This window comes from Barbus barbus, assembly GCF_936440315.1.
Source record: "Barbus barbus genome assembly, chromosome: 1".
NCBI lineage: Eukaryota > Metazoa > Chordata > Actinopteri > Cypriniformes > Cyprinidae > Barbus > Barbus barbus.
The window spans coordinates 26,998,397-27,142,575 of NC_136729.1; positions in this window are offsets into that span (position 1 = coordinate 26,998,397).

The following is a 144,179-nucleotide window of genomic DNA, read 5'->3' on the forward strand; positions in this document are numbered from 1 at the left end:
TATTTCTTAAATGCCAGTGCCAGTCACGAATAGGTCAGAACAGACTATTGAAAGTGAAAAGTGAAAGTGACGTGACATACTGCCAAGTATGGTGACCCATACTCGGAATTCGTGCTCTGCATTTATCCCATCCAATGTGCATACAAACACACAGCAGTGAACACACACACACCATGAACACACACCCGGAGCAGTGGGAGCCATTTATGCTGCGGATCCTGGGGAGCAGTTGGGGGTTCGGTGCCTTGCTCAAGGGCACCTCAGTCATGGTATTGAGGGTGGAGAGAGCACTGGACATTCACTCCCCCCACCTACAATCCCTGCCAGCCTGAGACTCGAACCCGCAACCTTTGGATTAAGAGTCCGAATCTCTAACAATTAGGCCACGACTTCCCCTTAAAGGGAAAGGGAAAGGGAAGTGGTGTGTGGCCAAGTATGGTGACCCATACTCGGAATTTGTGCTCTGCATTTAACCCATCCAAGTGTACACGCAGTAGTGAACATACACCCAGAGTAGTGGGACTGGGCAGCCAATGCTGCGGTGCCCGGGGAGCAGTTGGGGGTTCAGTGCCTTGCTCAAGGGTCTCACCTCAGTCTTTGTCACTAATAAATGGGAGGTTGGTGGTAAAGTAGGAAATATTGCCCCACAAACAGCTACGGACAACATAAGGTCCCACATGGCAAAGCATTGCGTCGAGAAAGTGACAGCTCCTCCTGGGAATGAAGAAACACGTGTTGCCTCATAGTAGCAAGGTACAACCTAATTTCATACCGTAGGGATAGGCTTCCCCTCACTGGCAATCTGAAAGCTTTTAGATGTACTTCTTAATGGGGTTTGGATTTGGGAGCTCAGCCAAAAGCTGAAAGACATGCCTTTTAGTAGTTACATCAAACATGTGACAAAGAACGTAACCTCCTCACAATTAAAATAATGCTTGAAAATCCACCACACTTTCGCTCTGCCATGAGATGAGGCAGAGCATATTTACAGTCTCTTAAGACAGGAAAAAATCTTACATAACCTATTAAATGCACAAGAAAGTGCCTGTTTGTAAACTGAAAATGGAGGGGGTAAAGCCAATAACAAATAATATGAAAGGCAAATATGAAATCAATCAAACGCGGTCTGAAATGTAAAAGTGGCTGGTTCCTTTTTATGCTTTTGTTTCAGTCTGGCTGCTGACAATGTCAAAGCTGAGTCTCCAAAACAGCAAAGCGGCATGAATAAAGTAATTGACTCTGGCGCAGACGCAACTTCCACGCCGTGGCTAATGGATTCGCGAAAAGCCACACGCTCAGGATTAAAAGAGGCGAGGTGTGAGCAGACTGCGCTCTCTAATGCTAATTAATAGCCATTTAAGGAAGACACTCACACAGACACACAGCTGCCCCAGCCAAGTCAATTACAGCGTGGGAGGAGTACAGAAAGGCAAGTGCTGTCAATCACCATGACGCTCACATGCTGGAACTGAGTTTGAGTTCTTATTTTCTGTACTGTGCTATTTAGAATTTAGAAATTAAAATTAAAATGAATAGTACTCAGCCTTGATAATGCTATAGCACTAAACAGCACTTTACTTAGCATGATAGCCCAGCTGAAAAGACCAGAATATGCTGTATTTTGGCTGTAGATCCCCTAACCAGGATTCTTAACTAGACTAACCAGCTATATTTCTTTGGTAAACAAGCTTCATCAAAAAAAGCAATTTATGTTGGCTAGTCAGCATAAAATTTAAATTCTTAAATTCCAATCAACAATGGATGGATAGATGGATAGAACCAAGTCCCTGATCCAAACTTTTTTTTCTTTTTCGATTATATGTACTCAGTTGTAGCTATTTCCATTTCATTTTGATTTTAACACCACCAAACTCTCCATGGTCTTTGCCCACTGAGTCCCGCCAATATAAAAAATGAAAAATGAGGATTTTTTGTCAATTTGTACTCCGGTGTATGTCAAAAATATAGACAACAATTTCTGTTGCTATTTCCATTTCATCCGACTTTAAAAACAGCAAATTAGTATAAACCAGCCTGGTCTTTAATAATGTCTAAGCTGGTATGTTCAGCAGTTCAGAGTTCAGTAATAACTATTTCTGGCACTTAATGTTTTAAATGCGAAATGCAAATGTGTTATGTGTTAAGTACCACTAAAACACATTCCCACACTCAAGTCTCAAACACAGAAATCACTTATTTTTATTAAAGTGTACATCTGCGCACAAGACCTGCTTTTAAAGTGCTCTTTTTGAACATGACGGTATATGTTTGATGCAGATGTGAAGAGTTTTGCTTGCGTGTGAGCATGTATACAGCTGCACTAATGCCTGTGGGGCGTGAGTACTCTTCACGGAGATATATAGTGCAGCTTTAAGGCATTAAGATGATACTTCCTGCCCTCTCGCTGCATTCCCGGCATCCTCCCAAGGACGAGTGTCAGAAAGCAATCGCTATTAGTCTGAGTACGCTCTGCTAGTGGATAAATTTAGGTAGCTTTTAGCAGATGAGTAACGGTGTCATCGATTAAGATTTGCGCCAGTTCTAGCATTGTGTCATAAAAAACACAAAGATAGTACTCCTTCAATGTCGAACGTAAGAGGAACTGTAAGAATGTTAAAAAAGCTAAAAAGGAAAAGAGAATGAGAGTGTGAAAGATAGAGGGAGAAAGAGAAGCAAACATCTCATATACATAATGTGGTGTATTAATAAACTACTCAAGCCTCCACCGCTTGATGGATGTGAGTGACACAGCTCGCTTGGCAGTGAGAGGATTCAGCAATTGATGTTCTCTTTACAAGATGAAACCTCATCTAAAACCCCTGAGAAAAATTAGGCAGTTAGCTTTCTCCCAAGGCAAGCTGAACTCTGTCAGATTAAAACAAACTGTTTTGCTAAAATATATAAAAATAATTACGAGGTTCGCATTTTGCTTAATAATGTTTACATGGTAAGAAAGCCACACTGGAATGCCTTAAAATGACTCCTGAAAGTGATTGAGAACCAGAAAGCAACACAGAGATTAGACATATGGAGGATTATGGTAAAAAATAGATTATTTAAGAGTAAAATGTATTTATAATGGATAAAGACATTAAGTGATTAGTCAGAATGAAAAAGAGAAGCACCTTCTATACTCTGCCAATGAAACACAGACAAGAAATGCCGGCCCTCACAGACTCATGGCTAAGAATCATAAGAGTAGGGATCCTTAAAAAGTACTTAATAACAGTCCAAGCTTAATTATCTTCTTCTAATGTGCACATAAAGAGTGTTTTAACGGATCCAGGAGCTGTTGAAATCACTGTGTGAAAAACATTATTTGAAAACCAGTTAACCTTGCCCTGTCATTCTCTGTGTTTATTCATGTTGTAAACTGTGGGATGAAACTGATCAGTCAGCATCAATGACACCCTAATATCCTTAAGAATTTCTGACAGCCGAATCTTTCTTTCTTTCATAGCAAATGGAAGTTGATAATGATTATGAATTTGTCATGCTAGGTCAGAGAGGGAGAGCTGTATTGTTTTATTGGTGTCACTATTTAAATATTTCCCCAAGTGCTATGAGGGTGATTTATTGCTATGGGGCTAACATCTCAAATCCTCTCTCATTCTTTTCAGTAGATGATTAATCACTTTTATGGCCCGTTATTTGGATGTGTGGCCCTTCAAAACTGATTAATGGCAAATTCTAAAAACAGGGTACAGTAGCAGAAGCAATTCATAAGGTCTCACTTAAAGTGGGATTTTAATAGTTTCTGATTGTCTAAATCATTGTTTGAGCATATGAAAAATGCAAATAAAATGCCCTTTATTATTATTATAATATCTAATTACTATTATTAAACACTGGCTCAATGTACATTTTTGTTTTTTTTACTCGCACTCCGTCTCGTACGGTCTGCAGTCTACCGTACATTCTGAACACTTCACACCAGAACCACCTTAAACTTTGCTGTTGTCATGACAATCAATGTGCATTTTGTTTTCTTAATTGCGCTCAAGAATAACCAGTCAATTTTCAAGGAGTAGCAGTCCAACTATTTCCTTCCAATTAAGACATAAAACTAGTTTAAACTCTAAGTAATTTTTCTTGAGAAAATAATAATAATAATAATAATAATAATACAAAGGATTGAGCTCGCCAAACTTGTTGTTTCCTTTTCCTGGAATTCTCCATTTTGTTTCCTCCTACCACATGATTTATCCAAAAAAATGATTGTAAATACAATGTTATGTGAAATTCTAATACTATTTTCTCCAATTTGTTGGAAAAGGTAAACATTCAACATAGGCATGCCCACATCCATGCAATATATATATATATATACACACACACACATATACACACACATACACACACACACTCCCGGGCCACTTTATTAGGTACCCATTTTGACTTCAGAACTGCCTTAATTCTTCATGGCATAGATTCAACAAGGTGTTGGAAACATTCCTCAGATGTTTTGGTCCATATTGACATGATAGCATCACGCAGTTGTTGCAGATTTGTCGGCTGCACATCCATGATGTGAATCCCCCGTTCCATCACATCCTAAAGGTGCTCTATTGGATTGAGATCTGGTGACTGTGGAGGCCATTTGAGTAAAGTGAACTCATTGTCATGTTCAAGAAACCAGTCTGAGATGATTTGAGCCTTGTGACATGGTGCTACTGGAAGAAGCCATCAGAAGATGGGTACACTGTAGTCATAAAGGGATGGACATGGTCAGCAACAATACTCAGGTAGGCTGTGGCATTTAAACGATGCTCAATTGGTTCTAAGGAGCCCAAAGTGTGCCAAGAAAATATCCCCCAAACATTACCCCACCACCACCAGCCTGAACCGTTGAGACAAGGCAGGATGGATCCATGCTTTCATGTTCTATACGCCACATTCTGACCCTACCATCTGAATAACTCACTCCCGGTTACCAGGGGTGTCGCCCAAGGTTCCATCCTTGGCCCTACACTTTTCTCAATTTATATTAATAACATTCCCCAGGGAGTTGGTAATTCCCTCATTCACGTATATGCTGATGATACAATCCTTTATGCAACAGGTTCCTCCTCAGATGTTGTTCAAGCTACCTTGCAAGATAGCTTTTTCCAACTACAGCAGTCGTTTAAACAACTCAAACTCACTCTCAATACCTCCAAAACAAAAGTCATGGGGTTTTACCGTAACGGTACTACGCCACCTCCTGCCCTTAACATCACCACCTGCAATGGGACTATTCTAGAACAAGTCACTGCATATAAGTACTTGGGCATCTGGTTGGAAACTTCACTTTCTTTCTCCATCCACATATTAAAGCTGCAATCTAAGGTCAAGGCCAAGCTTGGTTTCCTTTACAGAAACCGCTCTTCTTTCACTACTTCTGCCAAACTTACTCTTATTCAAATGACCATTCTACCCATGTTAGACTATGGAGACACTATATATAGGGTTGCTTGCAAGTCCACTTTATTCTGTTAACTGGCCCTCCCTTCACAATCGTCGAAAAATTCATTGGTTCACCTTCATTTACAAGATTCTTCTCGGCCGTTCACCTCCTTACTTAGGTCACCTGCTGCAGCCAAAGCATGTTACATATATATAATACTCGGTCCTCACTTCATCTTCAATTAAGCGTTCCCAAAACCAACTCTGCCTTTGGTCTTGCATCTTTTCAATCTGCCGCCGCTCGCGATTGGAACGCTTTGCAAAATATTCTCAAACTCGAGACATTTATTTCAATTGCATCCTTCAAAACTATTATATCATCCTTGTTCACGGATATATGCAGTTGCTTCTCTACATAGTTATTATTTTTTATCACCCACTATCACTTCTATGTACCTGTACACTTAGCTGGTTATAAGTGTCTGTTGTCTACCGTGTTGTGTTTTAAACTGTATCTTGTATGTATTTAATGTATTTATTTTAGCCCTCTTTCCCTTTCCCTAAGTGGTTATTCCACTTGTCAGGCCGCCATTGTAAATAAGAACTTGTTCTTAATGACTTGCCTGTAAAAATAAAGGTTTAAAAAAAAAAAAATAATAAAATAAAATAAATGTTGCAGCAGAAATTGAGACTCATCAAACCAGGCAACATTTTTCCAATCTTCTATTGTCCAATTTTGGTGAGCCTGTGCGATTTGTAGCCTCCGTTTCCTGTTCTTAGCTGACAGGAGCAGCACCCGGTGTGGTCTTCTGCTGCTGATGCCCATCTGCTTCAGGGTTCGACGTGTTGTGCGTTCAGAGATGGTATTCTGCATACCTTGGTTGTAATGAGTGGTTATGTGAGTTACTGTTGCCTTTCTATAATCTCTAACCAGTCGGCCAGTCGGACATCAACAAGACATTTTCGTCCGCACAACTGCCGCTCACTGGATATTTTATCTTTTTCGGACCATTCTCTGTAAACCCTAGAGATGGTTGTGCGTGAAAATCCCAGTATATCAGTAGTTTTTTATATATAATACTCAGACCAGCTCGTCTGGCACCAACAACCAATCCACGTTCAAAGTCACTTAAATCCCCTTTCTTCCCCATTCTGATGCTCGGTTTGAACTTCAAGTCGTCTTCACCACATCTAGATGCCTAAATGCATTGAGTTGCTGCCATGTGATTGGCTGATTAGCAATTTGTGTTACCAAACAATTGAATAGGTGTAGCTAATAAAGTGGGCGATGAGTGTGTGTATATATATATATATATATATATATATATATATATATATATATATATATATATATATAGGATGTATAGATACGTTTTATATATATACATACATACATACATGCATACATATATACATACATAATTATTATTATTATTATTAAAAGTCTCCTGCACTTCCTGCCGTTTCCCTGAAAAGAAAGGTTGTGATCTGAAGGAAGTGGATGTTCACTTTGGCTTAAGAAATTTTCCATTTTCATTTCCTGTATTTGGCCCAAGTTTTCAAGTGGCAGTGAAGATCACCATTTACTGTACAATAAATGCAATATTTTACAGGGAATTACACATATACACATTTTAATTATCAATACTTTGCACTTATACTTTGTGAGAACTTTAGAGATAGTGCCACCTTGTGCTATATAATATAAAATATATTATATAAATATAAAAAATATTAAACATGTCAATACTTTTTAAAATAAATTTTGTTTGACCATGCTGGACAAACATTTTTAAAAGCTTTTTGATACCTTTTCTTCCACTGCTTAAACAAACTTGAGGATGAGAAGATGGACTTGGCTTTGTCTTTGCTGCACTTTGGCTTATTAGAAACAAAAGGCGATAAGGCTTATAACCTTTAAATAATTTGGCCTGCTCATGAGCTTGCTTGAGTCATGAAGAGTACAACACAATCAAAATGGCCAAATTTGGCCACATTGTAATTAGCTGCTTGCTATTCAAGCCTGCATATTAGAACCTGTTTACAGCAGTATCTTACTTTTGTGTGCTTTCATCTTTGGAAACAACCCAATGTCATGTCCAGTGGGGCTCAGTTTTGTTTTTCTTGACTTTGCCTCATACGGAGTACAATGAACGCTGAGCTTATGAGCTGAAAGTTTTATTGTGCATGGCCTCATAATTGCAATTTGCAGCTGTATTTATTATCATAACAATCATCATAATTATTCTAATTGTTTTGTATTACTTTTTTTTTTTCCTAACTGGACCTTATTTATTAAATGTCCTGCCAGATTTGATACAGACAGTGGTTAATCAAAGTGATCTGCTGTGGGGACAATCACAAACTGCTCGACACATCTCAAGCGGCTTCTAAGTAAAGGCCATCAGTCTCCTTAATTAGGTCTTCTCATTTGAGCTGAGTCTAAAATCACCTCAGTGCAACTGCTTTTCTCAAGCTCTCACCAATTTTAATTAAGCCCACTGGAATATTAGCCCTGTTTTTCCTGTGTTACTGCTCATTATGAAATTAGACAAATTAATATTTGACTTTCATATGTGTCCTCTCCACCCAGACATACAATGCTCATCTCCTTGAACCCTCTTGCTGAAAGGGGTAAAGAAAAATGAATTCCCTAATGTGGGATAGTAAATGGAGCTGTGAATAAGAGTGTGATATATGATCAACCTGACTTCCCTCTAACCTGGGCTAATTAACCATGTCATCAAAGGAGATTATACCCACCTGTACTGTTCTTGAACACTGTCCAAACCTCCAGTCCTTCTGCCATCCTCTATTTCAACATCCTTTAATTAAGGTCCACTACATGCTCTCAACTACTGAGGACACACATTATAAAAATAATCAATACTTATTGTGAAAATAAATGGCACTTTCCATGAACAGAGTACAAAATAGGGCCTGCGATCTGAAGCTCTTAATTCTTGGGAAAGCCCCCCCCCTCTTTTTTTAACAAATCGTGGAATGAGATGTTTAACTCTGTAAACTATGTGAAATATTTCCAGTCATTTGCCATCAACAGTGCAATTCTGAGCATTCTTGACATCACTCACCTGAATTTGGTTTATGGCAGTGATTCAATACAGGCCTTAAATTGGATGTGTTTGTGTGGAGTATAGACAAGAAAAACAACTGTGGAGGATGGTTCAAACTAGATAATATCTCCGGTTGCTTGATAAGGGTGTTCAACTGGCCAACATGGGGCCACTTCTATCATCATCCTCATCATCATCATCATAAATCATATTAAAGTTCTTAATGAGCTGAATCACAGGTGGCATAAAAGTAGGATGTTGCTAAATTAGCTTAAACACAAATCCAATTTCTTTGCATTTGACAAAGCAAAATGTGTAAAATGAACGGTTTAGAAGACCCAGTTCACGGAAATTAATTAGATGTATGAATGGTGGTCTGTTATCTATATCTTCCTAAATTAAATAGTTGAATGTCAGTGTTTAATATGCAGCTATACACAGTTTCTCAATTTCCGCACCTGCTAAAGCCAGTTGAATTGATTGATGGCAGCAGCCTCCAGCTCTCCACTTAATACGGGATGCCCCACTTTAATAGCTTCAAGCCCCCCCCCCCCGTTTTTAATGTTGTGTCTCAAAACATCACATATTCCTTTGTGTTCTTATTTAGTTTGATCATTTGGATTATATGCTGCAAGCTAGACTGCTTTTAAGCAGCACATTCGGTTCATGTCCTCAATCTCCTGTGTTGTGCTACAGAAGAGAGATGACAGTTTGTTTTTTCAATACGATACCTCTCTATGATCTGTTATGAGTATGTATGAATTCAATTTTATGATTGATTGATTAAATTTTATTAAGTCAAACAATAATCATAATCCATTTTCTTTTAGCTCTGACCCTAATAAAATATACCTGAACAGACTAATCAAGGTTTTCAGGACTACTAGAAATCTACAGACAGGCGAGTTTGATCAATGTTGGAACTAAAGTCTGCAGGAAAGTGGCTGGATCTTGAGGGCTAGTGTTGCCCATGATTATTCTATGACTATGTTGCACCAGGGAGTCTTCAAACTCTGTCCTGTAGCCAGTGTCCTGCAGAGTTTAGCTCCAACATGCCCTAACGCACCTGTCTGGAAGTCACAATAAGACCTTGATTAGCTGGTTCAGGTGTGTTTAATTAGTGTTGGAGCTAAATTCTGCAGGACACTGGCCCTCCAAGACTGAATTTGGCGAACCCTGTCCTGAGCACACACCTTATCTGAGATCAGGAGTGCTGGAGGGTCAGTGTCTTGCGGAGTTTAGCGCCAACCAACTTCAACAGACTTGCCCGAAAGTATCAGAAAAGCTTGATTAGCTTGTTTAGGTGCCTTTCATTGTGGCTGGATCTTAACTCTGCAGGACAGTGGACCTCCAGGAACAGGTTTGGACATCACTAGTGGTCACAAGATATGAATTGTTTATTTTGTGCGGTTGTTGTGTGCTCTTATTTTGTATAATGTATTTTTGTGTACCCTTTTGCACAATTGAAACTCTTGTCCTGATTATACAAGTCTGTCCCTGCCTTTTCTTATTTGTAGTGTGTGTTTTTTTTGTTTTTGTTTTTTTCCTATTTTCTCCCTACATTTTGCTATGTGGATATTGATTGATCTCTTGAATATTTAAATGCAGATTTCAGTTTAAAAAAAAAAAAAAATTAATACTGTTCTTAGTTCTTCGCATTCTTGTAATCATTAATGTTGCACATGGTCTCTTGAGCTTCCAGTTGACCGCACATTACTGATTCTTTAGTGATTTGTTGTTGTGGTAGTTATTTTGTTTTATCTGTTTTGGACCCAAGGTGTTGATGGTGCTATTGTGCAGTGTTTCCCAAATCCCCCCCACAACCATAAGGCTCAATTACCAAATTTAGAAAAAGAAAAATGTTCCTTTGAACTCACGTTACTGGACTTTTAGTATTTAACAGTGGTGGCCCTAAGAGTAGGAAAAAAAAAATATTACTCAATACTTCTGTTCTGGTGCCAGACAGGGTTAAAAACCTGTCAATTAAATAAAATCCAGATAACTCATTAAAACCACCAAAAGTCTAAAAGGGGAAATTAATCAAATTACACGTACAATACACTGCATATGCAAATTTATTACACCGAAGAACCACGTGTCAAATACAACACAATGGTCTAATACAATCAAGACGCGTTGAGTCAGTTTTACATTTCGGTTAACCACACCATATAAACCAGGGAAGGGGAAAAATAAATAAAAAGAAACAACCTCTCTGGTTTTCATGTTGGTTACACGTCTAACTAACTATAAATGCAGTCTGCACGGATCTGAAACTGAGCGCAGACAGTCAGTGCTATTTATTGTTTGAATAATCAATTAATAGGACACACCAGGACAACAAAACACACCTGTCAGTCACATGTTCCAATATTTTTGGTAATATGAAAAATGGGTGGGTTCAAACAAAAGGTGCTATCTTCCAAGTTGTTTATCAGATCCAGACGAAAATACCTGTAAATAAAAGCTGAAATGTTAATCTCTCATATTCATATTTTGATGTCAAACCCAAATGTTTACAGTCTACAGAAAAAATAAAGGAATTGGCCTTACTGTTCCAATACTTTTGGAGGGCACTATATATATATACAGTGGTGGAAATGGCCGATATTTACTGGGGGGACTCTAACTTGGGGGGGGGGGGGTTAACAATGGTAATTTTAGATGACCTTTCGGATGTATTTTATCATAAAAACATTTATAATCTATGAAAAAATTTATTAAGAACTTATGTCATATTTTCTCTAAACCTTCTTGTACATTAAGACAGGCACCTGCAATTCTGCCCAAATTAAAGATGCGTTGTTTGAATTCGTGCATCTTATAATATAATTATTATTAATGACCTCTTGTGTTTAATAAAAAACAAACAAAAAAAACATTGATTAGTGAAATGAACTAATGATTTCATAAAATATTAGAATGATTGTCTTTCATTGGTCAGATTAGCTAAGCCCTCAAAACACGTCTTATTTAGCATACAGTATTGCATGATTTGTAGATTATATTTAATAGTTTACACTTTGCAAAAACCTTTTCAATTAGTTTTAAAAGGTAACATTACATTCTTAAGGACTCTACACTTACGTTTCTTTTCAGGAGCACTAGTGCTTCTACTTAAAATAAGTAAATAAATAAATAAAGAAATTAGGAACACCTTCTGATCAATGACAGAAATTAAACTTACTATTATAAGATAATGTTTGACTCCTTAAAGTATTTTTTTAACCTTTGTAATGCCATTTTTATCTTTATCAAATGTATGTCATATGTTGTGCCAAAATTAGATTTATTAACTTTTTGTAAAAAATAAATAAATTAAACAATAAATTCATTTAAAATAATAAGATACAATCAGGAAGACCTGAAATCAGCAACAATTAATCTTTGCACGGAACAGAAGAGCACAAATGTGGAATATTTACAGACTTTTTAACAAGACTCAGAGGTGGCATTAATACATTTAATAAAAACAATGTTATGAGATTGAATACAGAAACATTAAACAATTAAAATGTATACTTTAAAAATAAAACTCCCAGTAGGTGGCAGCAAGTCACTGTCTGTCACTGAATCATTCATCTAATCGATTCGTTCAAACTGCTGATTCATTAAGGACTGAAGCAAGTGACTCTCTTTATGAATGGATCATAGAATCATCGACTCACTAGATTTGTTCAAAAACAAAGATTCATTCATAATTGAAACAGCGCTGTTTGCTTGGAGATGCGCAGTGGCTCAGCTGTGACTTTATTTCATCAACAAAATAGTTCTCAACAGATCAGACAAGTGTTCCTAAAATGTAAGTCGCTTTATATTAACTTTTGAATAAAATAAATAATGTATAAATCTGTTGTATTCATTAAATTTCACATTTGCAAACTCTTTAATCAAGTTCATCGCGATCTCACAAACTTCTATTTTAGTGAATGAAGCTCTCTACACTGCAAACTGAATCTATTATTTCTACACGTTGTTTGTTACAATGAATGACAAACTGCAGTCTGCTTTCACATCTGTGCTGTGAGGAGCAGCATGCGCAGCAATAGAGAAGCATTTCCATTGGCTGCAGTCTGCTCTCGATGGCCAATCAAAGACGGCATTGCCCAGCAAACAATAGACACATATCCCGCTACATTTTGTTTAGTCTGCACTGCACTACGGTTTATGTAGACCTGGGATCGCTTTTGTAGTCTTTTGAATGGATATAATATAGAAATCATTTTAATTTTCAAATAAATCTAACCAGTTGGAAATGAAACGCCGTCCCCCCTCGAAATTCACTCCCCGGACTCCGTCCCCCCGCGTCCCCCCCCCCCCCCCCCCCCCATTTCCAGCCATATATATATATATATATATATATATATATATATATATATATATATATACACACACATCACGCATCCATGGGAAGGGTAAGTGAGACTGGATGAATGAAACCGGATAGAAACAGGGGAAATGAGGCTGAGTTGACCATCTGAAAGAACCAGAAGTCTTTAATTCAAAGCACAGTATATGATAGCTTACAACAAACCTCTGTGTGGTGCAAGGAACGATACTTGCATTTGGATACTTGCAACGAGAAAGAGAGTCCCATGAAGCTTCTGAAGAAGGTCTGGATGGTTCCATTCGATGGCCGAAGTTGCAATCTCTTGAAACTCTGAGGTTGTTCTTGACTCTGTTGGGGTTGAGAGAGTCCTCTCCAGGCCGCAATCCATAGCTGAAGATTCAGAGACTGCCGTGAGCGGGGAGAGAGAAATGTCTGAGCGAGGGCCTTTCCATGATGGCGAATTCCAGGGTTGAGTGAAGATGAACTCCAGTGGTATTAAAACGCCAGTGGTCAGGAGCCATCCCCCCATGCTGGGGAGACCGCACATGGCTCTATGTTGGGAAATGCTAGGCGCGCCCGCACCAGCTCAGGTGCTCCGTGAGTCCAACCACACAGGCAGCAATCGGAAGATTTAGCAGAAGAAAAAAGGCGGACCTGTGCATGAGCCCTTTAAAATCAGGGAAGAGTCACACCTTTCAGGATGGGCTTGACCATTGAGAAAGGCTGAATTTCCAAGCGGGAGGCTGGAAATATTGGGGGCTTTTATGACCCTTTGTCTGAGAGTATGGTTCGAAAAGGATCTGGCAGTCTATACTTTGATTAAATTACACAGACACCTGGCATTCTATGAGAAGGTCGTGTACACCAAAGTGTGCATCATCAAATGAGCATTAAAATGACTCTGCCGAATGCAATATTAATAAACCTTGCTGTATGATAACAAATCATCAGAGTGGCTAGCTATCTCACGGGTGGTTTTGATAAGCATTTATTTATATTTATTATCACAGCTATTTGGTTTTATTAGCAAGTATTATTGGTTTTCATCCTTCAGATCTTTAAGGATACCTTTTGATTAATTCAATTATAAACTGTCCCTATGATTTCAACAACATCAGTGGATGAGCTGCTATTGTTAGGTATTCAAAATTGTTAATGTAATTTCATAATTAATCCCAAATTTGACATTTTAATTTAAATTCAGTTCCTGTTTCCACATAGACTGATACATGTAATTATAAGTGCTCTTAAAATTTAATGAATTATAAATAGCTCTTATGAATTTGAATGACATCAGTAGAGGTTAAGAACCTGCTATCCTTGGGGAACCAAAGTTTGGAATTTAATTTCAGAACTAATTACCAATTTTGAAAATTCTGATGTCATGTTATAATTAATTACAGTTCCTGCTTCCATACTGCAACAATATTTGCTGATCAATGAAATGTTAATTGCTCTTATAATTTGAATGACAAACATCATTGGGTTTTGATAACTAACTAGCATTATTGCCTTGAAATATATATTTTTTTAATTTCAGCATTGGCTAAGTAGGGTTTGGTTTTCTCAACACTTAGGCTAGTGTGTTTTATCCTACGAAAACAGCAAAACCAAACCCCTAAGAGTATTGACTCAACAGCGCCACCACGCTGCCCCCCTGGGTACTAGTCCTAACATTGGGAGCACACCCTTACTCTTCTTCTTCTCTTTTCTCCCCGCTACTATCTTCTAACTTGATTACTGCAACTGTTTGCTGGGATTTTGCCTGTAGGACGATCATAAGCAGAAATTTGTGAAACTTGAGAACGACATTTCAAAACTGTTTTCCATTTGCCTTCATCTCTTGTGAAATCTTACCCCGCCAGGCTAAAGCAGATCAATGAGAAGGTAGGCGTCGGCAAAATTAAGCACGCACGAGGGACACTCTAACTAGCGTTGGGGTGTCAATCTTGCTATTAAGTGACCAGCACTGTCATTGCTATTGTCTTCCTTCACCCCGGAGAATTTACATTCCTCTGACTAGAAGCATCATTCTATATCAGACTTTCAACAAAAGGGAAAAGAGGAAAATCTGGTACCAGAAAGAGATATTTTGTTCTTGTCCCTCTCCCTCACTTTAGCATTAGCCTAACCTTCTTCTTTGGAAAAAAAAAAAAAAAACACAAGGGAAAACACAAGGACACCGAATGAGGTGAGGCAGCAACCGAGTGTCCCATGTGTGAAGTAACTCCTCTCTACTAGAGGTCGGTCCTAGCAGTGCGGCGGAGGAGAGCGTGTAAGTGTTGTGTTTAAGCAAGATAGCTATATGTTTTCCTAAATATCAGAAATTATGTTAGTGTGGTGTAGAGCGTATGATTTTCGGTCTGTGTTAGTGGGTTTGATCTTCCCCCTTTTCCTGTCGGCTGGAGCCCTGGTGCCTCTTTATCTGGTTTCGATGGACCCATCGAAGGACTGGCTCACTGCGCCCTTGTCTGATTTTGATTCGGTAGGCGACAGGTGAGAGCTTGTCTGTAATCTCATGGGGTCCGGTCCAGTGAGGTAGGAATTTCTTTGACAGGCGATGGGGTGCGTTCTACCTTGGTTGGGCGAAGCGGGAATACCACACTTTGTCTCCGACATTAAGCTCATGGTGAGAGGCCTTTCGGTCATAGTAGGCTTTACGACCTTCCACGCTTCTTTGGAGTTGCTGTTGCGCGAAGGCGAAAGTCATTCTCAGGTGCTGATGCAACTCTTCTAGGTACTGATGAGTGGTATAGGTGGTGACGAGGTTCAGGTCACCAGGTTGCAGGTGTAGCGCTAGCGTCATACTTCTGCCTGTCATCAATGTGAACGGGGGGTACTCCGGCAGACCGGTGAGGGGTGGCTTGAGCGGTCATCAGTACCAGAGGAAGTTTAATATCCCAATCCTTTTGATTGGCGGACACGTACTTCTTCAACATGCTGAGCACTGTCCTATTGGCCCGTTCCACTTGACCCGAGAAAATTGGGTGATGGCTTATATGGAGCTTGGCCTGTATACCCAGGAGTTTCCACACTTCCTGCATGACCTCAGCGGTGAAGTGGGTTCCACGGTCAGAGCTGACCCTTAAAGGCAGTCCAAATCTTGAAAAGATGTGGTTCATTAACAGGCAGGCTGTCATTTCTGCTGTTACATTGGGAGCTGGGGGGCACTCTATCCACTTTGTGAATTCGCAAACCACGTTGAGGAAGCATTTGTTACCTCGTGTTGACCGTGGCAGGGGTCCTACCTAGTCTATTTGGAGGTCCGACCATGGGAAGGTCAGTAGTGATACCCGGCAGCAAATGACAAAATGATTAATGGCTTTGACCTTTGTGACCTCATAATAATATTAATAATATGCATATGTGCCCTTTGATCTCATAACGAGTTTCAGATGTGGAAATCGGGCAAGCGTGAAACTCCGACGTCATCTGGGATGAGATATGTTGTCCGTCCGGTGTTAAAGCCATAAATGATCTGTTGAGTAATGTTTTTGAAGATTTTATGGAGCGTTTTGAATCTTCCTCATAGGAACATCTGTGGGGACGCGCCCTCCCATCTCCAGCGCGCGTGTCCGGTTGCAATCCAAGGCGCGGTCTCTCTCTCTTTCCCTCTCTGTCTCTATGGGATCCGTGAGAAAAAACAATAATGAACAAGCAATATTTAAAAAGTCACGAGAACATATCACAATATGCGTACCCACAATACACTCTGTTGGTTGTATAAAAATATTTTAAATAAAATAGGCTATCAATGAGAAGGTATGAAAAACGTTTAGCTCAACGAATAAAATGGTTAAAAAATATCAATCGTCTTGCATTCTTCAGGGAAACAGAGAATACACAACTTCACGGTATTCCAGTGGGTCTCAAATGAAATGATTACAAAAAATAGTCGTGTTTAAACTTTAATTCTGTATCTCTCTCTCTCTCTCTCTCTCTCTCTCACACACACACACACACACACACACACACATATACGTTTGCGTAGCCATCTAAAATGGTGATATTACACAGAATCCTGATGTTTTCATCTACAGATAATTATACATGTTACAACCCATCACAGAAAACTTTACATCTTAGAAAATAAGTAAATAATTAACGTGCTTTGTAAGTAATTTACTCACGGGCTCAGTAAATGTCCTCTCTCTGAGAGGACGCTTGCCCCCACACCATAGGTTAAACAAGTACACGGACACACATTAAATTGTCAGAGTCTTACTCTCGTCTTTTAAATTAATTGAATATAAATAAATTATGCGATCACACACGATATACAAAGCAAAACATTGACATTTTGTAATGAGGGTCAAGATAAGTAAAGGGGAATTTTTTTTATATTTAACAGGCAAATGGTAAGGGATATAGTGGACTCAATATGTCCGGGCATGCCATTGTCATGTTTGAAGGCAATAAACATTTTTATTTTTTATTTCCATGGACATATTTAAATTCAATTCACATTTTTTGTATAACTTTTTCACAAAACAAATTGATGCAAAGCAGTTTCACAGAAAAGTAAAGTTTCTACATCATATTTACAAACTTTTATATTCATATTTACATTATATTAATGAATTTTATACTGTACCATCCCCCTAAACCTACCCATCGCAGTAAATTTTCTGTATTGTATATTTACATAGACATCATTTAATATATTGTAAAAAGCTGTTATGATCGTGGGGACAATTATTTGGAGTATTACTACACATCGGGTTTCTGTCCCCTTTTTGCTTTTTTGCTATTTTGTACATTGTCTATTTTGTATATTTTTATATTATTCTTTTTATTCTCTTTATTATCTGTGTTCTGTCTTGTCGCTGTCATTCTGTTGCACTGTGGAGCTACTGTCACTAAAACAAATTCCTTGTATGTGTAAACATACCTGGCAATAAAGCTAATTCTGATTCTGATTCTAAACCTGCCCATCACAGTAAACTTTCTACAATTTATATACAGTGCCCTCCAAAAGTATTGGAACAGTAAAGACAAAATTGCTGTGTTGGCTGTGGAGTCAAGACATTTACAAATATGATTAAAACTACAAGACAAAACTACAGAATGTCACATTTTATTATTGGGTGATTCAACACATAGATGTTTTACCAGCTAAGAAGTTCAACACGAGTTTCATCCCTCTATCTGATGTGAGCATAATAATTGGAACAGTTCATTCACAGATCTTTCTAAGTGATCAGCTGTGTCCTGTTGCATTAATTCTTCCGATATTAAAAGCAGGGAATGTGTCGTATCAGTTATATCCATTACTTCTGTATTCTGAATCTTGCATTCAATGATGACACACACAAACCAGGATGAAGACGAGGGAGCTGACTTTGAGAGAAAAGCAAGCAAATTTGGATGCTAAAAGAAAAGAGAAAGTCAGTTAGATCTCTAGCAAAAACAAAGGGCATGGAGAAATCAAGAGTTTGGAAACCACCAGCGACACTAGCAACCAACAACTACCTGATCGGCTGAGAAAACAACAGTAGTTGATGACAGACAAATCATAAAATCTGTGAAAATGAATCCTAAAATATGTGTCTGTAAAATCACCAACAACTTCCAGAAAGCTGAGGTGATGCTCTGACAATCTACTGTCCTCAGGAGACTTTGACAAAGAATTACAGATGCTACACAGCAAGATGCAAACCTCTGACCAGCACCAAAAATAGAAAGGCAAGTTTAGAGTTTGCAAAAAAGTACAAAGGTGAGCCAGAAGAGTTTTAGAACTGTGCTCATGGACCGATGAGACAAAGATGAACCTTTATTTAAGTGATGGGAAAGCAAAAATGTGGAGAAAAAAGGGAACTGCAATGATCCCAAGCACATAGCCTCATCTGTAAAGCATGGTGGAGGTGTTGTCATGGCATGGGCATGCATGGCTGCCTCTGGAACAGGCCCTCTCAACTTTACTGATGACTTAATGTATGATGACAGTAGAATGAATTTGGAAGGGTACAAAACCATCTTGCCTACCAATATTCAAGAAAATGCCACCAGATTCATTGGGAAGTGATTCATATTGCATCAGGACAATGACCCAAAACACCCTGCCAGTTCAGTCAAGGAATTTATAAAGGCAAAGAAATGGAAAGTCTTAGATTGCCCAAGTCAGTCTCCAGATTTAAATCCGATTGAACATGAATTTCACCAGCTGAAGAGGAGCGTAAAGGCAGAAACTCCCCAAAACAAGCAACAGTTGAAATTAGCTGCATTAAAGGCTGGGAAAAGCATTTCAAAGGATGAGGCCAAGAGTCTGGTGATGTCTATGGGTCACAGACTCACTGCTGTGATTGTGCGCAAGGGATCTGCTACTAAATAATAGCTTTTAATCTTTTATAACTTTTATATCTTATGCTCAACTGTCCCAATACTTATGCTCACATCAATGAGTGGGATGAACTCTAAAAGTGCTGTTCTTTTTATTTGTTAAAACATATGTGTTGAAACGGCTAATAATAAAATGTGACATTCTGTAGTTTTGTCTCATATTCATCTTTTAATCATATTTTCAAATGTCTTGACTCCACAGCCAACAGAGCAATTTTGTCTTTTGTCATGTGCACAAATATGCTGCTGGCATATTATGGTAGCCCTGTTTGTGCTGAATACAGTATTATAGGACTTTAGCCATTAACACACTTTTAAGATTCTGAAAAAACACAAATGTCAGGGACATGACAACATTTCTACAGCGGCCCCCCAAAACCCCTCAGACCCATAGAGGGTTAAAGAAGGTGGTGATAAATATATAATTAAATATGACAGCGTGTTATAAAAGCAAATCATTCATTGTACATTTTAAACGTATTCAGCATTTATTTTATATATTTATTAAGCTTATTAACATTACATCATACTAAAGCAAATCATTTATCATACGTTTTAAACTCATATACAACATGTATTGAAGTTTATTGAACTTATAAAACAAATCATTTTCTTCTTTTACAGATGCTAATAAATACAATGTGATTATATGTAACATACTATATAAAAATATACATTTACAATAGTTTTAGGTGACAATAAAACTCAGCGATTTCTCCCAGGGTTAAGCACCATTGTGAAATGAACGCTTCAGACCACTCAGAGACGGGGCGGAGTTACAGTGCATGTGTCAAGTTAGTCTGCTACACCTTTTCAGAGTGAACGTCTTGATTGTATGGGATTTTATTATTAAAGCATAATCTTAAGAGTTTAAATAAGTCAAATGAAAAGATTGATTAGACGAAATCTTGAATTAAATATTTTAATTATTTGATTGCAAATTTAACTAAATTATGATTTTTATTCAATGGTACCTGTTCAAAAGAAAATTTTATATTTATTTTATTTCAAAACATATGTCTTAAAAGGCTAAATAAAAAGTTTCCATATCTTAGATACTAGGGTGAGCCTGTGATCTAGTTCTGTGCTTGTATATCAGACTTTTGATAAATATCATATACTATCAATATACTATTATAGTTATCTACTCAGAAATCTATGTAGAAAGTTATCATATGTCGATGTATCCGCTTGGATGCTGGTCTTTGAAGTGAGATTTTATGACTTCACTAGGAATCTACCCCATAACGTTACATTTCATTTAACATGTTTAAGTCAACTACAGACATGTTGATAAGTCTTTACAAAATAGTCCGTGTCACCATGACACACATTCCTCAGAGTTATAAACTACACACATGTGAGGAGCATCTTCTGCGGATCAATGGATCTCTTGAGAATATTTAATTGCGCTTAAAAAGCACAGATCGTGCTAAATGAAAAAGATGTCCGACGGTAGAAAATACCTACACCATTAAAACCTATATACAATATGTATTAAACATATGCTTTTGATGTTAAGACTGTTTATTAATAGTGGTAATAGTTTTGTTCAATTTTAAGGGTTCATAAGTCTCATAGATCTATATCATTTTAATTAATTTATTTATTTACTTATTTATTACTTTTCTTATTTTATAACGATTTCAATTCAGTTCCTAGTAAATATGAGGCCAACATGATATTAAAAAATAAATAATGTTGAAACATCCCTGCATTCACTTGGAGGAGAGCATGACGTCTATGTGTACTTAAGATAGATTGACTTTCACCTGCAATCTTGGACCAGTGTGAACCATCAAGATAGACACTATCTGCTCTGGATCACCTCTAGGCCGGACTTGCAATGCTTCCTGGCTCGACAGCCAGGACACATCCAATCGGACTCCCAGCAGCTTAAACAAACCATCATAAAGGAATTCTCAGACCCAGTCTGAGCATGGACTGATCACTGCCCTAGCCATCGAAAAGGGCCGTCATGAAACACCCCATGCTTACTACCACAGACTTCGACGAGCTTACTTCAGAGTATATGTATATATATGTATGTATATATATATATATGTATATGTGTGTATATATATATATATATATATATATATTATGAGGTGCCAAACAGGAAATAATTATATAAGAATCTGAATATATAGATATACGTTAGAATATATAAATGTAAATTGTGAATATATAGAAGTAAACCTGAATATATAGTTATAAGTCTGTATATATAGAAGTAAACCTGAATATATAGTTATAAGTCTGAATATATGGAAGTAAATCTGAATATATAGAAGTAAACCTGAATATATAGTTATAACTCTGAATATATAAATGTAAATTGCGAATATATAGAAGTAAATCTGAATATATAGTTATAAATCTGAATATATAAATGCAAATTGCGAATATATAGAAGTAAACCTGAATATATAGAGATAAATCTGAATATATAGTTATAAGTCTGAATATATAGAAGTCTGAATATATAGAAGTAAATCTGAATATATAAATGTAAATTGTGAATATATATTTATAAGTCTGAATATATAGAAGTAAATCTGAATATATAGCAGTAAATCTGAATTTATAGCAGTAAATTGCGAATATATAGAAGTAAATCTGAATTTATAGAAGTAAATTGCGAATATATAGAAGTAAATCTGAATATATAAATGTAAATTGTGAATATAAAGTTATAGTTATGGATATATATAAGTGTAAATTGTGTGTATATATTAGTAAATCAGAATATATAAATGTAAATCTGAATATATGTTTATTGTCTACATCTAAATAAATATATCTTTATTATCAGGCATGTCAAAAGACAGATGTTCTTATTAATTATTTTTATTAATTGAATGCATCAATGTGAATTTTGTACTATATTAATTACTGTAAGTGTATCACTTATCCAAACCAAATGGAGTTTTTTTTTTTTTTTTTCTGTATTTTACAAAAGGCTGGCCGTAGCGCCAAAAGGTCCTCACAAATCAACATGGCTGAGAGGGCTAGGGAAATCGTTCACAATTTGCTGACAAATAGTGATTTTATTGAGACAATTGCAGCAGCATGTGATAGAAAAGACACACCGGGACCATCCAACAGCGCGTCCTTCTCTACAAGCACGACTGTCCACCAAACTACTGAGGCGGAGGTGCAGTTGCTGTTCAATCGTGGTGCGTCAGCGCGCCCTCCTGCTACTGCATATAATCTCCGCCATTTTTCAAGACCACGCAGAGACTTCAGGTAAGAACAACAAAGATAACAACTAAAAGTTGGAGACGTAAGTTCTCTATTAACTACCAAAAGCCTGATGAACATCCATAGCATGTGGGAGTTTTATTAATCTTTCATAATTGTTATGACTTAAATTACGGACGCGAGCGGACGTGGCCCAAATAGTTGATGTTGCCTAACGTTACTGGATGCGCTGTAAAGATGCACTGGGACAGTAAACAGATGGTATTTCTCCCTTCTTTCAGTTGTGGTAGCTCCAAGACTAATATTGTAAAGTTAGACGAATCCAGAATAAACAGGCACAAGCCGTTGGTCCTGATGTTGCCGTCATCGTTTAGTTTGTTTGGGTTAGGCAAATGTTTAAATGTACAGTAGCACTTACATAATGTATTTACCAAAATACATGTTGCTGCATAGAAAATGTATTAGCCTATTACTATTACTATTATTATTCTATTATCTACTATTAATAGTAAACCACAGAGGAAAACTTCAAAGGAAACCGGCATCTTTGCAAAGGAGGTAATACTTCTTACAGACCCCACAACAGATGTGGTACCAAGGAGAGCCAAAAGGGCCTGGCTGTTTGAAAATGGACATGTGAAGTCAGCTGTGGAATTTAACACAGGGTGGAATGAAGCAAGAGTATTGCAAGCAATCAAAGAATCATTTGGACCAATTTTAGACAATTGCTGGTTGAGTATGTTTATGGTAATTGTGTTATACTGGTTAGTGTTAAATATCCATAGTTCTGCCATGACAACTCTCTGTGCGTTTAGCATGGTAATGTACATGACAATGTTAATGTGCTTGGTGCAATAGATCTGCTACGCTGCTGCAGCAGAGCAAGTACCGAGACTTACTACTGACAATAAATCCACAGACATGCTGCTGTGAGCATGTAAGAAATACTGCTGCTGCACATATAACATATGAAATAACATATACAACATACATGATATCACCCCAATCTATACCGGTGGAGCTGGAGGGAAGGTGGAGAGTTTCTTAAGCACACTGCAACTGCTAGCCAAATATTTGAATGTTAAGCAGGAAGCTCATTGGCTGCTGATATGAAAAGTAACAATCAGCTGTGTCATGTGAATAATGATGTCATTATATCTTCTCTCTCTCACTCTCTCAAGCGACTTCACATCAGCGCATCTCGTCTGCAACGAGCTGCTGCATACCTATCCAAGACTTTCGCTCGCATTTCAGGAGAGTTGACAAAATTGTCACTTGCTTAATCGGGCCATTGTTGCATCGTCACAAAAATGTATATTTTGCACGTCTTTTTAAGCACTCGTGCGCTCCAGAGGCTGTTTCAAGGCTGAGCGCTCACAGTCACATCCAAAGCCGCCTAGTGAGTATCATATGGAGTTATTTTTCGTAGTTTGTTGTTGAGCTTAAGTGGCCAAATACACACAAAATTACGCAAAAATGGCCGTCCTGGTGTCACACTCTACCAGGAAGCAAGGAAACATGGAACGAGAAGACGAGGAATTCACAAACAGGAGTCTTTAATAATCCAGTGGGTAGCACAGCAGACACAGGAACACATGGGATGACGTTCAAGGACCGACAAACACTAACTGAAAGGACTGGGACTTTTAAAGACAGGACAATCAGGGGAAAACGAGACACACCTGGGATCAACTAAGGCAATCAAGGGGAGACAGAAACTGGGTCATGGAGCACATGGGGAGCAAAACACAACACAGACAGGTCCATAATCCTGACACCTGGCGCGTATCCAGGTTGTTTCTTAACCCTTTAGGCGCCAGGGTTTTTTGGAAAAAATGCTGGATTTTGACATCAAGATTTCAAAAGCTTGTGGCTTGAAATGGCTTAAAGATAGAGATCTACTGTAAATTAGAAAAATGTTGGGCATGACTGTAAGTTTATGTGGGGTGTAAATATACTCATCTAATTTGCATATTATGACGTCATCAGGGGCGGCCCTCTTGAATTTCATAATATTTAGGAAATAGTAGATATTGAATTGATGTTTGATTTTTTTGTTTGTTTTTTTGTCTTTTTCTCCTCATTCAAAATGATCAGAAAAGAGGAAACCAACAATAAAACAGGAGAAAGTACTAAATTATTACTATATTACTATACTATATAGTAGTAAAACGCATGTGAACAGTAGCCTACTTTTTGATCAATTCATCAGTAATATTCAGGAAATAATAGATATTGAATGGATGTTTGAACTTATTTGCATGTTGTTGTTTTTTTGTCTTTTTATCCTCATTCCAAATGATCAGGAAAAGAGGAAATCAACAGTAAAACAGGAGAAAGTAGTAAATTATTACTATATTACTGTGCCATAGTAAAATACATGTGCCTATTTTTTGATCAGTTGACCAGCTATCTGTCCAATCAGGTATCTATGTGACAGTTTATAGTTCTTGAGAGTATGGTACCTCTCATTGCATGGCACAGCGCACAGACCGACCCCACACACCGCACCTGTACTGTCTGCCGGCGGCACTTAGAGCGCGCGCGATCAGAACAAACAGCGCAATCTGGCCGATTATCAGAGAGCAACAGCTCTCCTATGGACACTAAGACCACGTCCACCCCTGCCACCCCCATCCCCGTTGGGCAAAGTGTTGAAATGATCACTTGTTTGTGCTTTGTGAACGACCGCGCCTTGCGCAGCGGCACCATTGCGCGGACAAGATGTACCGGGAGAAGCGCGATCATTAGACGGCCGATCGTCATTTCCAAAAGGCAAATATTCCCCTTCAGAGTCAGAATCGGCGAATGACATTTGCAACACATCCTCACAGTACAACTTTTTATTAGCCGTTTGGCGATTTTCTCTCACAAATCTCACAATTTACTCACACGCTATGAACTGAATTGCTTCCGCATCAATGACACGATAGCTCACTTACTCTGCTATTTCCTCGAACAATTTTGGTCTAGAATCGAAGTACTACATGTCTGCCATCTAGTGGAAGGGAATACAAATGAGCCATTACACCAGATTAGGAACTACAGCCCATTTCATGAAGTATGACGTCTTGTCGCAATTTTGCGACTTTGGCGCTTAGAGGGTTAAGTAAATGTGAACAGTTGAGAAAGAAAACGCATGTGTATAGGCTACACAGAGGTCTGTGCGACAGACATAGGCGGATAAATGGGAAAGTATGGAGTGAATGCGTCATCTGCGTCAGAATGTTATGATTGGCCCGGAGTACACGTCTTACGTCAGCGCGTTCTGAACTCGTACGTGCTCATACCGGTAATTTTCCTTCACCCACAGCAGAATTCCGGCAATTTACTGGTAATGTTACAACTTCTCATACCGGTAAATTGCCGGAACGAATTTGAAAAGGTCCTGTTCACACATGATCTCTTTACGGCAATTTACCGTTAATTTTCTGGAACAGTGTGTATGTGTGAAAGGGCTTATTGTATCTCAAAAGAAAGAGTCGACTCTGAATTATTGAAACGAGTCGTTTTTAAAACAAATCTTAAGCTGTTTCATTTTGACGTCAACATGAAACATTAGCATATTGCCCACCCACTTGTTGCCACTAGGTGCTGCTCCAAAGAAAAATAGCTGGTAACGGCTGTACACAAAGCAACACTGGCTCTGCTTTAAAGTAAAGTAAAGTAAAGTCGTGACGTATTGTCAAGTATGGTGACCCATACTCGAAATTGGTGCTCTGCGTTTAACCCATCCAAGTGCACACACACAGCAGTGAGTAGTGAACAAATGCGCACACACACACACACACACACACACACACACACCGTGAACACACACCCGGAGCAGTGGGCAGCCATGCTGCGGCGCCCGGGGAGCAATTGGGGGTTCGGTGCCTTGCTCAAGGGCACCTCAGTCGTGGTATTGAGGGTGGAGAGAGCGCTGTACATTCACTCCCCCCACCTACAATTCCTGCCGGCCGGGGACTCGAACCCGCAACCTTTCGATTACGAGTCCGACTCTCTAACCATTAGGCCACGACTTCCCCTAGTGGTAAGACTTCCCCTAGAAACGACCAATCACTGCAGATTATCGTCACTCAAAGGAGGGGTTTGAAAAAATGAATCGTTAAACGAATCGTTTGGGAGTCGTTGAGCAAATAATATAAAAATAAATGCATATTATAAGAAAAGGAAAGTGTTTTTTTGACTTTGCATGTATGTCAACCTGTTGTTGGGGACTTCCAAAAGCAAAATATGAACCTTTCTTAACCCATAATAGGGGCACTTTAATATATTTATAGACTTTATGATGCATTGCACATCCATTACAATATCATTATCAGTACTGATTTATCATCTGTACTGGTGATGAGTTATAAATGTGTAAACTTTGATTAGGTGATTAGGTGCTTTTGATTAGGTTTCCATACACTGCAAAGTTTTATACTAAAAATGTGGCAGGATCAAAATATAACATTTAGCTAAACCACTCATAAATTTAATATAAATTTATTTTTGTCAAATATTTATTTTGTTTAAGACTGCCTGTTGAAGACCCCTGGTTTGAACCCCTTAAATTTCAGTCACTGTTACCTTGGTCTCAAGTAATTTCCTGTTGGCCAGTCAGGGATTTATAAACAGAACTATTTGTAAACTATTACAAAGTTTACAGAGGACTAATCTGCTTTCTAGTGTAGACAGACAAATGTAAATACATATTTTTCCTTAAGTCTACAGATCCTCTTGCCATACCATTTTAAACTTGTGGAGCCTTCTCTTACTCCTCAACAAAAGTTGACTGGTTCTATGGTGAAGAGAATTTTTCATCAGAAGTGTTTGTTTGTTCGACCTGATCGAGTCTTGCTAGAAGAGCCTACAAAGACAGTGAGTCTGTGCTATATTTTAATTTATTAAATGAAAAATCGGATTACAATGCTCAGCTGTTGTAATGCATTTTTTTTTTCCTTTTTGTATTAGTCTACAATTTCAGATTCAGATGATGATCTCACTCATACAGGTAAGGCATTTCTTTGATATCCTATATGGAATTGATTACTTTTCACTCTACTGTATATTAATAAATGATTTGTATTTCATTAAGTATGTGATCGTTTTTCATTGTTTTTTGCATAATTTAGTTTTTGTTCATTTTTCAAAACAAAAAAATGTATTGATGGAGCAAACTTTATGATTTCCAGAGGAACATAACACAGAACTTTGTCCGGGCAGTGGGATCCAGCCAGAGCAATCCAGTTTGCATCAATCCGCTGTGCAAATGAGCTCCTCTGATTCTTTAGTTGCAGCTGATGTTACAGTTGTTACTGAATGTTCCACATCTAGTTCTTGTTACAGGTGTAACTAACTACTATTTTATCATTTTTATGATCATGTACTTCTATTTCAAATTGTTGTCTTTTCCACCTGCAATGTAATTTGTGTGTGTGTGTGTGTGTGTGTGTGTGTTGGGTTTTATTGCAGTCACTATGTCAACCTGCTTGAAGATGATGAGCTTTCTGATGATAGTGATCTGATGGAAGCCATTTCAAGGTCACTAAGAGACCAGACAAACAGAAATATAGGGTAAATATTATTTATCAAACATGAAATTGCCATTGTTGTAAAATATAGATTGTGAGTCTTTAAATGGGATTTTTAAACCTCTATGACAGGGATGTCCCACCATGCTTCTGGAGAGCTACTGTCCTACAGACTTCAGTTCCAATCCTGCTCCAGCACACCTGCCTGTATTTATCAAGTAACCCTTCATTAGCTGGTTCAGGTGTGTTTGACTGGGGTTGGTGCTGAAATCTACATGATGTTCTTCAGGAGCAGATTTGGAGACACCTCTGCTCTACATTGTGTAAAATGTTTTAAAAATGTATTTCATTTCAGAGGATTACAGGAGGTTTTACAGATAAGAAATGTGAATTACATTATTCTATGACACTATAAACTGTGTATCTTTTGCATGAAAAGTATTTGCTTGTAAATATGTACACTATTTTTAGCAGTGGTGGTGTTCCACTGGAAGACATTGTTGGACATCTGCGTAGTCAGATAAAGGTTGATGAAGTGGTTCGATTCAACATCATCAGACGTAATGTTTTGGATGGTGCTGCTCGTGCTATGAAACGGCCAATTTTTTCTCCAGAGAAAAGACTGGACATCAAATTCACAGACGATCTCGGAAGTTCTGAGGGGGCAGTGGATCTCGGTGGACCGAAACGTGAAATTTTCCGTTTATGCCTGCAAGACCTTAAAGATTTCAGTGGAATGTTTGAAGGACCATCTGATGCAAAACTTCTTGCCTGCAATGCAGAAGGTGAAATATACCCCTTTCCAAAGATTTTGACAATACAGTACCATTGTACATTTCATCAATTAAAAGTAAATGTATTTTTTTTTCATTTATTATTTCTTGTCAATGTGTTGTTTTTATTTATTTGCACTTGTAGCTATGAAAAATGATGGGATACTACCTTGCTGGCCAGTTAATGGCAATGTCCATTGTACATGGAGGACAGACACCACACTTCCTCTCTGAGATACTGCTACATGCTCTCATTAATGGTCCTGAGAAAACTGCAGTCAGCATTGAGGACATTCCAGATCTGGACACACAGTCAGTCTTAAGAGAGGTGTGTGTATATATTCCAATATATATTGAATTTCTGTTTGTCCCAATTTCAGTGTCTTATTGGTAGTGTTTGCTTTACATGAAGTTGACACTTTAAAAAATTAGGGTTATTAACACTTACTGAAATGTAACATAACATGCTTTGCTTAATGATGAATACATTCGGGTGTAAATGCATAAGTATGAATGTTTTTTGATGAGGTTGTTCGAGAGGATTGATCCTTACATAAGAAATATTGATATCAAATATTTTAACTAGTCATTTCATTACTTGATTGAGTAATTTACTAATTTTATACTCCTTCAGTGTGCAGAAAGTATAAATGACAAATTTAAAGGTGAAATGTGGTCAATTACTTAAAAAAAATCTCTGATTAGTTTGATTGACAGTGAAATGTAAATGTTTCTTAGAAGATAAGAAGGTCATGTTGTGTACTTATGATTATTTTGTCTTAGATCAATGAGTCAGGCTCACAGGACCAATTAATGGAGGCAGTGCATAAGGCTGATCAGTTGCTCAGCCTGTCAGGGTGTCGTAGGACAATAAATAGTTCAAACAAAAATGACATGACTACGGATTTGGCACATTGGTACATCTTGCACAGAACAAGAGCACCTTTTGAAAGGTAAAATAATGACCAGTAAGAATGTAATTATTATTTGGTATGTGTTCCAATGTACTCTTACACACAGTAGTGTCTGAAATAAGGTAGTCTTGTCTATAATGTCATTTACATTTTTTTTTTTTTTTTTTGACAATTTAAATTATTTTATATTTAAAATGTGTTGTTGGCATTGTAAGGTTTCGAGAAGGTCTTAGAAGTCTTGGGGTCCTAGAAGCTCTGCTACAACATCCTGAAAAGATGAAAACATTATTCCTGAAACCTACAAAAAAATTGTCGGCAGAAGATCTTGAGGTGCTTTTCACATGTCAGCTGTCTGAAATCGGAAGCAACAGATATGAAAAAGAATGCAAGACTCTGGGTTTTTGGAGAGATTACCTTCAAGATGCTGAATGTAAGAAATGCTTTTAAAATATTTTTCTGTTTAGAAAAGTTGTTCTCTGTTATTTAAGGATATTTGTATTTTTAACATGTTTATATTCATCTGTCCTCACTAGTCAACATGCAAGCTGTTACACTTGAGGACATTCTTGTCTTTGCTACTGGATGCGACTCCCCTCCTGCTCTTGGCTTTACCCCAGCGCCATCATTGGAGTTCAGTTCAGGCTCAAAATTCCCTCTTGCTAATACATGTGAAAATATAATCAGAATTCCACTTAAGGACACTTATGAAGAGTTCAAAACAGACATGGACTTATACACACATATATATATATATATATATATATACATACATATATACATATACATATATACACATATACATATACATATATACATATATATATATATATATATATATATATATACACAGATCAAGTACTTGAGTAAAAGTACAGATACGTATAATAAAATATTACTCCAGTAAAAGTCAAAGTACTGCTTTTTAAATTTTACTTGAGTGAAAGTACAAAAGTACTCATTTTTTTATGTACTTAAGTAAAACAGTACTGATAGATTTATTTAGCAATTTTATGTAGACTACTTAATTAAATTTTATATTAGCACATTTTTATAATCCTACTGCCCAAAATACCTGTAATTTTCCCAAAATGACCACTATATGGAGTCAAGATATATATATTGGTTGTTGATATGGACTACGTTGATAAGAGTGATGTAGTGATGTTCTCTGTAAAGCTTACACTGCGATGTACCTGAGAGAAAACCGAATTGACCGTCTAATTTTCCCCAGTAAGAAAAAAAAGTGTTTTAAAACTTCTTGTTTTGCAGAACGTCAGTTATATATGACATGAGAATTAGGCCTGAAGTTAGGAAGAACATTTGTATATATATATATATATATCTCAGGTAGTGGTAGGGTAGATGTAGGGATGGCTTATTTTGTCCCAAAGGTGGCATCCATTTAATTATTTTCAATTAATTATTAATAATCAACACTCAATATGTCATTATTGCATACTGTTTTATAATGTACTGCAATAATGAGGTGCAGCTAATTGCCACTATTTGCAAGTAGTATAAATAGCAGAAAATCCATTGCTATTTGCACTTTGTGTGAATAGCATCTATCGCTAAGAAAATAAGCTGTTTTCACTTGTAAATAACATCTAATTGCTATTTACATTTAGCATAAATATAATCTGTTGCTATTTGTTCTTAGAGAGCAAACAGCCTCTATCGCTATTTACAGGTACATCTCAAAACATTTGAATATTGTGAAAAAGTTCATTTTTTCTTGTAACTTATTTCAAAAAGTGAAACTTTCATATATTTTAGATTCATTACATGTAAAGTAAAACATTTCAAAAGTTTTTTTTGTTTTAATTTTGATGATTAGAGCTTACAGCTGATGAAAATCAAAAATCAGTATCTCAAAATATTAGAATATTTACATTTGAGTTTCAATTAAAGGAAAGGGAAGTGGTGTGTGGCCAAGTATGGTGACCCATACTCAGAATTTGTCCTCTGCATTTAACCCATCCAAGTGTACTCACAGTAGTGAAGATACACCCGGAGCAGTGGGCAGCCAATGTTGCAGTGCCCGGGGAGCAGTTGGGGGTTCAGTGCCTTGCTCAAGGGTCTCACCTCAGTCGTGGTATTGAGGGTGGAGAGAGTGTTGGTTATTCACTCCCCCCACCTACAATCTCTGCCGGACCTGAGACTCGAACCCGCGACCTTTGGGTTACATGTCCGACTCTCTATCCACTAGGCCACGACTGCCCCTAAATTCTAGGTATCTCTTGTTCTTTGAAACCACAATAATAGGGAACACTGCTGACTTGGCAATGACCCAGAAGATGAACATTGACGCCCTCCACAAAGAGGGTAAGTCACAGAGGGTCATCACTGAAAGGTGTGGCTGCTTACAGAGTGCTGTATCAAAGAATGAATGCAAAGTTGACTGGAAAGAAGAATTTGGGTAAGAAAAGGTGCACATGCAACAGGGATGACCGCAAGCTTGAGAATACTGTCAAGCAAAGCTGATTCAAACACTTGGGGGAGCTTCACAAGGAGTGGACTGAAACTGGAGTCAGTGCATCAAGAGTCACCACGCTCAGACGTCTTCAGGAAAAGGGCTACCAAGCCACTTCTGAACCAGAGACAATGTCAGAAGCGTCTTACCTGGGCTGTGGAGAAAAATAACTGAACTGTTGCTCAGTGGTCCAAAGTCCTCTTTTCAGATGAAAGTAAATTTTGCATTTCATTTGGAAATCAAGGTCCCAGAGTCTGGAGGAAGAGTTGAGGAAGAGGCACAGAATCCATGTTGCTTGAAGTCCAGTGTGAAGTTTCCACAGTCAGTGATGATTTGGGCTGCCATGTCATCTGCTGGTGTTGGTCCTCTATGTTTTCTGAAGTCCACAGTCAACACAGCCATCTACCAGGAAATTTTAGAGCACTTCATGCTTCCTTCTGCTGACAAGCTTTATGGAGATGCTGATTTCATTTTCCAGCAGGACTTGGCACCTGCCCACACTGCCAAAGGTACCAAAAGCTGGTTCAATGACCATGGTGTTACTGTGCTTGATTGGCCAGCAAACTCGCCTGACCTGAACCCCATAGAGAATCTATGGGGTATTATCAAGAAGAAGATAAGTGTTACGACCCCAGTGTGGATCATATTGTGTGGGTTTGGTTGTCTTTTGTCATTTGTTTTGTAGGTTGGAGTTGGAGTGAGTGACGTCATGATGACTGATGGTTTACACCTGTGCTAGAGCTGATGCCGGCAAACTAAAGCAGCTCCCTTCAGTTGTGACGGGGTGCTTTCCCCTAGTGCCATTTTGTTGCCGTCTTAGTTGTTGTTTTGTTCTCGGTTTTGGTCTGTTTTCATACTTTATTATTTTTACTTTAATAAATGTTATCCCTTTTTGCATATCACTTTAACGTGTCATCTCCTTCTTTGTCGCGGCTTGCGAGCCGGCCGTGACAAATGGGGGCTCGTCCGCTCGTTTGCTAACTTTTGAAAATTCCTGTTTTTGTCGACATGATTTGGAAGCGTTTTTGTTGCGTTCGGTTATTTTGTAATGAACTTGGCACGTTCATTAACTGAACGTAAAACCGGAAGAATGTTGTTTGGTTAAACGCTATTGTTTGGGAGGTCTTATTCGTCGTTTGGAAGGAAATGCGCGTTGAATTTATTTGTTTTGAGGACATTTGTTGCTGTATCATCAGTTAGCTGTTCTATGCTGTTTCTAAGAGGTAAGTGATTTTGCAAATCATATCGTGGTGAGAATATTGTTGATGTTCCCTTGTTAGGTGTAGCTGCTTGGTCCCTTTTGGAACAAGTAGGTAATGTAATTTTTGCTATTTTTGTGTGGCGACCGTGAGTAGAGCAGTTGTCTCGGGAGCATGGCCGTGGTATGAGATAGTCGCCAGCGTGCTGGTTGCTTTTCTTGTACCAGCGGGAGTTGGTGCTTAAATACCCCTCGCCAGTAACCACACGAAGATTAAGGGTGAGTTAGTTAGTTGTTTTTTCCTATAGATAGGGAAAGGGAACTTTTTATTCCTACCACGTGAGGTTTGTGAATCACACTATATTAATTGTAACGTATATTTTAAAGGAAGTATGTCTAATCTCGTAGAAGATTTTATTATTTCTCCCTCTGAAGTGTTACTTGAGTCGCTTACAAAAGATCAGTTGTTTAAAATTGCGGATCATTATGAAATCGAACTTGAAGATAAGAGATTAAAAGATAGTACAATTAGGGAAACAATTAAAACAAACTTGATAGAACAAGCTATATTGATTGAAATGTCTGATACAGCTACTGCTAGTCAAATTAAACCACCAGTTGGCCTTTTAACTTTTGAACAGCAAGAAAAGTTATTGCTCTTACAGGTTGAACAGGAGCGTGTAAAGTTAGAAATGGAGCGTGAGAGAAATAGAACTAAACAGACAGATATAGAGCTGCAAAAATATCGCTTGGATATGATTAGAGAAGGCAGAATCGATGATGGTTCAGATGATGCTTTTCAGGGTGCTTCTAAAATATTTGACACTGCGGGAAACTTGCGTTTGATGCCTAAATTTAGTGAACGAGATCCGGATACATTTTTTACCTTATTTGTACGGATTGCGGAAGCGAGAGGTTGGCCTAGTAGGGAACGTACACTACTTTTACAGTGCGTTTACTGGCAGGGCTCAGGAAGTCTATTCTTCTCTTACAGTCTCAGACTGTAACAATTATGATATCGTAAAAGCAGCAGTTTTGAAATCGTACGAGTTAGTACCAGAAGCGTTCAGACAAAAATTTAGAACTTTGTCCAGAGGTGTTAATGTTGCTCATGTTGAATTTAGAGAGCTCTAGAGAGCTCAGTACTGCATTTAATCGCTGGTGTATGGCATCTGAGGTAACCACATTTGAGGAGTTGACTGACTTAATCGTGCTGGAACAGTTTAAGAATTCTGTACCCGCTCGTATTGCAACTTATATAAATGAGCAGAAAGTGGACACAGCTGCTAAAGCTGCTGAATTGGCTGATGATTATGTGTTAACTAGGGCCGGGACTCGATTAAAAAAATTAATCTAATTAATTAGAGGCTTTGTAATTAATTAATCGAAATTAATCGCATTTTAATCGCATATAAATATTTGACCTGAGAACAGTGAGAAGTAAGTTTTTTTTATATGGATTTTTAAATTTCCCATCCACAGGGCCAACCAAAGCGGTCTCATCAGCTTCTTTGTCCATGTTCACTGTGGTTTGTTTTTGGCTGTTTCTCAATATGCGTTCTTCAGCGATCTTGCGTCCTTGTGTTCTCATTCTACGTCATCATTAACCGTCGAAGTTCAGTTCCAATTCTCAAGAATGCAAGTACAGAGGATGCATGAAAATGCCCGGATATGTTCTTGAAACTGAGGATGCATCGAGTGCAGACTTGAGAGAATCGAGCCGTTAGAAATCCCAGAAAACGCTGTGGGTGGCCGGTGTACGGAAGCCTGTAAGCTTTAAAGTCGCTCTCACAAATACTTAACGGCTCTTCAAGTTGAAAGTAAACATTTATCGTTTTGTTTTGGTTAATTTTAATAAAGTTATAAGACCCGGAGAAAGTCTGCATTTTTATTGGCATATTAAAATTAATCTTAACAGTAAAACATATAACGCTGTAAAATAAAACACAATACAATTATATGAAAGTAATATCTATAATAGTATGAAATGTTTTAATAAGTTATGACATTTTGTAATATTGATTGCTCATTGGCCGTTTCTTATGCTGAGATTATGCGGTCAGTTAAGCAGGAACGCAGTACATCTCAATTCTCATAAGTGTGCGTTCTGTGTTCTCGCGTCCTTCCGAGTTCGTTCTTCCAAGGAAGCTCTCTCTCGCGCACTCTCCCCGTGTTCGCTTGACTTTTGTCAAGCCCGGCGCCTCATAGGCAAGACCGGTCTCCACGAGAACGCAAGTCCGTTCTTTGCGTCTTTTGTCTGAACGCTAGTAGGTGCTCCAGTATAATCGGTCCGCCGAAACTCATCCAGTGAGAAACGTTCCGCGGTGCAAAAATAAGTGCGATTAAAATGCGTTAAAAAAATTTAACGCGTTATTTTTGTGTAATTAATTAATCTAAATTAACGCGTTAAAGTCCCGGCCCTAGTGTTAACACACAAGAGTTTTGAGTTTCGGAGAAGGGACAAATTTTTCGAAGATAAGGGAGATCGTATGTCCAGAAATTCGTCTCTTATCTGTAATTACTGCCATGGTAAAGGCCACTGGAAAAATGAGTGCCCTGTGCTTAAAGCCAAAAGTAAAGGGGGAAAGGCTCCTCGCTTTAAACCAGCTGCTCTTGTGGCACCTGTGTTAAGTCCTGTTAATTCATTGTGTGAAGGATTTCCTAAATTGAGTAACCTTTTGGGAAATGGTGATTATGCGCCTTTTATCACCTATGGACATGTGTCGATGATTGGTACAGAGATAAAAATTCCAGTAACAATATTAAGAGATACGGGAGCTTCGGAATCTTTTATATTGGAGGATGTGTTGCCTTTTTCATTTTTGAGTGACACTGGTACTAGTGTTCTTGTTAGAGGAATTGGGTTGGATGTGGTGTCTGTTCCTTTACACAGAGTAACGTTGTCATCTGAGCTCGTGAGTGGTGAAGTGGTGATTGGAGTGCGTCCATCATTGCCCGTGGATGGGGTGGATATAATCATGGGGAATAATTTGGCAGGGGGTAGGGTGTGGCCTGATACCTTTTCATCTCCTGTGGTTTTATCTGTTCCTCTTCCAGGTCCTGACGAGAGTCACAAGAATTATCCGGAAGTGTTTACTGCATGTGCAGTAACTCGTTCCATGATTTCTGCTCAGCCAACGGTAACCCCTGATTCTGCTGTAGTCAAACCATTCTCCTTGCCTGATGACTTTTCTGTTTCTCTTTCTGAGTTGCTCCAGGAGCAGCAACTTGATTCTTCTCTCCATCGATTGTTTGAGAGTGTGATGTCCTCTGATGAAATTAGAAATGTTGCTCATGGTTATTTTTTGCAAGATGGACTGTTGGTGAGAAAATGGGTTCCTCATGGTAGTGATTTTGCTGGGAATCCTATCATGCAGGTGGTAGTTCCAGAAAAGTATCGCTCACTGGTATTACAAATTTCCCATGATAAACTTGCAGGTCATTTAGGGGTAAAAAAGACCTATCACCGGATCCTTTGTAATTTTTTTTTGGCCAAAATTGAAGAAGGATGTGTCACAGTATATCAAGACATGTCATACTTGTCAACTAACAGGCAAACCAAATCAGAAGATCAAACCTGCTCCATTGTTTCCTATTCCTGCTGTCAGTCCGCCATTTGAGCACCTGATTATTGATTGTGTAGGCCCGCTGCCCAGATCAAAGTCGGGTAGCATTTATTTGCTCACGGTGATGTGTGCCTCTACTCGATATCCTGCAGCATATCCTCTTCGTACGATCACTGCCAAATCGGTGGTGAAAGCCTTGACTCAGTTCATTTCCATTTTTGGCATTCCAAAGATTGTGCAAAGTGATCAAGGTTCTAATTTCACTTCTCATTTATTTTCTCAGGTCTTGAAACTGCTACACATTAAGCACAATAAAGCCAGTGCTTATCATGCTCAAAGCCAGGGGGCTTTGGAGCGGTTCCATCAGACGCTGAAGTCTTTACTGCGTTCTTATTGTACAGAAATGGAAGGTGATTGGGAACAGGGATTGCCGTGGTTGATGTTATCAGCACGTGAGGCATGTCAGGAAAGTACTGGGTTCAGTCCAAATGATTTGGTGTTTGGGCACACAGTTCGGGGACCGCTGGCTGTACTCAGAGACCAATGGGTTGAAAGTGCACCACCAAAAAACTTGATAAGTTATGTGAATGACTTTAAGCGTAGATTATATGAAGCAGGTAAAGTGGCAAAAGAACAATTACATTCTTCGCAAAAGCGTATGAAGACGATTTTCGATCGACGAACTGAGGAACGGAAATTCATGCCTGGCGATCAGGTGTTGGCTCTGTTACCTATGGAAGGCTCACTATTTCAAGCTCAGTTTACAGATGAGGGAGTTTCTTTTCCAGAGGATACAGTACTACTGGGATGTCTAAAATTTCAGAGACTCTTAAAAATCTGTATAAAATGTTGGCCCATTTGCCTGATGATAAATGTGGTGATTTGATTGATATTATTAATCATCATGTTTCTTTATTTGGTGATGTACCTTCGCGTACACATTGGTTGGCGCACGATATTGATGTTGGGGATTCGGAGCCCATTCGCCAGAATTTTTATCGGGTGTTCCCAAATAAACTCCAGCATCTTAACGGTGAAGTTCAGTATATGCTGGATCATGATATTGCACGACCTTCATTTTCCAGTTGGTCATCTCCCTGCTTGCTTGTAAATAAATCCGATGGTACTTATCGGTTTTGCACCGACTATCGTAAAATAAATAGAGTAACAAAACCAGACTCATTTCCATTGCCTCATATTGAGGATTGTGTTGATCGGGTTGGGGCGGCAAAATTTGTAAGCAAGGTCGATCTGCTTAAAGGCTATTGGCAAGTTCCGTTGACCAAAAGAGCTCAAGAGATTTCCACTCTTATTACATCGGAGGGGTTATTCTCTTATAACGTTATGAGTTTTGGCCTTAGAAATGCACCTGCAACCTTTCAGCGACTTATGAATAGGGTTGTTTCTGGGTTAGAGGGAGTGGCCGTCTATCTAGACGATGTAGTAGTTTTCAGTGATTCATGGGAGCAGCACTTGAAGCATATCGCAGACCTGTTCTCTCATTTTGAAGAGGCTGGCCTGACTGTCAATCTGGCTAAATGCGAGTTTGCCAAGGCCACTGTGACTTACTTAGGTAAGGTAGTTGGACAAGGATGTGTGCGACCAGTTCGGGCCAAGGTTGAGGCCATTGATCAATTTCCTTCTCCTACTACTAAGAAGGAGTTGATGCGGTTTTTGGGGTTAGTAGGGTACTATCGGGGTTTTTGCAGGATTTTTTTCTACGGTGGTAGTCCCCCTCACTGATCTGTTGAAAGCAAACGCAGCTTTTGTTTGGACATCTGCCTGTCAGGTTGCTTTTGAGGCAGCTAAATCACTGCTTACTTCCACTCCTGTATTGGCAGCGCCTCGTTTTGATCATTCTTTTCAGGTATGTGTGGATGCTAGCAATGTGGGTGCTGGAGCAGTGTTGTTACAGGCTGATGAGGAAGGAATTCACCGTCCAGTTAGCTACTTTTCAAAAAAGTTTGATTCTTATCAGTTGAATTACTCTGTGGTTGAAAAGGAGGCATTAGCTTTAATTTGGGCTTTGCAACACTTTGAGGTGTATGTGGGATCCGTGTCGGACCCATTGGTTGTGTACACGAACCACAACCCGCTTGTCTATTTACATTCTTTGCGGTGCCCAAACCAACGATTGACTCTTTGGTGTCTTTTCTTGCAATCGTATGCACTTGACATCCGGCATATTAGGGGGACTGACAATGTGGTAGCTGACGCATTGTCTAGAGCTCCTTATTCCTTTTAACTGATTGACTAACTATGTTTTGTTTTGCTCTACTTGTCTTTCTTAAATTGCTTCCACAGGGCCCGTGGTTGCTGAGGATATTGGAGAGTATTACAGAGTGGTGGGTTTTTCCAGTTTTGGGAGTTATCGGGTGTCGGGTTTCGTAAATGTCCCCCCTTTTTTTATGAGGGGGGGTGTTACGACCCCAGTGTGGATCATATTGTGTGGGTTTGGTTGTCTTTTGTCATTTGTTTTGTAGGTTGGAGTTGGAGTGAGTGACGTCATGATGACTGATGGTTTACACCTGTGCTAGAGCTGATGCCGGCAAACTAAAGCAGCTCCCTTCAGTTGTGATGGGGTGCTTTCCCCTAGTGCCATTTTGTTGTCGTCTTAGTTGTTGTTTTGTTCTCGATTTTGGTCTGTTTTCTTACTTTATTATTTTTACTTTAATAAATGTTATCCCTTTTTGCATATCACTTTAACGTGTCATCTCCTTCTTTGTCGCGGCTTGCGAGCCGGCCGTGACAAGAGACACCAGACCCAACAATGCAGATGACCTGAAGGCCGCTATCAAAGCAACCTGGGCTTCCATTACACCTGAGCAGTGCCACAGGCTGATTGCCTCCATGCTACGCCGCATTGATGCAGTAATTCATGCAAAAGGAGGCCCAACCAAGAATTGAGTGCATAGAAATGAACATACTTTTCAGAAGCCTGACATTTCTGTTTAAAATATATATTTTTTTATTGATCTTATATAATATTCTAATTTTCTGAGACACAGAATTTTGGGTTTTCATTATCTGTAAGCCATAATCATCAAAATTTCAAGAAATAAAGGCTTGAAATATTTCACTCTGTGTGTAATGAATCTATATAATATATGGGTTTCACTTTCTGAAATGAGTAACAAAAAATATTGACCTTTTTCACGATATTCTAATTTTTTGAGATGTACCTGTACATTTAGTGCAAATAGCCGTTGCCTTTAACACCTCACAAAATTCAGATGAAAATCAATTGTGGTGGGAATAATGCTTTTAAGCCAGAAGTCATTTTGTTGGGTTTTGAGTCATAAATTACATTCTCTAAGAAACACAACATTGGTGACTGCAACTTTGAGATTTTGCAGATTATCAGAGCTATTTTTTTAATACAGTGACATGTAACCATGTTATCATACTCCAAAAAGAAGAAAAGAAGAACAAATGCTATTAAAATATATTATATGACAAGATAAACTATGCCTGTTGGGTTGCCACGCCCTGCCATGAACTTATGTTCATGCTCAGTCAATCTGTGTGCCCTGCACAGCGGGTCACTACACATTTGATTATTTCAACAGCCTAATTTTTTATCTGCCATCTTGATGCTATGAGCAGTATTTCAGAGATAGATGTTTGAGATCCTGTATTTAGACTGGCTCCAGCCCTTAATGAGAAATATGTCAAGCTTACTGTAAATAACACAAAATTACAGCTAACATATTTTATGAAAAGATTGGCAACTCTACATAGACATATCTATGCCACTTCAGTGGCAGTCTATAAATAATTTGCATGAGATAACTTATTATAATGAAACTGAGAAAATGCACACTTTTGGCTTTAACTGTATCATGTATTAATATTTACTTTGTGTTCCAGGACTGAAGATACCTACTTTATGTATCAATTCTTAATAAAGATAATAAATCAGTCTTAATCAATCAGTTTCAGAGTCTCAATCAGAGTCTTCAGTTGATGTCCTGAAAGCAAAACCTGAATAAACACGTATTGTTCAAACATATCCCATACTGTATAACATGTCTACTCCTTACAACTTCCTGTTTCTTCCAGCTTGTGTGGCCAAATGCTACCAGGTGGAATGTTTTCGTCAGTCGAAAGGCTCCTGAGGATAATCAAAGGCAAGGGAGAAACAGCCATCACAGCTCACTCACTATACAGCCATCAACGTGCATATGTAAGTAAATATTACACACAGGCCTGTATGTTTTTGTTTTTTTATTCATTCAAACTTACAGCAGTTTTGTCTGACAAGCCTGCTAGTCCATCAGATGTTTTGTTACACATTGAAGCTGTACTGTATATATATATATATATATATATATATATATATATATATATATATATATATATATACATATATATATATATATATATATAGCTCTGCTCATATACTGCTTATAGACTTTTTATAGGAAGTTCAGCTGAATTTGCACTTTCTTGTGTCTGCTACAACATGGAGAACAGTAACCAAATACATTACCATCCTTCAGTCTGAAACCAGTGTACTGATTGGATGGTTATTTCTAACCATAGATCAACTAATGTTAAAGTTAAACCTTCAAGTAGTCTTTAAATTATGCCACTAATTAAGCCACTCCTATGATCGTTTTGGTAAAACTTTCTATGAAGCCCCTATTTATAATAAATTACAAGGTTATTATTAAGGCATTACAATGAATGCATTATTAAAAAACCTTATAATGTGTTATAAAATCTCATGAATAATCATAACAACAATTATAGTACATTATAGTACTTACGTATTTGTGGTTATAACTTTGAAGAGTATGATTATTTATAACACACAATGAACACCATATTAAATCTACTTCATTTATAATGGGCTATATCATAGCTTGACATTGTTTATTTAAGATCTGCACAGTACCTTACTACATCTTTTGAGTGCAATGTTTATATATGTAAAACTAATTGAATTAGTAGACTTAGGTAGGTAGAATGTTCACATACAGTATTTGCAAAGTATCCTATACTCAGTATGTCTGTTGAGGAACCATCAAAATAAAGTGTTAGCATACAGTATATTCAGCAGACACACATGACTGCTAGTTGACATGTAGTTGCAGAGTTACTTATCAACAGCTGTCTAAAGGGTGCCAAAATAATCAAACTCATACTATAAAAAAAAATAAATAAAATGTTGAAAGCAAATGTGTCATATTACACATTCATCTGTTCTGATATCTGATCTTATGGCTGTTTGAGAGAAAATTTTTATTAATAGATATTATTATTACTTATAAGAGGTCTTTGTCTGCTTTAAGTAAAGTAACATAAGTAATGTGGCAATATATGTGACTTATAATACATTATATCTATGATAAATATAATCCATTGTAACTTAAGCGGATGGATTGTGTTCATTGTGTGTTATAAATCATCATACTCTTAAAAGCTATAACCACAAATAAGTAACTATTATAATACATTAAAATTGTTCTTATGAATATTCATGAGATGATACAATATATTCTAATGTTATTTATAATGCATTATGCATTCATTATAATGTCTTAAGAATACCTTTATAATGTATTGTAAATACAGACTTCATAGAAAGTGTTTTAGGTGCTGTTATGATGTCCTTTCCCAAATATTTAGAACAAGACAGAAGACACTCCAGTCGGAAAGAATGCCCAGCTGTTATAGTAACAATAATGACAGACAGACACACATCTTTGTTGTGACTCCTGTTACACTGTAAAAAAAAAAAAAAAAAAAAAAGTTGAGCCAACTTAAAATGATAAGGCAACCAGCTTCGCTTCAGCAGATTTGAGTTTTCTCAACTTCTTGTTTTAAATTTATACAACAAAAAGTTGAGAAATTTCCTAAAAAATACGTTGGGAAAGAGCTGGTTGCCTTTAGAATTTTAAGTTGGCGCAACTTTTTTTTTTTTTTTTTTAACAGTGAATAATACATGGTAGATTTTGCAAAAGGATTAAGGCCCCCCCCCTTCCCACTTTATTCACATGTTTCTTTACCCAGTTTCACATATGGGCTATAACCTTTCCATGGCATACTGGAGACCTTTTACCGCCAATCACTAGATATAAATTCACTGTTTATTCAAAATGTCAATGTTATTTACTTCCTGAAATAAGTCTTCACTTAATCTGTAATTAACTTGATATTTTGTTGCCAGCAGAAAGTGCTGGTAGGAAAGTTTGACCAACAGTAACCAAGGGGGATGGGACATAGAGAAGGGACAATTGAAAGAATTCATATCCTCTTGTGGTGCGTCGTAAGCTGCAGTGATATCTGAGGTCAACCACTTGAAGGTAGAAGGAATTACATTCAAAGTATCAGGTACCCTGAAAGAAAATCCAGGTTTCTCTTCAAAATATAGATGTTGCTTGGGCAAGAGAAAACCTAATTCTAAGTGTTAAACTCTGCCTCAAAACTTATTTCGTATTGTTTGTGCTACAGGCATGGCACCTTAAGGGTAGGTTTACCCAGAAATGTGAATTCTGTTGTTTATTCAAGCTTATGCTGTTCCAAACCTGTATGCATTTCTTTATTCTGTATAATACAAAATAAGATGCCATATTTTGAAAAATGCCTTGATGACTTTCACTGTTTGAAAGAAAGAAAAAAAAAAATCAAAATATCATCTTTGCAATTCTGCAGAGGAAAGAATGTCTTATAGGTATTGAACAACAGGAAGGTGAGTAAAAGGTGACAGAATTTTCATTTTGGGGTGAACTATGCTTATGAATCATTGAGCATATAGAGGAGTAGTGTGGTATTAGTTTTCTGTGAGGATGTTCACCAGGTGGACAATGAAATGCATCCGTGAACACCACATAAAAATGTAGAAAAGTGTGAAAATGTGGTTTAAAGTAATTGTCAAATACATTGTATAACAGCTCAAATGCCGGGGGTAATAAACATTCAGATTTTGTCTCTGAAGTGATGTGATAACAGATTAATGTCCAATTAACACATAACAACCCTCTCAAGTAGCAGGCTAAATCTCCAAGGAACATTTATGTAATCTGCAGGCACATTAGTTTATTACTATGTTATATGATTTCTCTCAAAACTATGCATTCATTGCCAGCCATCTCATTTTAAATGGGGCTTGTGACTTATTCTTTATTTATTTATTTATTTGTTTGTTTATTCATTGATTGTCTCCACCTTTTAAATATATATATATATATATATAAAAAGAAAGAGCATGGACAGATTCATACGCAGGCCAACTTGGAATTTGCCCTGGGCCCATGCAGACCAGCAGAGGACACTAAAAGCAGGAGCTACACACAGCTTGCAATATGGTATGAAACCAGGGGCGGAGCCAGACGATGTAAACATTCGGGGCTTAGCCCAAACCTAGGGGGGTCGGGGGCATGCTCCCCCGGGGAGATTTTTTCCCAATTACGTCAGCTAAATGCACTATTTTTCTGGCTGTTTGAGATAATAGAATGCCTAAAAATCTATACACTATCTGGGAAAATGATGATAGTTACTCAGTAAAAAAAAAAAAAAAAAATCAATATAAATTAAAATTCATACAAGCTGACTGATAACGTCATTTTTGCCGCGCGCACCTTCGCGCTCGTGCGGAAGCGTCGAGTACCGTCCGACACCACGCACGGTAATAGAGCTTTTGTTTCATTTTTTGCCGCTCCTGTCAGAAAGACTGAGAGGAAATTAAACAAAGTTGAAGTTATTTTAAAAAACCTAAAAGATTCGGGGCTTTTGACAAAACATTCGGGGCTTAAGCCCAATTAGCCACCCCCCCGCTCCGCCACTGTATGAAACTACAATTTATTTATCATGATATGCTTTAAACAACAGACGGGAGAAAAACTGAAATCGGTAAATGGAAAACAAAACCAACAAATAGGAAAAGGACAAATTATGTTGTGTGATTAAAGCAAAATAAAATAATTAACAAACAGAAATGTGAGGAAAAATAAACGTGTGCGTAAAAATAAATTAATGGAAAAAGGAAAGGATTTCTAACATATTAACAAATAAATATTGTAATAAAGTTAAATTCTAAAACATAATTGTACTTTTTAAATAAGACTAAATATTTTATAATTGATTTTATTATATATTTTGTTATATTTGTAAAATATTTATTTTAAAATATAATTATAAATGCCCATTTAATGTAAATTCTTATGAATTCTCCATTTCTCAGTTACTTTTATATAAAAAAAATAAATAAATAAATAAAAATCAGAGCTTTGCAATTTAAATAAATCCAAATTAAGGACGAAACACAAGAGCCAAATAGTTAGTTTTAGGGCAGGTCCATATTTTTAGATTGTTATGAAATATTGAAGTTCTCCTAGGTTTTGTAAATGGGGAAAAATAAACAGAAGGATAGCAGTTGTCCTGGTGAGCTTCTACAAAGACAGCATAATACACATTGCCAGTATTTATCTTTATTTCATGTCATTTTTCCACGGGAAGTACATCCCACCCAGCCCTCCACAAAGAGAATTGTCTCTGTGATTTAAGACACTGCCACACAGAGGGTGTGTGTGCTCATGTACACGTGTTTTGACAGCACGGCAGCAAGAGTTAGAGGCTTGGTGAGTAATAGGTGATGGTGTTTTGCCAGACTTACTCTAACGGTCATAAATTATAAAGCGAGCCATTATGGCTTTTTCCAGAAATTAGCCTGAGGAAGCTGAGTGTGTGTATATATAATGCATACTATACACACCGCTCCACACCTGGGCTTCCAGTAAGCACCCGGTGTCAATAATTTATGTTTCCCTGTCTGTGCAGTTTGTATAAGCGCATTATCATAGTGTTGGTGGTGATAATGGAAATGATGCTGATTGGTGGAATGCTCCTCTGTCTTATTAGTTCATCCCTGCAAGTCAGACCCCAGCTCAAACATCCATCAATATGACAATGACCATTATTTTTTTCATATTCAATTTATGTAAATGCCTGCAAGAGAATACATTTGAAATTTTCTCTGAAACCTTCAAGACCGTGATAAACATTGCTTTGCCATTTAGGTTGTTAATATAATATTCTGAAAGAAGTTGGCATTGAATGCTGTGATTAATAAATGTCCGAACAAATATCCAGTACATTGATGCATGATAGTACGATGATATCTTTGTGTGCATTTAAAAAAAATATATATATACATTTTTGAAGTCTTTTATCATTTTAGTGCAATGATTAAAAATTTATGGAAATCTTAAATGCCTTTAGAGGCCATTCTGAAAGTAATTTGATGTAGAATTAGTGGCTGGAGATCAAATAATGTAATTTTAGCTAATGACATGGATTTTGCAAAAGGCTGGGGGACTAGCACAGCTGATACTGTAAGAACTGTCACCACTACCCATTAATAATGGAAATGTGTTCTTAAGTCGTCACAGAGTATGGGTATTGATCAGTGGAAGATCATTTTTAGTGTTAGTGTAAATTATATATTTTTTATTCAATTTATATATGTGCTTTATCTCTAAACATTTTCATCACTGATGGCCTCAGTTTAATTTTAGAATGCAAAATTAGAAGATTTATTGTTGCGATCAAGTTTGTTGTAACCATGTTGAGTAACATTTAGGTCGACAAGCTCTTGAATCAAACCTTTGACACATTCATTATAACTGCAATAGTTCAGGAATAGAGCAACTATATTGCAGTGTTCTGCATCCTATAAGCAGAAACATGCTTGTCAATGAGAGATCAGGATGCCGTAATTGGCTGGCAAGTTTGACCAAGGGGCCTTCCTGGCTATCAGCTTAGCACAGTGTCTTGAGAGGGCACATTCAACACTACACTGACATCCCTGCTCGAGCCTATACAGGGGAGAATGAAGCCTAAGTGCTGTCTGACAAGCTTATTATCTTCTCTCCCTCTCATGGCAAAGAATATGCAATAGAAGCATAGTGGCAGCCCAGCCAAGGACATGATTTTCTCACCACAGGGGTCTTTGGAAGTGAACTAATGAGTAGAGAAAAAGGTGAATGAGAAGCACTCTGTGAAATACGGGTATACTGTATGAATACAATTATGCGTGTCACATGCTTTATTAGCCAGCATCAAAGACATCGGTGACTGAAGTGTGGGTGGAAAAAAACCTTGGACATGTAGCTGAAGTGTTCTGTGGTTTTCACGATCACAACACTAAAATCTCTTTTCCATCTATGGGATTTGCTTAGAACTCTCAACCTTGTCCCTTGCTGACTATCTGGCACCATGTTTTATCATGCCACTGAGTATATAGAGAGAGCAACTGAGAGTATCTCAAAGCTTTTTGGAGCAAGCTGAATAAAATTGATACTTTCCGAGCAGGGAAGAGAGTTAAGAACGGGCAATTTCTATGAATGTATTACTCTATATAGAAATTACACACACACACACACACACATTTGGATCTGTAGCGTTTGAAGAGGATTTTTTTTTTGGCTGCTGTGCGTATCTAGCATCGACAAGTGTACCGAACCATACTTCAACCAAGAATGCTAAAGGTTAGTTGGAGATACAGGCAGGGTGCTACGGCTCACGAGGAAGACAAACGGTCATGACAATATAATACCGGACACCAAGGCAGGGGAACACAGGGCTTATAAACACTGGGACATCAACAAGGAAGAACAGAAACAGGTGCGGGGCAATTAAACACAGGGCTAGGGACTAATTAACTAATAAACAGGGAACGAGGACAGGAACAGGAAGGCCAAATATGGACACGAGAGGCGGGAAAACACGAGACACAGACTGACAGATATCTTTTTCTGCATTCAGCCTGCATTCACCTTTATACATGAGAAGCCTTGAGAGCTCATAAGAGTCTTGATATGCTCGTCACACAATAAGCAGAGCTGTTTGCTTTATGTGTGACATGCATCACATCTGCTCTACAATAAAGACATGTCTTTACAGTTCAAGCGAGACTTGTTTATTTAATTTAAAGGGGAAAAAATTATATGTTTTCCTCTGCAATGTCTGTTTCTATGGTAATGTTGCAGCCTGAAGGTTTTCTCCATGGAAATAACGGATGGAAATGCAGAGTTAAACAAAGTTAGGTTTGTCAAGGTGGCAAATGTGACAAACTATCTAGAGATCTTTTACTACTGTTGTGTTATATGTCATTTGTGAATAAATTGCTTTATAGATTTAACAGAAGTGTTTGCATAATCTTACTTACCAAAGCGACTAAAAAAAAAAAAAATATGCAAAAACAGAATTACCAGGGTAGCTGGGAATATACATTGCAAGCCAGGACTGCATAAGAAACCACAATTAATTGCAAATAAACTGGATTTCTCAACTAATAGACTGTCAAAATACTACTATGCAGCTACATTGGTCACATCAATGACCATTTTTACATGCACACCATTTGTTAATAACCACCAAACATCAGTTTATTGAAATAACCCGTTTTACTGGTTAACAATGCAAGTGAATAAATGCAATGCAAGTAAACTGTGTTTATAAGATCTAATAAAAAAAAAAAAAAAAAAAATTATTTTCTGGTGGTGAAATATAAGTATACATGTACTTCAACTTTTTTATGTTTTTGTTATGCGAGTTGTGATGTTACATAATTAAAACCCAAGCGTTTCCAAATTATTAGTAGGGAACTTTCTCTTCAGACTATTTCTCCTCTCATATTTGATAGTACCACTTCTCCTATGGCTGCATGAGATGAGAACATGTTTTTATAATATTCTGGGTCAAGAATGAGTCAGATTTTGTGATATGTTTTTTCCTCCTCTACAGCAAAACACTCGCTGTGGCTGTATGAGTTTAAATCTGCTGCTAATACGCTTTCCTGTCACACAGGCTCTGTCCCAAATGGTACCCTAAACACTCATGGTCTTCTTATGAGTCTGCACTTCTGTGATGCAATGACGCGTTGACCATTGGGTTAAATCTGCTGCAGAGCTCGCTTCAGTGCAGGCTCAGCAAAAGTGTGCATCAGGGGCCATATTGACCACAAAGTGAGTGATTGCAACCACCCTTCTGAAATCTTAAATGACACTGGGACACCACAAAATCTTGCAGTCTTCACAATCCTGTGCATGCAGCAGCCACAAGACCATATGAAGTGTGCCATTTGCAGAGGTGTAAAATACTTGAGTAATTTTACTTGATTACTTTACTTAAGTATTATTTTGAGGGATTTTTACTTTATTCAAGTACAATTTAAACTGACTACTTGTACTTTTACTTGATTACATTTCTGAAGAAAAAACAGTACTTCTTACTCACAATTTTATTTCAACTTAAAAAAGTACATTACATTTTTATTTTATCTTATGCACATTAAATATGGTAAACGAAGCTCAAAAGTGTGTGCTTGACGTAAGAACCAAAGATCATTGTTTTCATACATCAAGCACACAGTTCTACTTCAGTTATGACTTTCATCAGGTAAATGTCTGGCTTCAAAAGTTCACCATCAAATCAGAGGATGCATGTTGAGGTAGCAAAGTTGTGTTTTCCCCCAAAAAAGTTTATTTATTATTCTTTCTGTTTTGATAGAGCCATTAGCTGTGTAATATATTGGCTGAATGCACAAGATTGAGTGCAAATAAAATCAGTGATGAAAATTTTTATATAATTAATATTTGTGTGAGAATTATTATTATTATTATTATTAAATGTTATAAAGCTCCAAAGCTTTATAACATTTAATACATGTTATAAAGCTCCAGGTAGTGGATAAGTTGTTTTAATAATGTCATTATGTGACACATTGAGTAGGAATTTGGACTCTCAATTAATATTTTTTTTAATCTTAATAATTACATGATTTGCTCATTAATTCATATAATTAGTCACTAATAATCATGTAGCAATATTTGCTTAGAAAAAGCCCAAATAAAAAAATAAAAGATGAATTATCCTTTTAGACAGTGATGTAGAAAATACACAAAAAAGTGGCCTTTTAAAACGTTAATGTTGTATGTTTTAGTTCTATGACTCTCCTCATTAATTCAACCCATTCTTGCATTCTGTCTGGAATATGTGTCTAAGGTCGTCATCACAATGTTATTAAAAGTGATAGTTTACTCAAAAATGTAGATTCTCATGTCGTCCCAGATGTTTGACTTTCTTTCTTCAGATGAACACAAGCAAAGATTTTTAGTTTGTGTAATGGGGACAGGACCACTTCAGAAACCACACAAAGTGAACACGACGGTCAAGTTTAAAATATTGATTCATTAACAGTGGTTGTATGAGTTACTGTCATATTCACTTTGTGTAGTTTTTGAAGTGTCATTTTTAGACAGCCCATACTTGTCTTATAAGAAGAGAGATGATTTAGTTTAGATGATTTAGATCTTAGTTTGTGTTCATCTGATGAATAAAAGTCATATATATATATATATATATATATATATATATATATATATATATATATATATATATATATATATATATATGCTGGTGTGTGGTGAGCGCACTGGCGCCGTTGTACTGTGGCTGCCATCGCATCATCCAGGTGGATGCTGCACACTGGTGGTGATTGAGGAGAGACCCCCCACATGATTGTAAAGCACTTTATTGTTCAATTCAATTCAATTCAAGTTTATTTGTATAGCGCTTTTTATGATACAAATCATTGCAAAGCAGCTCTACGGGAATTTAAGTTTCCACAATATATTTATATATTGCAGAACCTTAACATATTTGACTTATGGCAAAATTTGGTAATTCTGTATGTTGTCTGAGCATTGGCATCCTCTGAGGTCCTCTGAGGGGTTGGCATTATCTTTTCTCAGGTGTTCGGTCATCTCAGATCATTTAAGGGTTGGATCCAGACTGAAGCTTCTGTAAATCCTAGTTACCACGGGATGTTAATCCCGTGGCAGAAACAGAGAAACAAATAGAGACATAATTAGCGTAGCTGCTCTTCCATCTAAGCAAAAATGATTTGTTCAACCCAAGCTAAAGAATAATAATGTATATTTGATCAGATATAACTGCAGCACAAGATTATAAGATGCATTATGTGAATGCTTGGCTAAAGAGATATGTCTTTAATCCAGATTTAAACAGTGTCTGAACCCCGAACGTTATCAGGAGCCAAATGTGAAAAAGCTCTACCTCCTTTAGTGGACTTTGCTATCCTAGGTACTACCAAAAGTCCAGAGTTGTGCGACCTTAGGGGGCGGGTTGGATTGTAGCGTGGTAGAAGACAAGTTAGGTACACAGGAGCTAAACCATTTAGGGCCTTATAGGCAAGTAATAATATTTTGTAAATGATACGGAACTGAATAGGTAGCCAGTGCAGAGACTGTAAAATTGGGGTAATATGATCATATTTTCTTGACCTGGTAAGAACTCTAGCCGCTGCATTTTGGACTATCTGTTTATTGAAGATGCAGGACAACCACCTAGCAGTGCATTACAATAGTCCAGTCTAGAGGTCATGAATGCATGAACTAGCTTTTCTGCATCAGAAACAGGTAGCATGTTTCGAAGCTTGGCAATGTTTCTAAGATGGAAGAATACTGTTTTTGTAGCATGGGAAATATGATTTTCAAAGGACAAGTTGCTGTCTAATATAACACCCAGATTTTTGACTTTAGAGGACGTGACAATGCATCCGTCTAGTTGCAAATTGTAATCCAAGAGATTCTGTGTACTGTTTTTTGGTCCAATAAGTAATATCTCTGTCTTATCTGAATTTAATAGGAGGAAATTATTGGTCATCCAATCTTTAAAATGTTTTACACAATCTATTAGTTTAGATAATTTAGAAGTTTCATCTGGTCTTGTTGAGATATATAGTTGAGTATCATCAGCATAACAATGAAAATCCCGTATTTTCTAATAATATTACCAAGAGGCAACATGTATATTGAAAATAGCAGAGGACCTAGGACAGATCCTTGTGGTACTCCATACTTTACTGGTGATAATTGTGATGACTCTCCATTTAAATGAACAAAGTGGTAGCGATCGGACAGGTAGGATCTAAACCATTTAAAAGCCTGCCCTTGAATACCGGGATAGTTTTGTAATCGATCTATGAGTATATCATGGTCTATAGTGTCGAACGCAGCATTAAGATCAAGTAATACTAGCAATGAGATGCAGCCTGAAGCAAGAAGTAAGTCATTTGTAATTTTAACAAGTGCAGATCCTGTACTATGTTGAGGCCTGAAACCTAACTGAAATTCTTCATAGAGATCATTTTTTTTTACAAGAAGGAGCACAATTGAGCAGACACAACTTTTTCTAAAATTTTAGACATAAACAGAAGATTTGAAATGGGTCTGTAATTTGCCAGTTCATTAGAATATAGTTGTGGTTTCTTAATAAGAGGCTTCTTAACCGCCAGCTTGAATGGTTTTGGGACGTGACCTAAAGATAACGATGAGTTAATAATATTGAGAAGCGGTTCTTCTGCTACAGGTAACAACTCTTTCAGTAGTTTAGTGGGTACAGGATCTAATAAACATGTTGTTGGTTTAGATGCACTGATAAGTTTATTTAACTCTTCCTGTCGTATGCATTTGAATATACATTTGTATATCTAGGATGAGAGTTGCTGAAATCGCGTTTGGTCTCGTACTGTATCGTGTATCTTGTCAGTGTGTGCACTTGCTTGGCCATTTGTAGTTGATAAACAGGAAAGTGGGTCCAGCTGAATTGAAATGATCATTTGTTAGATTGGTATAATAAAGGTTATTATACCGCGGCAGCGGTCGCGGCAGTCGTCGTGTGAAGCCCTCTTAGTGTGAAGACCAAAGAGTGTAAAGACCATCGACTCTACCGTGCGACTCCACCGGGCAGGGACACCGGCAAGGGATAGTAGTAGCTTTTTATTTAATTTTTTCATTGATATGTTTATTATTGAAATGTTGTTGTTATATGCATGTGTTAATTTTATTTAATTTCTTTATTTTCTTAAATATGTGGGTAGATAGTATTTATAGAGTTGTAACTTTTTAGTTTTAGTTACTTTTTCTTATTTGTAAGTCGCTTTGGACAAAAGCGTCTGCTAAATGACAAAAGCAAAAGTAAAGTAAATATCAAATATACATTTGTTATTGTATTTCTGATGTTATCTATTTTATCAGTAAAGAAATTCATAACGTCATTACTATTAAACTGTGAGGGAATATTTAGATCCGGCGGCGTCTGTTTATTTGTTAATCTAGCCACTGTGCTAAATAAGAACCTTGGATTGTTTTGGTTATTATCTATGAGTTTGCGGATATGCTCTTTTAGAGCCTGTCTATAGCTGGACATACTGTTTTTCCATGCAATTCTAAAAACTTCCAAGTTAGTTTTTCTCCATTTGCGCTCAAGATTAGGAGTTTCTTTCTTGAGAGAATGGGTATAACTGTTGTACCATGGCGCAGTAAGTTTTTCTCTAACCTTTTTCAATTTGAGGGGGAAACAGCTTCTAATGTATTAGAGAAGATAGTGCCCATGTTGCTAGTCATTTCGTCTAGTTCATGTGTATTTATGGGTACACAGGGCAGTTGAGATAAATCAGGCAGGTTATTTGTGAATCTGTCTTTGGTGGCTGGAACAATAGTTCTGCACGGACGATAACGTGGAGCCATATAATTAATATCAGTAATACGCAGCATGCACGATACAAGGAAATGATCAGTAACATCATCACTTTGAGGTACAATATCTATATCCATAAGATCAATTCCATGCGATATAATTAAATCTAGTGTATTATTAAAACGATGAGTGGGCCCGGTGACATTTTGCTTGACTCCAAAAGAGTTTATTAGGTCAGTAAACAAGTACTAACGCATCATTTGTATTATCAACGTGAATGTTAAAATCTCAGACAATTAGCAGTTTATCAACATTAACTAATAGATCTGAGAGGAAATCTGCAAATTCTTTTAGTAAATCTGTATATGGCCCTGGCGGTCTATACACAGTAGCCAGAGCAATAGGAGAGATTTCTTTTGCATATCTAACAGTGTAACATTAAGCAGAAGTATTTTGATTGAGTTAAACCTCCTGTATCCTGTTTTCTGAGTAACATGAGAATATCACTACATATTGTTGCCACACCGCCGCCACGACCAGTCTGACGGGGCTCATGTATAACATGTAGCTTGGTGGAGTAGACTCATTTAGACCAAAATATTCATTTGGTTTAAGCCACGTTTCAGTCAGGCAGAGAACATCAAAATTATTATCTGTGATCATTTAATTTACAATAACTGCTTTGGGTGCGAGTGATCTAATATTTAGGAGCCCAAGCTTTAAAAATTGTTTTTGTTCATTTATTTAGCATTTTTCTGGTTTAATAACGATCAGATTTTTTCTAGATCCTGCATTAAATGTATATTTTGACCTCGCTATTCAGGGAACAGACACAGTCTGCATAGATTGGACAACGCAAGTACTTCTATCTTTTAAGTGGGTAGAACAAAAGTCATCATAGTAGTTATTTGATAATTGGCTTACTAGTCAGATGGAGCGTAGCATCCTGGAGATGTTGTCCGACAGGAGTTCCGCTCTGACTCTGCTGGGGTGCAGGCCATCAGCACGGAAAAGCCTAGGATGCTCCCAGAAAAGATTCCAATTATTAACAAACAGCAGTTTCTGTTCTTTACACCATGACAATAACCATTCATTTAAAGCAAAAAGTCTACTGAACCTTTCTTTTCCTCGTCGATACATTGGAAGCGGTCCTGACACGATGATCGTCGTCGCGGGCGATGTGCTGCATACCATCTCGATCAGGCTCCTGAAGTCCCTCTTCAGTGTCTCCGTCTGCCGCAGCATGGTGTCGTTAACCCCCGCGTGCAGCAAGACAGCACCGATACTCTCGTCGCCCTTCAGGATCGCGGGTATCTGCGCAGAAACATCGAGAACATGAGCACCGGGGAAACAGTGAGTGTGCACTTTACCTTCAGCTGACATAGCACGGACGTGCCGGACAATGTAGTCTCCGACAATCACAGCGTCGCGTTCCGTTTCGCAGAGGGGAGCGAAGCGGTTCCGGGTGTAGATCTCGAAGACCGGAGGCGGCGGAGGGGGAGAGGTCATCGTCCGGGGCCTGGCTCGCGTCTTCCGCTGATGGTGCACCCAGGGTCCATGGCGTCCCGGCGCCGGAGTGAAGGACATCTGAGAAGATTGCGTCCTGGGTGCACAGGGTCTGTGCAGAGAAACGCACGGAGTAGAGGTGGTGGGAGTGTTAGCAGCGTGCTGTATACTTACCCCGGACTTGTGAGCGTCAGCCCGGGATGTTTCCAACGTGGCTCTCCGCTCTCTCAGCTGGGCCTTCTTCTCCACCAGGTCGCGGATCTGCTTCTCCACGGCTTCCAGCTCCAGCTGCACCGAATGCAGCTCGAACATGTCCTCACCTGCACTCAAAGGTAGACACAAATCTGCCATTTAGTAACAGTGAAACAATGGTAATGTGTGTGAATAGAATATTAGCGACAGCCACGCTGCCGATGCTAACAGGCTATAAGCTAATAGCAGACTTGAAAAATCTAAATAAAACTAGTGATAACAAGGCGCTCTGATTGGTTTTGTTTTAGAATGCTATAGGGGATATATTCACACGTTATAGAAACGAAAATGATAGTGTATAAAATTGCTTTTAAGATAGAAAATAGACGATAAAGAATCAACTTGACGGAGCTCAAACTCAAAAGACGCAGTCACAAATCAGCGCATGTGCATATATTGTTGTGTATTGCTGTACACCCAAAGATCTATATAACGCATCATTCATTCATTCATATATATATATATATATATATATATGGGATGGCATGAGGGTGGAAAGGATGGAGTTTCCTTTTAATCCCTTTCCCTGCAATTTTGTGTGTGTGTGTTCCGCTGTGCTGCATTTTAATTGTTATCACTGCACTAGATATGTGTTTGACCTGTGCCATTGTATTTTGTTTCATTCTCTCCCTTTAACCAAACTTCTGGATGTCTGTCAGAAAAAAAAAAGTGCTTTTTAATACATTAATATATTTAATACATTAAAAGTGTTACTTTTTTAATACTTTCGTACAATTTAAAGTAGTACTATTTTACTTTTACTCAAGTATGTTTTTGACCAGATACTTGTACTTTTAACTGAGTAAAACACAGGTTAGGGTGTTTACATGCTGATAATTGTCAAAAATCTAACTGTGTTGGCTTATTAAACATAGCCGGTTTAAGAAATTGCAAGCAACAACACACTCAGTGAGTGCAGGGCATTTCTGGTGCAGTTGGAAATGATTAAATGTTTTTAATTACTATATTCATGTGAGGTCAGTTTGAGAGTAGTAGGTGGTAGTAACTTGTCTGGTTGTGAGAATCAGCTGCTCTTACTGTTATTGGGAATGTGCTTCAGTAATCACCAAAAGGAGCGAGACTGTTTCCCAAGTGAGAGGAAACAAATTGTTACAATGTATCCTGCACAGAAATAAAAATCCCATATGCCAAAATATTGTAACATATTCATAAGATTTTTAGAAATGTGCTATTTTATCAAATTTTATGAGTGTTTTTTTTCCCTCTGTTTTTGGATTATTGTTTTATCCCTTAGGGCAGCATTCTCATGCTTCAAAATTCACATCAGGTTTCCTTTCCCTGTTCCTTTTCGCTGCCCAAGGCAGCCCACTGGCAGAACTTCAGAGGCACTCAGCTATCATGGTGGAATTCCCCTCTAATTATTTGATGTGAGGTTTCACAGGGAACCCTGATGTGCAGTTCTTTAACCTTACTTAATCTGCAGAGATATATATATATATTTTTCCTTTGGAAAATATTTGTTGATGACTTGCCATTTAGGGCAGAAAGAGATCTCTTGATAAAAATCATTCATGACTTTCCATCTAAAATATGAATTTAACATTTTCGGTGGAAGGAAACACTTTTTAAAATAGCCATGCCTCAGAGCACATTCAAACATGTCACATTACGTGCAAAATTTGTTTTCGCAGTAATGTTGTTGAATGAGCACGAAGGCAAGATGCCTAAAGGGGTCTTGGCAGTCTCCTTGCTTCCAGTGGTATTTTAACAACTGCTTGAAGCCTAGTATGACACAACACATCCTAAATCATGTGCTCCACATGTTAATGAAGGGAATAAAGAGAATGCATCTGTCTATCTTTGTAGGAAAAGATGCATTAACTTGCACAGTATTTTCAATAGTATGTTACTCAGTATAAGGGATATGGAAATTCACAGTCGACCTCATTTTATTTTATTTAAACTCAAAGGAATAAGCTTAGGCAATGAAGTACATAGCCTCCAGCCTCCTCTAAGTGGAGCATTAACAGTATAATAGAGGACGGGGATTGATGAGAACAAACAATCACAGAGCTTTAAGGGGACACTTTCTCACTCACTTCCTGTTGCATATCAACTATGATGTCATATTGTTTCACTCTGCTTCCCTGAGGATAAACCATAACCTTGAGCTTTTGCAGAAATATAGAAACATTGGCCTCATTAGCCCTTTAGATTTGTTTGTATCATTTTATTCACTGTTTAAGATCAATTATGGAATACATTTAGTCTTTTTAGTACAAGCTACAAGTACAATCACTACATTCTTGCATTTAAAACACATGCTGGTTTTGAAGCAGAGATTGTGCTGTGTTATACACATAGCTGGGTAGTAACTGATTACATGTAATCTGGATTACGTAATCAGATTCCAAAAATGAAGTACTTGTAATTAGAGTAAATTACATTTTAAAGTACTCGTAATCAGACTACAGTTACATTTTTATGGATTACATGATTACATATTATTCACACAATTGCAATAAATTAGTCATAAATGATTAATTCTCCCTAATTTCTCTTTTTCATCTTTTGCATTTTCCTTTCTAAAATAGCCTAGCGATTATATACATATTATATATGTATATATAATCCAGTTTTGTGGACATTCACACAGAGACAGTATTTGACCACTGGATTTACAAAAATAATTTCAGGTTTAAGAAGGGTTTCAACATTGCATCAACTACTGATGAACACATTCATTTTTATTTGAATTATTACTCTGTAGGTTTTTTTTAACCATGTGTTATTATTAATGAATTAAAATGCACATACTCATATTATTTCTTAGTTACATGTAATGCAGGCATTCCAAAACTTTTTGTCATCTATACCTTATTCACCAAATATATTTGCTTTAAGGTTTTAAAATAAATATTTAAATAATTAAGTATCACATTTGCATCTTCACAGTTTCTTTTATGTTGATTAATGATCACATGGCATGCAGGTAAATAAAAATATTTCATCTTTTTTAGTAATTGTTTTATTTAAAACAAAGACTAGAAATACAAAGACGGTTCACTGCTATAGGCCTACACTGTAAAAAAACAAATCTGTCAAATTCACGGTAAAATACTGGCAGCTGTGGTTGCCAGAATTCTACCGTATAAAATACAATAGCAACGTTTTAGGTTTTACGGTATTAACTTAAATTTACAGTTAAATACCGTAATTTCTTTAATTGATATAATCTTAATATACCAACCTATTAAAGTACTGAAATCTGTTTTGTTCTTTTGAAATACACTGATAACCACCAAATGCAGGTGATGATGAGAAAGTCACATAATGAGCCAAAGCCCATCACAAGCAACTTTTAAACAATAGCATTTACAGAAGGTGCAGATGCAGTGTCATTCATACAAGCAATAAACACCATCATGGTGAGACTCCTTAAAATTAAATATGCTATAAACATTAATTTAACAACATTAGATGTAACATACAACCTTAATAAACATAACTGATAAGAAAAAACTAAGAAGAAACATAGTTATTTCAAAGAAAAAACGTCAAATTCAAACACAATTTGAAATGGAACGCAGGGAATTCTGGGAACATCAGTTTACGTTTTTTCCCTGTAAATTTTACAGGAAGTTTCCGTTAACCATGTAACAGGTTTTTACCGTAGCATTTTCACAGTTTTTTACCGTTAAATCACTATCATTTTTTACAGTGTACTTATGAATGGAAGAAACTGCAATGCGCAATATGTAGGAATAGTCCCATCTTCTAAATGAAAGGGCCAAATTTCCCATAGAAACCTGACTAGACCAGCTAATGCACATGCACAGTATAAGCAGGTTATGATTCCGCATGCGCATTGGGTGATCTAGCCTGAAAAATAAGCTTTTTAAATGCTATTTTAGCATAATAAACAACATTCATTGGGCCATTAATTTCAGATTTTTGTTGCTGATTTGACATATGTAATTTAATAGTGAGTTCAGTAAGCAGTTTTTGAGATTTCAGGATTCCCCCATTCATTAAGATTAAGAATCTACCCAGCTCTGGTTATACATAAAGATACATTTTGGTGAATTATTTTGGAATAATCACTAACGCCCAATTCTCCCCCCAGTTTTACAGAATGTAAATTGAATTCATTCATTTGCATTAATTTTTAGTTTTATAGTTTATACAATTTATTTATTACGTTTTACTATCTTTTACAAATATTGTCCTAAAATTGCACTGTCACATCCATATTTCTTCCACATGCTCATGTGGCAGTATTAGTCCCACTAACTGATAGGTTTGCAATTATAGTAGTAATCACAAGACAACCATTTGCATTTCATGAGCATGCCAGTGATGCCATTCTAATCACTCACTCAAATTTAATATGTGAGAGAAAGCCTTGAGTATTAGTTAAACAATTGTGTAATAGCAAACAACAACAGATCAAAGAAAACTAGTTAGTGGAAACAAGATAGAAAGAAGAGGCTTGTGCAAAAGAGAAAAAGCGATCAAGAGAGACGTGAACCGTACTGAAGTTTGTTTGGACCCCAGCTGTGTGTTTGCTTGTGACTCACAAAACCCATTAGAAATTGGTTGGGGGGGTCAGAGTTCTGCTTCAGCCAGAATAGATTGGCAGTGTAGAACAGCAGAGTCCACCTCCAGCTCATTTTCTATCCCTCTGTGTCACCACAAAAGCAATCTCACACCACAGGCCTCATGGCTGCGTGGCCACACAAAATCATAAAAGGTTTGGATCATACTCTGTGTCATACCACCCTGGCGAGCAAGAAAGGCATGCAACTTGGAGCAGGAAGCACTTTGGACTATGTTAATTTTTACACTGCATGACTGATAGAGTCAGAGCATTCCAAGAAACTGGAGGGGGGCACACTAATGGAAAATCTTTTTGAAAAATGTAAGATGACTTTTTTTATTATAAGTTCTTTTGGACTTGATTAATCTTATTTTACTTTTAAATAATTTGGGGGGGGGGGGGGGGGGAAGTATCACAGTTATCAGAACGAAAATTTTAAGCAGAACAATTGCTTCTCCTAATTGTAGCATCTGCTTATGATCCTTGATGGTCATTGGGACTTTATGTCTAAAGAGACCCCTTTTAGCCTTTTTTATTTATTTATTTGTGTAACCTTTATTTAACCAGGCAAGTTAATTAAGAACAAGTTCTTATTTACATTAACAGCCTGGCAGGAGAATTAATATCTCCTGAGACATACAAACATATATCACAATACATAATTCACAAAAAAAAAAAAAAAGGTTTCAAAGGTTTAAAACATTTACAGGTTGAGGTCAAAGCACTCACTATTATTTCTTTTAAATGCACACACTGGAATATTTGTCTCTAATTTCAATAACTTTTGTAGCATATTCCAATCATTTGGGGCAGCAAATTCAAAAGCGGAACGACCATAAGTAGTTTTGGGGGAGTTAGGACGATTCTAAGGGCCCGACGAATAGTTCAGACGGGGCCAGGCCTCGGGCCAGGCCTCAGGCCTTGGAAACAACAAGAGACGTGCCGCCACTGTCAAGAACGACTCGACGGTGTTTAGAGTCCCGCAGCAGCAGCGAGCTGAAGTCTAGATGAAGAGTTGCTGCAAAGCCCCAGCAAAAGTTATTACCATGAATGTGTCGGGGGGAAATAGTAAAGAGATATTTGAATTATTTACTAATAAATTAGTGTCTGGGTCGATCCTAACTCGCCATCTCCTCATTAGACGCGCCTTTAGAGAGAAGTGCATCTTCACCGATTATGATTATAATGAAAGAGTTTTTGTATTAATTTAAAGCTTTCTATAGATATATTTATCATGTCAGTGAGGCATGTATTCGCTGTCTTTCGGTTCATTTTTGTGAAGCGCTCCTGTTCAAGACGAGATGACAGAAAGCGCATCATTGTTTTCTTTATTTTATAAAAAGTTTTGTTGATATTGTGAGTGCACACAAATAAAAGTAGGCCCTTTTACCATTCCAAATTATGTATTACTCTTACTCTTATGAGCAAAAATTACGGCGCATGTTGTTTCCATTGAAAAAAATGCAATTGATTGCGTTGGTGCCTCCATGTCCTGTGCTTTAACTTCCACTCTCCGCACAAACTGTTGGATGCAGTGCACATTTATCTACGTTTAATGTTTAAACATTGTTATATGCTTGAAATGTTTTATTATATCTATAGATTTTATTTTAGGCAAGTCCTGATGATTTGAGAAGGCTAAATTGATCAAACGAGCTATGATCAGCCTGCCGGTCTGCCGCTGGCCGCTCGGTCGTTACTTTAAGAAAGAAAAAATAACTTATTTAACAAAGAAAAAAAATGCTCCAAACGTTTTTCTAAATAAACTTAATAAAAAATCTAAACAAAATATAATCACTTTGCCATTACATACAAAACTTAACTATTTTAATAACTGAAACAGTATAATCTGATTTGGGAGAAGGGGGAAAAAAGACAGGCTCTGGTCGGACTCGGGCTGGTAATTCTGTCAAGCTCTCGGACACGGGCCGGGCTATAGGGCCTTAGCATCTAATTTGGGACCCTAGCCACCACGCAGGAGGACCCGAGTGAATATGCTGTCCATGGGGGCCAAGAATCCGTAGCGGCACCCCTGTAATCAACTGTATCGAAAGCTTTAGCAAGGTCAATAAAAATAGCTACACAAAGTTGTTGTGTTTTATTGATATACTGTCTAGGAACAATTTTCAAATAAATTACTTGCTCTAATAAAAATATTTATTTAAAAGATCTGCTATTTTTGCTTTGTCTGTAACAACAATATCTTCATTCTTAAGTGAAACAGGTCCTTGTGGTAACAGATGTTTATTTTACTAGTTCTTTTACCGTACTCCAATAAGTTCTTGAATTTGTGGAACAATTTGAAAATAGCTTTTTATAAAACTCGTACTCAAGCTATTAGAAAAGCGAAATCTATCTATTTCGATGTTGTCTAAAGGCAATCCAATCGGTCTCAGATTTTGAATACTGTGCTTTACGCCAAAATATATATTTTTTGGATGTAATAAAGTAACTAGATTCTGGTTTATCCATGGGTTAGAAGGATTTTTATGACAAACATTTTTTAAAGTAGCATGTTTATTAATAATAATACTTAAGGATTGAGAAAAATAGGACCATGCTTTTTCAACAGTTGGAATTAAATTAACTTTATGTAAATTCGCAGCAGCTAGATCATGTAAGAAAGCTTGCTCATTAAAATTTGTAACTTTTGACATTTGCATATAATTCACAGACCTGGCCCCACATTTGACCTATATATGGGTGCTAAATTGCCAATGGTTGCCCCCCCACTGTCAAAAAGACGCTAAACAGATTGACTATCTTTTCTCTCCATCGGACTTCAAACTAAAAAGAAATCTATGCATGCGCTGATTTGTGACTGCGTGTTTTGAGTTTGAGCTCCATCAAGTTGATTCTTTATCGTCTATTTTCTTTCTTTCTGTTAGCATCGGCAACATGGCCGCCGCTAATCTCGTTTACACTGCTAATACTCTATTCACACCCATTACCATTGTTTCACTGTTACTTGCTTAAATGGCGGATTTGTGTCTACCTTTGAGTGCAGGTGAGGACACGTTCGAGCTGCATTCAGTGCAGCTGGAGCTAGAGGCCGTGGAGAAGCAGATCCGCGACATGGTGGAGAAGCAGGCCCAGCTGAGAGAGTGGAGAGCCGCGCTGGAAACATCCTGGGCTGACGCTCACAAGTCCGGGGTAAGTATACAGCACGCTGCTAACACTCCCACAACCTCTACTCCGTGTGTTTCTCTGCACAGACCCTGTGCACCCAGGACGCGATCTTCCCAGATGTCCTTCACTCCGGCGCCGGGACGCCACGGACCCTGGGTGCACCAGCAGCGGAAGACGCAAGCCAGGACCCGGGCGATGACCCCTCCGCTGCCTCCGGTCTTCGAGATCTCCACCCGGAACCGCTTCGCTCCCCTCCACGAGACGGAACGCGACGCTGTGATCGTCGGAGACTCCATCGTCCGGCATGTCCGTGCTACGTTAGCTGAAGGTAAAGTGCACACTCACTGTTTCCCCGGTGCTCGTGTTCTCGGTGTTTCTGCGCTGATACCTGCTATCCTGAAGGGCGACGAGAGCATCTGTGCTGTCGTGCTGCACGTGGGGCTTAACGACACCAAGCTGCGGCAGACGGAGACACTGAAGAGGAACTTCAGCAGCCTGATCGAGACGGTACTCAGCACATCGCCCGCGACGATGATCATCGTGTCAGGACCGCTTCCCACGTTTCGACGAGGACACGAAAGGTTCAGTAGCCTTTTTAGCTTTAAACGAATGGTAATTGTCATGGTGTAAAGAACAGAAACTGCTCTTTCTTAATAATTGGAATCTTCTCTGGGAGTGTCCTAGGCTTTTCCGTGCTGATGGCCTGCACCCCAGCAGAGTCGGTTTAATGCATTCGAGATACTTCTGCTTAATGTTACACTGTTAGGAGAGATTTCTTTTGCATATCTATCTCTTGCTCTGGCTACTGTGTATAGACCGTCAGGGCCATATACAGATTTCCTAAAAGAATTTGCAGATTTTCTCTCAGATCTATTGGTTAATGTTGATAAAGTGCTAATTGTCGGAGATTTTAACATTCCTGTTGATAATACAAATGATGGGTTAGGACTTGCGTTTACTGATCTAATAAACTCTTTTGGAGTCAAGCAAAACGTCACCGGGCCCACTCATCGTTTTAATCATACGCTAGATTTAATTATATCGCATGGAATTGATCTTACCGATATAGATATCGCACCTCAAAGTGATGATGTTACTGATCATTTCCTTGTATCTTGCATGCTGCGTATTACTGATATTAATTATATGGCTCCGCGTTATCGTCCGGGCAGAACTATTGTTCCAGCCACCAAGGACAGATTCACAAATAAACTGCCTGATTTATCCCAACTGCTCTGTGTACCCATAAATACACATGAACTAGACAAAATGACTAGCAACATGGCACTATCTTCTCTACTACATTAGAAGCTGTTTCCCCCCTCAAATTGAAAAAGGTTAGAGAAAAACGCACTGCTCCATGGTACAACAGTTATACCCATTCTCTCAAGAAAGAAACTCGTAATCTTGAGCGCAAATGGAGAAAAACTAACTTGGAAATTTTTAGAATTGCATGGAAAAACAGTATGTCCAGCTATAGACAGGCTCTAAAAGCTGCCAGGGCAGAGCATGTCCACAAACTCATAGATAATAACCAAAACAATCCAAGGTTTTTATTTAGCACAGTGGCTAGATTAACAAATAGACAGATGCCACCCGATCTAAATATTCATTCACATTTTAATAGTAATGACTTTATGAATTTCTTTACTGATAAAATAGATAACATCAGAAATACAATAGCAAATGTAGATTCTACTGCGTCTAGTATTTCAGCTTCATTCATTGCACCCAAAGAAAAACTGCAGTGCTTTACAACTATAGGACAGGAAGAGCTAAATATTCTTTAGCTTGGGTTGAGCAAATAATTTTTGCTTAGATGGAACAGCAGCTACGCTAATTATGTCTCTATTTGTTTCTCTGTTTCTGCAACATTAACATCCCGTGGTAACTAGGAATTACAGAGGGTTCAGTCTGGATCCAACCCTTAAATGAACTGAGATGCCCGAACACCTGCGTAAAGATAATGCCAACCCCTCAGAAGACCTCAGAGGATGCCAACGCTCAGACAACACACAGAATTACCAAATTTTACCATAAGTTAAATATATTAAGTTTCTGCAATATATAAATATATTGTGGAAACTTCATTTCCTGCAGAGCTGCTTTGCAACGATTTATATCGTAAAAAGCGCTATACAAATAAACTTGATCTTGAAACTTGAACTTGAATTCCAAAGAGAACTAAATGACCCTCAGTACCAGGCCTGGCTGACCAGTGGACTACCCCCCACGATTACAAGATACATAACACACACATATAGAGACATTTTCTTTATTTAGACCATAATTAATCAGTTACAAAGGTATCTGGCATATGCATGTGTTGTTTTGTATGTTTCCTTATTATATTAGCCTAGTGACCAGTCATTATTTGTATTAGTAAGCTCTAAACAACCTCGGCTCCCTTAGATATGGGAACGAGTACTGCGTCGCTAGACGCTATGGGGAAAACTCCTTTTTCTCCGAGGACTGAAGACTTTTTCAATCACGCAGTGTGACTGCACGACCATTGGTTCGAGCAGTAAATAAAAACGAACCAATGGCTCGTCAGAGGCACTGCATGAGCCTATGGCAGCAAAGCCTGTCAGAACCCACCAAAAGGGGCGGGGTCATCTGGCTATATAAGCAGGCGCTTCGCCATAGGAAAACAGGCCAATTCGACTGAAACGACGACCTGAGTCGTGCAGCTGCATGGCATGGCATAGTACGCAGTACTCGTTCCCGTATCTAAGGGAACCGAGGTTACATTAGTAACCGAGTACGCTCCCTGTCGATACTTCACTCGTACTGCGTCGCTAGACGCTATGGGGAACAAATACAATCCCACCATGCCATGAAGAGAAACGACAAACATAAACTGGCCTTGAGCAATAAGGCTCAGAGGAACCAATTATGAGCAGGAAGAATCCTGCAGGAGGCATGAGGACCGAACTCTTAGAGATCAGTCCAGCCTAGAAATTGTTTCAATGGTCATAAGTACAGCCTCAGCACCAGGAATGGGGCCAAGAGCGTTCTTGGAGAATCAGGCAATGCCTGAGGGGACCACTTAAGGCAGAGAGAACCCAAGCCTGTAAGGCTGGGACATCCAAGTTATAGAACCTGGCAAATGTGGACGGCGAGGCCCAGCCGGCCGCCGCACAAATGTCTGCCATGGACACACCACTAGACCACGCCCAAGAAGAGGCCACACCTCTAGTGGAATGGGCTCTCACTCCAATGGGGCTCTGGAGGCCCAGGGAGGAGTATGCTAGTGCAATAGCGTCAACTAACCATCGAGATATCCTGTGCTTTGTGACCGGAGACCCCTTGGTGCGGTCGCCAAAGCAGACAAAGAGTTGTTCCGTCTGTCTAAAGGGCGCGGAATGCTCGATGTAAGTTTTCAATGCCCTGACCGGGCAGAGAAGGTTGAACTCTCGGTCCTCCTCAGAAGAGGGGAGCGCAGAGAGCCTAATAACCTGGGCACTAAACGGAGTGTAGAGTGCCTTAGGGACATAGCCGTGTCTTGGATTTAGGACGACCTTAGAGTCGTTAGGCCCAAACTCAAGACAGGCAGGGTTTACAGAGAGAGCCTGCAAGTCACCTACTCACTTCACCGATGCTAGCGCTAGTAGCTGAGCGGTCTTGAGCGACAGTGTTTTTAAGCTTGCAGATTGTAGTGGAGGACAAAAGGAAAGGAGGGCTCTCAGGACTGTGGGCAGGTCCCATGCAGGGACTGTGAGGGGTCGGGGCGGATGGAGCCCGGCTGTAGGAGCGTGAGAAACTGCTATAGCTGCCACGTAGACTCTGAGCGTGGAAGGGGCGCGGCCCTTATCCAACAGCTCTTGTAGATATGGCAATATCACTGATATGTCACATGTTGTCAGGTCCTCACCGCGGGCTTGACACCAGGCAGAGAAAACCGACCACTTAAGGGAGTAGAGGCATCTCGTGGATGGGGCTCTAGCCTGTTCAATGGTATTCAGGACATTCTCGGGGAGATCTATTGAGTCCCATCGATGCATCCCATAGATGCAGGTCCCACAGCTCAGCTGGGGGTGTCAGATGGTTCTGTTCACCTGAGAGAGGTCTCGTCTCAGGGGAATGGGCCACGGAGCCGCTATTAGCAGCTGAGATAACTCCGGGATCCAATGCACTAGAAGCACTTTGTGCCTGCACTCCCTGATTCGCCTGATTACTTGAGGAATCAGAGCAATCGGGAGAAAAGCGTATAGAAGGAGGTTGGGCCATTCGTACTTTAAAAAGTAAATTTGGCAGTGAGAGTTGTCTTTGGAGGCGAAGAGGTCAACCTCTGCCAGATTTCTTGAACCGTCTCTGGGTGGAGGTGGAGCATCCGCTCCTCTGAGGGGACGTTGTTCCGAGAGAGCATATCTGCTCCTTGGTTCAGCACGCCGGGCACATGAGCTGCTCTCAGTGAACGCAGGTTGAGATGTGCCCATACTAAGTGGTGCTCTGCCATCTCGAAAAGGCATTTATGTATGACACCACAGTCATGTTGTCCGAGCGGACTAGGACGTGGTGTCCCTTCAGGACTGGCAGGAAGAGCTCGACATACTGCCATCATTTCGAGGCAGTTGATGTGCATCTGTCCTTCTGCGTTCGTCCAGGAGCCGAAGGTTGGTTTGCCATTGCACAGAGCCCCCCAACCTGTGTTGGAGGCACCTGTCGTAACAACCTTCCTTCTGTAAATCAAACTCATGGTCACGCCTTGTTCAAACCACCGCAGGTCCTTCCAGGGGGCCAGGGCTGACACGTAGGCCTGGTCCACCCTGATGCGGACGCGTACATGACGCCACGCATGAGGCGGAATTAGAGGTTTCAGCCAGTACTGAAGGGGTCTCATCCTGAGAAGGCCCAACCGAAGAACTGGCAATGCGAAGGCCATGAGGCCCAGCATCCTCTGAAACGATTTGAGTGGGTAAAGGGCTCCAATTTTGAAGGAAGCCGTGAGCTGCCATGTGGCCAGAAAGCGATCTGGCGTGACTTTCGCTGTCATGTGGGCTGAGTCGAAAACTGTCGCCAGGAACGAAGTTCGTTGGCTGGGGGACAGGGAGCTCCTGGCCAAATTGATCCTGAGTCCGAGGTCCAAGTGACTGAGGAGGAGGGACCTGTGGGCTACCAGCTCTGCCTTCGACTGCGCTAGAATGAGCCAGTCATCGAGGTAATTCAGGACACGGATTCCCATCTGTCTCAGAGGGGAGAGAGCCACATCTATGCACTTCGTAAAAGTGCGGGGAGCTAGAGCCAGTCCAAAGGGCAGGACCATGTATTGATAAGCCACTCCCTCGAAGTCGAATCTCAAGAATCGTCTGTGATGGGGGGGCTATCTGGATGTGAAAGTAAGCATCTTTCAGATCCAGCGAAAAGAACCAGTCCTCTGGGCAAATTTGTGAGAGGATCTGCTTCAGTGTAGTCATTCTGAATGGCCGTCTCATGAGGGCGCGGTTCAGATGTCTGAGATCGAGGATGGGCCGGTGGCCGCCACCCTTTTGGGGATGAGGAAATAACGGCTGTAGAAGCCTGACTCGCTCTGAGCTGGAGGAACTGTTTCTACAGCCCCCTTTTTCCAGCAAATTCTTCACCTCAGCTCGCAGGACGTGAGCGTTGCTGCTTAGCGCTGAGGTGGAGAACACACCGCTGAACCGCGGGGGTCTCTGAGCGAATCTAAGTGAATAACCTCAATCTATAATCCCCAGAACCCAACTAGACACTTCGGGGATGGCCCGCCAGGCCTTGGCCCGTGTGGCAAGGGTGTTGGAATTAATTCGGGTGGTGAGTCGCCATGTGGGGACTCGACACACCTGTTAAGAGGAAGAGAAAATTACTCCTTTGAAAATGTTTGTGTTTTATTTTTCCTCACTATAGTAGTGATTGACTGTGAGGGCGCTATTTGAACGGGCCCAGTTCACAACAGTATGTACACAAACACATTGGCGTCGACACGCCGAGCTAAACGGGGTGTTCGGAGGCGTGAGAGAGGCCGTTTCGCAGTGCTAGACTCAATGCTTCCATCAGGAGAGCAGTTAACCCCCCGTGGGCGGGGTCTAGTGTCTGAACCTGACAGAGATAATCATAATGACAGCCCTTTCTATTGATCTGCCTAAAAAGATCAAACCACTCATTAGAAGAGGGGTGCTGATGATCTTTGTGTGTGAACACCCTGGCAGATCAAAAACTGATGCGCGCATCCCATAAGATCCGTTCGTAGCGGACGAGGGGAGGCAGGGCAAGACACAGACTGTTACGCTGTCAGATCAAAGCTGTATGGAGAGTGAAACACGGGGCTTTGGCCAGCGTAAATTCACTCAAGCTTGAACGCTCAAACCCGCGATTTGATATTTCTTCTCCGAGGTAACTAGGAGAGGAGAAACACGAGAGCAGGGGAGGCGGGGCCAACTTCGTTGAAGTAGGATAACTGCGAGCGCAGCAAGGACAGCTTAATAGTGAAAATAGCGCTAGCAGATCAAAGAGCTGCGAGAGGCGCTAATCCTTAGTGCAAACACACCGGCAGATCAAAGCGCTGTGTGCAGAGTGAAACACGCAGGGCTATGCCAGCGCGCAAAAATCACTTGAGCCTGCCCGCTCAGCCCCACGATCTCTCGGTTTCCAGAGAGTGAGAGCAGGGAAAGCGGGGCCAGCCAGCGCAGTATTGTACGATCTGTATAAAAGGGTTGTGCCACTCAGTTCGACGAGGAGCGCTGATCCTCGCGTGTTAACACACTCTAGCAGATTAAAGTGAGCAAACGAGATAAACCGGCATGCAATCACTCAAGCCTGATCGCTCCGCTGCACGAGTTAAGTGTTCCTTCCTCCGAGGTGTCTGGGAGAAGAGGAACATGAAAGCGGGGAAGGCGGTGGGCACCTTATAGCGAGCAAATTAGGGGCGGCTTTCGACGAAAGCAGTCTGTTTGTGAGGGAGCAGCTTCAGCGACGCACACGCAAAGCTGTCAAAGATAGCTTTCTACTCCAGTCCGCCCAAAAGGATATAGCTGCTCATGTAACGAGGGGCGGTGATTCTCAAGTGTAAAAACATCGGCGGATCAGAGCGCCGCGTTAAGAGTGAGCACACGGGCTCTTGAGCCGGCGTGGGATCACTCAAAACCGGTTACTTAGCCCCGAGGCTCTATCGTTGCATTCTCCGAGCTTGCTGAAAGAGAAGAAATGGAAGAGCGGAGCTGCCTTGCTAGAAGGCCAGTGAGTCAAGAAGAGCGAGACTCATACTCGAGTGAGCATTCTGTCTCAGTGAACACGCAGTCTGTGGCGCTCACCGCCCTTCTGCATCATGCAGAATTCCCTGCGCGAGCCACACTCGCAGTGCGACATTTGCAACAACGTTGCTTGAAATTTGCTCTTTCAGAGAAATTTGATTTTAGACTCACCGGATGGCCGCAAGGGACAAGGCTGGCATCTGCACAGGTCGCTGGAGCAGCTCGAAGAGCAGGCAGAGCAGCTAGAGGGCGCAGAGGAAAAGGCAGCTTCTATCCGCAGCAAGGCGTTCCTACGGCGAGCGTCTTTCAGTCTCGAGTGTCAGCGAAGGGATGATCGTCATCGCTGAAGGAGAATTGATCTGTTTTCCTATGGCGAAGCGCACGCTTATATAGCCAGATGACCCCGTCCCTTTTGGCGGATTCTGGCGGTCTTTGCCGCCATAGGCCCGTGTAGTGCCGCTGACGAGCCATTGTTTCGTTTTTATCAGAGGTGTGTAGAGTACCCAAAAACTGTTCTCAAGTAAAAGTAAAAGTACTTCTAGAAATATTTACTCAAGTAAAAGTAAAAGTAATCGTCTGAATAGTTACTTGAGTAAGAGTAAAAAAGTATCGGATAAAAAAAACTACTCAAGTAGTTAGTTACTAGTTACTTTGGATCATATAGGTACTGAATATAGTCTATTTTTATTTAGATATATAGATTACATTTATGTAATGTGTATACACACACACACACACACACACATTGTCGTTCAATATATATATATTTATTTATTTATTTATTTATTTTTTTTTTTTTATGTAATTTATTTCAGTGATGCAAATCAGAATTTTCATCAACCTTTACCCCAGTCTTCAGAGTCACATAATCCTTCAGAAATCATGTTGATTTATTATCAGTGCTGCTCTTTTTAGCTTTCTATTCATCAAAGAATACTGAACAAAATGTCACAGGTTCCAAAAAATATTAAACAGCAAAACTGTTTCCAACACTGGTAATAAATCGATATATTAGAATGATTTCTGAAGGATCATATGACTCCGAAAACTGGAGTAACAGCTGATGAAAATTCTGATTTGCATCACTGAATTAAATTATATTTTAAAGTAAATTAATTATGTATTATCCTATAACCTCTGACACTGAAACCTCTGAAAACACCTCACATGACTGCTCTGAACATAACGAAACAAATGCATATTGACGGATCTTCTGTTCTGCAAAATGTAAACAAATGTAGCCTATATTTTTGCAAGCGTAAATATTGTAAAAATATGAATATTAATTGTGTCTAGAACAGGCCGCGCGCCGCTGCGCAGAGCTAACGCGGGTTCCGCGGGTGTTCATTTCATACTCTGTGACAGCTTATTTAATGTATAAATTATACATTGTATTTAATGTAAGGTACATGTACAATAAACTGGTAATGTCATAGTGGTATTGTGGCCTATACCTGTGGAACAGTAGACAGCACACACGGTGTTCATCTAATAAAAGATCTTCATATAGCTCTAGCAAACAAGCCTTTGCAGATTTGCTTTCAACTGACTGTAGATCCAAAGCCACGTCTTCAGCGCTCTTGATGTTCTTAAGCTCTCTGTTATCTGAGAACCGCTTGAGAGACTCAGCGCGTGCGGCAGGGAACTGAACGAATCATTCAAACTGATTCGCGAACCGATTCACTGGTTTGCCAACTGGTTTGATAAAGCCTTTAAACAGAATCGACTCAAAAGAATGAATCATTCGCGAATGGGCATCGTTCATTGCCCAGAGAAAAGTAGATGGCCCGTTTGAAATAAACCAAAGCATTTTTTACTTGTATTGCATTAAGATACAGTAACGAGAGGAGAGTCGCCCATAGTAACGAAGTAAAAGTACCGTTTTTTCTCTAAAAATATACTTGAGTAAGAGTAAAAGTACCCATTTTAAAATATACTCTAAAAGTATTAGTTACCCAAAAAATGTACTCAAGTAAATGTAACGAAGTAAATGTAACTCGTTACTACCCACCTCTGGTTTTTATTTACTGCACGAACCAATGGCCGTGCAGTCACACTGCGTGATTGAAAAAGTCTTCAGTCCTCAGAGAAAAAGGAGTTTTCCCCATAGCGTCTAGCGACGCAGTACGAGTGAAGTATCGACAGGGAACACTCATATTCAGGTGTATGAATGTATCTCTGGATTAATATCTTTTAGATGTCTTTTTCTTGATATCAAAATTATCTGCTCTTTATTCCTCAAACAATGATGTACACTCTGTGATCGTGAAATGCATCATACGATTTTTACTCTAATGTGGGAAGAATTACACCGATTGAGCAGAGCAGTCATAAAACATGCAAACGAGGTGTCAAGTGGGACAAAGAAACACATTCCCGCTGAAACTATGTGCCTTGTTATTGGTCAAACTAACCAAAATGGATGTTACAGGGAAACCAGATAAAACTTCTCCCACAACCAAAAGGCGAGGTCTTCTCTTTACTTTCGGTTCCCTGGAGACTCACACATCACCTTGGAAATCTTGCGACTCCCCTTTCAGGGGGAGTCCGAGCTTCTGGCAGTTTTAAGTCCAGTAACTTTGTCGATTCACTTCAGACCAATCAACCCATGGCTGGAATGACAAAGCTTTCACTCCTAAAGGAATTCATCAAGAATCTACGCATTATACATTCACCAGGACACTTTTCTCAGCAACAACAAAACCAATATGCAAGCAACTGCTTGTTAACTATTTAGATGCGCTTCTAGGCTTCAACCCCTTTTAATTAAGGTGATGTGATTCTCTGATGGTTGTAACAGGTTGTGTTTAGCTGATGTGTAAATCCTGCCATTATGCTCTACTCTCTTGCACGCTTTCTCTCTCTCTCTCTCTCTCTCTCTCTCTCTCTCTCTCTCTCCATGCCTTACTTGCGTTGGCATCTTTGTTTAATGTGTGTATGTTTGTGTATGTAAGTTCGATGTTACATGTTCTCTTGTAGTGTAGTTTAATAAACATCCATATGTATTCACGCTTGGTTGTCTGTGTCTGCTACTAACAGAACGAGGTCACCTTAACGTTTCGGTTTTGTTACATGCTCTATGAGCGATTAGCGAGGGAATTATTTTTCATGACCAGAGAAATAATTTTCTTTAGAGTCAATAGACGATTAAAACTGTCCATACTGCGGACTAAACAAATTATTTTATTGTATTATTAATTCTACAGTTAATTCCTGAAGATGAATATATAACTGATAACAATCCTTTATGATTAAATATGTTCATCTCACTTTGAGCTAATTTCCTACAAAATGTTTCTTGAGCACCAAATCAGCATATTAGAGTGATTTCTGAAGGAACATATGACACTGAAGTCTAGAGTAATAGATGCTAAAAATTCAAATTTGCATCATAAGAATACATTAAAATTTAAATTATATCCAAATAGATGTTTCACAATATCGCTGTATACTTATATTACCAATATTTTATTATTATTATTTTTAATCAAAGATCCTTGTTGAGCTTAATAAGCTTCTTGAAAAAAAATAATAAAAAATACAGCCAATACCCACCCCAAAATTTTGAATGGTAATGTGTCTTTATATGGTACCATTAAAAAATGTTTTAGATTATTTAGAGCTCGTAGCATGTATGTAAAACAGAGAAAGCATTTTTTTTATTTTAATCTTTCTTTCAAAGACTTTGAGTGTGTGTGTGTGTGTGTGTGTGTGTATTATAACTGTTATACAGTGCCATATTTATCTTAATTATAATAATAATAGGGCAGATAATAATAATATATTTGTAATAATGTATGTTCGTTGTGGTTGTTATCATTTGCAGGAAACTAACCGTGATATCCAAAATGTCCCGTTCAGCAAAAAGCTGTTTATAGCTTTTTTCAATCAATAATAAATCAATAAGAATTTTATTCCGGTCCTAACTTTCTAAATTTTCACAAAATAAATAAATTAGTGATCAAACTCCATCGCACACCTGCAAGTAATAGGTGCGTAGGACAAAGGACCAACCAGGTGGTTCGCCTCAACAGACAAGCAATTCCCGCACACTATCGTAACTTGCAAAAAAGTAATATTTATTAATTAACACAACGTTTCGGTCACACGACCTTCATCAGGAGTATACAAATGTTCAAATTCATCTCTTTTAAGATGAACACATGACCACTTAACAAAGCTCCATCTGTAAACAATTAAGCTCATTAGGAGTATAGATGAACATCACATCGTAAACAGTTACAAATTATGATAGTTACAAAAACCAACAAAGATCCCACTACAAAGTCACAAGATCATCTAAAATACATAACACGTTGTCTTCAAAAAGCATCAAATTATTACACCAATCAGTCAAAACTCCATAACCACTCAAACTCATTATAAATTCATAATAGAAACGGCACATCATTCAAAACAATTACACCACTATAACATTACATTAAATGGTGCTTCATCGTTCATACCCATAGGTGATAAAGTTTGAAGGGTATAAATCCAAAACAATTCACGTCTCTGTAGAAGTAATTCAATGTCTCCACCCCTAGGTGGCAAAGTTACTTTCTCAATCCCACAAAACCGTAAAAAGGTAACATCGTGATTCAAATTTAAAAAATGTGCCGCAACTGGATAATTCATATCTTTTCTTCTGATCGAACTCTTATGTTCACTAATTCTTTGTTTCAATTGGCGTGACGTTTTTCCCACATAGCCTATACCACAAGGACAACGGATCAAGTACACAACATGAGTGGAAACACAAGTAATCACAGATTTGATGTTATATTTTTTACCAGTTCTAGGATGACAAAAAAATGATGTTTTAAAAGTATTATTACACTGAGCACAATTCCCACACCGATAATTGCCCTTCTGTATAGGACTAAGTAAACTCTGAGATGCACGAGAACTGGCGCTCTGAAAACGAGCATGTACCAAGCTATCTTTTAAATTCCTGGCGCGTTTATATACAATCAAAGGAGGATATCTAAAAATATCCTTCAACTCCGAATCAGAAGACAATAAATGCCAGTGTTTTTTAAAAATTGATTTTATCATGTAAGACTTAGGTGAGTATGTTGTAATACAAGCAAAGGAGTACTTTCTTGTTTTCATTATCTTCTTTTTTAGCAATTCAGACCGTGTCTTTTTAAAAGCTGTATTATATCCATCTTCGACCCAGTTCTTTGCACTAAGAATTTGTGATATATTTGAATAACTTGGTTGACGACTTAGAATTTACATCTGAAATTAATTCGTCTAGAGTACATTTCCTTGATATGTGGGTACAGAAGAACGAAGGCAATTTGATTACAACTTTGTTTACAAAAGAGACTGATCGTAACACACTTTTACTTGCTACCAGTTTTCATCCGACTTTTTTAAGAAAAGGACTGCCTATGAGTCAGTTCTATAGATTGAGGAGGATTTGCCATTCTGATTCCGATTTTATTGAGAAATCGAAAATCATGAAAAATAATTTTTTGAACAGAGGTTATCCTTTGGACTGGGTCGAAGATTGATATAATCCTCATTTTTTTTGCTTCTTTACAGTCTTCTTAAACAAACAATGTTTTTCTTATTTTTCGTATTTTTAATATGGACAAAAAAGCATCATATGCACTATTAGGATCTTTACTTGCATAAACCTCGCTCCAATTTTGAATCTTTAAGTCCTCACTGAGAGCAACAATGATTTCTGGTGTTCTATATTGAATTAATTTAAATTTATTTATCCTACTACCTTTTGTTTTATCAAATAATCTTTGAAATATTGCAAAAACTGGAAAATGATCAGTCATATAATTTATAAATAATCCTCCTACTATTTTTCCTTCAATTTCGTTCGTATATATATTATCTATTAATGTAGCAGTATTTTTAGTTATTCTACTAGGTTTTGTAATCACAGGAAATAGACCTTTACTATATAGTGAGTCAGTAAAATATGTTATTCTCTTATTTCTATTTAATAATAATAATAATTCATTACATTTATATAGCGCTTTTCTGCTTTTTCTAAGCACTCAAAGCGCTCTACATTGTGAGGGGTGGTGTCTCCTCGTCCACCACCAATGTGCAGCATCCACCTGGATGATGCGACGGCAGCCATAGTGCGCCTGAACGCCCACCACACACCAGCTTACTGGTGGAGAGGAGACAGAGTGATGAAGCCAATCAGTGTAAGGGGATGATTAGGAGGCCATGATGGTCAGAGACCAATGGGAAATTTGGCCAGGATGCCGAGGTCACACCTCTACTCTTTTCGAAAGACATCCTGGGATTTTTAATGACCACAGAGAGTCAGGACCTCGGTTTAACGTCTCATCCGAAAGATGGTGCTTTTTTGACAGTATAGTGTCCCCGTCACTATACTGGGGCGTTAGGACCCACACAGACCGCAGGGTGAGCACCCCCTGCTGGCCTCACTAACACCTCTTCCAACAGCAACCTAGTTTTCACTGGAGGTCTCCCATCCAGGTACTGACCAGGCTCAACCCTGCTTAGCTTCAGTGGGCAACCAGTCTTGGGCTACAGGGTGATATTTGGATTCAACAAGTCAATATTGAAATCTCCACATATATAATTTGTACTTTGTCGAGCATACCAAATAATTCATTCATAAAGGTATCCATACAAATTCCTGGTGATCTATACACACAACTGATAATTATATTTTTAGATCTTTCAATATCGATTTCTATAGTTACACATTCCAAAAGATCTTCTATAGTCACTGACATACTTTTAATCAAATTAGCTCTTAACGCTGTGTCAACATACAAAGCAACTCCTTTCTTATGAACTCTATTTACTGTAAACAAATTATACCCTTCCATTTCTACTTCACGTATTTTCTCATTATCAAGCCAAGTCTCTGACACAGCAATCACATTAAATTTATTAAACTGACACAAATAATCCTTAATGTGTATGACATTTTTATAAAGACTTCTACTATTTAAATGTATTACTGATAATGCCCCCTCCATATTCACATTTCTATTAAATTTATCTTCTGTATAGTACTCACAACAATTGTTATTTACATCATTAAAAAAGTGATTTTCCGGGTCAATATCATTTTCAATCTCGTACATTTTATGATCCGTGTGATTTAAGGATTTAAAATTAAAATTATCGGATTTACAGTGACATTGTAAGTGGTCAGACACACAGTCCATTTGAATACTGACCAACTCCCCATCATCAACATCTCTAAATGGGAACAAAAATATTTCACAGCATGATTGTGTGTAAAGTTAATAACTGTTGTCCATACTTTTGATTTTAAAATATTGATTTAATTCCATTTATAAAAATGTTATATAGCTAGTTTTTTTTGGTCCCACTTTATAATAGGTGGCCTTAACTAGTATGTACTTACATCAATGTATTTATGTTCCTATTAAATTGCAAAACACTTTTGTTGATACTGTATTGAGTTTAGGAACAGGTTTGGTGGTATGGGTAGGTGTTACGGGGCTGACGAGACGTGAGACATGCGGATCCATATGCAAAGCTTTATTATACAACATGGTCATACAGGCAGGGTCAGGAGCCAGAAAACAGGTATGGTGGAGGCAAGACAAAGCAATCCGTGGAGCAAGCGTGGGTCGACGATCAGCGAACAGTATCCAAAGGGGCAAGGCAGAGAGATAATCCAGAGACGAGAGCAATAATCCAAACGGGGAGCGAACAGAGTCCAAACGGCAGAGGCGAAGGGTAAATCCAGGAAACACGGGCAGGGTCAGACACGGCAGGAAAACAAGGCAAGACTAAGGCTAAAAAAATGGCTCTGTAAAGTGCTATCGCTAGGTGAGTGATAAATGCAACAATTACAGAAACACGGAAGGCACGGTAAAGCAGCTAGCGCTAGGAGAGCACTAAATGCAGACAATACTCGGCCCAGAGCAAGCGGAAGTCCCAGGTTAAATAGTGAGTGCGTGATTGTGAAATGAGCATCAGGTGTGTGTGATGAGTGAATGGTGACAGCTGTGATCTGTGCAATGCATTGTGGGAACTGTAGTCCAGTGTGCTGTGTAGTGTGAGAGTCAATGTGGTGAACGGGTGACCTCTGGTGGTGGTAAACCAGGAGAGCATGGACCAGATTCGTGACAGTAGGTTTAAGGTTGGGTTAAGGTGTAAGGGAAATTACAGCAGTGTCATTATAAATGTAATGGTAACACTTTCTATGAAGCCCGTATTTATAATAAATTATAAAGGTATTCTTAAGGCATTATAATGAATGCATAATGCATTATAAATAACTTTATAATATGTTGTATCATCTCATGAATATTCATAAGAATAGATTTAATGTCTTTTAAAAGCTAAAACGACAAATAAGTAACTATTATGAGTATGATGATTTATAACACACAATGAACACGATCCATCCACTTACAATAAAAGTTACAATGCCTTTCTCATATTTCTCATAGTTATAATGTATTAAGTCTCATATCTTGCTACGTTACTTATGTTACTTTACTTAAAGCAGACAAAGACCACTTATAAGTAATAATAATAATAACAATAATACATATATATATATATATTTTTTTTTTTTTCTCAAACAGCCATAAGATTAGATATCAGATCAGATCAATGTGTAATATGACACATTTGCTTTGAACCTTTTTTATTTTTTTATAATATCAGCTTGATTATTTAGATGGCACCCTTTAGACAGCTGTTGATAAGTAACTCTGCAACTACATGTCGACTAGCAGTCATGAGCGTATTAGTGGTTTGTCTGCTGAATATACTGTATGCTAACACTTTAATTTGATGATTCCTCAACAGATATACTGAGTATAGGATACTTTAAGTATGTGAACATTCTACCTACCCTACCTAAGTCTACTAATACAATTAGTTATATGAACATTGCACTCAAGAGATGTAGATAAACAATATCAAGCTATGATATAGCCCATTATAAATGAAGTAGATTTAATATGGTGTTCATTGTGTTATAAATAATCATATTCTTCAAAGTTATAACCACAAATGCGTAAATACTATAATATATTATAATTGGTGTTATGATTATTTATGAGATTTTATAACATATTACAAGATTTTTTTTACAATGCATTATACATTCGTTATAATGATTTAAGAATACCCTTATAATACATTATAAATACGGGCTTCATAGAAAGTGTTACCAATGTAATTACAGAAATTAATTACAGATGTAATTACGTGCAGGTATTAAAAAAAAGTACAATGTAAAAACATGTATGTATACAATCGTCACACTCTGTGAGGGCAAGGAATGATGGAGACGAGAAATAGCAAACACAGTCTTTAATACAATCCAAACACAGGGTACATCTACACTGGAAACGGCAGGAAAGACACAAACATAACCAGTAGACCCGGACAGGAACTTAAATACACTGGATAATTGATTGAACACAGGAGCAGGGAACAACCAAATAACGGCACATGAGGGAGAAACTGAGTCACAGGGAGCAAAACACAACAAAAACAGTCCAATCCTGACATTTCGCCCCACTCCCGGAAGGTGCGTCCTTGCGCCGTAGCACAACAGAGGAATTGATGGGTGGGAACTTGGGAGGAGGCTCAGGAGGAACATGGACACCCGGGAGGGGGCCGGCGGACAGAGATCAGGGAGGTGACGAAAGAGAGAGGAGCCAGGGAGGAGACAGGAGGAACTTGGAGCAGGAGGAGCCAAGCTGGACCCAGGCCACAGTCGACGGAGGGAGGAGCCATGGAGGAGGAATGGCTGACAACTCCAGGGGGGTGACCAATGGCGGCGGAGCAGGTGGTGGAGGAGCCAGAGGCGGAGACAGAGAGCAGATGAGCCAGGATAGAGGAGCCTGAAGGGATAAAGGAGCCTGATGGAGCCAGAGGGACGAGACGCAGCCGGAGGAGCGGAGTCCTGAGGTGCAAGATGGTCGACGACAGACAAAGGCGGAGCGGGAGGGATGAGGGAGCCTGGCGGAGACAGTGGACAGATGGGCCACGGCAGAAAGGAGGGAGCTAGGAGCCAGGTGGAGCCGACGAGAAAACGGGCCGAGGCGGAGTCTGGAGCTTAGAGGTGAAGTCAAGAGATACTCCAGCCATGGCGACTCTGGAGGATGACAGTCTCGCTGAGCTCGCATAGATGGTGGGCTGAGGGTGAGCAGATGGACTGCCAGACGACAGCAGATGAGGAGGCAGAAGCGGTTGGGAGGGCGGGCATTTCTGAGCCTCCGGGCTTTCAAGACTGAACTCAGGAACGGGAGACTTCTCTGGCCTTAACTCAGGAACGGGAGCTTTCTCTGGGCTTAACTCTGGAATGGGAGCCCACTCTGGGCTTAACTCTGGAATGGGAGCCCACTCTTCCTTGGTGTTGCACAATCAACGCGTCATACTCAGCTCACCCTCAGCTGCGGTGCAGGGGACGGAGGTCCTCTCCGTGCTCACACCATCCACGGGTTTCTCCCTCCCTGAGCAAAACAAAGACAGTCCAATCCTGACAACAATAAGTGCATTGTATCAAATTATTAATTTAAATATAGGTACATAGTATTTAAGGCCACCTAATATAAAGTGGGACAGGTTTTTTTCAGATTAGAATCTAGAACTCACAAAGCATAACAGCTAAAGTCACTTAAAAAAAAATGCAATATCAATCATGCTGAGGTTGTGAAAGGAGAATTTAAACAAACTGACTAGACAAGTCAATTGACGTGTGTGACATTTACGTTTTTTATGTGGCAGATACTGTATGTGTTTTGTCTTGTACATGCATAGCAACCTACAGTAGAGGTGATCTCCCATAGCGCTGAGTGATTGAGGTGCTCTGTGGGGGGTGTCATAGTGGCTTCCTGCTGCGTGCAGGCAGGTGTGCTGACACCTGAGGGGGCATTTGCAGGACATTAGAGACGTGGCTGTCAAACCGATGCGCAGATCCTCGCATCTGGCCACTGCTTAACAAAACGTCAGCCACGGGTCACGGGATGTGTCAGCGGTAAACTTGGCGTGCAGATGTAAAAATTTGATCCTTTTGTTGCGATGTTAAATCCTCTCCCGAGATCCTCTCAGGGAAAATTCAGACAGGCCTATAGGGAAACAGGAAATGCCACAGTCAGCTCATTATAAACATTACTTACCACACACCTTACTTTCAGAGATATATCACTGCACATTCAGAACCAGTCAAGATAAAAGGAGCAGCAAACAAAGGTGGCTATTTCAGGGAATAAATAATACCTTTCAGTTTGACAGACATTCATCTCCGCTTGATGACACTTTATCAATGGCAATATGAGCGGAAATAATTTCCCACTCATTTACACTCAAAGACTTCATCACCGGTGTCTGAAAGACACGGTGCCCCTTAGTAACAAATGATTACCACTAAATGAATCCCAGAGGTTCCGTCACTACTGCAGAACAAAAGGGAACGTGAACAAGGAGGCAAAGCAGCTTCAAGATCTATTTTTCAGCTCCGCATCATTTCTTGCTTCACTGATCTATCACTAAACAACAGCTGCTGTGCTGTAGCCAGCGCAGCGTTTGCTAGGGATGGTGATCAAGAAATGAACAGGGAGGGAAGAGGGGGGAAAAAAGAGGGGGAAAGGAGACATTTAAGTGGTGAGGTCACGTGTGATAGTCTGAAGCTCTCCAAATTGTCGCGGTGAGAGAGAAGAAAGATTAGGAACTCTTGGCAAGTCTGTGTCACATGTGATGGATAACATGCCACCTGTAATGGCTGACAAGGTAGCTGCATTAGACAGGCATTTTGCAATCATTCCCATTTATTTTCTCTCCCTTTCCCACTTTTCATAATTCGTTGTGCCTCTCTCTCTTTTGTTACCAGAACTCTGCACACTCTAGGTGTTTGAGTGCCAGATTCATATGGCGAGCACGTCTCTACACTTTCAATGTAAATTTTTCCCTGGCTGTAAAAGATTTTCATTTGGTCCTGTTATCGCATCTGCTTTAAAGCGGCAGTTTTGTATGACCAATAACATGCAGCAGTCATGTGTTTAGAAGTTAAGTAAGGAATAATTGACTCCGGTTACTCGGGTATGTATTATTTTCTAATAATTTAACTAGGGATGCACCGAATCCAGGATTCGGATTCGGATTCGGCCGAATCCTGGGCTTTTTGACGGGGTTCGGTTTCGGCCGAACCTTAGATTTATTTTCCACCGAAACCGAACCCTAGACTTGCGCTACGACGTCACACGGCCGTTGATTACGTGAAGGTGTTTACATAGGACCCGTTCGAATGTAGTAGGCTGTAAGAATCTGAAAATGGAACTCGTAAGCAAAAAAAGTTTTGTTTGGCAGTACTTTCAACCAAAAGAAGTTGAAATTCAAGTCGAGCTTTATGTTCAATTTGCAATGCCAATTTGTCTCGTGGTGGCAAGTAGAGCCCTGCGCGGGACTGTTTTCTTCATCCCGCGCCCGCCGAATTTCTGAAATTTCCGCCCGCTCCCGCAACGTGTGTGTTACACTCCCGCCCGCTCCCGCAATATGTATGTCCACTCCCGTCCGCTCCCGCAATATGTATGTCCACTCCCGCCCACACCCGCAAAACTCTGAGAATTTATTCCCGCACGATAATAGAGATGCATTGATTTTGTGTCTTCTCCCGTCCCGCAGGAAAAAAAAAACGTATTGTATTGCTATTATTAAAGAGATTCATGTTTGTTCCTTTCCCTGACCTGCATGTATTCTGACGCACTGGTAGGGAAGATGAATATAGCCTGGGCTATCGGGGACATCTAAAACGCTTAGGCTACCGCGCGTTTCTTTAGACTTCAAGTACTTTGATTTTGTTGTCAATGACATCATGTCGCTAGTTTACCTCCCGATCCCGCAGTGTTTTTTTTTAGCCGCCGATTCCCGCCCGCAGCAAAGTTCAAACCGCCCGCTCCCGCAAGATTTGCGTTGGGTCCCACGGGACCCGGCGGGTCCCAATCCCAATGCAGCCCTCTAGTGGCAAGGACCCTAAGCAGTACACAACATCGCCGATGTTAAAACTAAGGATGCGAGTAGGATTTGGTATTCGGTTTCGGATTCGGCCGAATCTTAAACAGTGGATTCGGTATTCGGCCGAACCCCAAAAATCTGGATTCGGTGCATCCCTAAATTTAACACACTGAGGTAAATTATTCCACTTATTCTACAGTTACCACACCTCAAGACATTGTTCAGATGATGCATTTCAGGACATTTGTCTGGTTTTGGTCCTTAAAACGCTCTTATGTTGGATTTTTCTTACACATCCCATCCCATGCCTCATTTTAGACCTAGTAATGAACTCTTGAGGCATTAATTGAGATTTAGCGTGTGTGAATTACCTGAGTAACGGGACTTAGTCTGTGCATCTCTCAACAGTGTTTAGCTGTAGCAATAGCTAAACATCTCTAGCAATAGCTAAACTTTAGTTCATCTGCTCCAACAACAGTGCCGTTATTACCTCGCTAGTGAGAAATGTCATGTAGTTTTAAGTTGCTAAAATGTTTTACTGATAAAAGCTGTGCTGACAACATGTTTCTGTTTCTGTTCACATAGGTTTCAGTGTGTGTGAGTGTGTGTCTGTACTGCTTGTGTGTCCATTTGTAAGGGAGAGAGTGTGGGAGAAAGACGGTATGTGCTTTCTGTACATACTAAAACACAATTTTGTGGCAAAACATGTAAATAATTAATTGATTTTATCCTGTTGTTTACTAGGCTATATCTATTATCTTGGTCCATGTTGTTGTGGGCTTTGGTTCTTTTGCTGTTATAGGCTGTAAGGACTTTTGAAATATCTGAAATTGTTTGGCGAAGTCATATGGTCAAGACCTGCCTGGAATTACTTTAGCCATAAGTTTCCCTGAAAATAACTTGCACACCTTAGATGTGCAATATATTCGTCAACCAATCAGATTCAAACATTCAACAGCTCCATAGTAAACTAGTCAACATTTGAAGTGGATCAAAACCTTTCATCAAAGTTGTCCTAAAACCTAAAACCAAAATGTGTTCTTGTCTTAGGACAACTTTTTAATCCACTTCAGACGTTGACGACTATATATTTTATTTAACATAATGAAACGTTTGTTACCAAGTTACTATTTTTCTTTAAGTTACTTTTAGTAGTCAAAAATTTGATTGCTACATGGTGAGCACAAAATGAAATGCATTCACTGAATGTGTTGTATGTTTCTTTGGTCAAAGCTGTGTACTATATGAAAAAAAAGTTAAATAACGGTCACGTTATGACCCAGATTCCACCTCCTTAAATGTATGTGTGTGTGTGTGTGTGTGTATTTAAACCATACTCTCTTTTCCAAAGTGACCAGTGTAATGAATTTTAAAGTTTGCAGTTTGTAAAAGTGTGGTATTTGCCAAAAAAGTGAATCTTCTACAAATACAATCAAATGCTAGTATAATAAAGCTATCATACTACTTAATGTGGATAAGTCAGCTCTTTTTTATTCATCTTTGTCACTGTCATCATCATCTTCATCTTCATCACCATCATCTTATTGTCATTATTTAATATTAGTTCATTGAAAAAAAAAGTTCATTTTAGTTAAATTCCATTAAATATTAATAGATACCACTTTAAAAATGTATTATGTTGAAATGAACATGAGAACAATGAATGCTTTAGAAGTATATTCCACTATTAGTTAATTTTAACAAATGTATTTTATTGCTAACAGATGAAACCTTTGTGTAAGGTGTTACTACTACTACTACTACTACTACTACTATTTACACAATACTGTACCTATTGTACTCTTTTTGGTGTTTTACAGTATTTAATCTAGGGCTGGGCAACATTCAGATTTGAATAATTCTGAAATGAATTAAACAGATGTTTTCATTATGGTTGTTTATGGGTAATTCTACTTGCGTTTAGATTAGTATCACAAATAATTCTGCATCCTGTTTGATTCTGAATTGCCATTCTTACTTGAAATGCTGAATATAAAAAACTCATTATCGCAGTGGACTTCATTTGTCACTGATCAGCAGATAAGGACTGATGTTAAACTGTTACAAAATTACATTTATAAAGTTAAACTATTATAAATATATATAATGCAACATCATTGATTTAACCCCTGTAATATGACACGCCCAAATCATCACTGATGCAGCCAGTGGATTTTAGAAGCCATATAAATAGTTCATCTGTATGCCATATGTGGCCGCAGGAAATTAACACGCAGGACCAACGAATATAGGTGGGGTTTGTTATTTATTCCTTTTAAAATTTGTTAGGAGTTTCTGTGTCTTTTTCTTTATAGGCTTGTGGGCCAAAACAACAGAATAACACAAAATAGCGTGCTGGAATATCTTCTGATTCCACAGCAAAATATTCACCATCGCAATAAAGATAACATGAAGTACAATTTGTTGTATTTTCTTGTGTGCAATAAGACAGAACAATTCAGATACTGAACACTAGAAATAATAATACGTTAGTGGCACTCTAGAAATAAAACACAACATCTTAGAACTGCACGAACAGTTAGATTACAATAATATTGTCAAAATACACCTGAAATTACATAGTGTGTATATTACACTATATTACTTTTTTCCCCGTTTTTCTTATGGTACAGACTAATATATCACTTCTTCGACACAGACAGGCCTTGTTTGTACATGCAGTGCATTAGCTCAGCCACACTCGCACATCAATGCAGTCCTGCGTCAACATCCAACTGCTTACAGATTTAAATCAACATTCGAGTAAATCTTCCAGTTTACAGAAAATGTACACTTTCATAAAAACATTATACACAACGATCTGTACCTGGATGATATCAGATTACACTCTAACAACAATCGTACACACGTGCAGCATAACTCTGTGACTTCCTCATTGTGCGCTAACGATCACGATAGAGTCTGAAGATTCTGTTCAAACGTGTACGCGATGACTTCACCTGCTTATTCTTAAAGGGACCTTTCATTCCGTTGTCCAAAGCTATGTGCATCATTAACATAATAAATATTTCAGCCTCCCTTAACATTCACCTGGTTACATTCTCCCCTGCATTATGGTAAGCGTCCTCGATTACTCATTTAAAATCAGAGTACTCTTAACCTCTTTCACTGCTTCCCTAAACAGAACAGAACTCAGATCAGCCAGTATCTGTGAAACTGCTGCCGGATTTATAGAAGTATGATCCAGGATGGACCTTGGCTCATGGTACACATTTGAATGCCAGGCCTTTTACTACACCTGCGTGGCGCAGCAACAGGAAGTGTTAACCCACTGGTAGTTGCCCTCAGCCTTTCCTCAGTCTCCAAAGCCTCAGCAGGCTCTGCCATAACATTGGTACCATTGGAATCAACCGATTCTCCACCCAGTAACACATCGGACACATTCCCTACGCTTTGTTGGCCAACAGACTGGGGGCTAAAATTTCTTACTGCAGGTGCATGCGATCTCTCCTCCCTCAAAACTACACCCTCATCAGAATCTTCAGACTCTACCTCACTAAGGGACTCTGACTTCTCATCTTGTGCCTTCAGCTTTTTCCTGGGGGCGGGAGTAGGAGGATTCACACAGGACCTGATGTCCACCCTGTTAACTCTTTTTGCAGGCCCTCCTTCCAACGGCTCCAAGTGTTGTCCAAGATCCCTACTACCCGATATACGATTGATCCCAGGCATCCTGGATTTTGTTGCAGCCTACTGGCCTGTTCCTCAGGCATACCAGTGCTCCGACCTTGATCTTCGGGCAATATATTTTATCCTTGTGCAAGGAAATACGCTCAGCAGCCTTCTGTTCAGAATATTCCCTTGCCCTGGCATAAGCATCATTCAGACGCCTTTTGTGAACAAACAGCCAGTCGTGTTTCTGGTCTAAAACTTGCTCTTGTCCCAGTAGGGCATCCACTGGCAGGTAAGGATCAACCCCAAACAATAAATAATATGGCGAATACCCAGTAGTTGCGTGAGGTGTCGCATTATATGAATAAACCAACTCTGGCAGGTATTCGGGCCATCTGCGCTTCTTTTCAGGTGGCAGCGTCCTCAACAGGTCATGTAGCGTCCTGTTGAAATGCTCACATTGAGCATTGCCAGTGGGGTGGTATGGAGTGGTGCGGCTTTTTTCACACCATAAAGCTTACAAAGTTCGGCCACCACCTCACTCTCAAAATTACGGCCCTGATCAGAATGCAGGCGTGCCGGAATACCATACTTCATGAACCATTCCCTAAGTAGAACCTTGGCGGTGGTGCCTGCTTTTTGATTCCGTGTAGGGAAGGCCTGAGTGAACTTTGTGAAGATGTCAGTAACTACCAGAACGTTTTCCCGACCATCAGACGCGGGTTCCAGCACAGAATATTCTACAGCAATTATCTCAAGAGGTCTAGAAGCCAAGAACGATTTCATGGGTGGGTGGACCCTCGGCTGTGGCAGCTTAGTCATCACACAGCGCTGACAATCTTTTATCCACTTGTCCACATCATTGTGCATCCCAATCCAAAAGCACCTGCGCCTCAGCAGGTGAAGGTTACGCTCGATACCTTGGTCCCATAGCATTGTGCACATACTCCAGACCCGGCTTCTTCAAACTGAGAGGTAACAAGAGCTGATAACATTCCCCATGCGTGACATCCTCAAAGACAAGGTGCAGTAGACCCTGACGCTCCCTGATGCTTTTCCAGTGCTTCAGCATTGCCCGAACTGGTTTTGGCAGAGCTTTTAGCTCCTACCCATGAGGCCCTCTCTTTTGATCCCAAAATGTCCTGAATCCGCTAATCACCAAGTTTTGCTGTTGAAAGGCAATTAATTCATCAGTTGAGTAACCTGAAAAGGTGGGGGTATTTCCCTGACCTAGTCCATTACCAACATGAGAGTTGGACACCACTGCTCGCATTTGCCTTACTTTACAGCTGCTCATCCCAGCAGCCACAGGAGCCAGATCCAGGTCTATACCACAGTGAATCCAACCGCAGACTGCCACACACCCATCATACTCGACATCCTCTGAGGCTGGCTCAGGCTACCCTGCAAAAGGGTGTCTAGATAGTGTGTCAGCTACTGTGTTCCGATGCCCCGGTCGATACTGGACATCAAAATCAAAGACGGACAACTGTGAAATCCATCTTTGTTCAAGCGCTCCAAACTTTGCCGTTTTCAAGTGGCACAGAGGATTATTGTCGGTTATCACTGTAAATTTGCACCCCAACAAATAGCCCCAAAATGTTTCAACAACTGCCCACTTGAGAGCAAGGAGCTCGAGTTTCATACTGCTATAATTTCTATCATTTTTTTCTGCATCCCTGAGCCGTCTACTTGCAAAGGCAATATCACGTTTTATCCCTGTTGCTGATATAAAATGGCACCCAATCCTTGACTGCTTGCATCTCTCTCCACAATAAAGGGCTTTGAATAGTCAGCCACCCCTAAGATAGGTGCACTAGTCAGCTTATCTTTGAGAGTATCAAAAGCGATTTGACATTTTTCAATCCACAGACTCCCCAAAAGGACATGAGTTCGGCCAGAGTTTTCAGTGGTCAGACATGAATTTACCACATCATGTAGTGGGCCAGCTACCTTACGAGAACGCCTGAATGAACCGTCGATAGTAACTACAAAGCCCAAGGAATGATCTCAATTCCCTTAGCGTAGACGGGACTGGCCACTGTTTTATAACGGCCACTTTCTGAGGGTCTGTGCCAATACCATCGGCAGAAATTTGATGTCCCAAGAACATTTCAATTCCATTTCAAAATGTCTCACTTTCAACATTTGATATGTTATCTATATTCTATTGTGAATAAAATATAAGTTTATGAGATTTGTAAATAATTGCATTCCTTTTTTATTCATAATTTGTACAGTGTCACAACTTTTTTTGGAATCGGGTTTGTATATTACTCACTTTTTTCCCCGTTTATCTTACGGTACATACTAATATATCTCTACGACGCAGACGGGCCTTGTTTGTACATGCAGTGCATTAGCTCAGCCACACTCGCACATCAATGCAGTCCTGCGTCAACATCCAACTGCTTACAGATTTAAATCAACATTCAAGTAAATCTTCCAGTACACAGCAAATGTACACTTTCATAAAAACATTATACACAACGATCTGTACCTGGATGATATCAGATTACACTCAAACAACAATCGTACACACATGCAGCATAACTCTGTGACTTCCTCATTGCGCGCTCACGATCACGTTCAAACGTGTACGCGATGACGTCTCCTGCTTATTCTTAAAGGGACCTTTCATTTCGTTGTCCATAGCTATGTGCATCATTAACATAATAAATATTTCAGCCTCTCTTAACCATCACCTGGTTACACATAAGTATGCGTCACTTGATTTTAGTTTAAACACACCTCTAGGTAGAAATTCCAGTTTCTGATGAGTCAGGAGGATGCAGATGAGGAAGGAGATAGATTTGATAAGAAATGGAAATATTATGACAGCTGTAAATGTACGTAGTCTGTGAATGCAACATATTTTGCCCTTGTGCTTCACCAGTCACAGTTTTGAGGGAGAAGAAAAGCACTGTTAAAATGTTATATGACATCTCGGCTACAGTTTGCCTCAAGGCATGTGGGGAACTATATAGCCAGCTGGAAGAAGAGTTTATGTTCTGATGAGACCACATTTGAGCTTTTTGGCCATCAGACTAAACGGCATGTTTGGCATAAGCTACACTGCACATCATCAGAAACTCACTATCCCCTGTGAAGCAAGATAGTGGCAGCGTCACGCTGTGGAGACACTTCTCTGCAGCAGGTTCTGGAAGGCTTGTGAGGTAGACGGTAAAGCAAATCCAGCAAAATACAGATAAATCCTGCAGGAATTCCTGTTGTGTCTGCAAAACACCTGCCACCTAAGAGATTTATTTTCCAGCAAGACAATGACCTCAAGCATAAAGCCAAAACTACACAGTAATAGTATCAATGGCCTGTGTATAAAATTTGTAAATTTGTTTCATCTTAAATGTATGTGTATGAGCAAAACGTTTTTTTATTTAGATTTTGTTTTTGCGCATGTCCCACATAAAGCCATACACAAGCTTTATAAACACTATTTATAATCTGCAAAAAATAAGAGTAACCAAGGCAAAAGGCAGTAACTTCCAAATTATCGATATTTGATTGCTGATCACCATTTACAAAATCGTTATATTTACACCTGTATAAAATCTACTGATCATGGACTGTCTCATGTTGGCTATTGCATAACGTAATGTGCCTGTATTATTTATATATATATATATATATATATTTTTTTTTTTTACCGAAGCAAGCAGATTAAAATTTAAACATGTGAGTGGATACCCTTTCGCAACCAATTTATTTGCTATGCTCAGTAACGTAAAATAATTCTAGACATAGCTTATTTTGACTTGAATTAAATAGCCTAACCTAAAAGAACGACTTGTGGATTTATGTGAACGCCAGCAAGCAGGCATGCTCAGAAATGCATGTGGATTAAACATCTCCGACGAAGTTCAGCGCTATGGATTGATTTTATCGTTTTACAAGAAAAGGTAGGAAATGGATTTAATTGCGAACTGTTAGGCTACTGATTTTATGACTTATCATGCTACATGCTATGGAATTCAAGTACACAAGCATCCAATTATAGAAGTGACAGCCTGGTGAATAATCAGCATTACTAAAAGCGGGAAAACTAAATCTTTGAAGGTTAGTCACTATTATGTATTGCTGCCAAGGTGTTTAGTTTTTACAGTGCTTTATGGAGGTGTTTGGTAGATCACAATCTAATTTGTTTGTATACACTGTAATTAAAATGCGGCAGACTTTAATGGACAGTAAAAATGGCAGAACACCGTATAACTCCAAGCCGGCACCGTAACTTCATTTTGACGCACGGGCTAAACAAAGGCAGAACGCCGTATCTCATTTTGAGCGTTCCAAACAAAACGAAAGAGCTGTTACTGGTGTTATACGGTGTTCTACCTTGGTTTCTCTTGGGCTTTTTGAAGTTATGGTTGAGACGACTCATTATTTTCTCGGAAAAACAACGAAATTGACTCAAGATACTTATGTACATGATAAAAGATGTATTGAATGTCCCAAAAATATCAATAACTAATTTTCGTCAAAAATCGAATTTACGGTCTTTTACCTTTGCACAGCAGTATAAATAAATAAATATATATATATATATATATATATAGTTGAGTTACATCCATGGGGGATGAGGCCACGGCCACGAAGACCACCTGCCATGGCCTCCTGAGCTCCCTGCACCGCCATGGCCTCCGTTCTATCTGTTCCGTTCTAGAGGTCCCCATCCTGTGTTCCTGCCGTGTGTGTCCTGAGAGGCCTCCAGAGCGCCCACCAGTTATGTCAGTCCTCTGTCGTGTGTGTCTTGTGTTCCCGCCTCTTGTTTCCATATTTGGTTGGTTTCCTGTCCTTGTTTAATGTGATTATTAGTTTATTCTGTTCAGCTGTGTTTTAGTCATTAACCTGTGTATTTAAGTTCCTGCCTGTTCAGTGTCGTGTCGTCTGGTATACTTGTTACTCCCCGGTGTTCCTGTCTGTGTCAGCCTTGCCTTGTCTTTCCCTGCCTTGTTTGGAGTTATTAAAGCCTATTATTTTGAGTTACATCCTCGTCTGCGTGTTCCTGTATCCTCCTCTTGTGTGCACCGTGACACGGCGGTATTGCCGCGTGAGCGTGAGGTTTTGCTCTCCCAGCGTGCACACCTCAATCTCTCTCTCTCTCTCTCTCTCTCTCTCCCTCGGCAGAGAGGAGCAGCGCTTTAATTCAGTTAAACACAGATATTATGTTGCTTCTCTAATTTTACATGCAAGTATAGACAAAATCACAGCACAGCTATTGTCTTTATCTTAAGTGTATTTGATTTCATCAGACGACGGCTCAATTATTAGGATTTTTGTGCAGATTAACATCTTGGAAGTGAGAGCTGGTTATGGTGTCTTAATGGATCGCATTTCAGTCACTATTTCACTATTTCACAAAAAATGTTAACAGGTTAGTGTAAAGAAAGAGAAGTAATGGGAACCTGGTATTTCTTTTTTCATGTGTCTAATAGACATGAACATGTTCTTTGAAAAACATCTATGACCTTTGAAACATGTCTAGCCTTCATGTTATATGTTGACTATGGTTTCAATAATAATACACATACATTTGCATAAAGCATCCATATTTGTCCATGCTCATGTTGATTAGAGTATTAAAAACTTGAAAAGTATTCATTTAAGGTCCAAATTTTAGAACAAATAAAAATGTGCGATTAAGTTGTGATTAATCGCGAGTTAACTCATGACAATCATGCGATTAATCGCGATTAAATTTTTTAATCGGTTGACAGCCCTAATATATATATATATATATATATATATATATATATATATATATATATATATATATATATATATATATATGAAGAGTTCAGATGCAAAGCCTCTAAGTGCCTTCTGAAGTTTTCATTTTTATGAGGCTCATATGTTTAGGTTCAGTAATTTTACTCTAATGGCAATGTATAGGTCCTTTTCTATGCAATTAAAGTGAAATAACTAAACATAAACATATGGAGCCTGATAAAAATACTAATTTTAGATGAAAATTTCAGACAGCACTTAGAGGCTTTTGCATCTGAACTCTTCATATATACATATATATATATATATATATATATATATATATATATATATATATATATATATATATATATATATATACACACACAGTGCCCTCTAAAAGGATTGGAACAGTAAAGACAAAATTGCTCTGTTGGCTGTGGAGTCAAGACATTTACAAATATGATTAAAAGATGAATATGAGACAAAACTACAGAATGTCACATTGTATTATTAGCCGTTTCAACACATATGTTTTACCAAATAAAAAGGACTGCACTTTTAGGGTTCATCCCACTCTAAAGTTGGCAGCACACACACAACTGAACTAACAGGCCCAGCCACTGCAGAGGGTTCCGGCTGGCCCATTTGCATGATGTGGTTGACAGGCAAATCTGTGGTCACATAACTGACCATGACAGGGGTTGATTGAGAAAGAAATAACATTACATTTATTATACATCTATTTCATCTGATTTATTTATTTTTATCAGTATTATTATTATTTTTTATGAGGTTTACCTTTGGGTTGCAGCAACAAGAAAAGGAGGTTACAGCAATAACAAGTGAGGAGATGAAGATCAGAATAGCACAGGCGATAAGGACATAGAAGGACACATCCGGAAAAATCGAATTAATAGAGATACTGTGATAATGAACTAGAATATAAATATGAATCAAAAACCAGTTGCTAGATTTAAACAGTATTAATGGCAGATTAGGCACTGCTATGTTAAACTGTTGCAGATTATCAGTAGCAGCGTTTACGTGGACCCTAATAATCTGATCGTTATTGGATAAGAAGCACAATCAGAATAAAAAAAGTCATAGGTAACCAGGTCAATCGGATTGAATTGGCCAGATCTGATTAAAATTTTGATCGGATTGTAAGGGGTGGTTTATTCCTTTTGTAATCTGAGCGAGAGGACATGTAAACACTTGATTGGACTGAAAACCAAAACTGGAAAATACTGCGCATGTGCAGTGCCGTAAAAACACCGTGATGACCAACCCGACCTCATGAAAGTGTGTATCAATAGCGCGAGTTTATGTTTCAATTTGGCACACTGTTTATATACAAAAATGTACTTTGCCGTGCATATGATACGCAATGGGTAGGATTAGGTTTGTGGAGTAGATGCATATCATATATAAGCAAAAACTGCATATCATATGCACACCAAAGTCCATTTTTGCGTATCAATACAATGATTTTCTGTTTTTATTTGGTATACTATTTATATGCATTTTCATGAGACCGGGCTCTATAATGACGTATGACAGGAGGAAAGAGTTGTTCTTCCTGGTGAATAAAGTGTCATAAATGAGTGTCCAGTCATTCTAAAATTCTGCTTTCACTCAGCATCTGTGAAGTGGAGCAGGACAACGTCCCATCAGTCCTTGTTTAAGACTCTCATCCACAGGCGACTGGTTTTGGGTGCGGGAAGAGGCACTTTTACAGTGCAGTACACCCCTACTCTTTCCGAAAGACATCCTGGGATTTTTAATGACCACAGAGAGTCAGGACCTCGGTTTAACGTCTCATCCGAAGGACGGTGCTTTTTACAGTACAGTGTCCCCGTCACTATACTGGGGTGTTAGGACCCACACAGACCACAGGGTGAGCACCCCCTGCTGGCCTCACTAACACCTCTTCCAACAGCAACCTAGTTTTCCCAGGAGGTCTCCCATCCAGGTACTGACCAGGCTCAACCCTGCTTAGCTTCAGTGGGCAACCAGTCTTGGGCTGAAGGGTGATATGGCTGCTGGTGATATGAATAAATAATAGTTTAGCATTCAGATACATTGCCTATCCATGCTTTAAAGTATACTCATTTGTCAGTCTATGTGAGAGACGCATTCAGAATCAGCACACAGTCAATGCTAAGTGGGCTTTGTTTTCAAGCGTGCAACTCAGGCATTCGCTTTTCTTCTGCTGTAAATTATTTTAATGTAGACACTAGGGCTGGGTAAAAATATTGATTTCTCTACTTTAACCAATCACTTGCATAGCACACGTGAACTGATTAGCTCTTCCACTTTACTACTAGTTACAGCACAAAATAAACATGAGTCAACATCAGAAGGTATGTTGAAAGATACAGTACAATTTACAGGAATCCGTATCATGTCTCATGTAATTGTCAGTGTTTCAACCGCATAAAAGGCATCAATCAACAGCTTGTAAACAATATATCATGTACTGTTTACCTTAGGAAAAGTCAATGGCCAGAAAAAAAATGCCACTCTTCAGTATTTGAAGAGGCTGTTCTTCAATATTTAATGCATGTTTGAGTATTTATTTATTTATTTAAAAAAAATGGAGGAGAAACATAATATTGTAATTGTATAGTAACTTTATTATTAGATAAACTAGTGTTTGTATACTAATCAGTTCATTTTAATATGCCTAATTTTGATTGGCTGATTAGATAGTTGTGTTAACAAACAGTTGAACAGGCGTACCTAATAAAGTGGCTGGTGAGTGTAACTGAAACAATATTAAATCAAATTGAATTGTAATCAAAACACAAGCTTGTAAATTTAAATTTAATTGAAATTTGTGTCAATACCCAACCCTACTAGACATACACACACACTCTAGACTATGTAACCACTTACATGAACTAAAATGAAGTGAGAGCGGAGGGAGATTGTTACTATAAAAACAATTGCAAAATTGACATAGCTGAGTATTTGTGAGGTTTTGACCTACAATACAAATAAATAAATACATACATCCATCCATCCATAAATACTTTTTTTCTTCTTGTAAATGGACAGATTACAAAAAGATTAACTGATTTATGTGACATGTAAGATCTGTTTTTAGCCATTTCTCAGTTAATAAAAAAATAAGTAATGTTTTTTTTTTTTTGTTGTTTGTTTTTTTCTCATAGTTTTATTTAGTGTAAATGCATCTGTTCAGTCCTTAAACTGGATATTTGCAGTTTACTTAGCTTATATTTTTGATTTGTTCAATTGAATTGTTCCAATCAAATCTGAATCACATACTGTTTTGAAGAACCAACCGTTCCATCTCTAAGCAACACACACTAGTGGTGTTTCGATACTGAATAAATCAGTATTGCTAAACTAATCACTTGAGTGAATGATTCAGTAACTCAATATACAGAGACAGTATTTTACACTATAAAAAGATACACAGCCTAAACAGTGTTGTATCTCACATGTGTAGTTCCTCTGCCAACCCTTCTGTGACGGTCTGCATACCTGCCTGCTGTGTGTTTTTGTTTATTTTTGTGTTTTAGTGGGGAGGGGCTGCAGTCCGAATGCAGATGGAGGACACTTGGGCCCGGAGTCTTTCCTCATTATAAAAGCTTCTCACCTTTCCCCTGTTTGGTGGTGTGTGTGGGGAGTTCACCCTTTTGTGTTATTTGCTTGCACTTGTGTTTAATTATAATTTTTTTTGTTATAATTTTGTTTGCTTAAATGCCATTCTGGAGTCATCAGGCTATATGCAACGGGGAGTGGGGCAATAAAAATCTGAGCAAATAAATCAAAATATTGAGAAAATGCATGCTTTACCTAACATTAGTGTTGCTCTTGTCTCGGATGTTCCTATTTTCACTTTTCATCCAGGAGGCTTATTTGTGTGAAAACAGACTCCTCCCCTCCAGCCAGTGAGTTTAATTGAAATTCATAGCGAACATGTTTGTTATTTTTATTATTATTATTATTATTATTCAAATATTTTTTGTTAGATATTATTCCTTAAATTTGTTTCAATATGTAAAGGGTCTATTTTTTATATATTATTCCTTTATTCCTTTTTATTAGATATTATTCCTTAAAGCTGCAATAACTTCCGCCTCTCTATCACCACCTCTGTTTAAAATAATAAAAATGCAAGTTACTTGTGGAGTTATTTGTTTACGTGGGTTGAACTTGTACTGCTCCTTGGTGCAGATGAATCTGTGATCACCACATTACAATGGATCTGTTGTTGCACATTAATATACGTTAACTAACTAGATGCTAACCAACTAGACAAATGTCATCTGAACAAGCAAGTTACATATTTGCCGCTTTTGCTCTGATCAAATAAAAATGTATACTTCAAGTCAAGTCACCTTTTTTCAATAACACTTTATACAATATGTTTCAAAGCAGTAGTGACAAATTCAAATCCTGCTGTAAAGAAACTCTAACAACCCAATAGCATTATTATATAGCTCAAGTCGGTGTTGATTCAGTTTAGTTCAATAGCTGTAATAGACACACAATGGTAGTGTTTTACATTGGTCATAATTTTGTGTAGTTTACCGTGCATATAGCCAATCATTTGATGTTTGTGTGTAGAGTTACTATGCAAAAACACACTTATTATAAGATTTAAAACAGTTTTAAAAAAGTGTGTTTTTTTGCAAGAGATACGTGTGTGTGTGTGGAAAAGGAGCCAGGAGAAGTTTCAGAAATTGTAAGCAATTTAAACTGTGTAACATGATATTTCTGATGTCTAAAATGGGTCACACGTGATGCTAACAGAGTCTAGTCACATTGATGGTAATGTGCACAAGTACAGACTCACACACAAATAAACACAGGACAAGCTCTCAAAATGAAAATGAGAAATATTTCAAGATAGGCCTTTTTCTCCATTTTCTAATTTTTCTACTTTAAAATGTATTAATCCATTATATGCACATTTTCTCTATTACGTCTGTAGCCTTTTTCCAGCAGTATATAGCTGCTTAGAAGAATGGTGGCTGCAGAGCTGCAAGCCATGGTTGTAGTCATTAGTATGGTCAAGAACATCTCACATGCATTAAGACGTAACACTGATTATGTACTGGATTATAAAAGCATAAAAATTAAATGGAAAAAAAAAAATGTCTTACTTAATGCTGCACTTTATGTATTACTTTTTTTGAAGGGAGTGTATCTGTGTGCTGTTTAATGTTTATTGCTCTTACAAAGTTTGGTGCAAAACTCAACAACACTAACAGTAAACGGTCAGACAGGTACTTTAGCCACTGTCGAAATGTCAGTGAATGAGGTATTGGGTGATCTGTTCAACTGATAAATGCAACCTGTGCTTTTTCATTTATGTGGGATGTCAGGGATGTTTATTGCTGCACCACCATAATAGGCAATAGATCTTCTGTTGGAAAACTATATGTTGTCAACAGAGTGTATCAGACAAAGTAAAGAAAAGCAAAAATAATAACGTAACCCTGTGTTTGCTGATACAAATATTTGCATCTTACAAACATCCTCAAATGTTTGAGGATGCATGAAGACATGTTTGATGCAAATTAGGAAGAACACTGCAGTAGAAAGTCCTATCTAAATACAGTATGGCATCTGAATATGGTGTATTGCGTGTATTCTCAAATACTGGACAAAGCTACATATACATTGCTGAGATAACTAGATAAGTTTTGTCAGTGTAATATTTTAAAATATTAACATTTATTTTTAAATTCTTTTTAATTTGTTTGTGTTTCCGCAGGGCTGTTTCATTTGTAGAACATCTGGAACATTTACTCCTTAATGTGATATTTAGTCTCCATGGTTTCCCAATCCAGTGCAGTTGAAACAAACATCTCTTTTTACACTAGAGTGAGGATAACAGTATATTATGATTGTGAAAAATCTGTGGTTAAAACATCCACTAATGGTGCTGTGATAGCCTCTGTGGTCAGAGGAGTACTATTTCACTGGGTTTGCCAGTTTCAGACAGAAGGAGAGGTTTGTCTTCATTCTAGAGCAACTGGCAATAGCCGGGTGTCACCATCTTGTATTTGGCCTGCTCAACTGCACCACATAATGCTTTAGAAACCACCTTAATTAGAGTTGACCGTGCATACTAATGCAGTTTTGCTTGGCAGTATTTAGGAACATTTCCCCATGGTCTAATCCCTTGTGATACAGACTGTTGGATCTCTCCTTGAAAGGGAGAGAGCTGTATTACTGCAAGCCTCATTGACCAAAACCCTCACAGCTTTTTCCTCAGCCAAAAGCCTAGTAAGACTAAAGAGTTGATGTCAGACATGAAATGTGATTGTTATTGAAAGAAAATACACAATTCCCCAAAACAACCTTTTTAATGTTCAGCGTTCACTTTAAATCACTTAAATTTGAGCTCTTTTCAACTTTGTCCCAGCTTCAACAATCTGTCATACAATCATGAAATTGCCAACTCTTGCGATATACTGTAGCGTTTATAGTTAATATTGAGTAACGTACACGGTAGACAAAATATTGAATCATTGTGTGTATTTATTCACAGTAGTGAATATCAAATGTATATGTTTTTGAATAAATCAGCTGAACAAATAATTCAATGACTTTCTCATGAAGACCATCCCTTGTTTCATTCCTGAATGGCTTATTTGATTTGTACGAAATTATCCTCATTTAGTGAACTATTTAAGGTGAAAGCTATTTATAATGGTGTCAGAAACCATTATCAAGTGCACTTATTCAGTTCCATAGTGCACTGCAATGACATGCACAATCGGTGTCCACTCAGCGGATAGCTGCTAGAAAATACCCTGTGAGTGTAGTAAACAAATTTCACATCAGATTTACCATAGAGCCAGATTTACTAAACAGGGGAAATTAGCGTTGGAGCTCAATTCCATAAAAGTGCCGATGGGAGGGAAAAATTCTGTGGGTGATTTACTGGCCATGCGTACATTAAAGAACACAGACGCAGTCTTAGTAAATCACATTGCATGATTCTATTCAATACTCTCCTCCCATAAATTTTGAGTCTGAAAAGGAAACTCCTACAAATGCATATTCTGTAATGTCAGGAGCAAAAATAACTTTGTCCACGCCTTTTCAGCGCTAATTCTTCACTGCGTGTCTTTAGTAAATCCTGACAGTACTGTTTTAAAGGGGTCATATGACGTTGCTAAAAAGTACAAATACATTACTTGTGTATTTGGTGTAATGCAATGTATTTATGCGGTTTAAGGTTAAAAAAACACATTATTTTCCACAAACTGTACATTATTGTTGTTCCTCTATGCCCCACCTTTCTGAAACGCACCGATCTTAACAAAGCTCATCGTTCTGAGAAGTGAGGCATGCTCTGATTGGCCAGCTATCCAGTGCGTTGTGATTGGCCGAATACCTCAAGCGTGAAAAAGAAATGTTACGCCCCTTACCGTATTGTGATGCCGTGTCCCAGCGCGATGACACAAAAACAATAAAACCCATTATAAACGAGGCATTTGTTGCATCCAGTGGGGACATAATTACTGATTATAATGACTTATACTGTCTTTTTACACGTTGCATAAACATCACCATGTCTGCATTCATGATCAGAGAAACGACAAACAACAAGCACTACTCTACACTGCTCAAAACTCGCGTTTGAATAGGCAGTGACAAATTCTCTAAATAAGAAAACATACTTACGGGCTGTGAGTCAGAAGCGGCTGACTGTACTTGCAAAGTTGGAATTGCCCCACTTTATAGAAACAGCCTTTGAGCATAGCTGGCAGGCTACACTTCCATGTTCAGGAAATAATCATCCTTAAAATATGCTGCACACTCTCATATTTGAGTTGAACTGTTCTGGAAAAGTGTTGTGAATACAACTTAACCACTGATTTCTAGTTGTGTCCTTTTTTGGAAGTCCAAACTAAGTACTTTCGCTTTCACAACGAAACACAGTGTCTCCAGGACGTGGCGCCGGCGGCAGCAACAGTATTACAGCCACAATAAAAATCTTGCCCTCTTTCTTTGCATATACGTTTGGGAGATGATTTGCAAATCTCCCCACACCGTGACGTAGACATGTGGGGGTGTGTTTGAATGAGCCGTTTTAGAGGGGCGTGGTCGAGTCGTAACTTATATAAAGAATATCTCTTCGTTTTGAGACTTTAGTCTTTGCAACTTCAGGGATCTTATCTATGCACAAACAGCTTGTAACACTCCAAAGAGAAAGGAAAACTTGAAATCGCATCATATGACCCCTTTAATGATAAAAGATGGTTTGCGCTGGCGCAAGCTGTTAGTAAATCTGGCCCATAGGCAGTGTACAAAATTGCATACTCTCTGAGTAGATATTTCTTTTGAATAAGTAATTATTTTGTAACCACTATGAAAGTACTATTTATTTAGTTCGAATGGGTGTAGTATGAATGCAATTAGGATGTACTGTATTCGCCATATTGTTGCTGTCCTGATGTGACCTACCAGTGTCAATTACATTTCTTCACTGCCATTCACAAATCCTCTCCTCTGGCCTCATGGGATATATCCATCAGAATCGCACTGGGAGCAGTATGCCATACTACATATTTAGGCATACTACATATTCAGAAATAATGTTTTAACACACGGTTTTTCACCTTTACTACAAATAGTAGGGGAGTATGCAATTTCCGATGCAGCCCTAGTGTTTTTGAACAAATGCATTGAATGAATTACTCACTAAATCACTTGCAACCTACTGGGCTATATGTAACCATCACAAAAAAAAAATAATACAAAAAAAAATATATATATATATATATATTATGTATGGCATCGCGGTGCTGTTGTACTGTATATCCCCAGATAGCACACATACATCTGCAATATATATGTTAAAGATTGCTTGATATGGAAGTAATCTGTTGTCAGATCTGCAAACATTTGATGTTTTTAAGATGTCAGTTCTCTTTCATCATCTCGTGTTCGAGATCCATCTATTGGAAGGGTTTGAGAGAACCGGGGTTAGAACAGTAACCTATTGTTTTACATAAATTGTAAATCATAAACATCTTAAAGACATCTAAAAAAAGGTCTATATGACATCTGATAGGAAAAAGTCCTATAGATGTATTGCAGATGAGCAAACACTCATCTTGCAGATGTAAATGCAGGTGTCAAATAGAAGTCTTCATGATGTACATGTGCTATCGGGTTTAGCATTTTTGGAGCACACCTCAGCCAACCAAATTCAAGGACTAGAACTAACTGTTGTTTTAATGTCATTATAATGATTCCTTATTATATAATAGTTGGGAAAACTGCCTGTGCTTTCTCACTGGTGTAGTGTCACGCAACGGCGAAGGAAGCGCTGCGAAAAGACGAAGTCAGGGTCCAAGTGCAGGGAAGGTGCTTTTAATTGAAACAAAAAGGCCAACACGGCACAACAAAACAAAACAGAAAAGGACTGGGATACAAACGGCAACAAAGTGCATGTATCCCAGACCAGAGCAAACACAAGAAATGCAATCACTGCAACACATTTACAAATACCAAATAATGCAACCAGGCAGAGTGGTAGGAGAGGGGAGACTATATAGTCTGTGGCAATAGGGAAAAGCTGCGGGTGTAATGAGTGTAATTGAATGATGCGGCAGGTGTGTGTGATGTGCCAGGTGTATGTGATGTGGCAGGTGTATGTAATTATGGGAGATGAGGGCCTCCTGTGGCGACAGGGAGAAGCGCAGGACCCAGACTCGTGACATGTAGTAGCTCTGCATATTTTTTTATTTATTTTATATTTTTGTGAGTGTGTGTGTGCATTTGTTTTTGCCTAAATGTCTAATCTGCAACATCTATCTTCCATGAATTCAACCCTATTTTATTTTTGTAGCAAATAATAAAAAAACATTTTTTTTTGTCCTGTGTCTGATTGTCTTGTGTGACTAGCAGGGTGTATAGGCTACAAAAGCAAACTTTAATATCAATATCCATAAGATAGTCACGAAATGTCGGCGCCATACTGTTGTCTTTGGATGACTTCATTGATAGCTGCAGGATACAGTTATTACTTGTGTTATGAGGCTGTTTCATTTCACCAGAGCACGGTACTTCATCCAATATATATTTTACTCTTACACATGACCTTAAATACTTTGTTAAATGTCTGATGAAATATTTCCATAGTCCTGCACCCCAGCTCGATATGCTGCTCAAGGCAAGTCTGCTCAGCAGTTAGTTATTTGCTATGTGAGAGAGTGGAAGAAGGAGGAGTTAGGGAAGAGAGAGAGACGAGAGAGAAAATGTAGAGATGGAGCTGCCTGATCTCAAGCGGCAAATTAGAGCTCCCTCCGATCGATAGCTGGAGGAGCTTTACACAGATTTCATTAGCTAGCAGAGTCGCACATTTAAAGCAATGCTAAGGGGTATTGATGCTGCCGATTGATTGCTCAGTCTTATTTAAAAAAAAAAAAAAAAGTATACATTAAGACGAAGGTGCTGGGTCTGGATCTGTACCTTAAACATCGATAGTCAGCTGTAATTACTGTTGAATCAACATATCAGGGAATCTTAGAGGTCACACATTCAGAGATTCGATGATCTCAGACATTAATATTGAAAACCCACTGTTTGTAGTCATTTTGAATGTGGAACTCAACTTCCCCTTCACTACTGCTTGCTGTTTCTTTTAGATTGAGAAATTGGCGTGTCTTATCTGTTCTCCTTTAAGTACTTATTTATAAAACAGGGTAACTCCTCAGATGGTGATCTGTTGGAGAATGTTTTATTCTGTTTGGGCCAAAAGCCACAAAATAAAAGTCACATTGAGGACCTCTGTTAACTTAAACAAGAGAACCCAATTTACCTCTGTCAGTCTTGCATTCACTGTGAGCTATCGATCTCATCGCGGCTGAAGCCCTAAATAAGACCCAAATGAATTAATAGAAAAGATAGCATTTGTTTAAAGGAGCCTGAACAACACATCAGGGGATACACTGCGGGCAGGCTTTTTGAAGCCTTTTTTATTATTATTATTGTAATAATCAATGTAAGTGCTAGTCTGAGAGAACGGTACCTCTCCAAAAATCTGCAATACATTCTGAAATCTATCGAAAATAAACTTTGACATTTTAACTTTTAAGGCAAGTGAGATACAGTGCTCACGTTGAACAATCAATCTACAGTAGGCCAAAAAAGACCAGAGGAATGATATGAACATATGTAAATTATTCATTATTGTTATGATTTATGACTCAGCTGTGTAATGTTGGTCTTGCGACTTTAATATTTCATAACTTCTTTGATTTTCGCAGTCATCTGATAAATGTGTTATTAAGGTGGCGTTAAATGATTAATAGATAGAGAATGTATGTACCTCGCTCTCTCTGTCTCTCTTTCTCTGTCTCTCTTTCATTACGGTGTGTCACATTTCATCAGGGTAGTGCTTAATCTTATTCCATATGCATTTTAATAGTTACAATGCTACCTGTATCGTGGAACGGCCTGATGTGATGTAAATGTCTGTGGCTGTTCTGGCTGACTGCTCTGAGCTCAGTAATGTAAGACATGTTAGCATCTCCAAACAAAAGAGGGACTTTCTGGTTTATTATTTCAAGCTTTATTCTTTTCAGATTTTTTGACAGTAAAGAGAGAGTGTTGTGGTATGGAGAGCGACAGTGAGGACGAAAGAAGGAGCGGAAAGCTTTATTCTGTGAGGAGAAGAGCAGGTTTCATATAATAAAAGCTGCAGATTCATATAGCATATCTGTTCAATATATATCAAGTATCTCCAAGGAGGATCAGGAATCTCTCTAGGAATATATCTCATTTATTATGAGCTGATTATAGATAAACACCTGCAATCTGATAGAGATTTATTTTTACCTCAGAGAGCTCATAAGCTCAACCGAACAAAACTATCCCCACCATCAGGCAAGTTGAACATGCGAAAGGAAGCTGATGCTAATCAGAAATCTTTATGCAGGTCGTTGTGGCAGGTTCGTTTCCATTTTCTAAAGAAGCAGTTGCACAGTAGAATGTAGAATGATAGATGACTGCTCTGGCAGACGGAGGTTGGATGAACGTGTGCATTCAATCCCAGGGGAATCCCCATCGGGGAGAGACTTTTCTCTGCGGGACGTCAATCTATTTCTTCTGTGTCTCCTGCAGAGAGCAAGTCTTTTACAACTCTATTACGCCAAAATGCAGATCATTTTTATTCCATCCTTATTACCTTACTGAGGCAGGAATCACATGGCCAGTCTTTCCCATTTCTCTCTGCTTCTCTTAAAGGTGAGAAATACTAATCCTCGCCCTCTCCCGAGATCAAAGACTAACCTTTAGCCACATGAACAGGGATTTATTTGACACTTTGAAGCATCAGCAACATTTTCTGGTGTACTATTTGCTGCTAAGAGTGCTAGATAATGTGTCTGTGCCTTCAAGTTGTGTCATGTAGGAAAACAAAAAGTCAAAATATTTAAACAGCATTATGATTATTTGCTAACAACATGAAGAGTATTGTGATAAAGATCCATGGGGTTAGATAATAAAGTTTGTAATGCATAACAATACTGTAGTTATGTGAACATCTACCCGTTTTTGAAGCCAATGGCCCGAAAATATGATGATCGCTTCATTAAATATATACAAATATATGCCATATAAAATCCAATTCATTATTTTGAAAATAAAATGCTGTCTTCATAATATCACATTAATATTTTCGCACCCTTCATCTTTAAGTGAGGAAATAAATATTATGAAGCATTTTATTTTCAAAATAGGATTTGTATGGTTACTATATTGTTATATGGTTAAGTAAAGGGTTAAAGCCTGATGATACAGGTTACTACAGGTTATTAGAGCCTGATGTTAAATATCCCCCTGAAAACATGTCGTTTTAGTATTTTTTTGTGTTTAATTGTAGATATAAAAATTATATATTTTCAATTTAACCTAAATCTGAAGAGATACATTTTCAATACATCTCACATTTATTAGTTAAGAGCTACTCAGAATAAATATTGTTATAAAGCAACGTGTTAAATTACTGTTGTATGTACTTAAACATGAAATAGAATAGAAAGTAATCGTATAAAGTTGACATATTGCCTTTGACTGCCTTAAAAAATAAATACAAATAAAATAAATTACATATATATATATATATTAACTTTGACATCAGGCGAAATGAACAACCTCCACTGATATTGATGTTAGCTTTTTTTTTTTTTTTTTTGTATTTTCCTGTATGTTTTTACAGTTTTGGTTTTGGCTCAAATTTACATTTTGAATATTGTTGGCCCTCTGCACTTCTTGTAAGTATTTATACATTTTAAAGTTTAGGTTAAGGACATTTTTGTTTGTCTTTGTGCAGTAAACAGCTTTGGCACTGTGTCACCACTTGATCTTCTGTAAAATATGGGACTTGAAGCAAAACCTGTTGAGAGCCACTGCAGCAGTGCAACTGAAATCAAAAGAGTGCTGCTGTCTCATTTCTGCTGGGGGATTCTGTTCCCACGCTATACAAGTACACTCTACATGAGTGTCGAGATAAAGCCTACAGTAGATAAATGTGTACCTGTGCTTTTTTTCTACCTCTCTTCTCTCTTTATAATCCCTCAGTTCTATCTTTAGAGTGCATCCATAATGGAAACAAAGCACCTTTATCTCTCCTCAACATTCTAAGAGTTTTCCTGCCTGCTGGTCTTCTCTTGGTGTTGCCCTATCCTTGTGTACAGTGTGTGTGTGTTTGAGAGAAAGAGATGATGAAAGCGAACGAGAGCTGGGAGTTGCCCTTGGTCTGCCTCAAGTCTGTGCTATAGGATCGATACACAAGAGTGGGGCCTCTCCCCTTCCTGCACTCAGGCATTGGGGATTTCTCCCCCATTACACAGTTACAAGGAACAAAGTCTAGGAGAAGTCTATTGATTCCTCTGGCCAGGTTTCATTGAACAGTACAGTGCTGCTGAAAAAAAAAAAAAAAAAGCAAAAAACAAAGCTGTATATTCCAACCTGACCAAAAAATATAATTACTTTGCAATCCTCACGCACACACAAATATATATGCTGGAAGATATCTGTTATGCTAGCCAAATTTATTACAAATATTTAGAAATATTATTACAATTTAAAAGAGATGTTTTCGATTTTAATATATTTTCAAATGCAATTTATTTATTTATGCGCTAATTTGGTGCTCAGTTATTATCAGTTATTGTTGGTGCTCAGTTATTAATAATGGTACTTATTATTAGCATTTTAAAATATAGGTTTAAAATAATAATAATAATAACGTTTATCTGTTGTTTTACAGTATTTTTGATCAAATAAATTCAGCCTTGGTGAACATAAGATACTTTTAAAAACATTAAAAATCATAATTATTACAAACTGTTGACCACTAGTGCACACATATAAATAAAATAACGAAATAATCTGAATGGTCATTTTATGACATATACTCTCTGATCATATCTAGTCCTAAAGCAAAAACTCTGCAATGTATCAGTGATTAAATGGTCATTAATTACATTATATTCCAATAGTGCATAAATTAGAAAAGTGAGAGTAAAATGTGATTAATTCTAGTATCAATGCATTAAAGCAGTGGAGCTGAAATGGTAACATTCATTTAGGGACTGTTTGATTGCCAAGCTGTTTGATTATGGGAATAAGCCGCCATCGGAAATGCTATTCTGTTGGTAATGAGATGCAATGACAATGCTGATTAACAAAAAGACATAGAGCTCAGAAGTCGGGTCGTGCTCACGCACTGCATAATGCAAAATATGTACGTGGAGTGTGACCACAATCAAATATTTCCCTTGTAATTGTTTTCAGCCACGGATATCACGATAGATACGAATGGGATACAGGTTTAATTAAAAGCACAATGGAAAAAAGCAAGTCCCTTGTTGGCTGCATCCCACTGCCATTGGGCTGTCCTTGCCCATTACGAGGTTTAACAAGTCGACTCCAGATGTTGTATGTGTGTGCGTGCACAGGAGCATGTGCGTTTCCGATGCCCAGTTTGAGCATAGATGGACGGACGGTTTGAAAGGAAAATATGCCTTCCCCGCAATGTTAATCTCGTCCTCTCCAGCATCCAGCGTGTCACCCCAATGAAGCCCCCACAGACAGATACTTAAAAAGAGTTAAGACTAAATTAACCTTCAGGACTTAGCACTTTGCTTTTAATACACTTTATGCATCCTTGTCCTGTACACACACCCCACCAAGGACAACCTCTCTTTTAACAGAAGGAGGTCAGAACAAAAACGTCTCTTACTAGTGACAACCTTGTGCGGCACCAATATGTTAGAGAGTAAAGAAAGTAAAGAGACTGGGAGTGAATTTCCACTGATTGATCAGTCAAAATTCCACCAATTGATTTGTTTATTTGCACAATCTAATTATGTTTTAATGACAAGTTGATCTTCATTATTGCTTTATTGATTTCAAATGCTTTATTGATTTGAAAGTCACTGAAATCCCAATGAACAATTCTGATTATTTCATGGAATGTTGCAGTGTTTTCTAATGATTTATCTGTGAACATTTAATGTCGTGCCCTTCATTTTTTCTCTTTCTATAGATCTTAATCAAGTTATATGCCATATTTAATTTAACTGTGGATGAAGGCATGGCTGTGAAGGATAGACTTGTCAGTCTTTACAATGGCACACACTGTATAAAGGTCCTAGGTTGTGTAATTTTCACAACTTTTAAAACTGATTTATGGATTTTTTGTCTACTGAAAGTGTTTTCAGAAAGACATCTAGATAGCTCAACAGGATGTTGTTAAACAACTGTACAATCCATTGACTGCACTGCACTTTTATTCCTCACAGCCTTGTTCTTATTCCCTTCAAAAATTAAATATGACGCTACCCTGACTAGGGTCTATAGCCATTTTACTCTGATATACGTCACAATAGGGTAGAAAAGGCATAGACATTTGTTTCCTGCCAACTTTAAATATGTACTTATTACTGACAGACATGCAATTCATCATCTAAGCATGACAGATCAATGGAAAATACCTGTAATATTCACACCAAATGCAACTGAATAATCCATCCAATGCGAATGAATGTCTGACAGGTGCTGTATATTGAATGAAACGTTCCATACTCAGACTTCAGGAACTGTGTGTTCAAGATAAACTAGTGACAAAACTAGAATTTAGAGCTGGGTACTGTCATATCACATTCTCGCAGCCTTTCTTGTATGACATGAGCTAATTCTGGTTTAGCTTGAATGAACGACTGCCTTTTTATCTCTTCCCCTTAGTCAGCTGCTATTTAACACTGCTGATTCCATTGTGCATACATACCTTTCAGCAGGCTAAAACTCAGCTGTGTTAATTTTTTATTTTTTTTCCCCCCTCCTTTTTTCTTTTTCTGGATGACTTTAGGGATGGAAAGGCACACCAGGACTTTTAATACACCTAGTATTTAAATATGCCTTACTTCTCTCAGTCCTTTTGATGCCTTTGTTCACTTTGAGAAAGTTATCATTATGCAGGTCACACTGTTGGTGGAGAGTGAAATGTAGAATCATTCTGCCTACCTTTTCTTCCGCATCCTTTCCCAGCAAAGAACATCTACATATCCCTATCTTCCTCTTATCTCTGACTGCAGTCGCTGAAACTAATTCCCTGCGCCACCATGCACCCAAAGCTCTGCAAACTCAAAAAGAATCAGCCACGGTTATCTGTGACTGCTACGGAGGGAACTATAACGACAGTCGTTATCCCCAGAGAAGGGCTTAATAATTCAATAGCGCATGCATGTAGGTGAAGTCATTTCACACTACCACCACTGGTTTATGCTGTATGCCTTGGCTTTCAGAAGGATTCTGTAAATGTTGCAAGAATATACATAATAAATTATATTTAACTGCAGAACTAAACACAAACACAGAACTGAGCACCATTGGTATTTATTTGATTGTTTGTTAATGACTGATGAATAATTAGGACAATACGTTCATGCATTACGTTATCATGAACTAACAATGAACAATGCTTGTACTAAATTTTAATTACTTTAAGTACTTGTGGAGGGTCAGAACGCTCTCGGATTTCATCAAAACTATCATAATTTACTAAATAAATAAATAAATATGCTGACAATACATAATGATAAAAAACTGAAAACTACAGTATATTGTCCCATTATATAAAATATTACAGTTATATTAACACTAAAATCCTCTGACAACATTTTCATTACAGTCGATATATACAAGACACGAGATGCCAGTTTTACAAAAGCAGAAACAGTGAGTCTGCAAAGTGATACAGAAGACATGAAAGTACAGTGTTGCCATGGATGACGTTCAGTTTTAGGAAACGTCAGACCGCAGAGACTGACCAATCAGAATCCAACTTCCAGAATAATTCATTGTAACGAGCTGAGCCTTATTGTTATCTTTAGACATTATGAATTTTATTTAATAAATTGTATTTAATTATCATAGCTTACCTAACTAATAGTCCTATTAAAACTCTACAGCTTTTAATATTTTCCCCATACTACATGTGATACATTCTGCAGGATCATTTCTCCTCCTACTCTCGTCTGCCGCCTATTTTTGAGGACATATCTAACAGTGTCAAAAGCATTTTCTGTTTTTTACGGATAATGAAATTGGACCCGGTGTTACTCAACAGTCACTTCAAACAAATCAACAACAAAACGAAAACCATAGACATACGAAGTCAGTACAAACATGGCTGTGACTCAGCTCTCAGACAGAGCAGGCAACACTAAAACAGATCTGTCTGTGCAGAACGTTTCCTTTTGTCATATTCTGCCACATACTGAATCTACCATCCTCAAATAGCCAAGTTACAGAGACACATGTCAAAACATCCAACATCAACCTTGCTTCCCTTTATTCACACTAAATATTTCATGGGGGAGTGTTTGAAATTATGAATGTAGGATACTCTAAATTTAATACTGTTATTTCTGTAAACAGCCCTGACATGAGAGACTCGTTGTCTTTGTTAGATGTACCCTCTCTAATCTTATATGACAGGAGGGGCTTTCAAAGGGGTGGAGATGCACAAGCTAAAAGTCACACACAGTTACATACGGTCTCACACATACACACAGGTGTATTTTCCAGCTATTGGACCCCATCTACGAGCGCTGTGACTAATCAGAGGAAGTAATGTGTAAACATTTATACAAACATGTCAGTCACATCTTCACGTTCTCTGCTTCAATCAGCGGTTTATTTGTCTTCGTCTGAAATGAGATGCACAGTGAAAGGAGGATGAGTGCTTGTCATCTCTCACCGAGGCAACCTTGAAGAGAAAAGGAACACGTTTTCATTTTCAACATCTCGTCTGATTGAAAGTTCAAAATAGGTTTTCATTTATCACATAATTGTTTGGCATAAAAAAAAGTGATGATTTATTGACAGATTTGAGTTCTTCAAAACTTCAGATTTACATGCATCTGTGCAAATGATTAAAAACAAATGAATAAATGGATATATTGAAATAACTGATGATGAGTTAAATGACACTCAAGCTACTGAATGACTGATAATCTTACTATTCTGTGTGGAGTATATGTATTATATACATTATTATGTCTATCCATCCATCCATTGCTCTATAATTAATTCTATGGTTGTATCAGTCATTCTATCTATGGTTCTGTCATTCATTCTGTCATTCTACTCCCTCTCATTCTGTTCATTCTGTCTAGCATTCTATCATTCTACCATTAATTCTGTCTAATTTTCTATTGTTCATTTTATCTACTGATCAGTCGTTCATTCTGTCTGGCATTCTGTTCTTAATTCTATCTAGCATTCTCTTGCTCATATAATGTTCTGTTGTTTAATGATCCTATCTAGTTTTCTATCATTCATTCTGTCTAGTGTCCTATTGTTCTACAGTTCCTCCTGTCTAGCATTTCTTTGCTCTATCGGTCTCGTTATATTAGCTGGCCTTAACTACTATGTACTTACATTTGAATTAATAATTTGATACAATGCACTTATTGTGTACATATGTTTTATATCGTACTTATATGTAATTAATTTCTATAATTACATTTATGATTACACTGTTGACCCATCTCTTACACCTAAACCTATATACCACTAAACCTGTCCCTAAACACCTCACTAGCAGCAAAAGTTTTTGTTTGTTTTTTTGCAATATGAACACAATAAGGACATTGTACTTATTTTTGATGCAAGTACATAGTGGTAAAGGCCACCTAATATAAAGTGGGACTTTTAATTCTGTCTAGCATTTTACCGTTCATTCTGTCTGGTGCTCCATCATTCGTTCTATATTGTTCTATTGTTTATTCTGTCTAATGACAAAATGCTCATCCGGGAATGCTGAACATTTACTTTCTCTTTCCTTAATCCCTCCCTGTCTAGCTTTTACTAATCTGAACAATGACTGAAACTTTGTATTATGAGCAATTCATGTGTTTACTTGCCTGTGTTTACTTTGGAAATGTAATAGGTTAGAGATCAAAAGTTACCCTATATAAAATACGTAGTAACTTTTTCAATTACTTTATTAAATAAATAGTACTGATTATTTTTTGATTACTTTTCTAAATTTACATTTACCTTAGTCATTTAGCAGACACTTTTATCCAAAGCGACTTAAAAATTAAGACAACAGAAGCAATCAAGCCAAATTTAAATTGAATTAAAATGATAATCATTTATTTTTAAGGCTCAGCCACCACAAAATCATACTTTAGCACCTCTTTTTACTTTAAAACAATTTAAAAGCATAACTAGAAATAGTAAATATTAAAACAATAAATATACAGATGTAATCCCTTTGTAATCGCTAACATTTCACAAGCAACTGTAATTGAAGTACACATTTTTTTTCTCAGTAACCGTAACAGATTACGGTTACATTTCTTGATAACACTTTATTTTAAGCTGCCCTTGTTACATGTTACTTGTACTTACTATTATAATAACAATAAATTATGCATAATTACATGAAAGTAATCCAAAACCAAACCCTACACAGCAAATTCATCAGTGTTAAATTTCAAGTGTTAAGCCAATTCAGAGTAAAGTGTTGAAGTTATAGTGTTAGATTTAGAGAAATGAACACTATCAGTGTTAAAAGCTTGTTTGCTTCAGTGTAATCACTTAGTCACAGGTGTCCAACACCACTCAGTGTTATTTGTAACATCCAGGCATTAGTTCAGCGATCTCACTGAAAGATTTTTCCAGACGCCATTTTCTTGTGCCATGCGGAGGATAAGGACAAGAGATGACTGGTGAGTAAAGCTACTTACAAGTTTGAGTTTGATAGACCTTATATATCAAAATTATTATATCTTAGTGTTAGTTTTAAATATTTCACATTCAGGGATGCATTTGCGCGCGAATGTTTTATTTATCCTTGTTCGCTACACAAGGCGAGTCTTCTGAAGCGATTTTGAATATTGCTCCTCCATTTTTACTCGCTTTCATCCCGAGTAGGAGAGAGTTGTGAGTTTCATATAGTTAATGTGTATTATTGTCTTTTTTGTGTTACAATTTGAGACATTATGAAAGCTTGTGGCATACCGTTAACTAAGATTTGCTGTATATAGTGTTTTAGCGAGCAGCTGTTTCCCGGGTTGTGTCTGTAATGTCGCACACAGTCTATTCAGCAATGTTAAAGTTAATCACTTCTTATCACTGAAGTAATAAACTTGTAAATAAAATACTTCTAATGGCGTTAATTTATTTTTTAAATAAATTTGATGTACGTTATCTTGTTATGTGTAGGAATCAACAGGATCACGAGGCTCTACTTTAAAAATATTCTTCTTCATGTAAGTTAACTTAACTTTAGAGGTTTTGAACCTGTAAAGTTACCATTATGCAAAACATCCATACAAAGTTACATAGATATACAATTTCTGTTAAAGTCCTAAAAGGAATATGTTTAAGATGCGGTGTCTTGTATTCAGCCAACATTGGTAATTTAGTAAATGCTTAACTTCACGCAGATATTAATTATCAGCATAAGGCATGTTAGAAAGTTTACAGAGAACTAGTAGTGTTTCATACATATACAGTACATACATATTTTTTTCTGATCTGTCCCTTAGCTAAAAATGTGTTGGTATATGCCCAGAGTTGATGGTATTCCACACCTAAACATCCAGGCATTTGGGCAGGCTCACTCGTTGGGGAATTTGACAGCCGCCATTTTCTGTCACTCTTTCATCCAGAGTAGCGGTAAGAGAGATTGCTAAGTTTCACGTAGCTAATGCATGTTATTATCTTTTTTATATTAAAATGTGCTCTTGCTGGGTTGTTTAAAATTTGAACCGATGAAAGCATGTGGTATAACTAATAGTGCTTTAGTGAGCAGCTGTTTCCCGGGTTTTGTCTGTAATGTCGCGCACAGTCTATTCAGTGAAGTTAAAGTTAATCACTTCTTATCACTGAAGAAGTTAAATGTCAGTAAATAAACTTGTAAATAAAATATTTAATGTAAATAAAAACCTCTAATGACGTTTTTTTTTTTTTTTTTTATAATACATATGTATGCTATCTTGTTATGTGTAGGGTAGGAACAGGATCACAAGACTCAACTTTTCGTCTTTAGGTAAGTAACGTTAGAGTTTGGCTTTTGCCTGTAGAGCTGCCATGATGCAAACATAACCATGTTAAGTTATATTAGTTAGTAAGTCCTAAAAATGAATATGGTATTAAATGTATGGTAGTAAAAAAATACTACATTGGTAGTAAATGTGTACACAGATATTAATTATCAGCACAAGACATGTATTGTGTATTGTATTTGTAACGCTTGTGAATATTTCTGTCAGAGAATCACAGTCACCTGCACCTTCGTTAACCAGATCTCAATCACCTGTGTATTGATTCCCCGCACCTGTCACCTGCTAATGAACAGCACTATATCCACTCACCGCCAGCACTCCTTCCTCGTCCGGTCTACCGTTCACTACCCGAACCTAGCCTGACTACTAACCTTGTGTTACTTACCTGCAGACCTCCTGATCTCCACCGCTCCTAGTCTCCACCGCTCCTAGTCTCCACCGCTCCTGGAACTTCCTTGTCCTGGTCCTCCCCGCGGCAGTGCGCACCGCCGACTTCCCTTCCTGGATCCTGTCCCCGCTCCTCCACTCAGCATTCACCCTTGCACCAATTCCAATAAACCTTGTATTGACTTTACTCCTCCGTGTCTCCTAGCCTGTTCGTGACAATTTCATAATAAGAATGTGGCATAAAGGAATATTTTGTGTGTGTATACAGTGCCCTCCAAAAGTACTGGAGCAGTAAAGACAAAATTGCTCTGCTGGCTGTGGAGTCAAGACATTTGCAAATATGATTAAAAGATGAATATGAGACAAAACTATAGAATGTCAAAAATTATTATTAGCTTTTCAACATATGTTTTACCAAATAAAAAGAACAGCACTTTTAGAGTTCATCCCACTCATTGATGTGAGCATAAGTATTGGGACAGTTGAACATAAGGCAGATATAAAAGATTAAAATCTATTATTTAGTTGCAGATCCCTTGCGCACAATCACAGCAGTGAGTCTGTGACCCATAGACATCACCAGACTCTTGGTCTCATCCTTTGAAATGCTTTCCCCAGCCTTTAATGCAGCCAATTCCAATTGTTGCTTGTTTTGGGGAGTTTCTGCCTTTACTCTCCTCTTCAGATGGTGAAATTCATCTTCAATCAGATTTAAATCTGGAGATTGACTTGGGCAATATGAGACTTTCCATTCCTTTGCCTTTATAAATTCATTGACTGAGCTGGCATGTTGTTTTGGGTCATTGTCCTGATGCAATATGAAGCACTTCCCAATGAATCTGGTGGCATTTTCTTGAATAGTGGTAGGCAAGATGTTTTTTTACCCTTCCAAATTAATTCTGCTACTGTCATCATACATTGTCATCAGTAAAGTTGAGAGGGCCTGTTCCAGAGGCAGCCATGCATGCCCATGCCACGACAACACCGCCACCATGCTTTACAGATGAGGCTCTATGCTTGGGATCATTGCAGTTCCCTTTTTTTCTCCACATTTTTGCTTTCCCATCACTTAAATAAAGGTTCATCTTTGTCTCATCGGTCCATAAACACAGTTCCAAAACTCTTCTGGCTCACCTTTGTGTTTTTTTGCAAACTCTAAACTTGCCTTTCTATTTTTGGTGCTGGTCAGAGGTTTGCATCTTGCTGTGTAGCATCTGTAATTCTGAGTCAAAGTCTCCTGAGGACAGTAGATTGTCAAAGCATCACCTCAGCTTTCTGGAAGTTGTTGGTGATTTTACAGACACATCTTTTAGGGTTCATTTTCACAGCTTTTATGATATGTCTGTCACCAACTACTGTTGTTTTCTCAGCCGATCAGGTCGTTGTTGGTTGCTGGTGGTTTCCAAACTCTTGATTTCTCCATGCCCTTTGTTTTTGCTAGAGCTCTAACTGACTTACTCTTTTCTTTTAGCATCCAAATTGCTTGCTTTTCTCTCAAAGTCAGCTCCCTCATCTTCATCCTGGTTTGTGTGTGTCATCATCGAATGCAAGATTCAGAATACAGAAGTAATGGATATAACTGACACAACGCATTCCCTGCTTTTAATATCTGAAGAATTAATGCAACAGGACACAGCTGATCACTTAGAAAGATCTGTGAGGGAACTGTTTCAATACTTATGCTCACATCAGATAGAGGGATGAAACTCTAAAAGTGCTGAACTTCTTAGCTGGTAAAACATAAATATGTTGAATCACTCAATAATAAAATGTGACATTCTGCAGTTTTGTCTCATATTCATCTTTTAATCATATTTGTAAATGTCCTGACTCAACAGCCAACAGAGCAATTCTGTCTTTACTGTTCCAATACTTTTGGAGGGCACTGTATGTGTGTGTGTTTTGCATTTGCGTTTGTGCACTTCTTAAACAGGGTAGACATATATTGCTGTCACCCTTAAAAGTTTGAAGTGCAGTAAGTAAACTAACAGACCTTTCAGGCAAATAAACATCTGCATACCCTGCAAGTCTCACTTTCAAAAGGTACATTTTGTTCAGAAAGAATTTTAGGATTTTGCATTGCATGTATATCTACTAAATGTCCTGTTGTCAGTTGTTTAAACCTTCAAAATCAAATGATGTTTTACTCATCAATCACCATTCAAGTTTTCTTGACTTTGATTTTTAGTTTAAAATTATATATATATATTTTTTTTAATTTAAATTGCTTTTCATTCTATTTCCTTACTTTCAAATTTAAATCTAAATGTTTAATCCTGTTTGCCATCTCAATTCATATTCTCAGTTCAGTTCTGAATGCTACACAACCCTGTTTATAAGTCCTCTCTCTGAGTCTCATTCATTTGTCACAGTGGATATTTTAAACATTCAAAACTAGGGTACACTATAGATAATGTCATGCACCTGGTGTAAAGGCTACATACATTCATTAAGAGGAGTTATGTACCCAGGGGTTTTGCTGCACTCAGACTCACTGAGATTCCAGTCTCAATTTCCCGTGTGTTATTCCGGCCTGTGGGCAGTCTGGTAAAAAGTCATCTCTAGCTAAAATGACACATAATTTTAGTCAACTAAAACTTTTTTCTTTTTTTTTAGTTAAAAAGAAAGTGCACATTTAAAACAAATATATGAACAATATTTTAATGATTAATATATACAAAAATATTTAGACCAACCATATTCTTTCTGGATTTTTTATTTTTTTTTCCAAATATTATATTTAGCTAAAGTAGTTTCATTCATATAATTAAAAAAAAGTTGCCTTACATTTTGTAACCAATTTTGTTAATGACTTAACCACCTTGTGCACCTTTAAGCAGTGTCTGTCCCCTCACAATTTCTCATAGAAAATGTTGCCATCGAATAGTTTCCAGTTATTTCCATTCTCAAAACGGCATATGCTCCGTAACTACCGCTTCTTAAAGTGCCGTAACATTCTCTCTCATAACCTCTCTCATAACTCACTCCATGGGAAGCTGTCGACTTTGGACAATGGCAGGGTTGGGTCTGGTCTGTGACCTCTGGCATTGTATTTGGAGACGTGTCCCAGATGAGTTGGCTGGCAGCCCATGGTTCCACCTCAGCAGGGGCCTGGGCTGAAGCAGCTTGGCAGAGGCAACGGCGGGCAGAGTGACCTTGCTTAGCACTCTTATGGAGAGTCTGGCTCAAATCCACCTCTCGGCCTCAGCACAGAGGCTATTTCCCAATCAGGGGCCATGATCCCCCTGCTTGCCTCCACTGCCCCCCTCACACATCATACTACTGACACTAATTGTCACCAGCAATTGCAGCTGATAAAAGCTTTACTCTACAGAAGAGACAATGAGTGCAGGAGCTGGCAAGGCTCTAGGAATCCAAAAAGTATATGGGTGACAATAAATAAATAAATAAATAAATAAATAAATAAAAAGATTTCTGGATGTCAGAATGACATAAACAAAACCAAGCACGAACATACTAATTACTCTCTCTAAGTTATGTATTTGCCATTGCTGTTGGTTTGCCCTTGGCATTTGAGGACGTTCTCAGCATGTAGCATGTACTTTTTAAATACTTGTCCTGATAATCGCTACTAATCTAATTTGTGCCCTTGTAAAGCCCGGCTCACACTGTGCGATTTTGGCCACGATTTGGTCGTCTGAGACAAATTTTGAAAATCCTAAAAGATTCCTATAATCCTAGGCTAAAATCGGTTGTCTAGGTCGCTGGTTTGACATGTTCACAGACAGCCGATTAATGGCCGTTGCGATCAATTTTTTCCTCCGATTAAATTCTGGCAGTGTCAGAAGATTTCAGACACTTTCCTGCAGTGTGACATCTCCTACGACGACCGTCAAACCAAGAACCAATAGGAGCACTGAACTTGATGACGCAATTAGCGCGACAACTTCAAACTTCAACTTCGTTATTTGTAAAAACAATATATGTACAAAGTAAAGTTTACTTAAAGTTTATTTATTAAGGGGCAGGATTTTTAAACTCGAATAACAACATTACCTCAAGTTCGCTCTGTAGAACTGGAAGTCCATAAAGTCCTCTTTTGCCCAGCCATGACTTGCTCCACACGTTTTTTTTTTTTTTAACATCAAGGCATGTAATTAATAAAACTAACGCTACATGTTGCTGTTGTTTGCTAGCTACCATTATAGCGAGAGAACGCGGGTCACGTATTGATGACGTAAAACTCCGGACAAGTCTTCTTGAGTACGTCCGTTTTTGTCGCGTCTTGACTGTCGTACAGTCTGACAGACAACTGAGATCCTACAGTTTGACATGGGGATCATGTTAGTACAGTGTGACAAGCAACAATCGCAAAAGACTATTAAAAATCGCACAGTGTGAGCCCGGCTTAAATTGTTTTGTAAAGAAGTTTAAGCTGCTTTAGTAATATGCCATATGTAAGAAATGTATGCAATTGTAGCCACTAAGATCATATCAACAGTTCAATTTCAGTCAGGCTAAAGCAATCATCTTTTTAAAATGCAAAAGCTGTAGTCTGACTGAAATTGTGTGTAATATTTCCAAACTTGGACTAACAGACCAATATATAACTACTGTAGCTTCAATTCACCGTTTAAAAAAAGAGGTGTCCAAAGTCCTTCCTGGGTGACCACTGCAGAGTTTGGCTCCAACTCCAATTAAACACACCTGAACAGACTAATCAAGCTCTTACTAGCTCGTACTAAACTCAAAAAACGCAAACACAAAGACAAAACGTAATGTTGGAGCTTACATACCAACTGGACATGTACGTACATATTTTAGATAGTATAATATAAAGATATGTTAAGTGCTCTGCACACGTTTAGTTTCAGACTTAAATGGATTACATAAATGTGGCCTAATTTATTATTGTAATAATGTATTTGTGCATTAGAAATTGAATAAGACAGCAATTGTGACAGGCAATTGTACACATTAGGAATATTAGTGGATTATTGGAAAGGCTGTAAGAGCGTTCACTGCACAAGGACCCCTGACCATTTGTCCACCTTTTGACACTCTTAACACATCTTTATATTGATATGCTGACAATATAAGATGCCTGTTTGTACAGAGACTTTGTGAGGATCAGTGTACACCTAGATGTTACTGTATACTATAGCCCATCCTCTGAAGGATGAAAAAATACATCTTTAAAGGGTTTATATATTTATTTTTCTATGTATACTGTTTAGACCATACTTAGACCATTTTTCCATTTCATAACATTCCATCTACCTTTTTTTAAATACATTTAAATGTACTGTGAACACTTAGTACTTTGTTTGAAGATTTAAAGGTCTACCTTTAACAAAGCAGTAAAGAGTGTTACACTGACATTTATGGTATGTTCTCCTTGAAGTGTGTCTTTAAAAGCATTCCAATGCCATGACTTGTTTCAGGAGGGTAACGAGAAAAAGAAAAGCATGCATGTTGCAACATTTTCTCCACAGAAGCAATTACTCTTACTTTTTGTTTAATACAAGCACTTAACTCAGAGACATTCTTATAAACAGAACAGAATTGTATGTAAGAAATATGTACAGTTAAGTGTAAAATTAGTCATCGCTAATTAAAGTAGAACAAAGCAATAAGCCAAATACTTCTGATCCCTCATTTAAGATTTGGAATAGGAAAAACCCAGAGGACTTGATGATGTTAAATTCATTGCCACTAAAGTGCTTCTGTTTTTTTTGTTTGTTTGTTTTTTAGAGGGTATAACAGAATCAGAGGTCAAGGATTTTTTTTTCTCCAGTTCAGTCAATTTCACTCATTTTTTCTTTCAGACAAAACATCCTTTGTATTCCAATCTTATGTATTTGTTCATATGGGATTCGATATACTGTGTGGGAGTTATGGGATTAAATATACTTTATTTCACATCTAATTTTTAAAGACACACAGCTAAAATACAGCTTTTTATTATCATTATTATTACTACAATATTTAGATATCTAAGAAAAACACATCAAGCAATTTATTCTAAAAAAATATTTGAAAAATAGATGTCTTTAATGTGCATACATTTTGCAATTTAGTATAGTAGCAAATAGTATAGTAGCAATCATAAGGAGCTAAACAGATTTATGAATAGAAAAAAATCTTTCTTTCTTTCTTTTTACCTATTTATAATGGTAATTTATGATGTGACTGTCATTTCTCTTCATGTGAGTGATTGATAACCCAGAAGTGACTGGAGTCTCATAAATGACATTCGTTAGGAGGACAGGGAATATGCCAGAGCATAATTTGTGAATAGGTCAATTAAATATGACAGCTATCAAGAGCTTGTATGCATGGAATCACAAGCTCACTATTCCAGCTAACAAGTTCAGCAGACTCCTGTCCTTGGAAACAAGATATGGTATTGTACGGTAATATAATTTAAGACAAGAGTAGAATAAAAACTCAGATTAAAATCATCAATTCTATCAGACAAAGACATTCAAAGTGAGCAAGTTTCCCAAGATTCCTTCAGAGAGCATTTGTTGCTTAATTATAATCAAGTGAACATTCGGTTTTTAGTGGAAACGATACTTGTTGCTATGGAATAAGTGGATATATTTTAGAGCAGATGATGCATTGAGGTGGGATGGAAGCTGCAGATGTGATAAGGTGCGGTTGGGTGGTGTTCAATTCAAACATCGAGGAGTCAGCTGACAAATTCCATCGCTTCAGTTGGCCATCCTGGCTTTGATGTCATATCATCTCTGTTCATAGCTCTCCTACTCTCACACCTCAGATGCCTCTGTGAATGCCTGCGAGGGCAACTTGAAAGCTTGAGGTGATATTGAGAGACAGTGGTAGCCACCAAACAGTGGTACTGACTTAAGCATAATCTCGAGGGCCTTCCTGTCAAATTGTACCATGCTGTCAAAAAAAACTGAATCGCTTGCTCACATTTTTTCACATCCCTCCTTTCACTCAACTGGAAAAAAGAGAGGGATTTCTCTCCTGAAGGAGAAAGTTTCATAGACGTCCCTGAAAGTGGGTAGAAAGGGACCCCATTCCAGGTGCAAGCATCACCGCTGCAAATCAATCATTCAGTTTCAGAGAGATAATTTATTATGGGTGCAGAGGGTTATGGATTCAATCTCCACCATGTTCTGACTGCCATGTCCAATGCTAAAGCCTGTCATCAGTCTTCATCTGGCTAACTTTTACTCCTCTGTCACCACCATTATTAAAGTGGCAATTCGTCCCATAATGAAATATGACAGTATACATAAAAATGGCGAGGTGACTAAATGTGATAAATCACTTTTATTCGAAAAAATTTGCACCTATTTTGTACTTTTTAATAACAAACTCACACTGACTGAAAAATGAAATGTTGCTTGAATGTGAATACCTACTTCACAAGTACTTGCATCATGGTACATAGAGGTATTATGAGAAATCACACATATTAGAAAGCACAGATAAATTGCCGTCCAAGGCAATAAATCTGTTTAAAATGAACCTGTGTCATTGCTTTTGAACCACTGCAATGCTAAGGTTCCCTATTGTCCTTATATTTGATTCTTTTATCTTTGCTTTCAATCACATTTCCCATTCAGTACATCACTTATCTGAGACCACTTTGACAGTCCTGACAATATTTTGATTTCAAAGGAGAATGGAATAGTAGTCGAGGGAGTGTGTTGGGCTTATAACTCAAACTTTTAATGTAATATTTAAATAATTGTGCTAATATTCAGCCAATCTCTCTGAAAGCCAGTCTGCCAAATCACATAACGGGTTTGACAAAAAAGCAATTAAGGTTCATTGAAACATGTAATTTAATCAGTCAGAAATGGATGTTTTTGATGGGTAAGACATAATTACCTTTCTCTCCCCTTCTATTTAAGGCGTTTTCTATAGAGTCTAAACATGTATAAGCCTAGCGAATTTGTGGGTTGATGCCATAATTATGCAAGAAAATGTACTATATTTGGGGCTGGACTGACAGAATAATTACGGCCACAAATTCTGCATCGGAGAAAGCATTCAGATTGGGTGTTACTGCAGCCACAATTATTTCCTTTGTGAAATATTGATGTTCCTGTAAGAAATACAACGGATAAGACAAAGCTAAAGAGTAAATTGCTTCATTGCTGTTTAATTGAGAATTCAGCTCCCACAGTCAACCTCAATTAGAACTGTCCTACAACAATCTAAACAGTATGCCCTCTCTTGTCCAACTAGCCATAATGTCGATTCCTCACAAATTACAACAAATCATCAGGAAACTTGCAAAGAATGCCAATACGTAAAGAACGGCTTAATTATATTCCATTTGTTGCCCTGACAGACTAGCATTATAGCTATAGAGACAGCTGGGCATAGCTTGGTTGGATTCCCCTTTTCAACCTAGTCTCATGGCACTGCAGGCGTTTTATTTGCTCCAGGTGTTGATACCATTTTGGAAGCTTTTTGTTATCTCATTAATAGTACCTCTTTGTTCTGTAATAGTGAAAATAGTGAAGAAAGATGGAAATCTAGTTCCCTTTCAAGGGAACTTCGAACTGCGTCCTCTAGGAGTCGCTATGGGGAACGCCGTCAGCGTGACCCGTGTCTGAAACATACATGCAAAAACACCACATGTTGGCCGGCGACAGCCTATGACGTCACTACCAGCGCAACCACAGTATAAAGGGGCGCCAGGAAAAAACGTCATTCTCAGTAACGCTTTAGATTACAACCCGCAATGTACAGCGTAATTAAACAGAACTTACAGCGTACCTATTTGTAACTATAGAGTACCTCCACAGTACCTACTCATAGGTACAAGGGAACAATATGCAACGTTTGGGGAATAAGGGGGTAATAACCTGCGGAATTATAAAGCATTTATTCTGCAAGTATTTTATAACTAAAGGCTACCTATTCTGAAATTACGTGTATGTAGAGTCCGTGATTTTCCGCGTCAGCATAATTTAAAGCTAAACGTACATGTATGTAAACGAAAACAATTGGGGAATAAGGGGGTAATGACTTGGAAAATTAAAAGTATTTATACTGTTAGTATAGTTTAAGTAATGCATAACTTTTCAAAGATTATGTGGTATGCATGACGTAGTGTGTTTGGCAACAATATTATGATTTAGAACAAGTTGCCTTATTGTAATAACAAAATATATGATGCAGTATATTTTACACTACATACTGGGTACTTATTGTATTATTACAACATATATCTTACATGACATTGATACAAATAGTAGGCCTATACTATAGTATAATTTAGTAATTATAGCCAATTTAAAAGCCACCATAGTCGAGATTACTAAAGTATGGGGAACTTTTGTAATGAGTTTCTGCTATGATTTGGTTTAAAAATTGATATGAAAATTTACCTGATAAAAGAGCATTGCATATGGTCATCTCAGCAGCAAATCATGTCCGTTGAGGTGCAGTAGTGGAAAACTAGATTACCTGTTTCCAGCTGCTCCCAGGATATAGCATATAAATATACCATCATAATACACATGTACATTTACAGAACTGATGTTTTTTTGATAGCTGTTGTGCTTTTGGTGCACTTGAGCTTCCATATGTGGTTTGAGGCAAGTAGAATAAAATGTACTACAACATTTTTCTTAACTACTATGTAAACATACACCCTTGTTACGTGTAGTTACTGTGTAAGTGTAACATCCGCGGGCTGTAATCTAAAGTGATGCCTTGTTACCCTTTTGTTACATGTAGATATTGTGTAAGTGTAACATACACGGTCTATAATCTAAAGTGATGCCTTGTTACCCTCTTGTTATGTGTAGTTACTGTGTAAGTGTAACATCCACGGTCTATAATCTAAAGTGATGCCTTGTTACCCTCTTGTTACGTGTAGTTACGGTGTAAGTGTAACATCCGCGGGCTGTAACAAAGAAATATGTTTATTATTGTACAATTTTAACATATCTTTTCCAACAGAATGCAGAAAAAAAACTAATTTGCAACCACTTATACCACTTCCAAATCGTCCTACATCGCTGTAGAAGTACTGGCCCAGTGTTTACAAAGTGAATATACAAAGAAGGTCAAATGCCCTGTATAAAAACGGTGTGATGTAGGACGATTTAGAAGTTGGAGGAGAAAACGAGATGGGAGTTTTTAGACCAACCCTAACTGTCATGAACCGGGAAAAAACAGAGTTCACGCAGAGTTAGACAAGAGGAGACCCTTCTTCCTCGGCTGGGAACGTGTAGAGCTCTTTGAAGCTTCATTGTATTTTTAATCTTCAATCCACTGGGCTGGCCACCATAAAAGTTCACTGTATGAAGATTAATCCTGGAATGTTTTCCTCGAAAAAACAGGGCTAGTGCTCTGCTGGGGTATGCCCAGGAAGAGCAGGAGATGTCTGAGGGCGAAGAAGTTTAGACTGAGCCCTCTCAATCCTCCTTCCCTGCGTATGACGAACTGTTGGGAGATTATGGAACGCGCCACGGCGAGGCGAGGCTTGACTTGCCGTGGAAGCGGGCGAGGATGGTGGCGCCGCGGGGTCTTCTTGATGAGCGTTATCTTTCTGGCCATAACCCCCCAGCTCGAGTAAGCCTCCCATTTCTTCCTGATCTCCATGCAGAGGTTGAGAGGGAATGGAAGCAGCCATTTTCCTTTCGCATTCATAGGTTTCAGCATACCAGTTATGCTAACATTGAGGGGATGCGTGAAAGGATGCCCCCTGTGGAAGAGATGCTAGCCAGCTATCGCCCTGAGGGTGAGACATCCTCTCTCAAGGCTCCCTCCTTGCCATCTAGGCCCCTTCAGGAAACATCTCGCTTAAATGGTAGGGCATACGCAGCAGCAGGTCAGGCTGTCGCTTCGGTGCACACGATGGCGGTGCTTCAGGCATACCAGGCTGATCTGCTGAAAGATCTGGATGAGGGTCAGGGCTTGTCGCCTGACGAAGTAGCTGAGCTGCGCCGCACCACGGATTTGGCTCTCCGTGCCACTAAGCAGGCCGCCACTGCTATGGGCAGGTCTATGGCGGCCATGGTGGTAACGGAGAGACATCTGTGGGTGAATCTGGCAAATATTGGGAAGAAAGAGAAGGGCTTTCTTCTCGATGCTCCAGTCTCGCCTTCCGAGCTTTTCGGTAACTCCGTCGAGACAGTGGTCGAGAAGTTTTAGGGAGGTGAGGGCGCGCTCAGCGGCCTTCAAAACCTTTATTCCAAGAAGGTCCAGGTCTGACCGAACAACGCAGGGGTCCTGGCCCATCTCCGTCTGGGGATCAGAGATGGGCACAGAAGGCTAGTGTCGCGACTCATGCCCCTCCCCCACCTGCGGGTAGGGCTAGAGGGAGGCGCGGGACAAAGAGAGGTAGGCAAGACCTGAGGGAGGTGATCCAGATGAGGCGTTTTCAATGCTCTCGTCCAGACCAGGGTAAGACTTTAACATCTACTCCCTTCCCTCGGGGGGCCTCTCATCTGCCCTCATCTTCCCCTCTCTAATTCTCCTACAACCACCGTTAATTCCACCTGAACAAGGTTAGGTGGGAACCTAGGAACCTGCGTTTAAAAAAGTTGCAGTCTCTATGCTGGACTTATGATGTTTTGGTTAAGTTCTATGTTTCATAGGAACTACCTTACTGATGGTCCGGACCCGACTCTTCGGATTTCGGCCTCCGGGACTGATCTCATGCGCAGGAACCATGGATGGGTGAGTACGATCCAGTTCTACGTTTCACTGGTATTGTGTAGCCTTTCTTTGCAGTATTTCTGGACCTGTCGTTTTGTGTGTTTTCACCTTGACTTCGACTCAGTGCAGTGATGACCTCACTCGTCGTTACTAGATCCAGGCTAGTATGAGAGCCCCGTTCCTGGCCTCATACCCCTGAATCATGTGGCCCAGTCGTAGGTTTCTGTGGGAGCCTCCTTGGTCATCAGGTCTCCAGCACTGAAATGCCTGGACCTGCGGGTCTTTTTACCATCAATTTTTGGCAAAGGGACGCCTCCTTTGAGAAAGGTGCATGGCTATCTGAGGATATGTATGTGCTAGCTATGTATGTACTGCTCCCCTTCTGGGGGTTTTTAAGCAGCAATCTCCCTGAGCCCCTGTGCTAGGGTGTAAGTAAACACTATTGTGGCAACTTCTCTGGAGTTTTCAGGCAAGTGATCAAGCTAGCTTTGCTCCCCTCACCATAGAGGGTCACCTTTGAGCATGCCGCTTCCTTCTTTCAGCAGCCTCAGGTTGTTAGGCCTCTCTATGCCTCCCTGTTAGGTTGCTCGCCTTGTTGGTCGAGCTAGCATTGCTCCCCTCACTATAGAGAGTCACCTCCGAGCTCTCCTTGTTGGTCGAGCTGGCATTGCTCCCCTCACCTTTGAGGGTCACCTATGAGCATGCCACTCCCTTCTGAGCGTCTGAGTTCCCTCTCATGCTGAGAGTTAAGTTCTGCGCTCTCCAGAGCTCTGTCATGGTAGAGCTAGCATTGCTCCCCTCACTATAGAAGGTCACCTATGAGCATGCTGCTCCCTCCCGAGCATCTGGAAAGAATTCAGCTCTGTGAGTCAGCAACTTCAGGTTGTTAGGCCTCTCTCTGCCTCCCTGTTAAGTTGCTCTCCTTGTTGGTCGAGTTAGCATTGCTCCCCTCACAATAGAGGGTCACCTATGAGCATGCTGCTCCCTTCTGAGTGTCTGAGTTCCATCTCATGCTGAGAGTTAAGTTCTCCGCTCTCCTGAGCTCTGTCATTCAGCAGCCTCAGGTTGTTAGGCCTCTCTATGCCTCCCTGTTAGGTTGCTCTCCCCTCCACATAGAGGGTCACCTATGAGCATGCTGCACCCTCCCGAGCATCTGAAAAGAGGGTGTTTACAAATACATGTTATGGTAAGTACGCACGCTAGTCTCTGTGCACTTTCTAAAAGCCACGTTTTGGTAAGATCGCACACCTAGTGTTTTACGGTCTTTCTAAAATCCTGTACGGTACGGGTTACGTGCTGCGCCTTCGTGCCCATTCTTTGAGTTGGTCAGGCCCCAGTTTCACCTTGGGCCCCACTCTACCTATGTATCCCCAGTGATACTACTTGAACAGGGTGTTGCTACCAAGGTTCTGTTGAGACAGTTCCTTCAGCGAGCTCTTGCAGAGCAAGCAGTAGCCCCTGGGTGATAGGCCAAGACTTAGTTACTATCCTAGGCGCTTGGTCGTATCCTCTTAAAGGAATCTCTTCTTCTGATTCCAAGCCTTTGAGCTCTACCCTGGGTCCAGGAGGCCCGGCCCCTAACAGGTAAGTTCTGGGGTATGCAGCTCAGGTCTTTGGCCGAAGGGGATAATGTCACTGACAGCTAGAGTTCTTACCAGGTCAAGAAAATATGATCATATTACCCCAATTTTACAGTCTCTCCAATGGCTACCTATTCAGTTCCGTATCATTTACAAAATATTATTACTTGCCTATAAGGCCCTAAATGGTTTAGCTCCTGCATACCTAACTTGTCTTCTACCACGCTACAATCCAACCCGATCCCTAAGGTCGCAAAACTCTGGAATTTTGGTAGTACCTAGGATAGCACAGTTCACTAAAGGAGGTAGAGCTTTTTCACATTTGGCTCCCAAACTCTGGAATAGCCTTCCTGATAACGTTCGGGGTTCAGACACACTTTATCTGTTTAAATAGATTTATCTGTTTAAATGAAAAAGACACATCTCTTTAGCCAAGCATTCACATAATGCATATTATAATCCTGTTCTGCAGTTATATCTGATCAAATGTACATTATTATTATTCTTTAGCTTGGGTTGAACAAATCGTTTTTGCTTAGATGGAACAGCAGCTACGCTAATTATGGCTTTATTTGTTTCTCTGTTTCTGCCACGGGATTAACATCCCGTGGTAACTAGGAATTACAGAAACTTCAGTCTGGATCCAACCCTCAGAGGATGCCAACGCTCAGACAACATACAGAATTACCAAATTTTGCCATAAGTTAAATAAATATATTGTGGAAACTTAATTTCCTGTAGAGCTGCTTTGCAACGATTTGTATCGTAAAAAGCGCTATACAAATAAACTTGAACTTGAACAGACGTCGTACCGTCCCAGGGGCAACTCCCTTAGCCGAGTAGAGTTGGTACTTAGTGCTCGCCTTTTGTGCTTGGCTTGCACTCCCCTCAGCATGGTGGTGTGGGTATTCCGTTCCCCATAGTGACCCCTAGAGGATGCAGTTTGAAGTTCCCTCGAAAGGGAACATCTCAGGTTACATACACTCACCTAAAGGATTATTAGGAACACCATACTAATACTGTGTTTGACCCCCTTTCGCCTTCAGAACTGCCTTAATTCTACGTGGCATTGATTCAACAAGGTGCTGAAAGCATTCTTTAGAAATGTTGGCCCATATTGATAGGATAGCATCTTGCAGTTGATGGAGATTTGTGGGATACACATCCAGGGCACGAAGCTCCCGTTCCACCACATCCCAAAGATCCTCTATTGGGTTGAGATCTGGTGACTGTGGGGGCCATTTTAGTACAGTGAACTCATTGTCATGTTCAAGAAACCAATTTGAAATGATTCGAGCTTTGTGACATGGTGCATTATCCTGCTGGAAGTAGCCATCAGAGGATGGGTACATGGTGGTCATAAAGGGATGGACATGGTCAGAAACAATGCTCAGGTAGGCCGTGGCATTTAAACGATGCCCAATTGGCACTAAGGGGCCTAAAGTGTGCCAAGAAAACATCCCCCACACCATTACACCACCACCACCAACCTGCACAGTGGTAACAAGGCATGATGGATCCATGTTTTCATTCTGTTTACGCCAAATTCTGACTCTACCATCTGAATGTCTCAACAGAAATCGAGACTCATCAGACCAGGCAACATTTTTCCAGTCTTCAACCGTCCAATTTTGGTGAGCTCGTGCAAATTGTAGCCTCTTTTTCCTATTTGTAGTGGAGATGAATGGTACCCGGTGGGGTCTTCTGCTGTTGTAGCCCATCCGCCTCAAGGTTGTGCGTGTTGTGGCTTCACAAATGCTTTGCTGCATACCTCGGTTGTAACGAGTGGTTATTTCAGTCAAAGTTGCTCTTCTATCAGCTTGAATCAGTCGGCCCATTCTCCTCTGACCTCTAGCATCAACAAGGCATTTTCGCCCACAGGACTGCCACATACTGGATGTTTTTCCCTTTTCACACCATTCTTTGTAAACCCTAGAAATGGTTGTGCGTGAAAATCCCAGTAACTGAGCAGATTGTGAAATACTCAGACCGGCCCGTCTGGCACCAACAACCATGCCACGCTCAAAATTGCTTAAATCACCTTTCTTTCCCATTCTGACATTCAGTTTGGAGTTCAGGAGATTGTCTTGACCAGGACCACACCCCTAAATGCATTGAAGCAACTGCCATGTGATTGGTTGATTAGATAATTGCATTAATGAGAAATTGAACAGGTGTTCCTAATAATCCTTTAGGTGAGTGTATGTAACCATGGTTCCCTGAGAATAGGGAATGAGACACTGCATCCTCTAGGTTCTGTGCCATGCTTCGGATGCAGGCTTCAGACGAAGAAGTGAATGACGTATTTTCCTGGCGCCCCTTTATACTGTGGTTGTCATAGGCTGTTGCCGGCCAACAAGTGGTGATTTTGTATGTATGCTTCAGACACGGGTCACGCTGATGGCGTTCCCCATAGCGACCCATAGAGGACTCAGTGTCTCGTTCCCTATTCTCAGGGAACCACGGTTACATATGTAACCTGAGACGTTTTTGCTCAATAGCATCAAATGTTTATTCATTTTAGGTCTGTTTTGATCGATAGCCTACTGCACTTTCAAATAACACTTGGATACTTTCATACTCGTATGTCAGTGTGCGCTTAGACATGCAAACACACACACACACACGCTCTCACAAATCAACACTGTGTTTGACTCACTGCCCAGTCGCTATCTCCCGGTTTTAGATTTCCTGTGTGATTGACAGCTCTGGTATCTTTAATAGGGTTTGTAATAGATTCGTGATGCCTCTCATGCTCCTCTGGAGAGCATCCCAACAGCTCTCCACTCAGTCGTCTCATGTCATTCCTGACGCCTCAGCTTAGATTGGCTTATCTCTGCCTCGCTGCTGACTCTCATAGACAGATTAGTACAGATGTTTCATCTTCTATTTACAACACCACCTTGTGTTCTTCCTGTATGAGAAATAATATACAGCAATTGAATTAAAGAATCATTGTTTTATTCCCCATAAGGCATAGTTTCAATGTGCTTCCCTCAGCATTCATTGATGTTCTTTTCTTAATATTAAAACAACTATCGGAAAGATACAGAAATAATTCAATTTGCTTGTTTCACTCTGTTATCCTCTTGTATCATAGTGTTTATAATCAGATTCTTAATCTTTAATATGGTGCAATAAACCTTGAAGGGTGAATGTATTTGCAATAATCAAGAATAAGTAGTGTGCTTTCATAAACAGAAGTCCTCTGTGTTTTTTCCAAGAAGGCTGGAGTATTTTAAGAGAACGTATGAGGATCTCATGAAAGTGTAGATTGTCAGTAGTCTTCACAGTGGCCTTGTTCTCAGTTTTCAGAATAAATGTATGTATAACGGGAAAAGAAGAGACTGATTACTAGAATTCTCTCATTGCTTTTTTTTCTTCAGTCTTCTAGTGGTCTTTTACTGCATTTAGGGTTAGACCAAATTGGCCACATATGCCTCCAATCATCCTGTATCAGGTGTTGGAATCTGCGCTGTGTGTGATTCTGAAGAGCTGCTGATTACAGTGACAGTTCTGCACTCTTGTAATGTAAATGGAGAAATCTATGTATTGCATGTTGTATTATATTTGATCTACTGTTGTGACTTGGCTTGAAATAAAATTTTAAGGAAATGCCAAATACCAGTGACTTTTTTTTGCTCTGTACAATGAAGCCTCTATTAAATACCCCAAAATGTCCAAGTACACAAATAAATGAGAATTGAAGCAATGGTATTTTAGAAGAGATTAAAGGATTATGAAATCACAACACAAAATTAAACCAGTTAAAACAGGTATAGTACACAGTGAAACAATTTGAATATGAACCCAAAATTCCCCCTTATACCAGTCAAAACTTAAATGTGACCCTGGACATAATTTATCATAATTACATCATCTGAAAGATGAGTAAATAGGTTTTTCATTGATGTATGGTTTGTTAGGATAGGACAATATTTGGCCGAGAAACAACAATTTTAATATCTGGAATCTGAGGGTGCAAAATCAAAATACTGAGAAAATTGCCTTTAAAGTTGTCAAAATTAAGTCCTTAGCAATGCATATTACTAATCAACAATTACGTTTTAATATATGTATGGTAGGAAATTTACAAACTATCTTCATGGAACATGATCTTTACTTAATATCCTAATGTTTTTTGGCATAAAAGAAAAATAGATAATTTTGACCCATACAATGTATTTCTGGCTATTGCTACAAATATACCCCAGCGACTTAAGAATGGTTTTGTGGTCCAGGGTCACAAATTAGAGATCAGTAGAAATCCTTATAGGCTATTTAAGTGTGCCCACACATTCACGCACTGTCTTACAGTGCGTGACAATGTGAAAAATAACAAAACCAATCGTTGCAGGCCTGTGAAGTGGCTTGAGAGCATGGAGGCCAAGAAAAGAAAAACTGGCCGCTTTACTTTAAAAGCAAACAAAAGAAAAGGATTGACTGGAACGTTCTTAAAAGTACTGACCAGGTACTTTAGGGGGGCATGGACAAGTCTTAACTTTTATAAAGAATATCTCTTTGGTTTTGAAACTTAATCTTTGCAACTTCAGGGATCTTGTCTATGCATGAACAGCTTGTAACAATCCAAAGAGAAAGGAAAACTTGAAATCGCATCATATGACCCCTTTAAGTAATTTAAAAAAATAAGTATTTGCCTATAGTGTCTTGCCTTCAAAAGCCCACACCTAGTGCTGTCAATGGAAAAAGTTCAAAGGAAGTAGTGCTGTATGATGAACAAAAAGTGTCCTTTTCTAAGTAAAAAAAGTGAGGTAGTGGTTGAATAAATGGATTTGGAGCAGCGTTCCTCGTTCAGGCGCCAGACTGCTGATCGGGAGAGTATGTGAAGTCTGTCTCAGTCTAGTCCCATTCCTCAGTGCCTGTCACAGGCAGCCAATACTTAGTCTCATCGCCATGATAGATTGCTGTATTATCACAGTGTGACACCCCACTACCACCCCCTCCATGCTGAAGAGAGCACCCGTAAAACGCTTAAGTCAGCTTGATTGATCCTCTGATTTTTGTGGCTGGATACCTCAGAGATTTGACAAAGTTTTTGACAGTTTTCCTTTGTAAGGTCAGCATGTTTGAATCATCGGGCACTTCGTTGAAGCAAAGCAGCCAGCTTATTGTCATAATGACACAGCGTAACCCTCAAACGATACTACAATACTTAAAGGTCAGGTTCATCTGAGGTGATTAAAGACTGGAGTCAATGGACCCGCTATAAGCTCTGAGCAGGCTTTATTGGATGAGGTATAGCAGAGGATTGATTTGTCCTGGGTACTTTATGATATGCCAGATCACTTTAGAGAGTGCAGCATGGATTGGAAATAGAAAAAAACTTTAAATAGAAGACAATGAAATGCATGGACAATGCAATTATATAAAACTTGACTTGAATACCAGATTACCTCATTAGAAAGATGAGAAAACGATAAACTAGTAAAACTATAGATCAATGAGAGGAAAAACTAAATCGTGGGGATCTGTTAAAACGTTTGAATATTCACATTTTTTTTCGATCCTCAAGTACACCAATGATCATGTCAAAACTCAATAACCACTATTTACTAAATTAATTTATTTAATTTTGTGATTGCGTATGATGTGATTTTTAGCAAATATGGTAACACTTTAGAATACTGTTCCATCATTAATGAATAACTACACAAGAACACACAAGTAACGCAATATTAGCACTCTAGTAACTACTAGTAACTAACAAGAAACTCTGATTAATGAATTAGTAAGTAATAGTGCTTAGTCGAATGTGGTAGTTCACTATTAGCTAATCAGTAACTATTTTTTCATACCTCCCTAAGAACTACTGTATACAGGTTCATAATTAATGAATTAATGAATAATACATAATGTATAATTAATTCTAAAGTAAAGGTCATGGTAAACCATTAGTAATGACTCAAGTATTACCAAATTCTTCAGAAGGGATTACTAATTATTTGGATCAGTATTCTAAAGTGAAGATCATGATAACTCCCTGGTAACGACCAAAATCATTGTAAGGTTTTGAGAGTGTTTTATAGCATTGGATAGTAATTATTCAGGTGTTTCTACATCCTTCTAAAGTAATTACAAATGTTTTGGATCAGTTTTCTATCGTGATAACTCCCTAGTCATTGTAAACTTTTGAGGTTTTTGGTTAATAATTAATTTTGCTAGATTTGGTAACACTTAAATCATTACTAGTGGGTTACCGTGATCTTCACTTTAGAATACTGATCCATATAATTAGTAGTTCCTTTAGAAACATTTCTGAATTCTTGAGTCATAACTAGTGGGTTACCATGATCTTCATTTTTGAATTAATTATACTTTATGCACAATTAACATTCATTAAGAACCTGTATACAGTAGTTCTTAGTAGCTCTCCAGGATATATTAAAAAAAATAGTAGTTATTGATTAGCTAATAGTGAACTACCAGTTTCATCTGTGCGCTATTACTTACTAAATCAATAATCATAGTTTCTTGTTAGGTAATTATACTACTGTCACAGTGCACACAGCAGGGAGGAACAAGGAACACGCAGATGAGGATGTAACTCAAATAATAACAGTTTTTAATGAAGACATCAAGGCAGGGCTGACACAGACAGGAACACCGGGGAGTAACGAGTAGACCAGACGACATTACACTGAACAGACAGGACTATAAATACACAGGATAAGGAGACGGACACGGCTGGACAAGAACTAATGATTACATTTAACAAGGACAGGAAACAAACCAAATATGGACACAAGAGGCAGGAACACATGACACACACGACAGAGGACTGACAACTACAATGTTAATAGTGCATTAGTGACTTGTTCCTGTGTAGTTATTCATTAACAAAGGATCAGTATTCTAAAGTGTTACCGCAAATATTTATAAATATATTTATTTATTTATCTTTTCTAATGTTGTAACATTTTGAACTATCAGTCTTGCTCTGACAGTTGTGTTTATGTTAGCAGATGATTTCTGCCATCAATAACATTTTTCACCCTTCCCCAGTAACGCGACACAAATACATGCACACTGCAGATGACACTTTGTGATTTAAATGATGAAGGAAGCATTCAATTCCACAAATTGACAATCATTCCATTCTCAAAATCCTGCTGTGTTTAACCTGGGTCTCAGCTGTGCCTCACCTTGTCTGTTCAGTGAGGACGGGCACTCCATCTTGGTGAGGAATAGAGGCGTTTTAACGGGCCGCTCGTGCTTTGCGTGTCTGCCGACAAACCTCCTGCTCCCCTCACATCTGCCCTGCTCATCGCCATTGATTGCTTGATGCAACCAATAGGCGAGTTTTGCCGCTCTGACTGTTAATCCTGCACCAGCAACACACTTAAAAAAACACGGGTGTTCTCTCTCCCCTTTAACACATTACCTCTTTCTGGCATCGATTCAGAGCAGGAAAAAAAAAAAAAAAGCATGATGTAAACACAGGTTAGAGAATGAGAGTGCTGGCCTTAAACCAGAGGTCTTTGATCGTGCCTTAGCTAATGCCAAACCTGCAGGAAAAGGGAAGACCCTTGTTCCCACTGGAGCCCAAACCAAAGAACAGAGAAATACCTACCTGGCAGATGCTGTGCACTGACATATCATCCATCCAAACCAGCTTAACCAATGCCAGCTCACCCCTCCTTTTTTCATTTTCAGTATTTCTCACACCGCATAACTATCAACTGTTTTTCAACCCATTCTAAATAGAGGGGTGGATGTTCCTCCTACCCTTGAGCTGGAGGATGAAAATTGCATGCCTCTCAGAAGACCAGAGATGCACCAGAGCTAATCAAGCAAGAGGAGAACACATTTGCGTTTCTCTCAATGTCATTCCGTATAAATAGATTGGACATCAATGCGCAGGTCACATCATTGTTCACAAGGTGCTTCGGTGCTGAATATCTGCTGAGATCAACTCTGTGACAAAGGCTGATCTTTTTTGCAACACTTTGTAGTTTCTCTTTCATTTTTGATAACTATAGATCACAGATACGATATCAATTTAAAATGTTTAGTCAAACTCATTTGTAGCTTCTTTCAGGGTAAATTATACAATTCAACAATAAACAATGCTATGGTTTTTAACAAGATATCAAGTAGCTCCACGTGCATCATGGATTATATAGAGATTATTAAATGCCAGACCTTAAGTCCAATACTTTTCTCTGCCTTGAAGTAAATCAATACTACTTATCTTTGATAAAAGAGGCCATTGAGGCACAATAGACTCCCTGTAATGGAACAATGTCTGTCTCTATTTCTCTCTGGCTCTCTCCTTTTACAGGAAAATAAACAACACATCTCCGTGTGTTGTTATATTTCAGACAGTGCTCAAGCAAAAGGCAGTGTCACATTTCAAAATTACATTAGCAAGTCAATTTGAATACATGAGAAGAAAACGTGTGGATAACAACGTAGAGCAGTTGCGGTTTGGACTATGTACGTGTGAGTCTGCTTATAATTCAAGAGATGTTTATTTTTTCCTCATGCTCTTAGATGAACTGGGACACAAAGTAATATGCCTCACCATGCTTATATGACTTCAAATGTTGTGCAGAAAGAACCGAAGTGCTCCTTGGTTCCCCCTTCAAAATAATCTTCGCGATTACTGCCTGCACCAAGTGTGTATTTGCCAGTTCTCTGTGATTGAGTCGGCTTGATAATTACTAGGTAATCTTATGCACTGAACACCATCCCCGCTGATGTTTCTCTCCCTTCCCTCTTTTTCTTCTCCATGAATATCAAATGCCTCCATGCTGGGGTATGAAAGCAGTACATCTCTTCTGTAGACACACAGACATGAAAAGAGAAAAAGTACACCACACACTGACAAGAGAAAGCAGCAGGCTTCAGACACGAGGCAACCACTCGTGTCTGGCCTACTGCTTCCATTCAGGTACTTACTCTCTCGTTCTTTCTTTTTTCCTGTCATGTTTCAGGGCATTTTCCATCCTGCTTCTTGAACCTGTGCTGCATTCCAGCAAATAGCCACGAAGCCTTTCTATTCACGAGGTTAGAAAACCTGCGAGGTTAGGATACCACATGTAGATGTGGAGATACGAATCTGTCTGCAGATATTTTCATTTTGTTGTAATATTTTATCAGTGTTCCTTTACGAACGCCTTTAAACATTCAACTTTATAGATTCAGAGATGAATATGTGAATGATGCAATAGATAGCCAACGGTCATACATTCAACGACCGAGCCCTCTGTAATCAAAGCGGTAATGGCAAATCGGTAAAAACACTATTTTATTAACTATAGGTTAACTAAAAGAGGACTTTTTTTTTTTACCCAAGCTTGCAAGAACACATTTGCCAGCTGCAAATTAATCTGTGACAATTCCATTGAGTTTTCACAGCCTCATGTCCAGTTTGATGAATAACCCCATGGAAAATACAGATTTTCAACAGTGAAAACCGTTAGCGTCTAACGCAAAGCTAATTAGTCCACTTTTCTGTTGTGACAGGCTCGCTTGAAACTTTTTTTTCTCTTTACTGCTTTAAGAGCCAAAGGTTTTTTCCTCTCATTACCAACAACATGTTTTGGATTTGCTTATGTTCGTATGTCACGCTAATAAGTGCTTCATTACTTAATACACTTAGCGTTCATTACTTTATTACTGTGTTAATTTGCTATTTACTCTGTTGTGTAGCTCAGGGCTATATTATTTCATTCCTTGACATATTAGTCACTGGTCCATCCGTTCAGGCCAGATACATTTTTAGCAATGAAAAAAACCCAGTTGTCAGCAGTTTAAAGCACTTGTTTCTGCTTGTTGTGGGTGATTTTGTTGCATAGGGACAAAGATGATGGACAAAAGTACAGTGATACAGATCTTTTCCCTCAGGATTCTTTGATGAAAAATGTTATACTAACCCCAAACTTTTGAATGGTGTGTGGATATAGGAAAACATTTTGTGGATGATCACAAAGCAAACTCTTTGACAAACACGACCAGTTTAGTTTATTATTTTGTGAGTCTTAATAGTAACATCAGACTGAGTTTTGAACTTGCCAGAGACTAGATTTGTATCTGTTGTTTACATTTCAAAATATACCGTTCATTTTTCCACACAATTAACAGAAAATTATGTGCTTTATATTTGCATTTAATGCGCAAAACCATTTGGTGTAAAGACTCTGACTATGAGGATGTCAAAACAGTGAGGGCACAAATAACAGTTGCTTGGCTCACTGTCAATACAACTGTAAACAGTAGCTTCGTCCTAGTAGTGTGGAGACTGTGGCAGAGTGCTATTCACTCTAAATGTAAATGAGAGGGGTTCCGAATGTGGTCAGGTAATGTGTGAGCTGAATGCACTGGCTCATTCTCGTCCTAAAAAGACTACTTGGAGGAGGAAGAAGAAAGATATAAGACACAGATGTGCATCTATTCAAGCTATAAAAAAAAAAAAATCTAAATCTATAGACTGTATAGACACACATAAACATAGATATCAATATGTAATTGTGTAGCTTTAATTCATATTAACTATTTGACTGAGAGAACATCATCCTGCAGGCGGCATGTGTTCTTTTGTGTAGAGGGCAGTGCTGGGGAACATGTTCACTGCAGGAATACGTGCAAAGACAAAGATAGAGCTGAAGTTATACTCTCAGAGCAACATCTGGACTCTAACCCCATGACACAGCCTCCTTTGGAGACGTCCATGCTGCCATCTAACTCTGCATAACTAAAGTCTGGTTGTCTTTGGGGTTTGTCAGACAGAGGGATGGAAGGATTCTGTTTAAAACAACCACAAAGTGCATTTTGAATGCAAATTGGAAACCTCCTGAGACCTCAGGAGGGCCGAAGTGAATTATGAAATTTAGTTCTCTAAATCAATTATTCTCATATGGATACTGTGTTTTAGTGATTTTCTTGTCTTGCTACAACACTGTAGGACAGTTCAGCCAAGAATGAGTGTGTATTTCTGTCAGGACCACTATCGTCAATGATAGACACTTAGCATATAGTTTGGTTTGGCGGTATGGTTCTGTTCTGGGCAAAAACTCCCTGCCCATCCATGCAGCCTGTCATTAACGAGCAGGGATAGCAGCAATAATAACCCCCCAAGGGTTAACAGAACAGAACCAAGCAGATATAATTAATGTACTTAATTACATTTAGTGTAATGCATTACTCAAGATTAGGGAGTCTGATTCAACAGGAATGTCAGAAGCCAAGTCCTGACTGTGGCGAAAGGAGGAGATGGGGATGGAGGAGGGTAATTTGCTCCTGAGCAAGCAAGCTGCTGAATAATACTGAATAGCACTTATGTAGGGATGCCGTGATATGTGTCGTATTCCTATAGGTAGATGTGATCAGCTGAGAGTCAGAACTAGCGCTATGCTTGATTTCTGTCAGGACCACTATCGTCAATGCTAGACACTTAGCAGTTTGGTTTGGCGGTATTGTTCTGTTCTGGGCAAAAACTCCATGCCCATCCATGCAGCCTGTCATGAATGAGCAGGGAGAGCAGCAATAATAACCCCCAAACACAACGATATGCCAGATCCCCCCAAACCACAACTGATACAGTAGGAAAGAGGCATGTCCTTCTGGAATAACAGAGACTGGGGCAGCTAGCAGCCCAGAAGGGTAGCAACGAAGGGGTGCTCTTCTTTAATAAGCAGCTGAGAAGAGCAGCATGCCCCTTTATGCAGTACAGCATTTGTGAATACCCAAATTTAGGCAATAGGCATATTGCCCTTATCCAGAAAATTGTTAGCATAAATAACAACCCGTAGTAGCAAAATCGACATACTGCACGTTGAGTATAGAGCACATTACCAATGCACTATAGCTTAAGCAACAGCATATTGCCAACTTAAACAGTTTGTGGAAAATAATAGACTTATATAAAAGTTTAATGATGAGCGTTCCCAATACTAGATGAGCCTTAGACAGCAAACCTGTTTCATGTCAGACTAAACAATCGATTTAAAACCAAGCCTCAGCTGTGGTAAGATTACCTGGTTAACGTTAATATTACCAGCGAGTCAAAATACAACCAATACCCTAAAGCGACCGCTTGCCTAGCAAACACATGTACTGAACAGGAAATGTTGCTTAATAATCATATTTATGGGGGAAGCAGCACCCCAAGCTCAGCAAGCGAGGACATGCAACAAGCGTGTTGCTTGAGCTGCTTAAGCAAATTATGTGATCGTAAAGGGGGAAGCATACACCCCTAGCAGCAGCAGTTTAAGAAAACATGATAATAAGTATTGTATATATGTACCATATTTTTTTGGGGGGGAGGGGGTCAACCCGAGCTGATTAACGAAGATGCGCAGCAAGCGTGCTGCTTTATGATGCTTTATGATGCAGCAAGTTTAAAACAACATGTTAATAGTATATGTGCCATGTTCTTTTTTTTGGGGGGGGGGGGGGGGGGGGGGGGGGTCACCCCTATCTGAGCAATGAGGACACGCAGCAAACCTATTCAGGGCTCGCAAAATTTCAAAATCCCTGGTAACCCTTCGGGCAGGTAATCTTTAGATTTTTGTAGCCCAAAAATTTAACTAGCCCAAGTATTTTATTTTTGTTAATAAATTTAAGGCAATTTATGACCCATTTTAAGAGCTGCACAAGTAAAATGAACACTGTATGAGCGGGGTTGGACAATGTCCAACAGTATTAAGCCATAAAATGACAATTTACAGTTCAGATACAAATTTCCACAAAACAAAAATCTTATACAACAGCATTTCAGCCTTTAGACCATTTTTATGAAAAGTGATAAATCAAGCATATAAATTATTATATTAAATTAAAATGAATAACTATTACTGTCTATTTGTTTAGATTTTTAGAAGGCACATTAACTTCTTTTTAAATTAGAACTCTATGTGTTTGCTGCTTAAAAACATGGGTCGTTATTTGCATTGATATGACCATAAACAGCAAGAAAGTCTTGCAAATTTATTCTCTACCACATAGTGGCGCTTTAGGAGCGGTTTAATCTTGCAGTTTCCCCGTTAGCGACTGTACAAAAGCAGCAACTTCCGCGGTCATGCTTTATCAGGCATTATAGGTGAGATGAAATAAAAATGCCAACGACACATTTCTGAAGACAGTCGGTTCCCTTCAGGCACATTCACATAAAGACATCTGTGCCGTGTTTTGACTTGAAACGTGCAGCGCTCATATTTATTCAATGACATCATTGCCTTTTGAAGTTTAATCCAGCCATATCACAATTCTTGTCTTTCCCTTCCGAACTGTAAGACCTTTTGAAATGATAATTAAGACATTTCTTATACCATTTAACGCATTTAAAACTTTTCATGGCCTTAAGTTTGATACAACTAAATTGAAGTGTTTTTTTTAGGATCTTGATAGCCCGTCTGGCAGAGTGGTAATACATTTTGGTAGCCCGACTGGAAAACACAATACCCCGGGAAGTCAGGCCAGCAATTTTGCGAGCCCAACAGTTGCTTTGAGATGCTTAAGCAAATTATGTGATCGTAAAGGGGGAAGCATACACCCGTAGCAGCAGCAGTTTAAGAAAACAAGCATATTGTATTGCATAGTTTAGTATAGAGCTTGTGAAACTACATCATTGCACATGACCTTGAATACAAATCACTAGAGGAAATGACTGCATTTACGTAAAACCTTCCCAAGCGCTGCTTGCACTTGCTTATAATAAATTACTAATATTTAAATCCTTTTAATTGGATGTCATGTGGCCACACTCAAAGAATCATAATATAGCTGCCTGCTATATCGTACAGGATAAAGTGATTTATTTTTTTTATTTTTTCTAAATCTTAACATATTAAGGGATGACATAGCCTAACTGTCCTCTTCTCTGAAATGCAAAGAACGTGTTTGGAAGCGCTATCCCAGTAAGTTTATTTCATTAAAACACGGAGTGATCGTAACAAGCTAAATCTCCATATTACACCTATCATTCTAAACGTGTTTTCATACTCATGCGTGAGCACATAATTCAAGCGGACCAGAAATATGAATTTGAAATAAGTATTGAGTGGTAGTCCAGCAGGGGAAGCATACACCCTGCTGAAATACTTTGAATGACTCCAATATGAATATTATTCTTATTTGTATAGAAGCCATTAGAAACGATAAACGCGTGCTTCTGACGCTGCGTGCAGCTGAAACACTGCACACTCACAGCTAATGAAAACATCCAACCTTAGGAATTATGCCACTGAATACGGCCAAAGTCTCTTTGGGGCTGTTTACACCTGGTCACTTCATGCGTTTTTTCTGATCGGATAGCTATCCGATCCTGAAAAGACCAGGTGTAAATGCCCTCCGAAACGCATTCAAGACGGATATAAATCCGATCGCTCAAACCACTTCAGGAGGTGGTCTGGGCCGCATTCCAGAAGAAACTGGACAAGTGTAAATGCATCTGGTTGTTGAAACCACATTTGCTAATTTTACTCCTCCCAAAATATTAAAATAATAAACATGTGAGAGCGTTTTAAAGGCAATATAATATGTTATAGTCAGATATGACAGTGCTAATGTAGCAAGCATCACCGTGGATGAGTAGCTATCTCTTCAGCAAGCCGAGGCGCAAACTGCCGCAAATAAAACTGAAAGTAAGACGCAGACGCTCAACAACACAATCATCTTCATTAAAAGTAGTAGGACAAACGTATCTTTCCAGTGCTGATGCCGCACGCTCTCCTATTGCGGTCTCTGAACTTGAAATGAGCTGATAATTAATAAAATGCAGCGCTTATCTTTTGATTTCGTTGACGTGAACTCTGAATTTAAATCTAGCGCGGGAATTGAAGATAGGATTTATATCCGTTTTGCATGACACATTTATGTGGTCAAGTATAAATGGAAACGTTTTAACAAATCAGATAGATATCCGATCAGCGAAAACGCATGAAGTGACCAGGTGTAAACAGCCCCTTTAAGACAAGTCATGTCACTCGGCGGCCATCTTTGAAATGCCTCTCAGGCATCCAAATGCAGCTCCTATCACTTTGTATGGGGAAACATCAAATTCTCCAAAACTGTTCACTAAGCTTATGATTAAATTTCATAATCACCAATGAAATCAGACAACAACTGTGTCATAAATGTTGTTTCTTTTGCTCAAATAGCGTTATAAAAAGCTTATTTCTCAGACTAGTGCGCATGTGCAGTCCTGAGCGCATGTCTCAGAGCTGACTGTTTCTATAGCAACCGGGACTTCTAAAGGCAGCTGCAGTGACACGCAGACTTTACCGATTAGCGTTTGGCGCTTTAATTCAGAAGGCGGGGCTTCCTGCAATTCAGCGGCCATATTAAGCATTGCATTTTCCCCCATTCAAAACAATACGAGTGACATGTCTTGGGTATTCTATAGTCTTTGATACGGCAAACCAGGGGCGGCGTTTCCGCCCAAACACACGAAAATGCAATCCCTATCAGGGGAAGCACTTCAGACAGGGGAATCAATTCAGAAACAGGAGGGCCAGAGTGAGTGAGTTTGGGGATACCTGCTGCACGTGTAGACACCAGCAGGGCATCCTTCATGCTGGATACCAGACTGGGATATCGAAGGACTGACCTTGAATATCCAGATGTAACAGATAGGAAGTGACAGGACTCTGGATGAACAAACGAGATGTGACAAGACTCTGAACGATGAGCTGTGACGTGACGAGACTCTGGATGATGAGCTGTGACATGACGAGACTCTGGATGATGAGCTATGACGTGACGAGACTCTGGACGATGAGCTGAGAAGTGACTGGACTCATGACGATCGACTGTGACTTGGCACACGAAGATCAGGTGTGACTTGACTTGACTCATGAATGGCAGTAATGACGTGACCGGTTGTTGTGGCCGCCATTTTGTGAGTGCGCTCTGGTGCAGCCACCATTTCAGTCATAGATGCCATAGTGAACAAAGAGTCAACACACAGCAAAGCATAGTCCATAAAATACTTTAAACTACAATTATATTTCCCCTCAGGTAACCATGACTTTATGGGCTCACTTAGTCTGAAACGGAAAATGTCCTTTAATACGACCTCATCAAGAGGTACCCTATAAGATAACTCAGAGAATTGAGTGACGTACTCCTCAATGGATAAACTTCTTTGTTGCAGGTCGAGCAGCTGGTCGAATGGGTCCATACCTGGCCAGGGTTCTTTAGAAAAGCCGCTGGATCCTCGTGTGGCCGAGTATTCTTTAACGGAGCCAACAAGACATGAGGCTTACGGATCCATGTGCAAGCTTTTATTAAGAAACATAGTCAAACACAGGCAGGGTTAAACATCAATAATTAGCTATGCTGAGGGCAAAACACAAGAGGATTCCGAGAGCATGCGTGGGTAGTCGATCAGCGAACAATATCCAAAGGGCTTGACAAGAGGGGCAATCTGAGTACACAAACAATAGTTCAAGCAGGGGCAAACATACTCCAAAACAGTAAGCAAAGGGTTAATCCAAGATACGTGGGCAAAAATCAGGACGTAGGAAATCAGAAAATGCAACTAGACTAAGACTAGAACTAGAAACTGAGACTAGAAACTAATACAGGGAAATGTCTCCGTAGAGTGCTATCACTAGGAGAGAGATAAACGCAGATAGTACTAGAGACGAAACAGAAAACACACACGGAATTGCTTGGTACAGTAGCTAACACTAGGAGAGTGCTAAACAATAGACAATACTCGGCAAGTAGATCAGGATCTGAGTGTGTTTTATGTAGTGTGTGTAATAGCACTTA